The sequence below is a fragment of the Sciurus vulgaris genome (genome assembly GCF_902686455.1).
Source record: "Sciurus vulgaris genome assembly, chromosome: 2".
NCBI lineage: Eukaryota > Metazoa > Chordata > Mammalia > Rodentia > Sciuridae > Sciurus > Sciurus vulgaris.
In genome coordinates this window covers 167,008,535-167,152,713 of record NC_136462.1, presented here as the reverse complement: position 1 = coordinate 167,152,713, position 144,179 = coordinate 167,008,535, and the positions used below count along the sequence as shown (strand labels likewise).

At 38.2% G+C, this 144,179-nt stretch overlaps 1 protein-coding gene across 2 annotated transcripts; it reads left to right on the top strand.

Annotated features, from left to right (window-relative positions):
* The first annotated feature begins 79,516 nt into the window (after nt 1–79,516).
* BTBD3 (BTB domain containing 3) lies at nt 79,517–120,382 on the top strand. 2 transcript variants are annotated; one of them, XM_079129632.1, is made up of 5 exons: nt 79,517–79,663; nt 111,982–112,255; nt 112,748–112,838; nt 113,399–113,517; nt 116,361–120,382. In XM_079129632.1, exons 2-5 carry the CDS (start codon nt 112,113–112,115, stop codon nt 117,391–117,393), a joined length of 1,386 nt encoding a protein of 461 aa, XP_078985758.1. In that variant the 5' UTR covers nt 79,517–79,663; nt 111,982–112,112; the 3' UTR covers nt 117,394–120,382. The 2 variants fall into 2 exon arrangements, with proteins under 2 accessions (XP_078985758.1, XP_078985757.1); XM_079129631.1 differs by lacking the exon at nt 79,517–79,663 and adding an exon at nt 79,750–81,439.
* Nucleotides 120,383–144,179: the final 23,797 nt, after the last annotated feature.

The window sequence follows — 144,179 nt, the reverse complement described above, 5'->3', positions numbered from 1 at the left end:
CTCTATACCCCAGAATTACTTGATTACTTACTTGGTGCCAGGATGGAAAATTTAGGGGGGGGGGGGGATCTTAACAAAATGTTGAGAACTTAAGCCTGAGAAGGGTATGGAAGATATGGTATAAGGTTCCTCCCAGGTGGACCAGTCAGTTAGAAGTCCCACTGTGGTGTCATGGTAACATGCGGTATTGCTGTTTAAGGTGCCTTAGATGTTGGATGCCCTTTTTTTCTGGTGTATCTGTGTGCATGCATGCATATGTGTGAGCCAGATAGATATTAAGAGAACAAAAGTTTTTACTATCTGTGTCTTTATTTGAAAATCACTCTGCACAGAGACCTCTGGGGAAATGCTGCTCCATCTTTCAAAGGCAAATTTCCACTTTTGCTCATAGAAAAGAGTTTGCATGTGTATGTGTGATTTGGTTTTCAATGGGAGCTCTCCAAGGCCCCTTCCTTATTTCAAGTTTTAAAATTCTATGATTCTACATCTCATCAAATATAATAGAAAAGTTCAAGTTTAATATATCTTACAAAAATTGCCTTTCTGTAGATTATGCCCTTCAGCTATCATTTTAAATTATAATTTGCAGTTTTTAAATTCTCCCATAAAAGAAGATGTTTTCTTTAGTCAAAATAGAAGTAACTTAATTTTTATTGTCTGACTAAATTGATCCACTTTCCTTTTCTTTTGTCTGAAGGACTCATCATGAATTTCTTGAGTTGCACCAGAGAAATGTATGTACTCTTTGGGTCTAAATGAATGAAAGAAATGTGACTCTAAATGGCATTTAGGATAAAGTAACTATAATTCTATTAGTAATTACTGAATCCAGTGTTAAAGGGACAAAAGACATTAATTAGCTCAGACAGCTTTCAGTAAAGCTCAACCTATCTCGGAGTCTATAATAAATGGGATGCACTGAATGCACTGAGATAGAATAAGCTGTAGGAATTCTTCCCATAAAGAATTCATAAGAGCATGGTTAGTGAAAACAAGGGTCTGGAGGGGTAGACTCAGGGCTCATTAAATGAGTATGCTAGAAATTGCATAAGTTGCTTGATGAGTTTTTATTAATTCAGTTCAATATCCATGCTGCAAAACTGCCTTCAAAAAATGGGTAGTCCTAGAGATAGATACCTGTATTTAGTGGGTTCTAGAAAACTGGGAAACTGTACATCTTTCATCCGCACTTTTCTTAGATAACTTCTCCTTCTTGGATGAATGTGAAAGCACCTGGAATAAAAAGGCCAAAGTTTTTCCTGTGATATTGCTAAGTCCTTGTAAAAATACTTTTAAATGGTATTTAAATGGCAGCTTTAATGGTAGGGAAATTACTCATGGTTAAAGGAAAAGTAAAGCTAATGGAAAAGGTAGAGATCAATGTAAATGATATGCAATGAAATTAAATGGAGAACAGAAAGGTACTTGGCAAACATGATTCACATCACTCATTTTAAAATTCACCCAAGTGTAACTATAACAACTTGGGAATTCTTTCTTTGCTCATTAATCTTGAAATCCTACTGATTGACAAAAGTAGAATGAATGATACTGGAAAAATATAATCAAGTACATGAAATAGTCACACTTAAATGGGAAAATTGGTCCTGTTTAAGTGTATTAATCTTCTCTGGATGCCATAATAAAATACCACAGACTGGGTTTAAACCACTGACATTTATTTTCTCACAGTTCTAGAGGATAGAACCCAAGATGGAGAAGTACATGTTGGCATAGTCAGTTTCTACTGAAAGCCCTCTCTCTGGCTTATAGACATCATGTTCTTGCTCTGTCCTTGCATGACTTTTCCTCTGAGGAACACATAATTCAGTCCATAACAGTGGGTCTCCCTGTTTCTCATTTTCAGTACTAAAAGCTCTAACATCTTAGAAAAAAATCCATAAATTAGTTAAGGTGCCAATGTCCAAATCCTCAAGAAAGAAAACTCAATAAAAATTGTTAATCCAGAAGATTTTCCCCTCTCAAGCATAAGCAGGATCTTGATTGGAATGGTAACATCCTGCTGGCTAACTAGTTGAGCAATTTTGCATTTATTCTATCCAGCAAGAATTGGTTTAATTTACATTTAGACATAATTGTCTTCCTCCTCCTCCTTTTCCTTCTTCCTCTTCATTCAATTCATAAATTTTACCCAAGTTATTCCAATATTGACCACTTTTTTCACTAGAACAGTTCCAACTTCAGCAATGCTTTTCTCTTTACAGTGCAAGTTCACATAAGCAATGATCAGCATTTCAGTTTTTGAGAGTAACTTTCTTTTTCCAACTTGGGTAAATGAATAGATAGCAATTGTTACTTCAGCAACTCTACTCTAAATGACCACTCAAATGGCCTTTTGAGTCAATCCTGGTACCCTCCCCACCAAAAAAAACTGAATCAAATTTCTTAGCACTCTCTTGTGACCTATTCATGTAGGTACTTTTCTGTTTTCCCAGGTCGCTCAATGTGATATTTTTAGGACCCAGTTACATGCTAACATTTAGTAGAGGTTCATTTCACGTCTTTGCTTTTTTTATTTCTCCTTGAAATGTGTTTCTGTTATTGTTGTATTGGCTTTGTTTTTACTGACTTAAGGTATACAGAGATTTTGAAAGAGCAAATGAGAACAATATTTCTACAGAAGACAAGAGACAGAGTATACTAAGATGAGAATAATACTTTGAGTGAAGGTCTTGAGTTCCAATTCTGATTTTGACAAATATCAGTTGGGTGTTCTTGGAAAAATTGCTTACTATATTTGTGCCTTTTACAGCTTGGATCTGAAATGCTCCCCCAAAACTCATGTGTTAAAGGCTTAGTCCCCAATGCAGCAGCGCTCACAGGTGGGGCCTTTGGAAGGTGATTGGATTATAAGGGCACTGACCACATCAGTGGATTACATGGAGAGAATAAAAGTCACCTTGCATTATTGCTATAAGTCCCACAGAAAAAGAATAGACTGCACTGCTAGACATATAGGAGGAGCCCAATACATGGAGACTATCACAGTGTCTTTAATCCTCATTTGTTTATAAATATTGAAGCACTCATACTCATTAGGGAAAAATATAGGTTTTCCTGATTACTGCATAATGTTATGATGACATTATGTAAACCCTCAAGTTCAACCCTTAGTTTTCCACAGTTGTTTCAGGATTCTCTAGCAATGCACCTCACTTGAATTCATGCCACCCCTTTGAATCTTCCATGATTTTCCCCTTCGGCTACTGGCCTCTACCTGACAGGCAGCTGCTGCTGATGTCCATTGAAGGCCAGTGACAATTCTGCTGGCACAGTGTCAGAAGTAAAAAAATAGCACAAGACCAGAAAATGGTAAAGGCAGATTTTAATCAGTGATAAGTACTGCAATAGGGGAAAAAGTACCACATGACTTGAACTCAACTTTATTTGACAGATCTGAATGGATGTTTTAAAGGAAAAACTAGGGGTCAAGAAAGGGGCAAAGTGGAGGCTCTGTAGTAGTAATACACTCAGTAGTATTAATTTTTCAGGGAAAAATTACAAATGGTTTGTCAAGGGAAAGGCAAGCAAGTCAGTTGTGTCTGTGAGTTATCAATTATTAAAGTTGGAGTTCTACAGTCCCAATGAAGCTGGGAGACAGGGGCCCCAGTCACAGGGATTGCCTGGAAGAAACAATAGAATTTTTTTCTTCTTTGAATTTTCTCAGGCAAGACTAGGGCCATCTTAGGGATGTGGTAGCCTTGAGCTACTAGAAACGGTTATCATTTATTAAAGCTTTTAGATGCTAAGGTTGAGACATCCTAAAGAAGAAGGCTCAGAAGAACCTGGCAAGATTGGTCACAAAGGGAATTCTTGTCAGATGCTCCCTTCTTGAGTGTCCAAGTCTTCAAATTCGGAGCCACTTGACATTACCTGGAGACTCCCAGAGGAAGGACCATGCTCCGCTTGCTAACATGGACACCTGGACACTCATTCAGGGCACTTGGTCAAAGGAATACCTTGGTTTGTCCCCTTCTCTCTAGGGATTCTTGTGAAAACTGACTTTTGTTTTTCCCTCCATGTGAAAATAAATACAACCCCGTGGTGTAAACCCACTCCTGGTAGCACAATCCACCATTTTGTCAGATTTGCCTCTTAATGTTTAAAGGCCAGTTTCAACCAAGGACTTTCATTATTTTCATTTCACTGGTAATTGTAGATGCCTGCCTTATATTATTTACTCTTTTTTAAATAATGTTTTTTAGTTGTAGATGGACACAATATCTCTATTTTATTTTTATGTAGGTGCTGAGGATCAAACCCAGTACCTCACACGTGTAAGGCAAGCACTCACCACTGAGCTACAATCCCAGTCCCAGTATGATTTGCTTTTTAAGACTACTAGATCTATTCCAACATGGATTTTAGGCCAATTTGTCATAGATTATCAAGAGCTACTATTATTTTAGTTCATTTCATTTTCTTAGAAATTAGAAAATTCTCCTTCTATATTCTTCCCCCAAAGGACACTTCTACCACCCCCTACCAGTATTTCTCCTCACAGTAAACATGTCAGTCCAATCCATACTTTTCTATCCTACCTAGAATGGGGGCTGTTTTTTTATTTGGATGAGGTAGCTAATATGACATCATTCAGGAAGCACTTATTTCCTTCTATATATCTCATTTCTGAGCTGAATCTGTTCCCATTAGCAACCTGACTATGGCTAGCCACAGTTCCCATAAATAAGGCTCACAAACAAAAACAGAATGAGCATTTTCCTACTCAATTAGGTTATTAAAAGTAAAGTAACTTTTAATTTAGGAAGGTAAAATTGAAGAATGAGAAACTCTGATGTGGTTTAGTAATACTAATAAGTGTCTCTCCAGTCATTGTTTAATGTAGCCTACTTTCATTCCCAGACTGAAGTAGACATTTTCCATCTGCAGCAGATTACCTTGGAGTTTGAAACTCTCTGAATTGGTTTTAGCTATTGTCTTAAATCTGTGAAATACTCATAAATGCTCTCCTCAGTTATCACTGGTTTTATGGTACTGCAACTTCAAATAGTCCGTTCTCTGTGCTCCAAATTGAAGGAGAAGAAAGAAGCCACTTTTGGAGAGGAGAGAGGAATAATGATAGTAATAGCTAATACTCATATACTTACATGCATATTATACTTAAAATACATGCTTGAAAACCTTATAGGCATTTTATATTCATTAAGTCTTTTGTTAAGCAAGCATAGGCATTAATAGCATGCATGTTTCACCCTAAGATATCTGAGTTTGGTTGTGACTTTCCATGAAATGGTAAAGAATTGTCAGTGAACCCCCTTCTCCACCAAATAAGGTGAATGCAAGAAAAACAACCAAATTCAACATTCCTTACAAACAGTGGGTCTGTGTCCTTTTCACTTGGAACTATTTCTATCCCCAGCTCCCTTCCCAGCTCTGTGTCCAAGTGACCATGAAACGCCCACAGCCTGCCAACCAACAGAGAAAACTGACCTCTTCGGAGCACTCTTAAAAGCTGCACCTTCAGAGGGTAGTCAATACCTTGATCAAATTAGCAGCTCCTGAAAAATCCCCCATTCCCAGGCAGATTGTTGTTTTCTATTTGATATGACTTGAAGTTCAGATCAAATGAGCAAAGTTCTTTCCCCAAGGCATGAGAGAAAACAAGGGCAATCTACTGGCAATACTGTCACATCAAAGCTGCCTAGGGGCTGGAATTTCATTTAGAACAAACAGGAGACCGGACAAAAATGTAAAAGGAAGATTCTGAACAAGATGGCCATAGGCAACTTTGAAAGACTCCAACATATTCCTATTTAGCTTACCACTCACATGAGTTAGGTCATGTGCATGACCAGGGCATGCTCAGGAAAAATCTGAAAAAGAACAAAGATCCAGTCATTCACCTCTGATTGATCTTGAAACCTTGCATAAACAGGAAGTAAAAATTAAACCTGATTTTTATACTGCCTAAAGTTTGAAGATGAACCATACATGGATCTTTGGCAGAAAGTAGATTACTGACTCAAGAAAATATGAGAATCTGACCCACCCATCCCTGGCCCCTAAAGCACACTGGTCCAGGTGACTTCTAGGTCCCAGTACTAAAAATGAAAACATTTATTTTCTTTTCAAGTTGGCACAGAACCCAATCACAGCACATTGCAAGGAAAATGGAATCTATGCCATTCATCTAGAAAAGTTGCTAAATAATTAAAGAGAAAAAATAGCAACACAATAAAATGGGGAGAGGGTTAATAACAGTTGTTACAACATTTTGTGTACAATGTTCAGATTTTTACAACAAATTATGAGATATATGCAATGGTTTGGATATGGTTTGTCCCCAAAGTTTGGAAGCCTGTTCTCCAGGGTGGAGGTGTTGCTGTGGTAGGATCTTTAAGAGGTGGGGCCTAGTGGAAGGTCACTGGATCATGTGGTCACTACCCTTATGAATAGATTAATGCCATCTGCAGAAGAGGTCCTAGTTGGAGTGGATTATTTCCTGCAAGAGAGTTGTTATAAAAAGTTTGATCCTAACCCTCCCTGATCTCTTGCTTCCTACCTCATCATATAACCTCTCTCTCTTGCTGCTACCATGAGGCCATCTGCCCTGTTGTTATGTAACCAGAAGTCCCTCACCAGAGGCCAAATAGATGAGACAACTGAATCTTGTACTTTCAGCCTCTAAAACTATGAACTAAATAATTCTTTTTATTTATAAAGTATCTAGCATTGGGTATGTTGTTACAGTAACAGAAAATAGACTAAGATAGCATGCAAAGAAAGAAGCTTTGTGTCATACTAAAGAAAAACAGCTAGTAAGCAATGACCCCCAAATACCACAGATGTTGGAGTTCCAGATTCATCTTCCTATTTTAAGGTCAGATAATTAGAAATCGTATAGGTTGATTATCTCTGATATTTTTATCACAGTGACAGAGGTTGAACAGTGCACATCTCTCAAGATTTTAGATTCCTGTATCACCACCATATACCCAGATCAATTAGTGGCTAGCTGGGGGCAATATTGGGAGAAGGAAGAGGAAAAATCGGAGATCAGGTAATACCCTCACAATCTCTAGCATCAGAGTTCCCTTTTACTAGATCTCTAGTGGAAAAAAAAAAAAAAAATGTTTTCCCTGAAGTTTTTGCCTTCACACCTGCTTTGTAATTCTGGGATCCAGCTCACCCTTATGTCAAAGCTGGGTGACAAAAGAGAAAATAAACAAATCTGAAAGTTGACTTCCCATATTCTACCTCTGCTCTACCCCAACATGGGCCATTCTTCATGTTTTGACTTTGATCCCCAACTACTTGTAATTGTTACTTTTCAGAAATTTAAGGTCATTACTTTCCATGGTATATTCAAATATTTTTGTTATAATTAGAAGAGGTGAGTTACAGTAGGTTTGCTCATCTTGGCCAGTCAACTTATATAATTTCAAAGGTTCTAGTAACCACATTAAACAAGCAATAATGCACAGACAAAATTGTTGTATGAGATATATTTAATTTAATCCAATCTATATCATTTCAAGATGTGATCAACATAAAAATCATTGAGATGCTTTACATTATTTTTCTTATACTAAGTCTTTGAAAAGTGGTATACATTTTTTACTTTTATATTTATTTTTAGACTGGTGACATTTCAAGTGTTCAATAGCCACATGTAGGTAGTAGCTACTATGTTGAATAGCATGGGTCTGTTTTCTAGAGTTATGCTTCTCTTTTAGGGTGTCTTGGTAAAATTATTGATTCACCATATCTGGAAAATAGCTCAGGTGATTCTAATGCTACTGGATGGACGTTTTTAAGTCTCTAGGCTACAGAACTAAATCTATTATTTCTTAAACTGATTCTGAACTCTAGCTATCTATGTAGGCATATATGATATATCCTAAATGAAGATTCTGTTTCTTTTCTTTTCCCACATTTTCTATTGGTGCATTCTAGTTGTACATAAGGATGGGATTTATTGTTACCTATTCATATACGCACCCAATATAACAATATAATTTGGCTCCTCAACATTTCTCCTCTCCATCCCCACCTCCCATCTCTTGGTCCCTTTCCTCTATTGATATCCCTTTGATTTTCATGAAATATGCTCCCACTTTTTCTTTTTCTCCTCTAGCTTCCACATATGAGAGAAGACATATAACCCTTGACTTCTGAGTTTGATTTATTTAACTTAAAATAGTGGTGTTAAGTTCCATCCATTTCCTGCAAATGACATAATTTCATTTTTATTCATAGCTGAGTAAAACTCCATTGTGTATATATACCACATTTTCTTTTCCATTCATCCACTGATGAACACCTAGGCTGGTTCCATAGTTTGGCTATCATATGAAGATTCTGTTTCTTTATCTGTATCTCAGAAGCATCATACATGTGGACACCTCAAGACCTTTTTCATCACAGAGGATATACTCCTCTGGAACTGGTCACACATTCTTACTTCGGTACTTCTTAAAACTAAATAAACCACTTCTGAAGGCACTAATTGGATAAATTATTTCTGTGGATACCCATTTTTAATCCTTGAAAATTCCATCTGCCTGGCCTTGGGAGTCACTGAACACTCAGCAAAAGGAAGAGACAACCTAATAATTGGATTTCAAGAGCCATAGTCCTAGCTCCATATTAGAATCATTTCTATAAAAGACAGGTAAATAATTTCCACTCACTTTCTTTTCTATTTGATAGCAAATCATCAAGAATCATTTTTAAATATTTCCCAGGTAAACCAGTATGAGGTAGTAGCCATAAAATGACATCTAAAAGTGAACTGTACTTGGATAAGAACTTAATTTCCCTATTAATTATTCCCTTCATCCCACAAGTTTCTCTTACTTAAGTATGACAGTCACTTCTGCAAACTCTACCATGCAAGGAAAACTACAAAGGAAGGGAACAGACCCTTGCCCATGATGTGGTAAGCAGCCCAGTCCCAATGTCCAGTGGAGCCCCCCATGCACAGGGAGTGACTTTCCAAAACATGTATTGCATAAGATCTCAATTATTTTTGTGAAGGAAAAACACCGCAAGAATTGTTCACAGAACAATTCTTTCAAAATTATTTATGGATTCTCTTAAACAGAGTCCATATGTGTCCATATCCTAGCCATTTTAGACCAGGAAAAGCTTAACCAATTTCTGTGACATTTTCACCTCTAAAATTTAACAAGCTATACAGAAACTTCTTTACTAAATTACAAAGGTCCAGTTTTCATATTTTCCAAGTCTTTTTAAGCAATATTAATATGCCTCCAAGAATAATCTGAATGTGGTATGAATATTGCTTGGAGGAAAGAAGAAAAGTGCAATTATAAAAATCAAAGAGCTCTTTTATTTCTAAAGTACTACAATCCTCAGAGTGACGAAAACATTAGTGTGTTATTGTAATTTATTTGGGGGCAGTACCAGGAAGCACTAATAGGAAGACACAGCAAGGACTGAAGTCAGCCCCAGGTACCTGCTATCACTGTGTGCAACTAAGACTCCATCCCCCATCAGAAACTCTGGGAGAGCGTGGAGAAGGTGGCCCATTCAGAGACGTCTCACTCAAGGGAAGAAAACAGGGATGCTCCATGGACCATACCTTCCCCACATTCTGTTCCAGTCATCTGCCTTGTGACTAGGGTGACCCTGTCCATCAACAGAACAAGCTCTCAGGGAGACACTCAAGTACTTGCAGGGCATGCTGCAGGCCACAAGTTTTGCTCTCTATCCTCCTCTTGTTTTTTGGCCTGCACGATAATTAGAGAATGCTGACTCAGCCCACACCACAGGCCACAAAGAGAGTGCTAGAAGGAGGACGATCATTCAAGTGATTCTTCTCTCTGTAATCTTGTTGAATATGAAATCACCCCTGAAAAACAGGATTGCCTGCCTTTTCTGTCTACATACGTGGCCAATAACTAACATAGTTAACTAAAGGTTCTTTCTTTTCTTTTTCCCTGTCAGTGGATATTTTTACTGTGATTCTGTTGTTTAAGGGTATCATTTACAACATTTCTATTCTAAGTCAAGCAAGAAAAAGAGCAGTTTGTTCTGTCTTTTATCTCCATTATTTTCGTTAAAAGGATCATCTTTCTCTACACCCTACAGTTTCCCTTGGTTCTACATTTATCGGAAGCAACCAACCCCATTGGTGGCCTATTTAACACCAGTACAAAACCTAGAAGGTTTAATTGAAAGCACAGGCATTCAAACTGTGCTTAGTAGCTTTCAGGGAGAAAAAAACTGTGTATTTAAGACCAGTATTGAGTGGAACCCCATGGGTCTCAGGGCACAAAGCCCAGGGAGCAAGATTTAAAAGAGCTGAGAGGATGTCCAGTCGCCAGTGACCACAATTTGCGACTTAACCTAATAATACAGAGGAAAGAAATTGTTAGCAGTTTAGGAAGGAACTGTCAAAACAAGATTAAAATAGTCTCTCTTCCAATTAATAACAAAAAGGGATTATAGCACCGACCTATTCCTTTTCTATAACTGGTAATTATTCAAAGAAACAAAGGAGATTAGCAAAGGGATTTTTCTGTCACTGTACTGCTTGACAACACCTCTCAATTATTATCCATTGTTTAGGATTAATGTCATTTTTCTCCCTACAATACACAGAGTGAGGTTTTTATTGCTATAATTTCTAGCACTGTGAAACTGAAACAAAGCCAGCACATTTTTATATAATTATACCTGCAGTGCTTAGAATGCCCAGTTCTGAGTTGCTAATGAGATTTTATGCATTTTAAAAAAAGAAAAGTAAATGCTTTAAATAAGAACCTCATGAGATGGATAGAAAGAGGCATCGCTGTTGTCTACCTTAAGTAAACCAGGAGATTGTTTCTGTGTTGACATTCTATTATCAGGCTAATGACTAATGTTTCATAAAACTACTTTTTTTTAAAGGTACTATGTGTGTGTCAGTTTACATGTTTATTTATATAGACATACATACATATAGGTATGTCTATGTAAATGTATATATATGTACGCAGCATACCCACAAACACACACACACATACACATACACACATTTAAGTTCAGAACTCAGTCCTCAGTATCTACAGATTCCACATCCATGGATTCAACTACCTTCGAATTTAAAAAATCCAAAAGTACTGCATCTGTTCTGAACTGCATCTGCATACAGACCTTTCTTTCATGTCATTTTTCTTTAAATAATTGAATAACTATTTACATAGCATTTACATTGTATTATAAGTAATCCCAGAGATGATTTTAATCCAAGAGGATGTCCACAGGTTATGTGCAAATACGGTGCCATTTTATATAAGGGATTTGAGCATCCCCAGATTTTGGCATCCTCTTAGGGTTGTGAGGTCCAGAACCAATCTCCTGTGGATACTGAGGAATAACTCTGTGTGTGTGTGTGTGTGTGTGTGTGTCTGTGTCTGTGTCCGTGTAGCCCTGAGGGATTGCAAATTATGTCTAATTGATCACGTTCCTGAGCTCAACATCCAACATATGGAGCTGCTAAAATCCTTATGAGTAAATAAACAAATCATTAAAGTTAAAAAAAAAAAAAAAACACAAGTATTCCATAGAGAACAAAAATGCTATTTGAGTGGTCATTGATAGATATTAAACATCTAGTGAGTGACAATGTGAAGGGCAACATTCTCTGTGTTTAGACGCTTAATGATGTTCACAAATACTTATTGAGCCCCCAACTTGGTGTGTTGGATTGTTGCAGAGCTTTGGGGAGCATCAAAGAAACATGGTACTTTACTTTTCACCATAACGCTTGCTTTCATCATATGTACTATACAGTGTTACTTACTTTTTTGTTTAATATAAAGTTAGTTTTCCCAATAGACTTTAGTTCTTTGAAACAGAGACTACAGCTGGGCGGGGCATGATGGCTCACACCTATGATCCTAGCGGCTCAGAAGTCTGAGGCAGGAGGATAGCAAGTTCAAAGCCAGCTTCAGCAATTTAGCAAGGTCCTAGGCAACTCAGCAAGACCCTGTCTCTAAATAAAACATTAAAAAGGGCTGAGGATGCAGCTCCATGGTTAAGCGCCCTTGGGTTCAATCCCTGGTACCAAAAAAGTGCACCCTTGCTTTTATCCCCTGAGTTTAATCCTGGCTCCCTTAAAAGTTGTCTAGAAGTCCTAATCCCCAGAACCTCAGAATGTAACCTCATAGGAATAGGATCTTTACAGAGATAATTAAGCTAAAATGCATTTATTAGAGTGGACTGCAATTCAATATAAAAGGGGGAAATTTAGACCTAGAGACATATAGGCACAGAGGGAAGATAAAGAGAAGACAGAGGGTGAACATCATTGTGTAGATGGCAGATGGGCATGAAATATCTACAAGGCAAGGAACACAAAAGTTGTTGGCAAACTCCCCAAAGCAAGGAAAAGTTAAGGAAAGATTCTTCTGTGGGTTTCAGAGGGAACATGGCCTGACCTACACCTTGATTTATGACTTCAAGCCTCCAGAATTGTGGAATAATAATTCTCTATAGTTCAAGAACCCAGTCCATGGTACTCTGTTCCCATGGCCCTAGGAAATGAATAGCTCCCTCCGTTCTCATCATTTCAGTCCACTGTGGTCCATCTTTCATCACACACGTGATTCACCTGAGAGTTTTCTCTAGCTACAGAACCCACTGTTTCAGGGGTCCCAGGAATTAACATGAACCCTTCTTCATGACCATCCCTGAAGGAGTTGGCAGAATATAAACACCCAGCTTCTTCAGGTGTAATAACTCTGATGTGTTCTGAATTGTTCCCTAGGATTTCTCAGCAAGATCAACTTCAAGTTGCCAGTGTTTATCTTGCTGGAAAACATACCCCTTCCTGGCCTCTCTCTTTTTGATCTTACTTCCTCACCTTCCTATTGTTTTCTGATATTACCTCTCAAATAAACTATTTTCAAATGGACCCATATCTCCAGGTCTTCTTCTGGGGGTGCCCTGCCAAAACGGGAGCTTTTATAACTCACTATGAATTCCCAGGACTGAGAACAGTGCCTGGAAAGTGACATACACTAAGTATATATAATATTTGTAGCTGAAATAATTAGTGATATAGAGCACTCATCACTTGTCCACAAAGAGTCTACAAGCTAGTGATGAAATCCAGAGTGAAAGAGTAAGAGCAGAGGCCCACTTGAAGACAGGTGAGAGAGTACACGGGAGAATTTGAGGTGATATGCTAGTGGAGGAGCACGACAGCAAAGCACCAGCAGGGTCTCCCATGGAAGGGGAAAGTGCAGAGTGCATTGGCAGTCTCCCAGGCTTCACTGTGGACTGGTGGTCTCCCATGGGAAGGCATATGCCACATACACATGAAAGAGACTTTTGCTGACTTAATCAATAGATAAACCACAGTGAAAGGGGTCAACACTAAAGCAATGTTATAACTGTGCAAAATGCACAAAGCTTGCCAGTTCTGAGTTTCACAGTGATTCACTGGCTGAACCAAGAACAGAAGTAAGGTATTATTTTTAGAGAGAACTTGATTTGATTCTGTTTAATTCAAATCAATGTGCATTCATCAGATATGCCTGAATAGCTAAGCACTAATGCTTATGAGCTTGGGTGGTATATATTAAAAGAAGCATACTTATTGTGAAATTTAGGGGAACAGCACAAGAAAATTTATTAATATGACTCAAAATAGATAATTTTTAGTACTTCACTGTTATTAGAGTATTTATTTCTATCTCCATCACTACTTTTCACCCGCTAGAACTAGTTGTTATATGGGCAGATACCCTGCTCAGAGTTTTTAAAATTATTTCATTTAATCACCATCACTACTCTGAGATAAAAGTTCTCTTTCACATATAAAGAAATCTAAGTTGAAAACAGCAGATCTCTTACTTTCTGATTCCAATGCAACATCAATGTACAAAATATTGGGTCTATAAAATACTCATATGTAATATGAGTATTTTCTTAAGCTTTGAATCATGTCTAGTTATTCTGTTCAAGGAGCCAGATTCAGACTTGAAATCTGTGTTATATTTTTCTATTGGATGATGAAAGAGAAGTCATTTAGTCTACAGTTCAGCACATTTCAGAAAACTAAATATGGCAGACAGTTTGGTCCATGTGCTCATCCTACAATGAAAGTTCCTCCATTGAAAGTTAGAGGCTATGTCTACCCGCCTTGAATCTGGTTGGCCCTGTGTGACTTCTTTGGTCAATAGACGCTTGACAGACTGAATGTGGTATCATTTCTGAGACCAGGTAATAAAAATCAATATGGTTTTTCCCGAAGGTATTTTTTGGAAGACCATCCTGGAGCTGATAGGTAAGGAATTCACCTAGACATAGCTGACCTTGGGGGAAGCCACATGGAGACGTCCCATAGAGATAGAGAGCCATGTCCAAGAACCCCAGCCTAATCAGCACCAGCTGTTGGAGTCTCCCCAAAGTCACCCTCAGACATGTCAAGGAATGGGCCTTCAAATGACTCCAATTCCCAGTACTTCTCCAGTAGAAGCCTAGTAAAACAGGTTTTACTAAACCTGGTCACACTGATGATGATTTGCAAGTAAAATAACCCTTCCTTACATTGTTTAAAGCATGTTGAGTAATACACTAAGCAGACATGATGACAGGAACACAAAAGAAAGGAAAATATTTTAAAATCTAACCTACTATGAACAAGTTATTCCTCTTTAATTTTTTTTTTCTTGAAAATATCTATGAGGAAGATACCAGGATGGGCTTACTGTTTGTATCTTTCTTTTCTCTGCTTCTGGTTTAAGTTAAATCCTAGAAGTCTACCTTCAATCAAAAGTAAAATGGATTTGGAGACCTCTCAACTTGGCCTCCAGGGAACGTTCTCCTCCTCAAAGTTACTAAGTCTTACAGACTTTGATCAATTCTGAGATAGATGGCAATGTCTCAGGTCAAGAATCAAATCTACTTTTTTAGCTCTGAAGAAAAGGTTCATGGCCTCTAGTCACAGAAACAGCTGGTTGGGGTTAATTCTTTTATCCCCTGGTTTTGGGAGGATTTATGTCAAGATTTAGGTCAGTTCATCTTTGAGATTAATAACATAAGAAAGAAGCACCAGTAAGATCTAACCAAAATGTAATGACAGGTGCATCTCTGCCTAATTCACAGATGATCACTTTGACCTCTCCATAGTACCTAATCCAGTGAAATGCGCCATCTTCATATCTGCTTATTTTTAAAAACTATGACCTTGGACGTTATTCACATATACAATTTTCTCTTTAACATGGAAGTCCTTTTTATTATCCCATGTATATTAATAACATTAAAATACTGTGCAAAATGGCCTGAGTGCATTGGTGAAAATTTTAAGATCCATATAGACATTGATTACAAGAAGAAATATTACATTTCCACTATCATCTGGCCATACAATTTCTATTTGGCCCATTTGTTTTCATATCCACACTTACTCCCTAATTGAAGAAGGGGCAGATGGAGCTTTCCTACTTGAACTCATCTCCAGCTCAAGTCATTCTTACTTTTACTCACTTTACATGAGCCCTACTGATCTCAAGGTTACTTGGACATCCCAAGACAATGTTTGTTTCATGGCTTTTGCACCTCCTCTGCTTTCATCTAGAAGAGCCTCTTGGTTTGCTTTCTGTCTTCATCGTTCCCTATCTGCAAAGAGCCTACTGTTCTGTAGGAAAGATGGAGCATATGTGGGCTACTACTCTGACCAAGGTAGAAGAAAAACACATGCTACCTAATTTGTTATCCAAAAGTAAAGCCTGAATCAATTACTTGAGTTTATTTGGGAGGGGAAAATACCAGGAGAAGAGTAGGAAAGTGAGATAGGCAAGGGAAACCAGGCAATAATAGGAGTTTTACCAGTCAACTAGGGCTTAGCCTCAGCTGAGTTCTCTGGGTAAATAGTTATCCCGTGCAAAGAGTAAAGAAGATGGGATGCTTATTCACCATTGGTTGAGGGTCCAGAAAGAGCAAAAGCCAGAGAAAACCTCAGACAGGGAGGAGTGCTCCTGGCACAGAAGTCAGGTTCAAGGAAATGCCAAGTGTCATATGGACAATATTTGTCAGGGTGCTACTGGGAAATATTTCTTGAAGTATTGTGTCAGTCTGAAGGACTAATGCTAGTATATATTTTGTAAGAAAAGTTGTGGCTTCCTGGAAGCACTCTCATTTGATCCCAGTCCTAACTAATGTTCTGACTCTCCATCAGTAGTCATAGTACATGGGAGGCTATGAGTGTCGGAAGTCCCTTCCCAGGCAGAATAAAGGAAAGAGCAACATAAAGAAGAGGGGAAGGCAGGGTCACCTGGGAAACAAGTGGAAAACTTGCTCATGATGAGGAGAAATAACAACCCAGAGAGATTGAAATGGGGGATTTTAAAATTTTATTTAAGAAGGTGTTAAAAAATAGTGAAGAAATTTATTAGAAAAATAGCTTCTAATTATGTTTTGTATTTCACTCTTGTCTGTAGTGATATTTCCTTGTTCATTCTGAATTTTAGTAATTTGAGTTTTCTCTCTCCTCTTTGTTAGTGTGGCTAAGGGTTTATCAATTTTGTTTATTTTTTCAAAGAACCAACTATTTATTTTGTTAATTTTAGCAAAACTAATGAAACATAATGGGGGAAATGAAGAGATAGTTCACTGAAAAAACTAAACAAATGGCAAATAAGCTCATGTAAAGTTGTTCCAAATCACTAACCATTAGGGAAATGTGAATTAAGACCACAACTGGATATCATTACAGAGATTAGAACAGGTAAAATTAAAAATAATGATAATATTAAATAATGAGAATAATTAAAATAGAAAAACTAACTCATTCATAGCTCATGGAAAATGTAAAATAGCATAAACACTCTGGAAAATTGTTTGGCAATTTCTTTAAAAATTAAACTTAATCTTACCATACAACCCAACAATTGTACTCCTGGATATTTATCCCAGAGAAATGAAACATTAAATCTGCATAAAATCCTGTATATAATTGTTCACAGAAGCTTTATTTATAATATCCAAAACCTAGAAAGAGTCAAAATGTTTTTCAACATGTAAGAGGTCAAACAATCTAGTACATCATACTGATACTCCTCAACAAGATAAAAGGTGAAAAGAATTGACACAAAGGACAACTTGGATGGTTCTCAACAACATTAATGTAAGTTTAAAAATAACTTAAAATAAAAAGTCAGTCTGAAAGTGTTGCATACTGACTCCACTTGTATGACATTTCTCAAAATGGGAAAATTAAGAAAGTGGAAAACAGATCAGTGAATACCAGAAGTTAGGAATTGAGGAGTTAAGAATTGGAGTTGAGTGTGACTCTAACAGCATGAGAGAAGTCATTTGGTAGTGGAATTGCCCTGTATCTGTGGGATGTTTGTTAGGAGAATCCATATGATTAAAACCACACACAACTAACTATATATACTCATCTAACCAATGTGAATTTCCCGGGTTTACTGGGTGAAGGTTACACCAGACCTCTCTGTGCCATACCTGTAACTTCCTATGAATATATAATTGTTTCAGTATAAAAAACTCAGGATCATCAGCCAGTTCCCACAACAAGATCCCAAAGTGAACAGCATTGCTTTCACTTGACTGTACGCTTATTACTCTCATTTTATTGAATAAATAAAGCTTCCAAAAGTGTACTTGAGAGGGTTAGGGTTTGCCAGTCTCCACAAAGTAAAGCTCAGTGAGTAGCACCCAGAACAACAGCCCCTCCTGTCATCTCAGACATCCTCATGCAAGGGTTACCAGTGTTCTTACTTCTAAGGGCATAGTAAGTCTTGCACATTTTTGCATTTTATAGAAATGAACCAACTTATTTTTTAAACAAGGATTCCAGTTCTTTTCAAAGTAAATAAAAATGAATCTTCCTCCTCAACCTAAACCTATATCTTCAAAAAAGAAAATAAGGTGCCTATCCAGGGTTGAGTATTAAGTAATGTTTGTATTCAGTGATGTAGTCATTTACAATCTTTAAGGTGTGTCAGGTGCTACCTCTACACACGTGGGCTTGGGAAAGTAAAGAGGGGGAGTTCTGTGAGACTGGATTCCTGAATTGAGTCTCAAACCAGTAAAATGCTGCTTTTTGCTATCATTGTGTGAAGTGCATGTATTTGTGCCTTCACTTTTTCAGCTCAGTGATAGGAAGTGAGTCACCAAAGATGTTCTGGTTGGCAAACAGAGGTCCAAGCTCATCTGGATAATGTGCATATTCTAGATGCAAATGAAATTTCTTTTTGAGCCATGACTAATAACAAAGGCTCTCCACACCAACAGAAAGTAATGGTCAGCGTCTCTCCTAGGGAAATGAAGGATCAAGTATGGTCCCTGGTCTGATCCAGTGACTCCAGGTTAGAAACACCCTAGGTAAGGTTTCTTGTCCACTACCAGAGTACAGGTATAACTCATTAAAATTAAAGACCCTCAAAGTATCCTTACAGACCTGATGGCTGATGTCATCTAGCAAAAAAAAAAAAAAAAAAAAAAAAAAAAAAAAAGGCATTCCCTTGGAGCAAATATTAAATCAGAAAAGTTCATAAGGGTTTGGGGCCATAAAACATTTTCAAGCTCATTGGAGATTTTCACCAAAAAAAAAAAAAAAAAAAAAAAAAAAAAAATGTGTTTTGATATATGCAAATAGACATGGTGAAACAGGATGGATGGTTTTGATGACTTTTTGTGTTATAGCCTATAATCAGAGATAGATTTTATACCTCTATAACTCTCTTCCATGTGTGAGCTGCATTTGTTTTACAGCAATGAAGAATAACAGGAAATTGTACTCGAGGTATGCACCCATATGGTATGTATGTGCATCAAGGAGATAAGCTTTCAGTTGCATTCTAGTCAAGAAATCAAAACATCTTGATGAGTCACTTCCTTCCTGACCCAACAGCACTCATGCTATAAACACATTTATACACAACTATTGAAAAAGAGTACCCCAATGTCAATTTTATGTTTTGATTTTAATTTTCTGATCATCACCTTAATGTGATATATAAAACAGTCAGTTCCTCCTTTTTTCCTTTCCTTATAGCTTCTTTTAAAATCTTTTATAACAATGTATTTATTTCACCCATTGGTCAAAATATAATCTGGGGCACTCCCTTCCCCTACCATATTGAAAAAAATCACTGTTATTTAATCTGTCTCTGAGTGACATATTCTATGTGGTTGACAAGCCTAGATTCCTGTCTTTGCATTTTCCTTATTATTCTTCCTTGGTGTTTTAAAATAAGTTGAATGCAAACAAGCAAAAGGAAATACCATAGCAATAGACTAATTGATACTAAATGTGTCTCATTATCAAGCAGATGACCAGAAGTATAATAGGAGCAACATATTATGACTCAAAGAAAAATACCACTATGGAATATGTTTTTTTCCATTTCTGATCAAGAAAAAAAAAATCTATTATCAAAAAAGAAGAAAGAAAATCAATGTCAGCTCTACTTTTCACTGTTACACTTCAATTGGAGCAGTTGCAAAAAAAAAAAAAAAAAAAAAAGTTGACCTTTTAGGACCATAGATTTAATTTGGATGTATTCATTGTGTATGTATCGGCTATCTCCTAAATTTCAATAAAAAATGATAATCAATAGCATGGATGTGTATGATTCAAAAAGTTTTCCAATTGAGAAAATATAGTATTCATTGCTACAGTTATTACTATTATGAAAATTATATGTTTAATCATTGCTTTGTGAGAAAAAAATATCTCCTACCTTCTCCAAGTTCAACACCTGCTTCACTTTGATGGAACTGTAAGGAAGATTGATCCCACAGTCACATAAAACCCACTTTCAGGATACATTTTCAATTTAATGCAGGAATAGGAATTCTAAATGAATATTTCTTTGGATCAAAAAAGATGTTGATTGTTCGGTTTTGTTTTTATCTAACAGATTTGGAGAACATATACTTTAGCCCCTAAATTTTCATCTTATTAAACGTATCCATTTCATAGTGCACATTATAACATGTAGGATATCTGTTTAAAATAGACATTCAGACAATCTTTGCAAAGGTTTGCATTTGTGTAAGCATCTGAAGAAAAATTTTTATGTTAATCCTCTATCCATCATAGAATGTGTGTGTGTTAGAAATAGAGAATTTATGTGTGTATGCGATTTTTTATGAGAGAAAAGTAGTTATTTATAGAGAATGTCACAGTGAGGCCTCAGGGCTCCATCTCAATGTATTATGGTTTCAAAAACTTTATTTTAATACATTACATCTTACAGCCTATTTACACTAAGAATATTTTCCTTTCCTTCCACAGGGCTGTGAGAACAAAAGAACCACCACCACAACAAAGAACCGGACCAAGTAATGGCTCTTCTCATGTTCAAAGAAGGAAGCTATAACTCTCCCTGAAAGACTAGGGGCTTTATACAAAACTACTGCATTTCCAGGTCTCAAGTTGTTAATATTTTGGTAACTTTTCAACTTTTCTTTCCCTTTCCTCTGCACATCAGACCTTCTTATTGGACTATTCCATTTAGTGACATTCTGAAAGGAAATCAAAATCTCAAACTTTGTGACACACAGCTTAGTTTAAAATGACTCTTCTAGCCAGGCTTCGTGGTACATGCCTGTAATTCCAGCCACTTGGGAGGCTGAGGCAGGAGGATCACAAGTCCAAACTTAGTGAGTCCCTAAGCTACTTAGTGAGTCCCTAAGCAAATTAGCGAGACCCTGTCTCAAGATAAAAAGGCTGGGGATGTGGTTCTGTAGTAAAACCCCTCCTGGGTTCAATCCCCAGTACCAAAAATAAACCAACAAGTGAACAAACAAATAAATAAATATAACTTTCACTTTTTAACTGTATATATGGGTTTATTGTGTTTTTGATAAGGTTTTGAAATATTTTTGCTCTTATTTGACTGCGTGCCTTCGGATCCGAGGTCTACCTTATGGAGGTTATGTTAGGATACACAATATGTGGAATCAAGCTCAAGATTTTACATCTCTGCATTATATTATACTGTTAACAGTGTTCTTAACATTTAAAGGCGTTTTATAACATAAGCCTATTTTTAAGTATCCACAGTATTTCTATACTGTTTATCACCAAACTACATGCCAAAAAAAAATTTTTTTTTACTTTTTTTCTGTAGAATTTGACATTCTAATTCAAAAAAGAGAACACTGCTTTTTTATAAAGAAGTTGGGAAGTAGAATATTGACTATGACTCATTTAATAGGGACAGTTCATTAACTACTTAATAATGCCAATAATTCTTTGTGCATAAGGACCTTTTTTTAAAGAAAAATCAATTGAGTGTCTTGTACATGATAGTGTTATAATTTAATATTTATTGATTGGTAAAGTCAAGGATGACAAAAAGATATAATTCAATGCACTCAACAAAATAATTGGAGTCTTATTGATCACAAAAGCATATTTTTGAAAACTAACATGCAAGCAGTATTATTTATTCTTTTAATAAATAATGTGGTCTTCAAGTATTTACAAACTTTTAGCAATGATTTGTTTAACCCCCTAAGGACCCACTGCTTAACAAATCCACACACACACACACACACACACACACACACACACACAGGCAGAGACAAAGAAAAAGAGAGAGCATTCACTTTAGAAAATTTATAATTGCAAATTTTGTCTCTGCTCCTTTGAAATGTACATAAATCTCCCTTAAAGTCTCTTGTCTTTCTCAAGGGCCTGGGAAAGATTCCTTAGAAATGTAAACATCAAAGAAGACAGTGCCCCTGTCTTCCAGTCCCTGTGGGAGGGTAGGAATCTGACTCCAGCCATGCTCCAAGTCATGAAGATACATGAAAGCTTACTTTTTAGGGGGGTGTGAAGGGTGATAAGAGCAATTAGCAAACACAGACCTCACCCTAGATCTTGAAAATGCTCAACCCTTCCTTTCAACTGAGTTGTGTTCTGATCTCTCCCCTATTGTAGTACTCTTCAGTAAGGCCTTCCTTTCTTGCTTACCTTAGTCCTGTGCACTTTTAATATCCCACAAGAAAAATAGCTGGATTCAATGATAGCTTTTTCTTGGATACAAATTTAAAAAAAAACCTAATCCTCCCATATGGCTTTCAAAAATTACTGGGTTTTAGACAGAATCGTTGCCTCTCTGAGGTTTCTTGAAAGATTTGTTAATGTTTTGGTGACTCTTCAATTTTCTTTTTCCTGCATTTTATCCTTTATTATATAACACATATACAGCTGATTCTTATTATTCACGACAGTTATGTTCTATAAAGTCTCTGTGAAGTCGGAATTAATGAATACCAACCTATTACTCCTAGGGAAAATATGCCTAGGGTTTAAGTTCCTGAAAGTCTCTGCTCACCAAGTTTTCTTCAACCAATCAATACATAACCTTATTTTGTGTGTGTTTCTGCTTAAAGACTCCTTATTTAATACATTTTGTTGATTCATTAACATTGAACTCGCAGCTACAGCACTGTAACTCATGCCTGATCAAAGCTTATCTCTCACACGTATGTTTTCCAAAAGGCACATCATAGCCTTCTTGCACTCAAGAACACTAGACAGCACTTTAACATTATGCTTGGGATCCATTTTAAGCAGTGACATCACCAACAGAAAGCACATAAATGAAAAAAAAAAAAAAAAAAAAAAAAAAAAAAAACACACACACAGAGCACTAACTAGACCATAAAAGGCTTCTTGTTTATAGCATGAGAACTGAAATAAGGAGGCAGAGCAGTCTTCTCCACCCCCAGTGGAGATGTGCACAGAGTGACCCAGACATCTTGCTGTTCCATGCATGCCCATAAATGAGTGTGCATGTGTGTATACATGCTTTGAGCATTGATTTAGCCTCATAAATAAATTTTAGTGAACATGTGAATTCCAATATAGAATCTAGAAATTGTAAGGATCAGCCTTATATATGCACAAAGTGTATGTGTGTGTGTGTGTAATGATTTAGATATAAGGTGTTCCCTAAAACTCCTGTGATAATGTAAGAATATTCAGGGGTGAAGTGACAGGAGTATGAGAGCTATAACCTAAAGTCTATCCTAATTTGCATGGATGAACTGGGTGGTGGTAACTGTAGGCCAGTGGGATGTGGCTGGGGGAGATGGGTCACTTGGGGCATGGCCTGGAATGGTGCATCTTCCCTATGGCCCCCTCTCCTCTTCCTCTGTCTCTCTGCTTCCTGGTCACCATGATCAGAACAGCACTTCTCTTTCATGCCCCTTTGCCATGATGTTCTACTTCACCTTGGGCCCAGAGTAATATCTGACTAACACAATACACACCCCCCTCACACACACACACTGTACACACACACATACACACACACAAATATATACACATACACATGTATGTGTGTATACCTATATACTTATATTTGCAATATATGTTACACAAAAGAAATATGTATCCTCATGCATATATTTGCTATGTATTTATGTTTTATATAGTCATTTTATTATATGCACATGCACACACTCAGAGATTGTTTTCCACTTAACAATGGTTTGGACTTACAGTTTTTTCAGCTTTAAGATGGTGCCAAAGTGATATGTGTCAGTAGAAATCATACTTTGAATTCAAAGTTTTAGTGTTTTCCCAAGCTGGGGTAGGTGATACTTTTCCCCTGGTTATGCTGGGCAGCATCTCCCAATCAGTCACACAATCACTAGAGTAAACACCTGATACACTACAGTATACAGCATTGGCGGCGCCTTTTGGATATTATATTTTGCATTTTCTCATCCCATTATATCTACAAAATGCCTATTTGTGTATCCTATACCCATACAATGATGCCAGCTTTTATTTTCAGTACAGTAATCAATAATTTACATGAGATGGTCAACACTTTATTATAAAATCAGTTTTGTGTTTGATGTTCCAATGTGATTGAAGTCATGTGGTTGAGCTATAAACGTGTGGACACAGTGTTTCAATCAAGAGCCTCCTGAAAGCAAAGCCTGAGGCAGGGATTTGACATAGATGGTTTATGGGAAGGATCTCTACAATTTAGAAAAAACAAACTCAGATTGTTGTTTACCAACATATTGGTCATCATTTTCATTTTCATTTTCATTTCTACTTCCTCTTGCCTCCTATCTCTCCTCCTCTCACCACCATGCTGCCAATGTCCTGATTATGATCATTATTTCAAGCAATGGAAGATATAAAAGAAGGAACAAGTAACAACAGTTTTCCAGGCCTTGGGTTTTTTTTTTTTTTTTAAGTTGGAAAAAGAGGGCCTGTACACATAAAATTAAATATGAAAGAAATTAAGAGGAGCCAAAGCCAAGTTCACCAGCGAATGTACTCCTTAAACAAAGGAAGAGTCTTGAGGGGAAGGAGGAGCATGGAGTGGTTGTTGAGCAGAGGAAAACCGTAAGGCTTTGGGCTTAACTCCTGGGACTAGGACTGTTTGAAATCTAGGATAAGTTTGGGGAGGCAAAGTGAGGAAAGGGTTAAGTCTCCTTTGGTGAAATCCCAGGCAGTTAGGAAAGCCCTAGAATGAAATTTGATTCTTTCTAAACAGTTGGCCCTGCTCAGCCTCATATCATTTTAACCCTTGCATGGCATAGAGCTGAAGCAAGTCCTCTACAGACACAGGATGGCATGACAAGAGTGAAAAACCCAGTGTTTCCACTACCTGTGTCCATCACGCCTAAGGTGAGACAGAAATTTCAAAACCTCAGGGTAGTGCACCAGTAATCTGTATCAAAGATTGAGAACCAGGATGACACCTGGCTCACAAATGTCCATATGACAGAAGACTCCATATTCCTAATTTCACCATAAAGGTCATAACATAGTGAAAGTCTCAGAACTTAACATCCAGCCCTGAGTTAACATATGGAAACTTTGGATTAATCAAATTTATGCTTTATTGTGGTATAGGATCTCATAATAGAAATTACTTAGAGTTGCAAAAATAAAGACATCTCAATTTCTTAACACACCTGGGTTTGTGAAATTGGATTGGTTTTTGTTAACACTTTGACTAAATGGGAAACCAAGTTTTCCAAAAATAACCTATTTTAAGAATTCTTTTTGGGTTTATTAAACAATATGCCTATCACTTCCAAGGGTCACATTGATAATAGGCTGTATTGATTGAACTAGCAATTATGAGAATGGGGGTCTCTAAATGCCCCAGCTACTTTTAAGGAACAACTTTTTAAGATGTGAATGTGCTTTATCAAACTTCTCACCTCCCAGGCAACAATGCATTTGAAGAAACCTGTATCTTCTCCTTTTTCTTAGTTCCGGTGGAAGACTATTATTTTTAAAAATATTAATTTCTCATCTATAAAAACGGATTCCATTTTCCTACTCCACTGACATCTGGCTTGGCCACATGACTTGCTCTGATAATGAAATGTGAAAGAAGAGATGTACTTAGTCTTCCCTTTGCCATCATGCCAATAATGCTTATATTTTACAAGACAAATTGCAAAAATGACAGCAACTCTTCACTGATGTACTGACATATTCTTTGTAATATGATTTTGTAACCAGTCTCACCAAAGATGGAGTTCTCTATCCCTAAATCTGGGCCTAACTGGGACATAATTTGATACAAGTAAAGGTGTATTTTTTCATAATAATATTTGCAAGAAGGATTATGTTCTTTTACTCAATGTTTTAGAATTTCACAATGTGAACGAGCACTGTTTGAGCCTACTGAAGAATGAGTGTACTTGGGATATATTGTCCAAGCAAAGGTTATTTTAGACCAGCCTACCATCAGTCACCACTTAATTAGGTGAGTAAACCAGACTAAGATCAGCTGATTCTGGTCCAGAGCGGCAGAACAGTCCAGCTGACATACAGGCTCATGAGAAAATGTTTATTCCTGAGTGATGCTACTACAGTTTTGTGGCAGTTTGAAATTTCAGTATTAATGTAGCAAGAGACATTAGAGGTACAAATTGAGACTGTTGTCATTCTGCATTTCAGGGTACAAAAGACTTGGGACATAGCTATAGCCAGCATAAAAGGCACAAAGCACTAACAAGTAAAATATCTTTGTTGTAAGCTGTAGATATGGGGTCTATTTGCTACCTAGAGTACTGATTTACCATTCAATATTCCTAATTATACTTAGTTCCTCATTTTCTCGTTTATTTTTTCCTGCTGGTTGATTTCTATGGTTTCAATACCATAGAAACTGGGTTTGCACATGTGTTTCATAATGTGGACATCTTGCATCCACCTGAATTTTACCTGATGTTGGGTCTAAAGATTCATCTTTTCCTCTTGTATTCTGGGATCTCAGACCTTCTAAGATCATGTTATTTCAAAATTGGAAATTTGTGCACTTAATTTAGTGATGAGAGTTTTAAAGACAAAGGTTGTCATCATTCCTTTGTGGATCACCTGCACATTACTTTTTGAATTCACTAACTTTCATTTTTATTCATCAGAGATTTTAAGGTGTAGTGTTAAACAACCAACAATGTCTGACTTTTCTTCTATTTTTCAAGTTGCTGGAAAATGGCTGTGGTATTTCAAATAACAACTGAGCAAAATTCAAAAGAGCCCATCTATCTGTTTTATTGAAACTTAGGTACCATCAGAACACCATATATGATCCTTTATTTCTACCATTCAAAACACAGTTAGGCATTCAGCTTGGAAAGAGTTGTAGAAATAGGAAGTTTTAAAAGGAATTGCTACTCTGTTATGGTCCTTAATCTGAAGTGACATTATTGCTTTGGAGAGCCTGCTTTGACCATAATGCCTTCTAATTCTGCCTTTAAATTTGGAGTATTTCTAGCTGGAAAAGAGTATGTCTTCTTACGTGTTCTCTTAACAGTGTTTTATGCTGAGGAAGAAATCAGGTGCAGGGTTACCCAGGAACCTCTAGTGCTAAAGAGAAGACCAGGGACAAATATAAGAATTTTCCTGAATAGAACCCACTGCAGACTGTAACTCCCAAGAACTAATGGTGGGTGTGGAAATAGGTACAGCCATTATGGGAAACTGGTACTGACTACTGATATTCAATATTTGCATCCCGCCATGACTCAGCAATCTTATTCCTAGATGTATATTCAATAAAAATGTTTGCATTTATTTACCAAACAATTTGAAATAGAATATTTAAGATGTCATTAATTTCACTAGTCCCAAATTGGCTAAATTCCCACAGTTGTAGAATGGAAAAAATCAATTATGGTATATTCATACAGCAGAATACCATACAGCAATGAGCATGAATAACCTATAACATTCAAAATAGTATGATTCAATCTCACAAATAAAGTGTAGAAGGGGAAAATATGGATACAAAAGGGTTTATATTGCATGAGTTCATTTTTTTTTAAGTTTGAATAAGCCAAACTAATCTATGGCATTAGAGATAGGATGTTCAATATTTTTAGGGAATGGTGACCAGGAGCCTCAATGTTGAGGGCTTCTGCAATAATGGTAATGTTCTGTTATATAATCTGGGTGTTGGTAACATAGCTGCATTCTCTTGTCAAAAATTCTTTGAGTTGTACTTATGTTCTGTATATTCTTTTGCATTTAGAAACCTTGGGGGAAATTTTTTTTTTAATTATTACTAACCCTTCACTAGAAAGATTAGGAAAAAGAAAACAAATAAATTTAAAAAGGATTATACACTCTTCCTTTCTCTTGGTTATATCCTATGATCCTCCCAATTATCCCTGTTCTAAAGTCTCCTAACATCATTAATCTCTCTTGTTTCTTTTTTTCCAGTCAAAATTTCATATTCATTTGCTTGTCAGTCATATACTTTCCAAGAATGGTACCTGGTACATAGTACATATTCAAAAAGTATTTTTTGAGTGGATGGATGGGTGGATGGATGGATGGATGAATGAAAGGATGATGTATTCTAGCTATTTATTGAACACTAAAAAGTCAGGAGCTGTCTGGTTTTGTTCCTCAATGAACCACATTGGGCCCTAAGCATATGTTTTTATCTCAAAGGACAGGAAGGAAGGAAGGAAAGAGGGAAGGGGAGAGAAGGGAGGAGAGAGAAAACCCACTTTTTCCAATTGAGAGATGGCAGTTTGTTGGGATATAGTATTTCATTTCTACTATCCTGCCCGGGGATATTTCAGGGGGAATTCACATTTTTTATAACAATTTTTGTGCTGATATTTCATAGTCACTGAGCTCTCAAGTAGAGAACAATAGGCTAACCAGGTATTTTTCAGATTTCTGAAGAATGGATTAAATACTTCCCCAGCACCCTTGGGTCTGCATACAGTCCCATCATATGGGCTGTGTTTAAGCAACAATAACTTTTTAGTATCACTGTTAGAAACTAGAATATGCCAGCCCAGAGTACATCACTTTGGTATAAAAATTATTTTGAGCTGAAAGCAATTGAGAAGAAATGTTTGCACAAAGGTCTCTGCTCTCCCCTATTTGCCTAAAAGCAGGACATAAATTACAAAAGTCTTCCTAGTTTCCTTTCTATCAGGAAAGACAAAATAGCTTAACCACCAAAAACAACCTCAGACCCTTACCAGCTTGGAGGTGGCACCAGAGAAAGCTATAGGACACACTCTTCTTTATTACTTTTCCATATATTTATTGTCCCAATGTTTCTCTTCCCTTTGTATTGCTGCCTCTCTAAAAAATCATTTTTCTTTGTTGAAGATGCTGTATAGCCCAATAATCCAAGTCAGCTCCTTGAAAGTTACTCATTGCTGGGTATTTCCCATGTGTGTAGATATACACACATTTAAAAATATTTATTTTTTTCTTGTATATCTGTCTTCTGCTACAGGAATCCCCAGCTAAACACTCAGAAGCATAAAGGCAAAATTATTTTTCCTCCACTCCAAATGTAATGACTAATATTAATGGGTATTTCTTGTGGCCCAGGTGCTATGCTAAACCCTTTACATTCTTACAACAGCTCCAGGAGACAGTTGTTAATATCAGTCCATTTTAGAGACACAGAAGCTTGGGAGTTACAGACAACATGGATTGGAACCTGCGTTTGAACCTAAAGCCCTTAACACCCTTTATTAAGCATCCCCGCTCATCACAAAATAGTCAAGCCAGATGCAGTGGTGCATGCTTGTAATACCAGCACTTTGGGAGACTGAGGCAGGAGGATTGTGAGTTCAAAGCCAGCCTCAGCAACTTAGCAAGACCCTGTCTCAAAATTAAAAACAAAAAAGGACTGGGGATGTAGCTCAATGCTTAAGGGTCCCTGGGTTCAATGAAACCCCACTCCCACAAAGAAAAAGAAAGAAAATAGTCAATATTTGCCAAGATAAATGCTTCAATAGTGATGGCCATTCATTCTTCAGCCTGCTACAACCTACCAAACCCTACTCTAAATGCCAAATTTTCTTCTACATGGCCATTGGCCCTCGTACTGATGAAGAAACAGCTGTGAAGATTCAGGGGTTGTAAATTTGAACCTGAAGATGCAACCTGACTCAGCACCTGTGTTCCTAATCACAACACTTCGCAGTGTCTTACATGCTTTCTCATTTAATTCAGTATTTTTCAAGACTGACCCTACATCAGAATCACCAAGAAGTCTAATCAAACAGATTTCCAGAGCTTTTACTGTAACAGATCTGGAAATGGTTCCACCACATGCCCAGGTTTTGTTGATACTACTCATCTGAGCACCACATTTGGAGGAATAGTACAGTCCTGGAAGGAAGATGCTATCACCTCTCTGCTTAAGCACAAGGCTTAAAGGTTACATTATCTACACATGTGCTTGGCACATGGCAAGTATTAATCAATGAATTTTGAATAGAGCAACAAAATGATTTATTTAAGATCACATAGTTTAATGGCACTGGGAGGATTTAAATGTGCACGGTCTTATTCCGAATTAAAAAAAAAAAAAATTGTAAGAACAGAGAACCAAGATTCTTGCATTCTCCATTTCCCACAAGATCTGGAATAGATTCAGAATATAAAGAGCACCCAGGTGCTCTTCAGAATATAAAAATTCAGAATATAAAGAGCACACATGCTAAATTGAACAATAGTAAGAATGTTGCTCCAAAGTCAAGATTCAAGTAATTGTTACATTAGGAAATATTTGTTGTTTTCTGCAAGTGCCTGTTCCTTTCCCTCATTTATCACAATTTAGTTTGTTGGCTAAAGATTGCTCTTGTGTATATTTTAACAGACAGCAGTTATTTTTTTTTTTTTTCATTTAACCCTGGAGGGCAAAGGGAAAAAAACATAATGGTTTCTTGTTCATTCGTGTTTAACTTGAATAATATACTAATGTGATCAATATCTGGTTCAACTTTCATTGTTAGTAGCAATAAAACATTGCCATTCAATTATATATTTCCTCTGTGTAATTGAAAGCATTTAATAATGCTTCATTTTGATCTCCCTCCTGTGAAAATTAGTTAGACATATTCAGAAAATGGAAAGAATTCAAGGCACTGAGGTGGAAAATGGAGACGTCTCCACCATTACAAGACTTTTGAGTTCATGCAACTGACAAAATTTTAGGACTTTTGCATGACTCAAAAGTTGAGCTAATTCTAATGTTGTAAACAATGAACTCGTAGAAAATATACATTCTATATCCAAAACAGACCTCTTCATCTTCCCTGTCTTTCCTCATTTGACCCAATTTCCTTTCTGATATTCCTATTCCTATTCCTGTTCATGGTGACACATCCTCCCAAGGTAACTGCTCATAAATTGGTGCTACTCATATTTCCTCTCTACCTCCCTCTCCTGTGTCTCTCTCCCTTCAACTTCCCTCTACTCAAACTGCACCATCTCTGTAGCCAATGCTATACCTGAGAACTAGATCCCTCAAGTCACTTTTACCAGTTCTCTGTGCCCATCTTGCTGATTCTGGCTGCTTTGCTTCCAGTGGTTTCCATCAGAACCCTTCCTCAGAGAGTCTCCCTTAAACTATTGGCATTCTTTCTTCCCAGTACTTGAAAGTTTGTATCACCCTGCAGTGATCCATAGCTAATCACTAACTGATAGAGAAGTATAAAAGCCCAGGTCCCTTAACACCAAACAAAGCAAATTCTGAGCTGTCATTTGTGCTCCAGGGTCAGCAGAGGGATTCAGAGAAGAATGACACTTGCCTTGAAAGCTCGGTCTCTTCTCTGTTCTGCTTCCCCCAGTTCCTTACTGGTTTCTCCTAGGGGCAACGTCTCAGTTAACTACTTGCCTAGGTGCCTGTGTCTCAGGCTTTGCTTGTAGGAAACCCAACTGAAAACAATTATTTCCTTTCCTTTCCCAAAGCTTAGTCCACTTCCTATCGCACAAGCAATTTCCATCGCCTTTGTGATCCCTCCCATCCACTCAGCTGTCCAATGACCTCCTCATGTTTGTCTTTGATGGAATCATTTCTACAAAATCCAGCAATGGGTCCTAGTTTGATGTGGAATTAAGGACCAACTCCATGACCTGGCATTTCAAGTCCTCCTTGCTGTGACTCCAATTTACCAATCTTTAATCCCTGCAAGTAAATTCCTAATACTGTATGATCAGGTGAACCAGGTGACTGATTATTCTGGCCAGTGGTATATGGTCAGAAATGATAAATGTCGCTTCTGATCTGACTCCCTCCAATATGTGGCACAGTTTTTGATGCTTATTTTATCTTTAACTGGAAGCACTTCAGATAGTAGAGTTACTCCATAGGAGCCTAGACCTCTGAGACACCTCATGGAAGACAGGTCCAACAAGCCCTTCTCACTTACCCTGGACAGTGGTGTCCAGGTTATCACATTGTGTTGCGTTATGGATTTCAGGGATCTTTGATACAGAAGTTATCATCATGTACTTTGATTAATACACCAAACTTCAAGCTTAGAAAATCTGAATCTGGAGGCTGAGCCTTTAAGTGCAACATTGTTCTTTATTTTCCTCCTTTTTTGAATAATAATACAGTCATTTCTCTGTATCTGTGTGGGGGATTGTTTCCAGGACTCCCCAAGGATTACAACATCTTTGTATGGTCAAATTTCTTATTTAATATGGCATACAATTTGCACATAATTTACACCCATCCCCCTGTGTACTTTAAATCATCTCTAAATCACTTACTATACCTAATACAACATAAATGCTATGTAAATATCTGTTATACTTTACTGTTTAGGGCATAATGACAAGGGGGGAAAGCCTGTACATGTTCAGCATGGATACAATCATCATAGGCCTAACTACATAGCACAGAAATGGGACAGGTATAAGGCAATGTCAAGTCTAGCTTTCTGGAACTTTACAGAATATTTTTTAAAAATATTTTTAATGCAGGGTTGGTTGAATCTACAGATGTGAAACCCCTGGATATTTGATGGATGGTTGATGAATCCAAGATTTATGAAGATGACATAAAAGAAGCAATTGTAATATGCTTATAGCATCCCTTGTATTTTAGAGAATTGGTGTTATGGTTTGAATATGAGGTGTCCCTCAAAAGCTCCTTTGTTAATGCAAAAAATATTCAGAGGTGAAATCCCTGTAATGTGAGAACTGTAACATAATCAGTCCATCCTAGTTTGAGTGGACTGACTGAGTGGTAACTTTAGGCAAGGTGGGGCATGACTGGAGCAGGTGGGTCAGTGGGGATATGTCCTGGGAGGGTTCTTTCTCTCCTAAAGCCCCTTATCTGCTCTGCTTCTTGGCAGCCATGAATGAAGTAGCACTCCTTCACCATGCCCTTCCACCAAGATACTCTGCCTCACCTTGCACCCCAAGCAATGAATTCAACCAATTATGGACTAACCCTTTGGAACAAGGAACCAAAATAAACTTTTCTTCTTCTAAGTTATTCTCATTGGATACTCTGGTCACAGCAATGCAGTGCTGACCAACACACTCGAACATTTCTATATTAAGTTCAGGAGTCTGGGGTCTGGTTTTACTCTCCTTTACTTCTCCAGGCATACTTGGTACAGGTGTTTATCATACAGGAAATAAACATGTGCTGAATTGAATGTAGGAAATGAGGTTTTCTAAACAAAATAGTTATACAAAATATATCTCAAAGAATGTATTCAGTGTGCTTAAGAAAATTAGTCACTTCCAAACATTAAGAAAACATTTTATGCACACAGAATGGCACATGCTAAAGAGTTCTCACCTGTTTACACCTATCAGGTAGAAACTCCCTGTGACAGGTTTATTAGAAAGAAACATGTGCTACATTGGAAATTTCAAAACACAGTGAAGACCTGTGATAAAGGATCTCATTTAATGATAGATGTGATCGTTTTTAAAATGCAGTATGCTTTTCTAGAAGACAAGTCAAAAAAGTTCTCTTTCTCCCACACCCAAGATTGTAACATACTTTTTCACTTAAATAGAACACTTCGATTTTCTATCAATTTATATATGATTTGGTTAGATTTGTTTAGCAGGAAAATCAGCAAAGAAGAATGAATTAGTGAATTAATCTCATTCTAATTCTTCTGATTTAAAACTACCGATTTTCAGACAGGTCAATAAACAGATTAAAAAAAAAAAACAAGGAAACAAAACTACAGATTACTTATTATAATGTAAATGTCAGAAGTATGATATAAATATATCCTAAAACTGTCCACAAAGCAAAATGCTTCTAAAATGATTCTGAATGATTCTAAAATGCTTAAAATTCAAATATCCTATCATTTTTTACATCTATGTATACCCACTTATTGTTGTCCTGGAACATAAAGCCTTTTTACATTTACATTTATAAAATAGAAATTTGCATTATACATATATCTTTATATCTACAAATGTTTATACTTAAAATGTTTACATGTATAAATGTGTATGTTACCACATATTATCAAATTACAAATATTTGCATAAATGTTGGTTTATCTACAGCTATAAGGATGAATGTTCTGTCTCTAGCCCTCCCTTCTTCCCTGATGTCCAAAACCAAATTTTTACTGGGCAATGTACCTCTCCCCAAGGATCCTCTAGCACATTAGATTCTAGGTTCTATTAAATCCTAACAGTCCCAAGTTAATCTCATCATTTTCTACCTAAAATGTCCTCTTCTAAGAGTCGCCCAGATGTGGTTGACAGCATCGTCACCCGTCACCCGTCCATAATAGTATGATCATCAGAAAACACCTAGGAGTTGGCTTCTGGTCTTCTCTTTTCCCTTTCTGCCACAGTTGTCAGAGACGTAGAAATGTGTCTAAACCATCTTTTAAAAACCTCTTATCAGGCCAGGTGTGGTGGCTCACATCTGTAATCCCAGTGTCTTGGGAGGCCAAGACAGGAAAATCACAAGTTCAAAGTCAACCTCATCAACTTATGGAGGCCTTAAGCAACTTAGTAAGACCCTGTCTCAAAATTTAAAAATAAAAAAACAGGCTGGGGATGTGGCTCAGTGGTTGAGTGATCAAACACTAGTACAAAAAAAAAAAAAAAAAAAAAGACAACAAAAAAAGACACTTATCAGCTATATACTAGGTCCCCTGTCTTTCTGGTGCTTATGTGCAGACTACGTGGTAATAAGAGAAGCCAGAAAATACACAAGAGTAAAGAAGAGAGCAAGACATACACACATGCACACACATGGGAGTAAGAGAGAGAAGGAGAAATAAAGGAAGGAAGGAAAAGGGAAGATGGAGGGAGGAAGTTAGGAAAGTAAATGAGATGTATTCATATGCATGCTATGAAGGAAGTTACACAATGATGAGATGGAATGTGATAAGTACATGCTACATTGCAAAGGAAAGAGGAGAAAGGCCTATCTGAAGAGAAAACATCTGAACTGAGCCCAGATGGGAAAAAGCCAGGCCTGGGGCATCAGGAGGAGAGAGCTCTAGGCAGAAGGAACTGTCAGTTCAAAGGTCGTGGCTCAGTGAGTTCAGGGACAGGAAAAGCATAGAAGCACAAGATGACTCAGAGAAGTAGGTGGAATCAGCACAAAGAGAGCTCTTGAGTTTATCCTTATTACCAGGAAAACTGTTAGTTTTATGTGGGGAGCTCTGAGCTATATATACATATATTTTTATGACTCTGGCTGCTATCTGAATAATGAACTGATATGGGGGAAAAGAGAGAACAGGAGAATTTTGGAGGGTATCATCATATCAAGGATAGGAAATGTATTGGCTAAGAGTAGAACTGCTACAGTGGACGTGGTGAAATACTGTCAGATTTGGAGCATCCCCATGGAGAACTTGGAGGACTGGTTAATGAAATTGCTCTGTGTGTGCGTGGGTTGGAAAAGGGGTGTTGAGAGAGAAAGAGGAAAATCAAGGACAGCTCCTTCACTTTGGGTCTTAGCCAGTGTTCTCTTCTCACTGTGCTTTTGTTAAAGTATTTTATGATTCTAACCTGACAAAACTGTAGTGCAGTGTCCTGGTTTCCATTTTTTTCCAGTCACCCCCTTTCCCACTCAACCTTTCTTCATATTTCTCTTCTAGATTATCTCAAAGTCTCAAGATCATTTCTCTTGAAAGCTCCATCACTCAAGATCTAGTGAATTCACCCTAAGTACTGTTAGGATTTAAGAAAGGGAATATAACTAGGTATAGTGGCATACACCTGTAATCCCAGTGAATCAGGAGGCTGAAGCAAGAGGATTGCAAATTTGAGGCCGGCCTCAGCAATTTAGCATGATCTTAAGCAACTTAGCAAGACCCTGTCTCAAAAAATGAGGCTCAGTGGTAGAGGACCCTGAGTTCAATCCCCAGTACCAAAAAATAAGTGAATAAAAGAAAGGGAAATTGTGTTACTCTGGTTGGAAAGAAGGAATACAAAGGAGACCCTGAATTGAAGTGAACAGTAGGTACCAGTCATTTTGAAGTCTTTGCGTTTCACAGGGTTAGGTTAATCTAAAGAATGAAAGACACAGTTGCCACCCTGAAGATTGAGATAAAATAAAAAGTGAGATTCTCAGAACCCAGGAGCTTGAAGAAGCTCCTAAATATCCTTGATGCGAGCCTTTTTATTCTCTAAATCCCTTAGTTGTTTTTAGAAGTGAGTCATCTTTGCATGTGCTTTCCGCTCTATTTGAAATTTCCCTGCCCAGGAAGCAGTCCTGAAAAGGCCCCTCAATTTCTCCAGGCAAGTCACTTTTTCTTTGACAACTTTGTGCTTCCATAACTCTATGTCAACACATATCATATTGGACTGTCAAGTATCTATTTACAGAGTTGTCTTATCCATAGGTCTATGAGTTTCTTGCAGATAAGAATTAGGTCTTGATGAACTCGCCCACTGCTCTGGAGATGCTTGTTGAAGCAACAGTAGTCACAGACAAGCGGAAGGACCCACGCCAATATTTAAACAACTCGTTGAGGTACAAATTGGAGTACACGGTTAAATGCCATTCACCTCATCTTCCTTACAAAAGGATAGAGTCAATGGTGGTCATTTTACATGTATGATATCTCGGTCAGTTTTTATGCCATAAAAACTATCCTTAAACTTAACAATTAGCTTGATCTTCTTTGTATTGAAAGTTTGGGCTGGGATCTACTGGGGAGTGGTTCTTTTGGTCTCACCAGGCTTGTGCATGCATCTCTGGTCACATGCGAGTGGGCTCAGGGAGAGCTAGCCTACGATATCCTGACTGTCTATGGGGTGCCTCACCTTTAGCAGGCTAGCGTGGGGATGGTCACTCCATAGGGTTCCAGACCACTCATGGGCTCTGCTTAAAATTTGTTCACCATCACTACTATGCTAATCGATTGGCGAAAGCAAATGACAAAGCCATACAAAACTCAAGATATGGGGAAATGATGACACTTTGATGCGAGGGATAAACTTTTGTCCCAGTGATTATGTGCCTTGAGAAGTCTTACACCCTTCTTCTTGCTGGCTCGTTTAAAACCTTTTCACCACCACAGAAGGAAGTTTAGGCTAAACTGGGAAAATCCACTGTCCCAACTGAGACCATCCCAGACTATTTGATATCCTGCTACCCTCAAATTTGAAAGAGAGTGCATCGAAGACCAGGAGAGCTGCTCACCACCCACAGTCAAGCCTAGACACATGAATGAGCTGAGCCAAGGTCAGAAGAGCAATAATTAATTCTTATTATTTTAAACCACTAAGTTTGGAGATGGTTTGTTATACATATGTACGTAGCTGATAGGGAGTTTATTACCAATGTGCCAGAATACAGATCTCTATGTTGATCCAAAGTAATCTTTGAGGTTTTTCATTTGTTTTTATTTATTGTCAAAGGTGTTTCCTTGAGTCACACATTCATATAAAGTCTCTCTCTCTCTCTCTCTCTCTCTCTCTCTCCCTCTCTCTCTCTTTCTCACTGGTGCTCCACTCCAAGCTCTAACCCAGGGGTCGTCAAACTGGGGTCCATGGGCCAAAAACCACTCAGAGTCTGTTTTTGCATATAAAGTTTTATTAGATCACATCCACATCCATGTTGCTGTCTACTTCTGCTCCTACAATGGCATAAAGAGACTTTATCACAGCTGTTTAGATCACCAGAGCCTAAATGGTCAATGATGTGACAACTTTACAGAAAGTTTTCTGACCTAGCTCTAATGTATGGCATCTTAACACATAGTGTGCAGAAAAATCACCTGGGGAGCTTATATAAAGCACAGAGTCTCAGGCCTCACCTGCCAGAGATTCTGAATCATTAGATCTGAGTGAGGTCGGAGACTCTCCATGCCCAGCCGGCATCCATGTAATGCTAATTCTGCCAGTTTAGGAACCACACTATAACTAGCTCAGCTCTAACCATCCCAGGTAACTTAATTGTATGAAATCCTTATTTTTAAAATGGCAAGGTGCTACGATTTGGATATGGCTGAATGTGTTCTCCAAACGTTTAGGTACTGGAAGTGTGGGCCCCTGTGCAATGGCGTTGAGGAAGTAGAACCTTTAAGAGGTGATGAATACGGAATCTAATTCAGATTATGGGGGTACCCTAGGAAGGAGTTAATGCTGGTCTCAAGGAGTGAGTTATCTCCCAAGAGAGTGGGTTATTATAAAACAGGACCATCCCACATTCTTGGCCTCTTCTGCAGGCAGCTAGCTCCCTTTCCATTTCTCTTTATGTTGTGACCCAGCCAGATGGCCCTCACCAAACACCAAAGAGATGGGAGTTCCAGATCTTAGATTATCAGCTTTCAAAATTGAGTGAAATAAATCTTTTTTTCTTTAGAAAGTAGCCAGCATTAGGTGTTCAGTTATAGGCATGTAAAATAGACGAAGAAGGAATTAATTGATTGAAAACCCATACAAACCAACTGAAACCATATTGTAAAGATGCTCAAAATTGTGGTATCTGAGTTGACTATCAACTATCAGCTATTTTGAATAGAAGATACCTTATAGATAATCAGGTTTATTCACAAGAGGAAAAGGTATGTCTAGACAAAGGACAGTTGCCATCAACAAAAATCAGAAACCAGAAGACATAAACAAAATTAAGAACATGTATGAGGCCCTAATTATTAGACTGAGTACAAAATGAAAAGTCTATCTCAAGGTTTTCTTAAATTAGAAGGGTTGCCTCCTCCTAATTGTGCCATTTGTCCAATTCTCTCTAAAATATCTAATCACGGAACATTCAGTGACAACCACGTACTTTATGGCTCAAAATAATTGATATTTTCACCCACTAACAACAGATCGCAGATGCTCTCCTGGCAGTTCTCAAAATTTCAGACTGATTACTAACAAAGCAGCTTACTTAAGACATTCCAGGTCAAATCTGTTGTGATTCAATGGACGATATTTGAAAATCATCTTATAATGAACTTTTGTAAATCATTATAATTAAACAGGTTGTTATTTGCTTGCCCTACCTTGGGCCCTGATTTATTTTCCTTCAAGGATTTTCTTTCTTCTACCCATCTTTCTACTTTGATGCTTAAAATAAAGAACAAATAATTTTCTTTTGAAATTGCATAATATACTCTCATTTTATCTTGATGATTTAGATCATGCTGCTTTTATTGGCAGAAAATGGCCTGAGTATTAATTTGAGTCTTTTTTTGTTTGTTGGTTGGTTGGTTGGTTTGGGGTACCAGGAATAGAACCCAGGGGTACTTAACCACTGAAATAGATCCCAAACCCTTTTTATTTTTCATTTTGAGACAGGGTCTTGCTAAATTGCTTAGAACCTCCCAAATTGCTGAGGCTTACTTTGAACTTTCAATCCTCCTGCCTCAGCCTCCCAAGCAACTGAGATTACTGGCATGACTTGAGGTTATTTTAAATATGGCATAAGCCTCAGTGAGCAACAGACTTCTAAAAGACTATGATAGTGTTTTAGTCATTTCTGTGTCCAATCCAGGGATACAATGTTAAGTCACTGCTAGTTGTCCTAATGTGGAATTTTAGAGGGGAGACCAAGAGCAAAGGTCCACAGATTCTGTGTGTAGATTAAAAGATTATACACTGTTACAACTAAACAGACACCCATACATTCTAACAGAATCAGCTTTAGATCTCATGATGCATTCCTAAAATAAATACCCTATGCCAACTGGAGTATTAGAATTAATGAAGATGGCTGGGTGTTCTGGCACATGCCTATAATCCCCAGCTATCTGAGAAGCTGAAGCAGGAGTACCACAAGTTCAAGGCCAGCCTGTGCAACTTAGTGAGAGCCTGTCTCAAAATAAAAAACCAGCCAGGCGCAGTGGTGAAAGCCTGCAATTCCAGCAGCTTAGGAGACCCAGGCAGAAGGAATTTAAAGCCAGCCTCAGCAACTTAGTGATACACTAAGCAACTCAGCAAGATCCTGTCTCTAACTGAAATTAAACAAACAAACCAAAAAAAAGGACTGGGGATGTAGCTCAATGGTAGAGTGCCCCCGGGTTCAGTCACTAGTACTTGTGGGGATGGGAGGTGGGGGAGGAAGTTGTGCTTTGGATGGAGAAAAATTTGATTTACATCCTGGTTCTACTTCCCTCTGTCCTTCTTTACTCCCTCCTTTCCCTCTTCCATCTCTCTCCTGACTCTTTGCTACCTTTCTTCCGTCCTCCTTTCAGCTAAAATTTCTCAAGTAATTTTATTAAAGTGACAGCTTTTTGGTTTCGTTTTTGTTTTTTCTTTTTATTTTTTGTTTGTTTGTTTGTTTCACCTATAAAACATATTGCCTCATAGGTTTCACTATGATCATGGTTGGACTGAAATTCATAGTGCCCTTTTTTCCCCTTCTACTTTTCTACGTGTTCCATATTTTCCACAATGGACTTAAATTAATAGAATAAACTCAAGATAATAGATGGTGTAGCATTTAGGAACATGTACTTTTTTGTAGTGCCTGGGTTCACATTTTGCTATACTGATTACTAGTTATGTGATGTTAGACTAAGTAATCTCTCTCTTCTTTAGTGTTTCACTTTACTAAATGGAAATAAAAGAAATGTGCTGCCTCATTGGAGTTTTTTGAAAACTGTTAATTAAATTTATTAAAAGGCTCATAAAAATGCTCTATAACTATTACATCATCATTATTATTACTGTTACTTTAATGAGTATAAAGTAGGGTGCTCTGTATCGAAATTTTTTTCAATGGCATCTGCTGTGGTCTGAATGTGTCCCTCATAACTCAAATGTTGACATTTTTGACCCTCAAGGTGATGGTATTAGGAAGCAGGGCTTTGTCAAACCGATTAGACCATGCAAGTGGAGCCCTTGTACTGGGACTAGTGCCCTTATAAAATAGTGACAAGGAGCTGGGCAAGGGTACATGCCTGGAATCCCAGGATCTCAGAATCAAGACTGGAGGATCACAAGTTCCAGGCCAGCCTCAGCAATTTAGCAAGACACTGTCTGAAAAGAAAAATAGAAAGAACTGAGTATGTAGGTCAGTGGTAAAGTACCCCTGGATTCAATACCCAGTACCAAAAACAAACAAGCAAAAAAACAAATGAGGCCCAAGAAAGCTCATTTCCCCCTTCCACCATGTGAGGACACAGCAAGAAGGTGACAGTCTGCAGCCTGAAAGAGGACCCTCACTAGAACCTGACCATCCTGGCACCCTGATGGTGTACTTTCCAGACTCTAAGTATCAGGATAAATTTCTGCTATTTACAAACCACCCAGTTATGGTGTTTTGTTATAGAAGCCTTAGTGGACTAAGATAGCATCTTTCTTACTATAATGTACAACCCAGTTCTAATTGGTTATGACCTTTGTGTCTTGGACATTCACATTTATGTTCTGTTCATTATGCAAACAGAATTTGATTGGACAGGTGATTTTAGAATCACCACCCAAATAAATATTTACCTTTAAAACCTTGTCTCAGAGTCTGCTGCTAAGAGATCTCAATCTAAGACAAATATTGAATGCTGAGAAGGTTGAATTGAAGAAAGCATGGGCAAACCTAGAATTCATAGCAAATTGCACAGCGAATAAAATAGAATCCATTGGAATGAGACAAATTTTACTGAACTCTGAGAGGGTTTAAAATAGACTTGTTCAATAGGATCCATTGTACAGGGAAAGGCCAGGTAGTGTCAATCTTGACCTTCCTAGTGGTTTTGGAATATAACTAGCCAGGAGAGATTATAGTGCATGGAAATATCAGAACTTTAGGTAGGGTACATATGGTAGTACTGTCTAGCTTAAAACACTGAACAAAAATAAATTTAAAAAGTAATTAAAAAGAAGATGCGAATAGAAAATTTACAAAAGTAAAACGAGACAAGTAAATCTGTGAAAGTTAAGAGAAACACACAAATTTAAATGCATTTAAAAACAAATACCCTGTTCTTTTCCTGCCAGCATTAAACATAACAAGACCAGACTGACCCTCCTACTAAAAACAATTTTTTAAATGCTAGCCAAAATATAAATAACATATTTTCAAATGCAACTGTGAGTGGATAGAAAGTGTGGACTTCTCAAAGGCCAAACACTGATTGAGAGCAGCAATTCAGACAGACCAGCAGAGAGTCAAGGCCAACATCAGGCTAAGGGCATTTGCCAAATGGAAAGGGACTTGAGATTTTTTTGTTTTCAATTGGTGGAGGGATTTGCTGAAATCAGGAGACAAAGCCAGTCCTCACCCACATAACAGATCCACAATGGGATACAATAATGCAATTGTACATAACAATAAACAAGAAACAAAGAGAAATCCATCTTCACTGCCTACCCTCTCTAAACCCTCTCCCAGTTCATACCACATGGATCAACAAGAAAAGTTGATTATCTCTGACCTTGGCTTGGGTGACAAAGAAAAAACACCCTCTGAAAGATTACATTCACAAAATATTCCTGTCATAGGCTTGTTACCCAATTCATTCTACCTGCATGGTTTGAAAAACCTCAAGCTGTGAATTTAGCTCAAAGTTGTATTTTAAGGTAAGATTAATTTTAATAAACAAAGACTGAAATATCAGTAGCTTAACACAACCCACAGTTATTTCATGCTTACACATTTAATACCACAGGGCAGGGATTGGAAGCAAGGAACTTTCTGACAGAGGGCCCTTCTATCTTCATTTCATGAACCATAAGGCATCTTTGAGCATCTGCATCTACCTGTCAGTCAGGAGAAGAAGGAGAGTATCCTGTATGGAAATATACAGAGCCTATATGTTAGAATATTAAAAATGGTCCCCAGTGAATTATGTCTGTTTGTACCTATGTCCTTTTACAATGTGATTTTGAAGAAATAGAGACTATTTCCTCTACCCTGAATCTGGGTTGGACTTTTGGCTAATCAATTGTGTGAAAACAGCATTATGGGTCTTCTGAGCTCAATTCTCAAAAATGGTTGGCAACATCTACATTTTCCCTGTTGATACCCAACTACCATGTTGCAAGGATGTCCCATTGTGTCAGTCAGCCTTCCACTGCTGTGACAAAATACCTGAGATAACCAAAGGAAAACAGGATTTATTTTGGCTCAATTTTAGAAGTTTCAGTTCATGGTTACTTGGCCCCATTTCTTCTGGGCTTGTGGCATGGCAGAACAGTATGCTGGGGAGCATGTGGTAAAGGATGGCCAGGAAGTAAAAGAGAGAAAGAGAAAGAATGGGGTCCCAATATCCCCTCCAAGGGAATGTCCCTCATAACCTAACTTCCTTTCACTAGACCCCACCTTCTAAAGTTTCCACAAATATGGAAAATATCATGCTAAGTGAAATAGGCCAAGCCCAAAAAACCAAAGGCCAAATGTTTTCTCTGATAAGTGCATGACAATATATAACGAGGGGGGTTGTTGGGGGAAAGAGAAGAATGAAGGAACTTTGGATGGTGTAGAGGAAAAAGGGGTGGGAGGGGGTGGGGATGGAAAAACAGTAGAATGAAACAGACAGTATTACCCTACACATATGTATGATTAAATGAATGGTGTGAATCTACATTGTGTACAACCATAGAAATGAAAAGTTGTACCCCATTTGTGTACAATGAATCAAAATGTGTCTGTAAAAATAAAAAATATTTTAATAAATAAATAAAGGTTCTACAACATAGCACCACAAGCTGATGATAGAGCCTTCAGCATATGGACATTCAAGGAACATTGAGACCCAAATCACAACACCAAGCAACCCTGCCAGAAAAAGAAGTCACACAGAGACCATGGAGAATGGGACAGTACACCAGAGACAGGCTACCAAGAGGAAAAAATCAGCAGTCCAGGTCACAATGAACACCAGAGCCCCAATATGTGGGGCTTAATGCATTCACAAAATGGATCCCAGGAAAAACCAGCAAAGCACTGCCTAGTCCACTGGCTATTGAAATAAATAATAAAATAATTGATGTTTAAAGGCACCAGGTCTTGGAGGCCATTTTCTTTGTGACACAAAAATTGAACTGAGTCTCCATTAGTAACAATGTCGTGACAAGCCAGATCTACAAGCAGATCCATTGCTTGGCTCATGTTCCTCTGACAAAGGCTCAAGCACAAGACCACACCCAAATCCAAGGCAAGCAGGGAAATGCAGTCTATCTGTGTGTTATGGTTTGGATCTGGAATGTCTCTCCAAAGCTCATGTGTTGGAGATTTGGTCCCCAATGAAACAATGTCCAGAGGTGGTGCTTTTGGCAAGTGATTAGATTATACTCTAACCTCATCAGTGGATTAATCCATTTAATGGATTAATTTGAATGGACTACTGGGATGGGATGGAAACTGTAGGCAAGTGGAGCATGGCTGGAAGAAGCAGGTGATCAGGGACATGTCCTTAGGGACCACATTTTGCCCCTTGTGCCTTCCTCTCTGTCTCTCTGCTTCCCAGCTCCCACAAGTTTAGTGCCTCTCCTCTGACACACCCTTCCACCATGATGTTCTACCTTACCTCAGGCCCAAAGCAATGGAGTCTGTGGACCATGGTTTGAAACCTTTGAATTCATAAGCCAAAATAGACCCTTTTTTTTTTCTTTTAAATTTATGTCAAGAAGTTTGGTTAAAGCAAAGAAAAGCTGACTACTACACTAAGTGTCCAGAATGAAAAAGGGCATGTTTACACAGGTAGATAACCTGCATAGAAGTAGAGCCTGTTTGATAGTTCTCAAGCACTTAGAATACCAGAGATAGTATCTAAAGGAATTTACCTTTTTATGTCAAAGAAAAAGCACGGAGTTCCAAATTAACCTAAAGAATAAAAGAAAAATTTTAGCTCTAAGTTTAACTATTATAACTATTTCAAAACATGAAAGAGAATGTCATACCAAAGAATTCAAAATATACTAATTCTCAAAAATATGATGTGTCAACACTGACCCAAGAATAATAGAAAATTTGAGTAGCCTTATAGCCATTGAAGATAAGTAATCAGTACTTTAAAGTTTCTCCACAGAGGAAATGTCAGATCTTAAAAGAGTTTTAGGCAAGTTCTAACAAACATTCAAAGAAATGATCATTTCGATATTACTCATACATTTCTAGAGAACAGGAAAAGGAAGAATATTCCACAACTTTTTATGAGGCTGATGTAATCATGAAACATAAACTAACAAGATCAGGGTGGAAATTTACAGGAAATTCTCACTTATAAACATATGTATAAAAATACAAAAGAAAATTTGAGCAAGCCTAATTGGCTAGAATGTTAAAGAAAACACATCCCAATGAAGTTGTATTTGTCCCAGTAATATGAATTTGGTATATTATGATGTGATATGTGATATAGTATGGATATACATATATGTATATTTATATAATACACATGATATATGAAATTGGTGTATATATGATATATATGACAAAATTTCATTATTTGTGTGCAATAGATATATTATTAGAGTAAAAAAAAAATCTGAACTACAGTTGGCAAATTGTTGGAGGTTCAGTGTGGACAGATCTGAGTTTAACTTCATGGAGGCCAAGTTTTAGGGATGATTTGATGCTTTTGTGAGTTTTACTTCAAGGAGCAAGATCAGGCTTTTCCAGTAAAAGTATGAGAAAAATCCCCTCTGCTTCCAGCAGAGAGAAAAGTAAGGTAGCCATTTGGAAATATGTAGGTGCAATTTGTTCTTGACAAGGTCTTCCCTCAAAAGAAATTATTTCATCTGAGCCTAACCTATGGATGGTCCATCAGAGACCAATATGCCTAAGGAAAGGAAAAATCCAGCCCTGTTTAACCATCTGGTTCCAGATAAGTTGAAGAGAAAACTGAGAAGCAAGAGTTAGTGAAGTTCACAGCCTGAGGAACAGTCTCACTAAAGAACTGGGATCAAACCATATGTAAATCACAGGACCATCAGATCCTTTCCCTCCCTGCACAAACCACTGCCACATTACCAAGAGCCTATCTACCAGTTTCCTTCACCAACACTTCAGGTCTAGCCTTTAACAAAAAAATAGGACTGCTAAAAAGCCAAAAACACTGTTTGAAGCAGCAGAGAAAGCACTGGAAGCACAGTGAGATGTGGCAGGAATGTGGGAATTATCAGATCAGCAATTTTAAACAACTATGATCAGAATGCTAAGGGCTTTAACATAAGTAGACCACGGGCAAAAATGGAGGGATAAGGTAAGCCAGAGAGATGAAAATTCCATGCAAGAATGATAAAGAAATGATAAAGATCAAAAACAGTAACCGAAATGAAGAATGCCTTGATTAGTAGACTGGATACAGCTGTGGAAAGAATCTCTGAGCTTAAGGATATGTCAAAATATACTTACAAAACAGAAGAACACAGAAGAAAATGAAAACAAAATTGAACAGACTATCCAAGAAGTGTAGGACAACTACAAAAGGTGTTAACAAGTGTGGAGTGGGAATACCAGAAGGAGAATGGGAGAAAAAAAATGGAAGGAAGAGTTGAAGCAATAATAACTAAGAGTTTTCCCTAATGAATGTCTCACAGTAAACTACAGATGCAGGAAGCTCAGAGAACACCAAGCAAATAAATGCTCAAATAAAACAACACTATTCCAGTTGCATATAATTCCCATTGCAGAAGATCAAAATAAAGGAAAAAATTTGAAAGACACCAGAGGATAAAGGATTAAATCACCTTACCTACAGAGCAGCAAAGATAAAATGTACATTTTACTACTTAGAAAGCATATAAGCAAGAAGAAAGTAAAGTAAGATATTTAAAGTATTAAAAATAAAAAGCCCACCAACCTAGATTTCTGTATTTTATAAAATTTTTCTTCATAAACAAAGAAGAAGTAAAATCTTTCTCACACAGATAAAGGTTGAGGGAAATTGGTTGCCAGTAGTTCTGCCTTGTAAGACATGTTAAAAGAAGTACTTCAGAGAGAGGGGAATGATTTAGGTCAGAAACTTGGATTTACATAAGGAAAGGGAAAGCATTAGAGAAGGAATAAGTAATGGCAGCAAAAGCAGATTAAAAGAGAAAAAATATTTAAATCATCTCAATAGATACAGAAAAGATATGGCCTAAAATAAAGCAATACTTTTATGATATTTGTTTAAACAAATATGAGGATATTTTGTTTAAACAAAAATGAGCAAATTAGAAGAGAAAAAAAATTGTGTTAACTTGATAAAAATTATCTTTAAAAAGACAAGGAAGGAAGGAAGGATCACATGGCAGTTTCATTTCTACCTTTTGGGGGAACCATATGGCTCTACTAATTTAAATTCCCTTCGATATATTTAAGAAATCTCCTTTCTCTGACTCTTCACCTGCATGTTTTATACATACCTCAATAAACATGTACTAATATTTTGTCAGATTAATTAATGAATTAAATTTTTAAAAAGAAGGAAAGAAGAAGGAGAGGAAGAGACAGAGAGGGAAGAAGAGGAAGAAACTATATAAGAAGCATCAAATTTTATGTGAAAAATTTTAAAGTATTTTGGGACAGGAAAAAGAAAAAAGCCTGTTATCACCACTTCTTCAATATTATCCAGTGAAGCAAGAGAAGAAGGAGAAAGCCAAAACTTACAGTTGGGAGAAAAAGAATAAAGTTGTCAAAATTCAGAGCTAATAGATTGTTGGAACAAAAGGAACAAACATAAACATAAACTTAATTAATTCTAGAATACAGAAATTATACTACCTATATTTTTCACCATAGTGTAATAAAACCAGAAATATGTAATAATGATAAAATATACAAAGTTTAGCATAATCAAATGGAAATTAAAAATCCCTATTTTCAATTCCTAGAAAAAGATAAAAATAATGGGCACAATTACAAGCATTGTATACATTAAAGAATATTATATTTACAAATCAACTACATGGTTATGAACCCATCCTCAAAAAAAAGAAAGTGCTTTTTATTTTTAAGCAAAAAGTATAAAAATAACTAGGTATTCATGAAAATAAGTGGAGGGAAGGAAGTTCTGAACAAAAATCAATCAGTATTAAATTAATCAAGATAAAAACAAGGTATTGGAGGAAAACAGGAAAAAGGAAATTATTTGAACACATCAATAAAATAGATAACTTTTTCTCAAGTACACAAAAGGAGATAAAACATAGGTATAAGAAATAAAATTGAGTATATATACACAAGGAGAAAAGTCAACTGTAGGAGAATCTTCTTTTAGATGACCCTTCCCCTTTGCTTTCCCTGAATGTGTACCTAAGAGCCAAGCTGTGGAAGACAGAGTTGCCCACCAGTCCACGCAAAGAGTCTCCCAAAAATGCATTAAGTGTCACCTTCAAAGGGACCTCTACAATGCCCAAGAAAACTTGCCAAGTTCTCTGTCTGGTCCAGTGACAAGGCTTTCATGTTTTTCCTTTAGGCTATCGCTACCCACTACCAACTTCCTCGCATAAAGAGGATGACCTTCAACTTGTCAGAAAAAAAAAAAAAAAATGCAGCCACATTCCCTTTAATGTCTAAGCTCTACAAGATCTTTGTCTTTATTATTCACTGATGTATCTCAAACACCTGACAATGTCTGGCTCAAAGTCTTTGCTTAAAATACATTCAAGGAGCAAATAGACATCAGGTTTACACATAAACACCCATCTGCATTCATTCTTTTTCCACTCTTTCATGTCAGTGGGAGTAGTGATTCTTTCCAACCACAGCCAAGCTTTCGACCCATGTCTGAATTCTTATCATCTTTCAGCTTCTCAGGAGTCTTATATTATTAATTATCTTTCTTCTTATTATTCATACTCTGAACCATCTTCCTCCTAACAACTTTAAAATGTGCAAAAATCCAAATCCAACCTGTCCCATGCAAAACATATTTCTCCTTAGTCCAACATAACTCTTCTTAGACCATTTCTCTTCTAGCTTCCATCTCTGTCCTTTTATCACCTGCATGGAATTCCTAAAAGAATTGTTTACATTTGTTTCTATACACCTGGGAAAGTCATGTGCATCCAAAAGGTAGTAGTACCTGGTTTTGAGAACCATAGTCTGAACCCAGTATAATTCCTTTCTTCCTTATGATATCACTACAGTGATGTTCAAGTGAGGTTCTTGTGTCATGGATGGTGTACTTGAACACAAATTCAATGATTAATGGATAATGAACTCCAACTCCATTTGAACTATTGACTAGTCCCTCCTTAAAAATACTACCTTCCTATCTTTACTAATAAGAGAAATGCAAATCAAAACTACACTATGATTCCATCTCACCCCAATTTGAATGGCGATTATAAAGAATACAAGCAACAACAGGTGTTGGAGAGGATGTGGAGAAAAAGGTACACTCATACATTGCTGATGGGGCTGCAAATTAGTGCAGCCACTCTGGAAAGCAGTGTGGAGATTCCTTAGAAAACTTGGAATGGACCTACCATTTGACCCAGCTATCCCACTCCTTGGCCTATACCCAAAGGACTTAAAATCAGCATACTACAGAGATACAGCCACATCAATGTTCACTGCTGCTCAATTCACCATAGCCAGATTGTGGAACCAACCTAGATGCCCTTCAATTGATGAATGGATAAAGAAACTGTGGTATATATACACAATGGAATATTTCTCAGCTATAAAGAATAATAAAAATATGGCATTTGCAGGCAAATGGATGAAATTGGGGAATATCATGTTAAGTGAAATAAGCCAATCTCAAAAATCCAAAAGACAAATGATCTCACTGATAAGCGGATGATGACACATAATGGGGAGTGGGAGGGGGGCAAAAATGGAGGAAGGAGGGAAAAGAGAGGTGGGAGGGGTGGGGGGAAGGAAAAAATAACGGAATGAATCAAACATCATTACTGTATGTAAATGTATGATTATGCAAATGGTATGCTGTTACTCCATGTACAAACAGAAACATGTATCCCATTTGTTTACAATAAAAATAAATTTAAAAAAAAATACTACCTTCCTGAAGTGAGAGGGAGGAGGGGGCAGGGGTAGGAAAGATGGTGAAATGAGACAGACATCATTACCCTGTGTGCATGTGTGATTACACAAATGGTGTGAATCTATAGCATGTACAAACATAGAAATGAAAAGCTGTACCCCCTTAGTGTACAATGAATCAAAATGCAGTCTGTAAAATTAAGGAAACCGCACTATTCTGGTTTTTCACCTTCCTCTTCAAATTCTCACTTTCAGGGTTCTTTACAACTTTATTTTTGAGTCAGTAAATATGGTGGTCCACAAGGCTCTCTCCTGTCCTGCTTTAGTCTTCCCAAAGTTTTGCACTCCATTTTAATGACTACCTACGCAGTGACTCAGAGAGAGTTAGCACCAACTCAGATCATTTCTCTGACCACTGTTGGGACTAATGACACATTAACTAACTCAGGCTGACTCCTTACTCCCTGGCAAGTGAGCAATATCAAGGCCTCAAAGGAGGTTTCAATAGTTAATAATGATAAATCGGACCACAGTCAGGGATTGGTTAACAATAGTTCCACGAACGTGATCAGCTCGTGCTTGCCATATAGTCCAATGGGACTCTCGCCTGTGTGAACCCCTCTGCCTTGCTGGCCTTTAAGCTGATTGGTTCCCGCCTAGCCCCCACCCTACATAAAAGCTTCGCGATTTCCTCAATAAACAAGTTCCTGCTGTGACTGGTCTCCCTGACTGGTCTCCCTGACGTGTCTGATTGTCCTCCGCAGGGAGGGCTGGGAGCGGGTGGTCAGTCGGCCTTACCTATCCCAGTCTGACCTTTTTGGGGAGTGTCCCCTTCCCTTGTCGCTGGTCAAGAAGAGCAAGGGGGCTTAAGACCCCGACAGACCACCAGACAGATATGCAAATGCCTCCCTCTTTCCTCACCTAACCCACTTGGACATCTCCAAATCCTCCCAATTCTCAAAAAATTTGAAAATTTTATTCTAGCCAAGTAAACAGCAGCAAATAAACACCACCAATAAAAATGGTTTCTCTACTACTTACGTTTCTGAAATCACATGTGGGATTTTTTTCCCACCAAACCAAGGGCTATGGTTTGAATAATCATATCTTTTCCAAAATTGATGTTGAGACTTAGTCCTTGGTGCAACAATATTAAGAGATGATGTACAGCTGAAGTGGAAGAGCCTAACGTTCTGAGGGCACTGAAATTTGCCTACAGATTATTGCACATACCTTCAAGTGGATTGTGTACCAGCTATTGGAAGGCACTTTAAACTGATACCAGAGGATCACAATTTCTATTTACAAATTTCTCAGTCACAAAGCACATCCCTCTGACATCGATTTGGGAAGAATCTCTATCAGGAACATGGGGAACATCAGGAACATCTCTATAATTCTAGGCAATCCTCATTCTTCATGTTTTCTCCACCATCAAGTTCTATAGCTTGTTCTACATCTATAGCCTTCTTGCTCCTCAAATCTCCAGCATACCTTTCGTTGCACTCTCAGTTCATAACTAACTTCTTCAGTGCCAGAATTAAAGCATTCTAAAGCTCTCTTCAGGTTTCTACCATATTGACAAATACAGAAGCAAAAGACTTCATGTATCCTGGTTTCTTTTTTGTTAATTTTGAATGAAATTTCTTCTACTTATAAGATGAACCCTCTGCTTGTGTACTGGGTGCCCACAATATTTGCTTTTTCTCCTGCATCCTGTTTTTCTTCTTCCCCTTCACCAATTTTTTTTTCTTTCAGAATTCGAACATATACTAGTAACTTCCACCTTGAAAAGATTTCTTTGGCTCAAATTTTCCCTCTAGGTATCAGCTCCATTTATAATGAAATTTTGTGAGGGAATAAAATGCCAACTTTCCCTTTATACTGCCTCCAATTTCTCTTCTTTCTCTCTTGAGCCATCAGAATTAGACATTCATGAGGGGTGATATTGGCCAAATTATATTGTTATACTGTATGCACGTACAAATGTGTAACAACAAAACCCATCATCACTATGATGAGCAAATTTTAAAATGTGGGAAAAAAAGGATTAGACATTCACCCCTCCATGCCAACAAACTTGTTATTATAAAGTCACCTCTAATACAGAGTTCAAGAAGCAGAGCAACATTCAGCAAAGAAGATTAAAAAGGACATGCCAATGAAGCAAAAGGAAAATCAGGACAGTGTGTTGTCCTAGAAACCAAGGAATAATACTCATTCAAAAGGAAGAAAATTGTACCCTTATTCTTAAAGCAGAACAAATGAAGACTTGGAAAAGATCTTTGGACTGGGAAACCTGGAGGTCGTTAGGGACCCTGACAAGAGTATATTCCATGGAGACCTAGGAATGACCCTACTGGAAGACATTTAGAAGAAAATGGGAAGTGAGGAGTGTGACAGAGTCCCAAGACCACAAAATAAAATCAACAAAGGGAAAAGGTGCAATGGGTGAAGTCATTCCCCCTAGAATCACACAGGAGGTTGAAAACCCCTCCCCCAGCAATGAGTTGTAGGAAATCTTACCAAGTAGAGAAGTTCATTAGAAACTTTGCATTCAAGATTTGCATTGGGAACTGGACATAAAGGCAGCCTCAGCCAGTTGTGTACCAAAATTTCAGATTCTTAGAGTGAAATCAAGTGTTCTATAGGAACGATGTTGTTTGTATAGAGTTTAGACATGGTAAACCACTCTGACAGTTAATGACAATACAAACCCTTTCCAAAGTTCAAGTTCTCCTGTATCGCAGTCCTTTTACAGTCAGTCCTGCTATGTCAACTCTCTGCACAAAGAGAGAGGGTTAACAGTGAGACATTATTCCTTTACAAAGGTGTTGCAGTTTAGATATGAGCAAGACACTAAAAAAATGTTCAAAGGCGAAATGATTAGATTATGATACCTATAACCTAATTTGTGAATTAATCCACTGATACAGGTTAACTGAGTGGTATCCACAGGCAGGTAGGCTGTGACTGGAAAAAGTAGATCAGTGGTAACAGGACTTTGGGATTTATATTTTGTTCCTGGTGAATGGAACACTCTCTCTCTCTCTCTCTCTCTCTCTCTCTCTCTCTCTCTCTCCTGGTTACCATGTGCTGTGCTGCTTTCCTCTGCAATGCCCTTCTGCCATGATGTTCTCCCTCACATTGAGCCCAATATTTTGTACTTAGACCATAGATGGAACCACTGAACTGTGTGCCAAAATAAACTTTTCTCCTTCAGGTTGTTCTTGTCAGGTCCTTGGTTACAATGATGAAAAAACTGACTGAGACAACAATTGGAATGAGAAGTGGGATTATTGCTGTGATTAATCTGAATATGTGGTACAGAAGACTTTGGAGCAGGTTTGTAGCAGGAATTTTTAAAAGTTTAGAGATAAAAGTTGGAAAAGCTTTAGAATACTATAAGAATAGCTTAATAGGCAATTCTGGTAGGAGCTCAAAAGGCCAGAATGCTGATAGAACTGTGGGCAGTAAAGACTGCTCATGAGGTTTCAGAGGAGAAGGAGGACTCTTGAAAATTGGACTAGAAACCTTTCATGTTACATTCTGGCAAAGAAGTTGACTACATTTTTCCTGTGTTCTAAGAGTTTCTATGAGACAGAATTTAAAAGTGATGAACTGATTAATCTAATGAAGAAAATTTAAAGGCAGCACAGCATGCAGGCAGTGGCATGGATATTGCTGGCAAATTTTGGCCAAGTTTAATGTGATAATCAGGACCAGAAACAAAAGTGGAAAGATTTGAAGGACATGAAGATTGGCAAGAAAATTGTGAGTAAAACTGGAACTAAGGAAATTATGGTTGTTAAAGACATTACAGCTATTAAAGATGTGCTAAGTACATTGCACAGAAACAATAGATGGTTTATGGGAAACTCAGAGATTGGAAAGACCACACCCACCTCAGGTTCAAGGATACAAAAGTAAAAATTCCTTTGAGAAGAGGCTACAGGATATTTTGCTTACACAGAGGAGCCTAGGAAGTTTTTTCACCATGTTTAGATATCCAAGCACTCAGAGGCTGCTGCAACCAAGGTTCTAGGAGACCTTGACATCAACTATGTAGTGCTAATTCCACAAAAATGCAGAATTCTGATGTTAGGAGGTCATGGAAGCTTCCACTGAGCTTTCAAAGGAAGGTCTAGGAGGCCAAGCAAAGTGAAGCAGGATTGGAGTCCCTGCAGGCTGCCTCTGAAAGGGTGATGCATGAAAATGTGAGAAGGAATTCAAGGTTGCAGTGGAGTTCCCCAAGATTAAGATATGCCAATAATGTGGGACTTTCTGCCAAATAAAGCTTCAGTAATTAAGCAGAAACAAGCTAAGAGAGAAGACATGTGGACTGCAACCAGCAAAGGCATAGAGGTGTAGCTACACAAGCCCTTTGGAGAGAACATCACAATGACATGTGCCCTATATGCGGAGTATAGAGTTTTAGGATTTGTTTTCCCAACTGAATTTCAGTCTTACTTTTGTCCTATCCCTCTTTTCTGTGCCCTAATTTCCTTGTAAAATGGAAATGTGTATTCTGTGCAATGATATTTTGTATGTATGTTACTTTATTTCTTGATATTATGGGGGGAAACATCCATGAGTTTGCCTTGATTCTCAGATGAGATTTTGAACAGTTGGACTTTTGGGTAATGTTGGAACTGTTAAGACCATGGGGGAGTCTTAAAAATGGTCTAAGTGTGTTTTGTATCTTTAGATGGACATAAACTTTTGACCAGGGGCAGAATGTTATGGTTTAGATATGAGATATTTCCAATAACTCATGTGTGAGACAATGAAGGGATATTCAGATTAGGATATTCATAATCCACTGATATGGGTTAACTGGATGGTAACTGTAGGCAAGTAGGGCATGGCTTGAAGAGATATGTCACTGGGGGCATTATTGGGGATTTGTCATTGGTGAGTGGAGCTCACTCTAGAGATTTTCTAGAGGTTGAGCTACTTTCCTCCAGCACATCCTTCTGCTTTGATGTTCTGTCTTACCTCTGGCCCAAACTGATGAAGTCAGTTTATCTTGGACTGAACCTCTGAAACTATGAGCCAAAATAAACTTTTCCTTCTCTGAATTATTCTTACAGAGTATTTTGATCTCAGCAACAAAAAGCTGACTAAAACAAAGGTCATAAGAGAAATCAGGTGGCAACTGGGAGGAATATAAACTGTTAGGGATTTTATATCTTATTTTTAAAATGAATAAGATTATAGGATGTTTGAATACTGACAGGAATAGTACAGTAAGGAGAGAAAAAAATCAGCAATGCAAGAGAAAGTGGGATACTTAATTTGGAGAGAATGGGCAGTTGAAACATACACCTTATGATAAAACATGGAAAGTTCCCACCCATCAATGAGTGATTATGATTATCAGTAGACATAATAAATATGTGTCTGTCTTAGTTATACATTTTATTAACAAGACAGCACAGTGTAGTTGTAACTAATATGACTAAGTATAGAAAATCGATAGTTGTCCTATTTCAAAAATCTAATGAGGACTAGAAGATCTGTATACATAGTATCAAAGTGAAAAATATACCCAGAGAGAAAAAAATATGATATACGAAGGACTTCTATAAAAAAACACTATAAAATATCACTGACTGGCATAAAATAGGTAAACAATGGAGAATATATCAATGCGTGTTCTTGGAAAGAAAGATTAAATATTCTAATATTTTCTTCAAAGTAATTTAATCAAATTTACTCATTCAAATCAAAACTAATTTTAGAGGGAGGGAATTAAAGAAAACAATTTGAAAACATTTTATTAACTGAATTATCCTCTAGTTACCCAATGCAAATTAAATGTATTGATTCATATCAAAATCTAATTGGATTTTATTGAAGTAAAAAAGTAAGTATAGTTCTTGCTTAGCAGGCACAAGGTACTGGGTAAGATCCCAAAAATGCAACAGTAATAAAATACTAAATTTTTAAGTTAATATTATTTCTTTTATATTATAAAATAATACATATTGAGCTGGGTGTGGTGGTAAAATATATGTAATATAAGTTACGCATACATATGCACATATATAAGGAAAATTAGAATAGACATAAGGAAATTTTTAAAAAATAAATTGGCCCATTTAAGATTCTCCTCTTAAAGTCACTCCTCTTTTTTTTTTTTTTTCTTTTTTACTTTACCACTGAACTACATCCCCAGACCCATCCATATGTGTGTATGTGTGTGTGTGTGTGTGTGTGTGTGTATTCTAAGCATAAGAAAAGCCTGGAGGGACAAACAACAACATGTGGTGGTGGTGGCCATGCCTGTAATCCCAGAGGATTTCAAGTTCCAGGCCAGCCTCAGCAATTTAGTGAGACCCTCAGCAGCTTAGGGAGATTGTCTCAAAATTTTAAAATAAGATGAACTGGGGATATATTTCATTGGTAAAGCATTCCTGGGTTCAATTTCCAATGCCTGCCCTGCCAAAAAAAGAAGTGGGTATTTTTAATCTTTCTAATCTTTGGTAATCTGACAAGAGGTTTTTTTGTATCATTTTTATTGAATTGAACTGAATCCAGCATGTTGGAGCTAAGTAAAAGAGCATGAGAAATGTCTACTTGACATAAGAAAGCATAAAAGTTAAGGTCATCTAGGTTGGAGATGTTCATGTAGAAAGAGGATTTTCTCCAGTTCTCCAAAGACTTACCTTTTTTTGAGAAATGAATGTTCTCTCATATTCATAGACCAGAAGATAGAGACTGCACCAGAAATGGAATGCAAGTTTTGGATTCTGTTTATTATTTTGTTGTTGTTTGTTTGTTGATGTGTTTGCCATATATTTAGATGTTTATGATAAACCACCTGAACATCTCTGTATGCTAAAGATTTTTCCAACTTTGAAATCCCCCAAAAATGGAGCAGGGATTAACAAATGTTGATTAAGAAACTGGTTTTATATTAGAGAGCAAACAACACTGAGAATAGGCAGAGGTGAAAGAAAAAACTGATTTGAAGTAAATAATAAATAATAAATCAAATTTATTTTAATATCAAAGAGTTAATCATAATCTTTAATATAATAATTTCAAAATTTAGCAATAGCTTTGTACATTATTCTGTTACAAAATGTTATCCTTGCTACTTATGAAGTTTGACTAGCATAGTACTTTTTATAGTTGACAAAATTTTAATATTCAGAGTATTCAAATTTCTAATTTTTCTTGAACTCCGAAGGTCTGATATGATTAAAATTTTCATTCATTCCCACATAGCAACTATAGACAGGCTGAAAAGTAGCAGCTTCTTTTCAAAGGGCACATTTCAGAGGCTCTAATTCACCTTCTTCATTCATTTATATTGCCTGCCTACCCTTTGCTTAAGAAAATACATCAATCTTGAATTTCTTTATAAACTTACATTACAAGGGGAAAGAAGTAAAAACTCATTATGGTCTCTAATTGGCATATCAATTATACTTCAAAGGGACAGCAAATAAGTTTATCATTCTCCTTAGACTTTTTATTTCAGGAAATGATTTTTTTTTTCTTTAACATTGTTCTATTAAATTCCTTCTAACCACTTGCCCAAATAGATAACCTAATACTGAAATATTCTAAGTTAATTTAAAATTTAAGGGTTGCTTTGATTTCTGCTGAATTTTTCATGGACCTAACAGAAACCCTTATCAGACTTGATATCAGCAGGGTATGCTTTGTAACTTAGAAACATGGTCATTTAAATTACCAGCCCCCAAAATAATAGTTCACTTTTCCCCAAGAAAAGTGTGTATGTGATCTGCCTAAAGTCTCTCTAGATATTTTGTATTCAATTATAATATCCCCTGAGAAATACCATGCTCTTCTACTCTAATGATAAATTATTTGCTTCAGAACTTACTTGTCTCTAAATTGTCTAAGTATGCATTTTAGATAATCTGTAGCCTTCATTCTTACCTACCCTGAAAGTACCCCTCCAATCACAAAAAAAAAAAAAAGCAAATGAAGAGAGTCAAGGTAACTGGGAGTGGTGGCACATGTCTGTAATCTCAGTGGCTTGGGAAACTGAGGCAAAAGGTTGGCAAGTTCTCAGCAGCTTAGTGAGGCCCTAGGCAACTTAGCGAGACCCTGTCTCAAAATAAAAAATAAAAAGAACTGGAGATATGGCTCAGTGGTTAAGCACCCCTGGGTTCAATCCCTGGTACCAAAAAAAAAGAAAAAATGATATCAAGGTAAAAATGTACAACCAGATATTAGGAGGATTAATCTCCCCCATCTATTCCATTGGGTCTTCCTGAGGTGGAATCCTTCATGGCAGATACCACTGGAGCTATGCCATTTCCCAGAATCCCCTTTTATATCCAGCTGCTATGTACTTTCCCTCCTCTTCTTCCTGTTGCCCTTTCTCCTCATTTTCCCTCCATTTCCTCTTCCATCTCCTGCTTCTCTTTTTCTTCCTCCTCACTCTCCTGTTCTTTCCTTTCTCCTCCTTTACCATTTGTCTTCTTCTATTTTTCTTCTCTTCTTTCTCATACTCCTCCATCCTTTTGAAATAAGGATCATTTAAGTTTATTCCTCACCTACTAAAAAACAATCACTATGAGTCTGGTACAGTGGCACATCCCTATAATCCTAGCAGCTCCGGAGGCTGCCAGGAGGATCTCTGAGTTCAAAGACAGCCTCGGCAATGGCTGGGCACTAAGGAACTCAGGGAGACCCTAACTCTAAAATAAAATACAAAAAATAGGGCTGGAGATGTGGTTCAGTGGTTGAGTGCCCCTGAGTTCAATTCCAGGTCTCCCCTACTTCACCAAAAACAAAGACAAAAAAAAAAAAACATTAATTTCAAAGGCATACATAATCTGGTATGCCATATTGATTTGATTCATGCAAATAGTATAAGCTACAGTGAGTATCAGTGTCATGATTTTTTTGAAAAGATGAACAATTCTTGGCAAAGCTCTAAAAATAATTCAGTGCAATATTCGCCATCTCCACAAAAGTCATTCTATGTTAAAACTGTGCAGAATGTTAAATTTGTGTTGATTTGTAAAATGGAGCTCTAAGCTAATATGATATATAAATACACTTCAATAAATGACTAGTGTAAAATGTGGTTATCCTACTATTTGGGACATTTTTCACTGTGATAATATCCTGCATATCTTTGACTCTAGCCCATAAGTAACAGAATCACCTGTCATTCTTTTGACAACCAAAAATTCTCTCCAAATTTTGCAAAACTTGCCCTAGGTTTGGGCCATATTCCTCCATTGAGAGTTTTTGTCCAGACTTTATCATTAACAACAGTTGAAAAACTTCCATCATCTCAATTTCATGGAATCCACTCTCACCATGGATACATCCTTTCTCCAGCTCATTCCCAACTACCCTAATACTGGAAATTCTTTAACTACATAGGCACCTACATTACAGTAACCCTTCTGCCTCAGCCTTCACTGACTCAACCTCCTCATGTCCCTCTTCACTCAGTTTAAAGTCCATTTGCTTCTTATAGCTTCCCCCTGGGAATTCCTTCCAGGAGCTCCTAAACTCTGCAGCTACTTTATTGATTCATAGTTACCCATTCTCCTCCAAGCATCCCAAAATCAAAGATAGATTAGTTCTAGAGTATATTAAGTCCAATTCCTTGTCACAAGACTTGAAAAGTTCTATGAAGATCTCGCTTATTCTTTAGAGTTCCTCCAAAGATCAAAGTGAAGGAGGGACTTCAACCGTAATCACACCTGTGTGAGACTGTTTCTCCTCTGCCCTACTTCCCCATTCCCTTGCAGTTCTCTACATTCTCTTTTTAATAACTTTGATATGACTATTCAACTCAGAGTCTGCCTCTGAGCAATCCAAAATAAGATACTAGGAACAAGAAAACAAATGTCCACTTCTGCAGTGGGTGACAAACTTGAAGAGAGGCTTTTCTAACCTGCTGTCTTACAGCTATTCTGAGAAATGGTCCATACTGCTTTGCAAAGCTGAGAAAATGAGGACCTGGAACCTTATCTCATGCGCCCAGAGTTGACTGCCCAGAGTTAGTCATACTGTTCTAACCACTTTTGAGGAAGAATCATTAGGAGATATGCATATCTTTCAAAACAACCATCAATGAGCAAAAACAGTGTGTTAGTCAGCTTTATATCACTGTGACCAAAATACCCAACAAGAACAACTTAGAAGAGAGAGAGTTAATTTTGTTTCATAGTATCAGAGATTTAGTCCAACTAAACCAATTCCATTGCTCAGTAACCAAGGTGAGGCAGAGCATCATGGTGGAACGGTGTGGTGGAGAAACACAGCTCCTTTTGTGGAGGCCCAGAAGCAGAGATAAAGGGAGGGGATCACAGAGAAGACAAACCCATCCAGGGCATGTACCAATGACCCAGTCCTTCCAACCAAGCTTTGTCTAACCACAATTACCAACCAGTCACTCCATTCAAACTAAGATGGACTGATTAAGTTAACTCCCACAATCCCACATCATTTTACCTCTGAATATTTCTACATTATAACAGGAGTTTAGGGGGAACTCCTCATATTCCAACCATAACATTCCTTTCTCTGGCCCCCAAGTGCTTATATGTATCTCATAATGTAAAATGTATTTAGTCCATCTCTGAGAATCCCATATTCTTAACAGTTCCAGCATTGCCCAAAATTCAAGCCCAAATTCTCATCTGATACTCAAGGAGAACACTTGACTATGAACCCTGTAAAGATCAAAAGCAAGTTACATATATCCAGTATATAGTGGTACAGAGTAAGTGTTCTCCTTCCAAGATGGAGGAATAGGATATAGAAAGAAGCAATGGAACCAAAACGAGATCAAAATTCAGCTGGGAAAACAGGCCTCATAACTCTGCCAATTGCTCTGTGTACAGTATCTAAGATACATGGCAGCAACATGTTCTCTCCAAAGAACTTGGGAAGCTCCACCCCTCCAGCCTTGTTGGCTGCAGCCCACATGGGCTCTCTTTTAGCCTGCCTTTCTCTGTAGCCAGCAGCTTTGCTAGGCAGACTGCTCACAGTATTGACGTCTTCTAACTTCTGGGGTCTCCATTCCAATTTTAGCTTCCCAGATTCATGTATCACCATCTCAGAAACATCCCATAGGAACTGCAACCCTGCTACACTTTACCTGGTCTCCAAGACCTTCCTTTGAAAATATCAGTGGAAGCCTCTATAACTCTTAACTCCAGCATCCTGCATTTCTAAAGAATCAGCACCATGTAGATTATGCCAAGGTCTGTGGCCAGCCTACACAGTAGCTGAGCCCCTTGAATCATTGCAGCAACAACCCCTGAATCCTGAGTTTCTGAGCATAGTGAAACAATTTCCTAGGCTCCCCTGTACAAATAGGAAATCCCCATAATCTGTTTATAAAAGAAAATTTTCTTCTAGACTCTGGAACTTACAATGAGTGTGGTCTTGAAAATTCATTAGAGACCCTCAGGTCATCTTTCCTATTGCCTCTTTGCAAAGTACTTAGCAATTCTTTGGTGGTTTTAATCTCTTTAACAATCACATCTTCTTTAGCCTCAGTTTTACATGCAATTTTTTTGGTCAAATTGCAAGTTTTTAAAATTCTATGGCTCTGTTTTCTACTCCTGGTTCTCACAGTAAACCTGATTTAAAGCTGTCAGCAATATCCATGCCACTGATTCAATGCTGTGCTGCCTTGAAATTTACTCTACAAGATTAATTAGTCCCTCACCTTTAGATACAGCCTCACACAAAGTTTCAGAATATGGTTAAAAATGTAGACAATTTTTTTTTTTTTGCCAAAAAGTAATGTGAATGGCTTCTAGTCTAATTTCCAACTGCATCATTTCTCTATGAAACCTCCTGAGCAGGATCTTTACTGTCTGCATTCTGATCTTCTAAGCTCCCACAAAAATCACCCATTAAGTTCTGTTTACAATATTTTCCAATCTACATCTCTAAACTTTTCTAAACTCCTTCCACAGACCATTTCCAAAGATTTCTGAACCACATGGTCATGTTAGTTACAGCAATGACTTCATTTATGATAACAATCTCTGCATAAGTCAACTTTGCATCACTATTACCAAAATATCCAACAAGAACAAAATAAAGGAGGAAAATTTTATTTTGGCTCATAGGTCAGAGGATCAGTCCATGGTGGGTCAACTCTGGACCCTAAGTGAGGTAGGACATCATGGCAGAAGAGTGTGTTGAAAGAAGGCTGCTCAATTCATTGAGACCAAGAAGGAGAGAGAGAGAGAGAGAGAGAGAGAGAGAGAGAGAGAGAGAGAGAGAGAGAGAGAGAGAGAGAGAGAGAGAGAGAGAGAGAAAGGGGCCAAAAGGAAGATGTACCTTCTAGGGCATACCCCCAGTGGTCCGCCCCCTCCAGCTATGCCCCACCTGCCTTACAGTTACCACCAAGTCAGTGCACTCAAACTAGGATGGACTGATTAGGTTATAGCTCTCACAATCCAATCACTTCACTTATGAACATTCTTTTCTTAACACAGGAGTTTTCGGGGAACATCTTATATCCAAGCTATTACAATAGACATTCATTCAATGTTAACCCAGACATTTCCATAAGAAGACTCTAGAAGAGCTTTAATCTGAGTTGTATTATTTTTTACAAAGATTAGAAAGAAAGAACAGAAGACATTCAGCTGGTTTCCCATTAAGGAAATAAAATCTATTATGGCAATAAACAGAAGTAAGAACAATCCAGACTTAGAATGATATCTCCCAGCTACCTGACATGAAAGTTTTCTATTAAGGTTCAATCACTTCTTTCTCAATCATTCCACAGAATTGTGTTCCTCAGTAGAGGTTTTTTTTTTTTTTTTTTTTTTTTTTTTTTTTGGTACCAAGAATTGAATTCAGGGACACTCAACCACTGAACCACATCCTCAGCCCTATATTGTATTTTATTTAGAGAAAGGGTCTCACTGAGTTGCTTAGCACCTCACTTTTGCTGAGGCTGATCTTGAACTTGCGATTCTCCTGCCTCAGCCTCCAGTGGCTGGGGTTACAGGTGTGCACCACCATGCACAGGCTTAGAGGCTTTTTTCATTCTGTGTTTTCTAACAGCTACTTAGAAAACTTGCTAATTATCAGTGGTCTGTCCCTTCATCTTTATAGATATTCCACAATGACTAGTTCCTTCATCTGCCAAAGTATGCTCTAAATAAATGTCAATCTGTTGATTGACACATATAGTGAAGGATTGGATATTCTATTAATGCTCCTGATGTGAACTGATGTATGTCTTTCATCCAGCAACTTTTCTACAATGTTCCATGAGCACTATGGAGTATCTATTATGTGTCCCTTTCCTCTTCATATCTCCTGCAGTAATATAGGATAAAGGACAGGGCTCCTCTTATCTGAGCTCTTGTGATACCATCCTAGTGTCTTGTCTGTCACTAGCCATTTGCAACTAGAGTCCATTCACCCCATTGTCTTTCTTTGTTTTTTCTTTCCTTTTTCTTTTTCTTTTTTGGGTTCAACCCAGGGTTGCCACATTCCCAGTCCTTTTTTTAAAATTTTTATAAATTTGGAGACAGGGTCTCATTAAGTTGCTTAGAGCCTTGCTAATTTACTAACTTGGCCTCTAACTTATAATCCTCCTATTTCAGCCTCCCAAGTCACTAGAATTACAGGCATGTCCCCCTACACCTGAACCATGTAGTCTTTCTAACACTGAAATCTGAGCATGCCACTTATTTAAATACTTTCATGACCCCCAATTCATGTCTAACTTTATTTACCTTTACAGTTATGACCTACTGTAAATTTCAGCATTACTGAACAATGTTCTAACATGTTACCTCTCTCAGACACATTCTTTATGTAGGCCATTGCCTCAATGTGGAATATCCATCCCTGCCACCCAAAAAAAAAAAAAAAAAAAAAATTGCACCTGTGGGCCTGGAAAACTTCCATTCATCCCTCCCAGCTACAAAATGTCTTCCTGAGAACTCTGTTCTTCTCTAAGATTTGGTAGCTCCCATGTTAATTGGCAACATATAGTCTTCTATACATTGTAATGCAATTTCTATTTGGAAGTATGTTTTGTAGTTGTTTTGCATGTATGGAACTTGATAAGAACAGGTTGAGGAAGCTGCAGGCAGAGAAGTTACTTAATTCATTTGACTGTATGCAAGAAAGGATGAGCATTAACTAGTCATTTCCTTGACAACTTTATTCATTTATTCATTCTCTGTGTGCTTCAGTAGACTACTGTAATGGAAGATCTGGGAGTCCTGGTACAACTTGGAGCCACTTTTGAGGGAAAAGGCACTGAGAGCTAAGCTCACTCACCTCAGAGTTTTGCTTCGAGCCAAACATGTAAATATAAAAATAATAGTAAAAATCTTATTATTTTTAAGTATTTTTAGTTGTAGATGGACATAATATCTTTATTTATTTTTTTATGTGGTGCTGAGAATCAAACCCAGTGCCCCACACATGCTAGGCAAGTGCTCTACCACTGAGCCACAAGCCCAGTCCATAATTATAATAATAATTAATAATGATAAGTCACCTATATCACTTAACAGTTTTTGTAGCACTTATGATTTTGCAACCTACTTATTACATTTTAAATGACTAGAACAATTTGGGAGAAGGTTCTGGTTTGTAATCATCCTCAAATTATTGACAGCAGAACTGAGGTTTAGTAAGATTTTCTTGTCTAAGATTACCTGATGCAATAGAGAACAAAAATAGTCCCATTCTTACCCTTTCCTGTACCATGCCTCCAACTTTGCTGTACCACCCACTTTGACGCTTGGCTCCAGTCACATGACTTGTTTGGTCATTGGGATATCAGTGAATGTAATGGTTTCCGAGACTTGGAAAGCCCTTGCACAACTGGGCTTGCTCACTCTTCTCATCATCACCACGAGAAAGACCAGCCTATGCAGTCTGCTGGCCTCAGGGGTAGAAAAAGACCTAGGGCAGAGACCAGCCATTTCTGCCATCCCACCCAAAGCTTTTTAGATAATTATAAATCCAGACATATGAGTAAGTCCAACCAAGACTGGAACTGCTCAACCTTGATAACCAACCCTCACCCTCAGGAGCTATCTATATGCTGACTGTTTTAAGCCACTCAATTTGGAGGTAGTTCTTTATAAACTGTTATTTGACAATCCACCCAGTTAATAAAAGCAAAAGTAGAATTATAGAATATAATAAGCAAAGTCTTCTTATTTCTGTCCCTCCTTATAGATATTGGTTACACTGTAGGACCTTAGGGGCCTAAGCATTGAAGGTAGAATGTGTCCAATTTAAAGAGATCCAATTTCCCTTAATGTCTTAGTGTTGCTGAAAGCTCAGTCCTTGTCCCCCATGCCAATCCAATACCGAGGACAATATTTTGGGAGAAAAGAAAAGGAAGGTTTATTGCTTTACTAGCAAAGGAGAAATACAAGGGACCCCTGTCCCAGAGGCTGTGATTCTGCCCCTCAGCAGGAACAGGAGACTTTTAAAGAGGTGATTCAGAGGCAACATTCCATGTGTTCTCTGATGGAGTTTTAATTCATTTGTTAATTTGGGGGTAGTTATTTCTGAGATCTTCTGATATCATCCCCAAAGTCTGGATTACTTCATTCCTATGGTGGGTGTGTACTCAAGGACAGATAAATCCGCCTAGGATGGAGAAGAAAGGTAATCCTGTTTCCCCTGAGATTAGGAGGGGGAGAGATTAGCGGGGGCAGGCAGAGAGGAAGAGAAAGAAGCATGTCCATTTTAAAAATAAGTTGTAGTGGCAGAGCAGCAGGGGTTATATTCAAAGCATAAAGTAGACCAGTATTACGCTGGGTTTATCCATCTTGAGTAGCTCTGCAAGATATCTAAGGAGAGTGCAGAGATACTTCTCTAATATTATGGACAGCTCCCGATTTTCTAACTTACAAATTATCCTACTTCCTTGGAAAATTATATTTATAGCATATTATCCCATGCTATCTGATATTGAGACTAGAAGTGCATTTGTAACGGGTGAACCATTTCGAGGAGGGCACACATTCTTGGGAGGCTAGACAGAAGTTGTTGGATCAGAAGTGGGAAAAATAAAGAGATGGATGCTGAAGTCAGTAGAGAATGCTTCTTCCAAACCTCCAGTCATCAAGAATGATGAACCCAGAGACAGAGAAGTTATGAAGTATGGACTGGAATGTGGAATTGGATAGGATTTGGCTAGCTGGATCAGGACTTGGGGTGAACTTGGAGGCAGACATAATACTTTGGAATCTGAGAAACATTTTTAGTGGGACATGGAATATGGTTCTCAAGAAGTAAGAACAGAATGGAGCACAGTACATGTTTGTTACAGAACAATCTGATCCCAGTGTCTAAGAACAGTCTTTAGTTGCCATGAGACTTAAGAAAGAGGTAGACAGACCCAAGGATTTCATCGAGTGCAGTTTGGAGGAACTTACTGATAGAAGGCATAGTCCTGGGTGGCAGCAAGACCAGCTAGAATCCCCAAAATTTGGGTCATAAAAGTGACAAAAAGCAACTTCATTCAAGACAGAATGTACCTGGTTTATCTCAAGATAATCTCAGAACCAAGCACCAGGGTGTGGTCATAAAGCTCCACATACCACTTTAATTGCTTTATTTATTTACAGTGTGTTGGGAAATTATGTAGGGAAAACTGACCATGGTTACTCAAGTGCAGTTGTGGTGGTTCTGACTTAAGAGAGCTGTGGTTAGGTTAAGCTGAGTCCATACAATATTCTTTAATAGCCCTGGACTTTGGCAATAATATGGAGTACTGGACAAAATTCCTCTAGGTACAGGCAGAGTAGTCAGTCACTCAGAAGTTTTGGCACCTATAGTACTGAAGCAACTACTTGTCTATGTGCCTTATGGGCACCAAATTCTAATGAGATGACCAGAGGTCACCTCCAGAAGAAGCTTCCTACAGATGCTATGGATTATCTGAAATAAATGAATGGCTTTGAAGTGAGTCATACGTGCGTACTAGGAAGAGAAAAGCTTAGTATCAAAATCAGTTAACCTGCAGGCAAGTGATACCAAAATATTTGTGCTCCAAAAGTTAAAACTGAAACAAAATTTCTTCTCCATGATGTGATATACCCTAACAAAACGACTATGTCGAAAGGGACAGATAATATCTAGTGTAAGCAGTAAGAGCAAAAGAGGTCACGATGAAGGGCACACCATGTAATTCCCTTTATATATAATTCAAAAACAGGCAAATGAATACATTCTGTCAGATATAAAAATATTGATTGTTCCCTGAGGGAAGCAGCAGTATCTAAGAGGGGTAACTGGGGACTTTGGGGAAGATGGTCAGAATTTGCTTCCTGATCTGAGAGCTGGTTTCATGAGCATTGTAGAAATTTTATTGTGTTAAACACTTATGGTTTATGTATATTTTTCTATGTATATGGAATACTTCATAAATTTTTTTAAAATTGAAATTCAACATCAAGTCAGTGTAATACTGAGATACAAATAGTTGGCACCCTGTGTTTTTTTTTTTTTTTTTTGAATAGGCCAATTATGATCCACAAGTTTTAGCTCCTTCAATTTAAAAATGGGGATATTGGTATCTGTTCTATTCATATGACTGATGTGAAAAATCAAGTGAGTTAATGGGCATAAAAAAAGAAACTTTGTAAACTATAAGAATGTATACACATGGAAGGTATTCTTATAGAAACAAAAACAAAACACAGTTATCTTAATTTTTTAAATGGTTTTGCACTGTTAAGGTAGCGCTCCGTTTGGCAAATGATAGTAATTGTGTTTTGGATCAAATTTTAAAAAGCAGGTTTGTCAATTATATAATGGTCTTTAATGTACCCAGATTGTTGCTTTTGTTTCAGAAAACAGAAAATTACATGATAGCTTGTAAATGGCACATTCAATTTCACACACTGAGAATGCTTGAAAAGCAAAAGGTCTACATATAATGCAGGAACTCAAATTTAATGGCATCAAATGATACATAATTTGATTCGTTCAACCACATTTCCAGAAATTAATCACTGAGTGTCAGTATCTTTCCGTCCTTCATGACTCACTCTGTCAAAAGAAAGCTGCCCTTTTTGCCACAGCGCTACTAATCAGTAATAGTTGGTTCTTTCGATTTAGCATTTCAATCCAGTGCTTAGCATCTGGAAACATTTTGAAAGGTCAGACGGCTACTCCCTTATTCGATTTAGTAAAGTTTCAAAAAACATAATGAGCTTTCTTTCTGTGCTTCTCAAAATGCTTAGAATCACCTTTAGAAATCAAAGGAAACTTTGCTTGTTAGAGGAAAAATTGGGATTTGGAGAGGAAATTGGGAAGCATGATCTGCAGTTTCCTCTTTTCCCACTTATGTTTTTCTAGATCAGGGTTTCTCAACAGCATTACTGTGGAACTTTGGAGATGGCTAGTTATTTGCAGGGAAGGGCTTTCTAATATGAGTTGTAGGATGTGTAGTAAGCATTCCATCATTCCTGAGAATCAGTAATACGACCCTCTCATCTGTGACAACCAAAACCAAATATGTCTCCAACCATAGCCAAATATCTCTTTGCGGGTGATGGGGAAGTGAGACCAGGTGTAAAATTTCCTCCAGTGAGAATCATTGTTCTACATGGTTCTTTGCTAACACCCTTGTCTTCAGATCTGCTACACTTATACCTTTGTATAGTTTCTTCCAGACTTTCAGGAAATACTCTAATGTGCAGTGCCTTGCTCAGAGGTTGTGCCCGTAGCCTAGTGGCTTGGTAAACCCTGTATTTTGCCATCTTGTCCTTGAAAAATGGCAGACTGCTATCCAGTGTGTTCATCCTTAGAGCGTCCCTCTATTTGGGGGTACAGAATTTTGAGAGAATCAGAGAAGGTAGCAAAAGTAAATATGGGGGAAAAGGCAATATCTGAAGGGAATTGAAGATATTCAGGTCTTCCAGGAAAGGAACTCCATGATGCCACTGGAAGTCTCCATGTATTTAATGCATCCTGTTGCTGTTCTGCTCATACATGTGCAAAAAGACTAGACTTTCAATTGACAGCAATTGAGATTCTTTGCCTCATTTTCTGGACACAGAATCTTGTTCAGCTCATGAGCAAGAACTGAATGAAGATCCTGGGAAATTAGCTTATCTGATAGCAACCTGCAGTCTTTGATGGATGGGCGTTGGTGGATAATGATTCCAGCTCTCTTGTCACTTGATGAACAGGAGTTAGTGGGAAATGATCCCAGCTCCCTTGGCCCTTCATCAGAACATCCCTGCCGTGTTTTCTAAGCCAGCTCCCAGCGTTCCCCAATAGAACTGAGCTCCAGCTGCCCACACTGGTAACTTGGCTACCTCCCCTTCATTGTTTCACTTCCCTACTCCCCACCAGTGTTTCCTTGGGTAACTGCCAAGTAAACCACTTTCACTTGAATTCTGTTTGTGCTTGGTTCTGAGGAAAACCAAAAAAGGCAGTCTGGGGGGACATAGCGCTTTGTTATCACATTGGACCCCTATGTTCCTCAAACCCACGAAGGTAACTTTGGGAAAATCAGAGTCCACAGGGATTGTCCCAGTGCAAGTTATTATTTGATCAGAAAGAATGCCTTATCCAGTTGCACAGTCTTTTCTTTCTTGTGAGGATTTACACAAGAAGAAACATTTTCAAAGGACAAACAGCATAACGTAACTAGGTGGTGCTTTCTTAGTCTATTTCTTGTCATTTACTAATGGACACTCAAAATGTTGCCTGGCAATTCCAAGCTCTCTGAGCTATACTTTGCTCTTACAAGGTTCTAATATCATAACAAATAATTTACAATGCCTGCTTAAAGGGAAAAAGAATAAAAAATCCTAGAGGACTGTCAAACTCCAGATGCCAAATAAGTGACCCTTAAGGAGGAACTACAACTTGTTCTGATCTCAAACCATAGCTCAGTCATTTTGCAGATTGATAAAATACAATGCCTATAACTGTAATGGCTGAGTTTAAGAACCTGTGTATAACTCTGTTTTTCTCAAAATTTAACCAGAAAAGATGTGTGTGTGTGTGTGTGTGTGTGTGTGTGTGTGTGTATGTGTGGTGTATGGAGTGTTTTTTTGGAGGGAGAGGTACTGGAAATCAAACCCAAGGTGTTGCACATATGGAAAGGTTTTAAGTGATGAATTGAGCCATCAGTTGAGAAGAAATACAAAGAAAAAAACAAAAAAAGCACACACATGTACACCACAAATGTTGAATGGACAATGGGCAGGTAGGGAGGGAACATTCATTAATATTGTATGTTATGAACAATTTATTTATTTAATTTTATTGAAATCAGACTTAGAATTCTGACAAAATGTACAAGACAAAACATTTTTGGAACTCAAGGCAATGCATAAATTCTTTTAAAAATATTGCATCTATTTACTGTTTGCTTAATTGATCCAAGATTGTATTTATTATCTATCCACATAAGCAAATTTAAAAGGAGATTTTACAAGTGTAAAAAAATGATGGAACTATGAAGATAATCCTAAAAATGAAAAAGAAAACTAATAAAACTTAGAGGAGAGATCCAGCTTACAAAAAGGAGAGATTCTCAATACTGTAATAATTAAGAAAACGTTGTTGCATGAGCGTAACTGAAAATGGATAGAATAAAACATGATAGAACTATTTGAATAAAACACCATATATGTAGATTAAATGCACTAATCTACATATTAGATACAAATATGTATCTAATATGTAGATTAGATATCAAATACAGGGTTCTAATATCATAACAAATTCTTATATCCATTGCCTTTGAAAATATCTCCTGCACTCATTCTGGGCTTGCCCAAGAGACTTGCTTTGGCCAAGGAGACAGTGAAAACTTGATACAATCCTGACTGTGGAAATGTACTGGTTCACTTCTGTTCCTGGTGGTCCCTCATTGTTCAGTAGGCTAACTCAGGTTTGATCTCGATTAGTGAGACCGCATGGAGCAGATAAGAGTTGTTTTGTTTGAAATTATCCTAGACCAACCAGCCTCAGAGTAACCCGCCATCTAAATGTGGATGACTGAGAGATTAGTGTAGACCTTCCCAGAAGCAGAACTACCCAACAGATCCACCGACTTCAGGAAAGTAATAGAGATTGAGAAAGGACTTAAAGTGTCACAATAATGAGGTCACAAAATTCTTTAGCTCTGGGGGAAACATGACTGTCATCCAGGTCACGCTGCCCTAGCACAGCAGGTTTCTGTGGACTCCTTGACGCCATAAACATAATAAATAACCCCAGTGGAAAAAAAAAAAAAAAAAGTCTTTTCCTGCTTATCACAATTCTAACCTGGAATGTATAACGTAAGTGACTGAGGACACCCTGTGCTGTTCTTGTTGAACAATGCAATTGCCATAATCTTCTTGTTTTTTTCAATTTAAAATAAAGACATTTCAGAGAAAACCCAGATCTGCTCAGATACCATTTTGGAAGTATTTATTCCAGGCAACTAGAATTCCTGTTTTCTTTCCTGATGGCCATCCTCATTTTGGCTTGAATAAACTTTGTTCTTACACTTGGTTATGCCTTGACTTTCCTTTCAGGTTGACAAGGTGATTGATGTAAGCCCACTAAATCCTGGGATGTGTTGTTACTCAATAGTATTAGCTATACTTGATATATTAAGCATAGATAATCAATTGAGAGAGGAGAAAACTAGATGGGAAATATTTGTTATAAATGAGGATCAGTTCTTAAACTTAGCATGTGGGATTTGAACACAGTAGTTAAAACATCAAATAAATGTAGTCAAGATAGAAAGATAGCTCAAGCCACTGCCAGAAACACAGTCTCTATTAGGAGATTTGCTGAACAATTATAAAGAAAAGAATTCAGAGAACTATGGGACCCATTTGGGACCCCAGAATTGATACCAAGATCAATGTTAATAATAAAGACACTTCAGATTTAGCAGAAATAGAAGGAAGGCTTCTCAGAGCTCCACATACAACAGTAAAAGCAGAAACTTCTGGGAATGAGGTTGCCATGAATACCCTCTTTGGGGGGAGTTAAATCAAAAGATGGGGAAGACCCCTTGCACATGTATAATCTAACAATATCACAAACTTTTATTTTCCATTGACCAAGCACAGTAGCACACACCTGTAGTCCTTTCTACAGGGGAGATTGGGGCAGGATGATCACTTGGGAGACCAGCCGGGGCAACATAGTGAGACTGTCTCAAAAAAGAATAAATTAACAAATTAAATGAACAAAACCAAATAAAAATAAAAAATAAATCCAGGTAGGGGACTGGGGATATAACACAGTTGGTAGAGTGCTTGCCTCGCATGCACAAAGCCCTGGGTTCAATCCCCACCACCACAATAAATAAATAAATAAATAAGCAAATAATAAACAAACAAACAAATAAATCATGGCATCTCCCATTGGTTTTCCTAGAAATGCATATGTTCTTCCCATAAGAGTCCTTTCTCCAACTTTCCCTAAAGTTATGCACAGAAACTCACATCTTTAGATGTTTAGAGAGTCATTCTTTTTGTGCATTCTCATGTGCATACAGATAAACTCCATTTTCCTGTTTGGGAATTTCAGTTTAACTCACAGGTTCCCAAACACTGAACTCAAGAGGGCAGGGGAAATTTTTTTCCTACATGACCAAACTTATACAGAAGTGTCACTATTCAGTAGCTCACATCATGTTTTGAGATTAAATCTGAATCTGGAATTATCCATGTTACATTTGAATTTATGACCAGATTAACCAAAACATTGGAATGTTATAAGCAATTAGTAATTGTGTTAAAATGCACTAGGGATGAAAATACATCATATAGTTTATATAAGTTATATGCACTAGTATATATTTCAGTATGATTTTAAATGATGATAGTTTCAAGTAAGGAAAATACAAGAATAATTGGTACTGATTTCTTAACATGAAAGATTTGATGTGCTTCTTTTAAAAAATGTGAGACTAGTGATTCTCAGATTTATGTATGTCTGAACAGTTTTTCAAAAAGCCAAATGCCCAGGTAGTATCCAACTGCTGTAGAATCACGGGATGTTGACACAGATACAAAAAAAAAAAAAAAAAAAAAAAAGTTACAAATTTCTCAGGTGATTCCAATGTACAGCCAATTGTGGTAACTAATGACTTAGTCCTAGATCTGTGCTAGGCAACATGATAGTCAGTAGTCACAAATGCCTTGGAAATATTTGAAATGTGGCTAGTCTGAATAAGATAAACTCTAAATGAAAACAGTATACCAGAGTTTGAAGATGTAGTATGAAAAAGTGTAAAACATATTAGTAATATTTTTTCAAATTTATTATAAGTTCAAATGATAATATTTTGATAGATTAAATAAAATAAATTATTAAAGTTAATCATACCTGTTTTATTTTAAAATGCGACTATTAGAAACTTATGTAGCTTGCATTTGTGGCTCACATTTCTTTCTATTAAAGAGCACTGATCTAGATTGCCTCACTAACCTAGAAATATGACAAATAGAAATAATTATTTTAATGTTCACATAATTTTACAAGAACTTGCTTAATGAAGTATGTGTTTACATTCACAAAAACAGGATGTAATGTACTATAGGAGGTTCATTTTTAAAGAAAAAATAATGGCTGGGTACAGGGATACATACCTATAAGACCAGTGACTTGGGAGTCTGAGGTAGGAGGATCAAAAATTCAAGCCAGTCTCTGAAACTTAGCAAGGCCCTAAGCAAAATAGCAAGACCCTGTCTCAAAATTTGAAAAATAAATTTAAAAGGGCTGGACATGTAGCTCAGTGGCTAAGTGCCTCTGGGTTCAATTTCTGGTTCAAAAGAAAAAAAGAAAATGAAGAAAAGAAAAAGAAAAAATAACACAATAGAATAGAGAGATTCTTCTGTGTAAGCAAATGTTTTTGCTTTTTCTTATGCAAATAATTTATGTGAACTTAATTTTTAGAAGTGTATTCAATTTAACATTATAAATGTTGTACTTATGTAAAGTTTATGTAGGATTTGAGATATAGTTATAATTAAAATGTGCAAAAATCATCTTGTTGAAATGTTTCGATCAATCACTTTTTGTCAATGGGATAAAATATTAAAGGAAAGAGGGAGATAGAACCTGTAAAGCATAATCAATACTTGGCTTGCTACTGATTTTGTTAAGTTTGATCTTTTCATGATCAAATGTTCTTATGGTAGGTAAGAAGACCTAAATTACTCGCTCTACTGAGTGAAGAGACAACATTCTTCTTGTGAAACTGGTCTGTTCAAATGTTTTTGAATAGCATTAATTAAAAAAAAAAAAAACATGGAAAGGAGAGAGCTGCACAAAAATAGTGTGGGGCTAATTGTGTTTTAAATTTAATTTAAAATCATTTAAAACTAGCACATTAGTTAAATTCATAAGGCACCTGTCTAGGGTATGTGTTTGTAATTTTTAAAAAATCTGGGCCAGGATATGATTTAACTTATTTCACATCTTCTGTTATTACCACTATTATTCATCAGATGATAATTATCATCCATGACTTAAGGGCATTCCTTTTCAATTTATTAAAACTCTTCTTCTTCTAGTGCAGGATTTCTTTTAACCCTAGATTAATTTATTTCCCAGTTACTGTGGCAAAACTCAAGGGATGAATATACTCACAAGTTCTGCAAAAAATATCATCCTGATTACTTAAAGGTTACTAAAATGATATGCATTTTCCCTCAAAGAATTTATTTATTTTTTTGTCAGTCCTGGAGTTGCTTTATTCCACAAATGGAATATTTTATTTTTAGCTTAAAGGAAAAAGGATGTCACCTCATAGCAGCGCTGGTCAGAGGAACTAATAAGATGCATGTTACCTTTGACCCCTAGTAATGGTTTCCAACTCATTGTGGTAACATTAAACCCAATTCTGCCTTTTATTTTTATGTTAATTTTATATATTTTTCTTATAAAACTTCATGAAAACAGGAAGATTATTATTATCATCAATTATTTTTACTCTAAACTTAAATTCCCTTTAAATATAATAGCCAAGACCACAAAGAAAGAGAAAACAAAGGGAAGGTTTTAGATCTGAATGGACTGTGCTTCTCCTGTCTTACCTTCTCTTCTGATATCCTCTGAGTTCAAACGCAAATGTCAGTGGAACGAGAAAGTTAACTTATTTGGTGAGTTCTTTTTTTCTTATCAACTTTGGTCAAAACTTTTTCAAATGTTCTGGTGTACTTTACTGGTTTTCATCAAATTCAAATATGCAAAGTTGGGAACCACAATGTAGCCATGATCAGGAGAGTGAGCTCCCAACTCTAACTACCTACATGAAGTGCAATTGACCAAATCTTGTATGTTCCTCTTAAGGCACTTGTCCAATTCTGCCTTAAATTATAGTTAGAGTTTGTTCCCTCCACCCCCCAGGCCATTTGGTAAATCCCCTGAGAACAAGAACATTACTTAGCATATAATAAAATTGTAATATTTGTAGAATAAATGGAATATTTTAACAACTTTTGTGTACTCTCTATAGCTATAGGCTTCCCCAGAAGGGATTCAGTAAACACACTGAAATGGATTGAGTGCTGTATCATGCAACGCTTCTGAGAGATTGAAAATTATTTCAAAAGCCCTTCTTAGGTTTTCCTTCCTAGAAGCAAGTAGAGCAAATTGAACTGGAACTTAAATTAGAATAAAATGTTCAGAAGTGATTCACGTCTCTGCTTTGCATGTTTGCTGTTTTAGAGTATAGCTATGCTCTATCTTTAGGTTAATGATGTTACCAAAAGCTGGTTCCCTGTCCCCATCCAATAATGAGGACATAGGCTTGAGAAAAGGGAAAAAGGAGTTTTATTACTTTGCTAGTAAAGGAGTAACACAGGGGACCCCTGTCCCTGAGGCTGTGATTCTGCCCCTCAGCAGGTACAGGGGGCTTTTAAAGAAGTGATTGGAAGGTTACATTCCATGTGTTCTCTGTTGGAGTTGTAATTCACTTGTTAATTTGGGAGACAGTCATTTCTGAGATCTTCTGGTACCAATGTAAGCACAAATGGTGCACAAATGACTGAGGTGGGAGGTGGGAATCAGACCTCAGATCCGCAAGCTCTTCTTTATTCAGCAGTGGAGTCAATGGGTCAAACACCTGATACGTCTCATTTTCCAGGCAGGAAATGGTCGGTAGACTAAAGCAAAGGTCTGGGTTTTATAGGTTTCATTTAGGGTGGGACAGGAGGGTAGTTCCGAGGGTTCATTATATTGGGGTCACCTGATCCATTAGGGTGGGGGAGATCAGGTGTCAGTCAGGTGCCAGTTCCTTTTGTGTTCCTTCCCTCTGACTGAGGCCTGGGCTTTTAAATGACAAAAGTTTCAATTTTACCCCAGACAAGGTGAGTTGGGGAACAGCTACAGAAAATGTCCTTGGACTTATTCTCCATATCCTTCACCATCCCCAAGTCTGAATTACTTCCTTCCTGTGGTGGGTGTGTGCTCAAGGACAGATAGCACTGCCTAGGATGGAAGAAAGGTAATTCTGTTTGCCCTGAGATTAGGGATGGGGAGCAATTAGGGAGGAGGAAGAGAGAAAGAGAGAGAAGTCCTCTTAGATATAAGTCACAGGGGCAGAGCATTTGGTGCTACAGTCAAAGCATAAAGTGGACAACGGTTACAATGCCTCATTAGGTCACTATTTACAAATGGTTAAAGCATACATATGTATTACCTTTTCAGTTTGCCAGAGTTGGAAATGACACATTTTTTTTTTTAACCTCTTGGATTTGCTTTTTACATATATATTGTTCATGAACTAAGAAAACACTTTCATGGTGCCCTCTTCCCTGTCTTCAGTTTTTGCCTCCAGGGCTCATTCACAAGCAATAGCAGTTGCCATTTATTCAGACCCTGCTATGAACTGGGTGCTTTACCCACTTTTATTTCATTTTTCATAACCTAGCAAGTTAAAGATTATAATGCTTGTTTTACAGTTAGGAATTAATTTACATATTTTTATAAACTTCCAAGGTGTACTCACCAGCATTCTCCATAGAAACAGGGACCACAGAATGTATTTTTTGTATGTGTGTATCAAAGAAAAAAATGTTCACAAATTGAGTTTCAAAGGTTCAATTGTCTTTTATTAATGATTTATGAACTGAGCAGCAACCAGCCTATGAAACAGAAAGTTGCTCCAAGGAGCTAAACAGAATGGGCAAGTACTATTGGTAGAGAAAAGAAGGAACAAGGAACAGATAGAGGACTGGTTGTTTCAAGATTACTTTCTTATAGGGCTATAACAAAATCTTGGATCAATAGGATTTGGCTTTTATTTCTATCCTAACTTATCAGAAGGCCACATCCTACAAGTAAATAACTCAGGTTTTAGTGTGGTGATGTGGAACTTCAGTATGAATGTCAATTTTGGACCTGCTGGTTTTTTTTTTTTTTTTTTTTTTTATCTGTATGGTGTATTACAGATACATATATGTTATCTATACATATGCATTACACAGTTTTCTGTCATATTGACAAAACACCTGAGAAAATCAGTACAGAGGAGGAAAGATTTATACTGATTTTTTTTTTTGGTACTGGGGATTAAACTCAGGGGCACTGGATTATTGAGCCACATCCCCTATGTTTTTATTTATTTATTTTTTGCGCGGTGCTGGGGATCCAACCCAGGGCCCTGTGCAAGCACTCTACTGACTGAGCTACCTCCCAGCCCCACATTCCTTATCTTGTATTTTATTTAGAGACAGGGTGTCACTAGGTTGCTTATGGCCTTATTGTGGTTGAGGAGGGCTTTAACTCACAATCCTCCTGCCTCAATCTCCCAAACTGCTGGGATTATAGACCTGTGCCACCACACTCTATATTTTTACTTAAAAGGTTTCCAGGTTCACCTGGCTCCATTGCTTGAGCCTGAGGCAAGGTAGAACATCATGGTGCCAAGAATGTGTGACCAGATTGCTCACTTCGGGGTGGTCAAGAAGCACAGAGGTGGAGAGAGAGAAGGAGGGGGTGAAGGAAGAGGGTGGGGGGGGGGAGAGAGAGAGAGAGAGAGAGAGAGGTTCTAGGGACAAAATACATCCTTCAAAGGCATGCCCCTAGTGACCTCTAACTAGCCTTACCTCCTAAATTTTCCACCAAATCCCAATAGAGTCACCAGCTGGGAACAAAGCCTCCAACAATGGGCCTTCAGGGGACATTATAGATCCAAACTATAACAACATGTATATTTTTTTAAAGGAATATACACATTCTTAAAAAAAAAAAATATATATATATATATATATTCTAAAGGGTATATATCTACATACATTTTCTAAAGGAGATATATATGTATGTGTGTGTATAAAGAATACATATTCTAGATACACATATATACTTATATTGATATACATATTTTATGCATATGTATGTATGTGTATCAATATGTACATATATATGGGTATCGATATACATTGTTTAGAATATGTCTACCTAGAGAGAGATTATTTTAAGAAATTGGGCCATGTGATTGTGTGATCTTGGCAACTGCAGGTGAGGCTGCCAGTCCAGAAACCCAGGGAAGATTTGCATTCTAGAGGCAGTGTCCGCTGGAAGAATTCTTTCTTGCTTTAGGGACGTTGTCTTTTCCTATTATGACCTTCAAATGACTTGGATGAGTCTTATGCGTTATAGAGCGTAACATGCTTTACTCAGTCTACTGATTTAAATGGTAATCTCATCTACAACATATATTTATTAAAAAATATCTAGAATAATGTTTGACCATCTGGGTACAATGCTTTAGCCAAGTTGACACATAAAAATACCATTATTAAGGTAAATATTATGATCCCAGGTTACAGATGTGCACAGTAAGGCTCAGAGATATTTGGATACTAATAGACAGTTTATTATGGGACATCTGGACTCTATAAAAGTGATTTTTGTTTTCCAAAGCCCAGATGTCTGTTGAAGTAATGGTTTTTCAATTAAGCAGAAATATGCTCTTCTAGAGACAAACTCATGCTGAAAGAAACATTTAGTGACCGTGCCTGTACATTTTAGAGGTGTCTTTTATCCACTGATAGAAACATTAACCAAAGATGACCATCTATTCTAATGAGGTATGTGCTTGTCATGATAGACAACTCTCTGAAAAAAGCAGTGACAGAGCTGAGTCACTTTATTCTCCATAATCCAGAAACTTTTCCATCATTTCTGTTCTTGATGCAAACAATGATCTTAAGGCTCCACTATTTATAACCATTCCAATAGTATATCCCAATATATTGTGGCATTTCAAGTCTCTAGTCTTCACTTTATATTTCTAAATTCTGCATTTAGTTTTGAGCTAAGCGTTAAAAATTATTTCCAGATGAGCTTCAACTACCGTTCCAGCCTTTCAACCCTTCACTATGAACAACAGTCGGGCTAAACTTGCCCCCAAGAGGACTCGTGGGCTCACATATTCTTTGACCATTTTGCTACTTAATGCCTTTGTGTTCATCTTTCTCACCAGACGAACTTAACTGCTGACTCGGACTCTGCTTATCCTTCCATTTCTCAGTGAAGTTTCTAGATCGTTTGAGTGGGATTAAAGTTTCCAGTTTTAGGTAACACATGATCTCTATTCACGCACTCTTCTCATCTGTTCAAAAAGAGAGCTGAAATCAGTGTCTAAAAAGGAGTCCTAAGGTCAAATGCAAACTCCCCCCCCCCCCCCCCCATTGCTGGAGGATGCCCTATCCTGTCACTGTAGGTGCTCAATAAATGTTTGCTCGATTAATTGAGACATGGAGCAGAGAACAAAACTGCAGTTAACGGGACCAGGGGGAAGACGCCTTTCGGTGAGGAAAGAGCACGAAGTCCCCTCCACCTTCCTCCCTTACACCGGGTCCAGGATCCCCGCCCACTACTTCGACCTTAGGAAGAAGCAGGCATTGCGCATGCTCCGCATCCAGGGCCGCCTCCGGGCGCGTCGCCCCGCCCCTCCCGGAGCACGGGCGCGCGCGCGCGGTCGCGGGGAGCGTGCCCTGCGTGCGGGTGCCCGCCGAGCCCGCCGGGCGCTGCATCCCCGAGTGCCCCGGTCGGGGCCTGAGGAGCGGGCACCGGGCCGAGGTGGGGAGCGGCGGCGACGCCCGAGGCGACGAGGAGCTCGGGCGGTGAGTGAGGGCGCCGCGGGCGAGCGAGCGGGCGCCTCTGCGCGTGCGCAGCGCCGGACCGCCGGGTCAGAGGCGCGCGCCCGGCCGCCTGCCGGAGTGTCCAACTGGGGCTGGGCCCGGCCGGGGGCAGCCGGTTGGCGGCCCACCTCGAGCCTGGGCATGCATGTGCTCCTAGGACTCTCGCTTCGGTTCGCGAGGCGCTGGCCGTACTCACGGGCTTTCCGAGGGCGCTGTAGGTGGGGCGCCCCGGGCCAGGGGCAGGGTAAACTGTAGCTCAGCGACCTTACGGAAGGGCGAGGCGAACCCGCTCGGGCTCCAGCCAGCTGGGTGCACGACTTAGGAGGGGGCTCAGGTTCAGGGAGGGGGCACAGGTCCAAGGAGGGGGCGCGGCCGGGAAGCCTTGGCGCCTTGCAGGTGGCGGCGGCGGGTGGCGGCCGCACCCCCTCGCCCTGAGAGGCGCAGTTGGGAACCAACCGGAGCAAACTTGCCCCAAGTAACTTTATTAAGGCGCTGCGGGCGGGGCCCAGGGGGACGGGCGTGTGGCTGGATGCTCCAGGACCGACACCCAAGGGCTTGCTCAGCTCTGTTCCCCGCAGGACCTTGGCGAGTGTTGGTGGGCGATTGCGGGGGTCGGTTTCCTTCTGGTCCTGGGAGCGCGTCCTCCAAGTTCAGAGTGGCATTTGAAGTTCATTCGTTCTTAAAATAGATGTAGAAGTTTGGTGTTTTGGTAAGAAGGATGTTTGCTCTGTTGGGAATAAAAGTCATACTGCCTTGTACTATCTCAAAGTTTTGTTAGTGTTTGCTGGGGATTCTGTTTATCAAGCAGCCTATTGTTTTGTGCGTGCTTGGAGAAAACTGGCTGATTCTTTGATTAGTTTCAAAAAGACCGAAGGAGATAATTGTCTTTTCTATTTCTTTTGAAAATACTCCCTGCCACCTCCCCAAATCTTTAATACAGTAGTACCCAAACTTGGCTGCATGGGAGAATCGTTGGGGAGTTTTAAAACTCTGGCATGCCCAAATTGCAGCCCAGGCCAATTAAAGCACACAGTACTTTTTTCTTTTCTTTTTTTTTTTTTTTAAGATGCCCGGGTACTTTCGAAGAGTTTGGGAATTACAGGCTTAACATAAGTCAAGACTTTTGAGTTTTACAAAGTAGTGACGTTCAGTTTATAATTGATGGAATGAAATTCTAGCTCATTTTCCCTAGCCAGGGAGGGACTCACAAAGGGTGGTTTGTTTCCCACTAGGAAAGGAGGGATGCAGAATATAATATGACTCTGGTGCCCACAACACTGTTCTAAATGGTTTTTAATTTGTGTTGAGACAGGGCAGGAGCTAGATACTTGATTGGAGTGGGGAAGACTTCCATTGCAACATCCTGTATACAAAGTATCTGATGGGTCAGATAGTATGTGAACAAGCACTGTGAACAAGCATATGAACAGCACATGCTTAACATCCTGATTGGATGATCACTGAGTGTCTCACTCTGATTAGATGAAGAAACTCCCCTTCCCAAACGTCATCACCCAATAACTTTATATGCCACCTCCAACAATAACATAAACTGCTAGACAGTAGCTATGCAGGGACCCATTTGGGACCTCTCCCTTATGGGAGCAACACTTCCTCTCTGTTTAAAGAAAGAAAGAGATTCTGTCACTTTACAGTCTATTGTCCATGGGTCTCATTCTTTGGATCCACAAGACAAAGAACCTACACCTTGCTGCTGGGCATCTCAGATTTGGGGGCTCCTCAGGGCTCCTCGGAGGGGTGAGTAAAACACACCGAGGGAACTAGTAGCATGGGTGCTGGTCTGAAGACATGAGTGACAGACTTTTTGGAGGATTAATCAATCCCCTTTGTCTCTGATGGAGGACTGTTGGTCAAGCTCTACTTCAGCTTTTCTCTGTGGAACACAAACCAGGTCAACTGAATTGGTTCAAGTGTCTGCCTCTTTCACTTGCTGATTGATTGAGCTCTGTGGTGGAGGGCACCCTTACTCCATGTATCTTGGATTCAGATATGAAGTCTTGGTTGATCTGAAGTCTTTAGGAAGAGGCAACCCGCTGATCTCCACCATGAGCCAAGCAATCGGTCTCTCCTTTCTCTACTCGTCTACTAAAAATCAACCTATCTCTATCTCTCTGTTGCTACCCACCATCCCCACCCAACCCCCCTAAACCCAGGTTTCTTGATATGGCCACCCCTCCATCCCGAACCTCTGTTTTACTGTTTTATTAAAGTGCTTTGTTTTGTGGAAAGAAGTGATATTTGGGAATCATAAGGATTATTTCAGGATGCGAAAGGGTCACCAAGGGTCACCAAGTAGGAAAGGGATAAAAGAAAGTTATAGGCATGGAGACGTATTTTGCTAGGAAAAGTTGAAAGAGACAAAACTATGGATGTAAATAAGCTATAGAATGTCTAAGAAAGTTATGGATGGTTTGTGGAAGGTAAATCTCAAAAAGTTCGTGTATGTGATTTAACTGGCTATGATTAGCACAGTTGGTTAACATTGGGATTTTTCTGGGGGAAAGTTTCGGTGTGCTGGTACAGGACAGGGTCTGGTTCTTTTTTGGATTGGCAGTGTTTTCTTGGAGTCTTGTCTGCTCTTTATTGTCAGGATGATTTCTTCTGTTTTGTGGGCTTTTGTTGCTTGGGAGACTGGGACTTGAGAGGTTGGAGTTTATACTTGTTTTGGGGTCTTTTAAGTGTTTGCTTCATGACTGGTTGAACAGATGGCTATTGTTTGGGGTTTTAGCATAAGGTCAGTGCCCTTGGTGTTTGTGGCTGGAGGTGTGTATACATCTGGGGGCTGGGTATGTTTGTCCAGGAGTTTTGTCTGAGTGTTGGTGTGGGGGGTTTGTGGAGTGGAGACTTGTGAGTGCTGGTACACTCAGGATGGTTGCCTTGCCTGTGTTAAGTGATCTTGTGGACTTTCATGTTGGTGCTTGGATGGGGCTCTCAGGTGGGCATGTTTGATTCTCAGGTATGTGAATGTCCTGGTTGCGTATATTTGGTGTGTCAGCTGTATTGTGGTGACCTAGAATGATGGTTGTTTTGTTTAGCCAATTATGCAGTGGTCATTTGGGGACTTTGGAACAAGTGTGGGCTCTGATTCTTTAAAACTTGGTTTACCTCGGTGGTGGGGACCTGGTGGATGCAGGAGATTGTCTTGATGGGAGTATACTGGTGTTTGAGAAGAACTTGTTGATTTGATTGGATGGAGGGTTGGTTTCTGGTATGTCAGTGCACGGAGGTTTGACCTTAAAGAAGCACTTGAGTAACCTTCATGCTGATTCTCCCTCTAAAAGTTTTCCAGCTAGTGGTAGTCTCAACACAGGGAGGTCAAGGTTTATCATAATAGACAGGGACTCACAAGATGCAGGGCCACATCGAAAAGAGGGACTAATCTGATAGGCCACAAAACTTTACCTTGCTCACTCCTGAGAAGGGAAGGAACACCAGGGGATGCTTTGTTCTTCCCTTTTTGTCTTACAGATGGGAAATACTCCCTCTACTGTCTACACACCCTTAGAATGTATCTTAAATAGTTGAGATCGAATTGACTCCCAGACATCAAAAAAGAAATGCCTAATATTTTTCTGCACATGAGCCTGGCCTGAGTATAATCTGGAGTGTGGGAAGAAATGGCCTTCAGAGGGAAGTATCAATTATAATACCATCTTACAGTTAGATCTGTTTTGCAAACAAGAGAGTAAATGGTCTGAAGTCCCTTTTGTGTAGGCCTTCTTTGCTTTAAGGAACAACCCCAAATTATGTAAAAATAAAGCCATATAGTTATGGTACTTTTTGCCATTCTCACTTTAGGACCAAATCTGGGAAGAAATTCTCTCTTTAAAAAAGAATAATACACCACATAACTGCCTTCCTATCCAGGGACCCCAGAGATGTCCAAGGCTCCTAAGAAACATCCCATATTTATCCCTCCCTTCTGCCTTTGAGAGAAGCAGGTATGGGCATAGATGGGAGACCCACCAGACTGCATGCTCCCATCTCTTTACATGATTTAACGCAGATAAAGACTGACTTAGGGAAATTTTCAGATGACCCTGACAGCTATTTTGAGGTTTTTCAGGGACTAACTCAAACTTTTGACCTGGCATGAAAAGATGTTATGTTGATTCTCAATAAAACCCTGACTTCAAATGAGAAGATGGAAGTCCTACAAGGCTGCTGAGGTATCTTGGGATAAATTATATGCAGCCATTGGAAACAGGGATAACTGATCAAGGAAATGAACATTTCCCCATAGAAAGACAAGCAGTATCCCAAGATGTCCCCCACTGGGACCCTAACTATTCCATAGGGGACTGGAAACAAATAATTTCAGCTCCTGTATTATAGAAGGGCTCAGGAGGACTTATAGTAAACCTTTAAATTACTCTAAGTTATCTCAGGTTGCTCAAGGAGATCCCCTCTGCTTTCTTAAAAACACTTAGGGAGCTTTGACCAAATATACCAGTTTGTGGAGGGTCAGTTGATCTTAAGAGATCACTTTATAACCCAATCAGCTTCAGACATCAGAAGGAAACCCCAGAGTCCCCTTAGAACCTTATAATATTCTGGATAATAATCTTAAAATAGCCAGTGAGATTTTTTACAGTCGAGATCAGGAGGAAACTAAATGGAAGAAGGAATAGGACAAAAGAAAGACAGTGGCCCTAGTGGCTGCATCAGAGGAGGTCAACTCAACTCGAGGCTTGGGAGAAAGGAAGTCTACCTCTGCTTGCTTTAGTTGTGGGCAGGAAGGATACTTCAAGCAGGATTGCTCATGGAAGTCAAGGCAGGGGTGGGGGGGCTCCCAAACCTTGTGTTTGTAAGGGAGACCATTGGAAGTTGGATGTACTTGGAGGTGATGGTCCCAGGTTCAAGCACTTTACTGGTGGTCCAGCAGCAGGACTGAGGAGGCCCAGGGCATCCCTCAATGACTCCCCTTCTCTGATTATCATGTCCATAAGAAGGGAACCTTGAGTAAAAATGACCACAGAGGAAAAGGAAATCAGTTTCCCTTTGGACTTGGAGCCAGTTTTTCTGTCCCAGTTCAAATCTTGGTCTCCTCTTAACACTCCTGTAACTATACAAGGAATGCCTGGAAGACCCCTAACTAGAAGCTTCTCAAGATCCCTGTGTTTTGAATGGGGTGGCATTGTTTTAATATATTCCTTCTTAATCATGCCTGAGAACTCAACCCCTTTACCAAGGAGGGACATTTTAGTCTGTGTGTACCCAGCCATTCTTGGGGCACCAGGATGAACTTTCTCTCTACCATTAATGGAGACTAACATTAATCCAGAAGCATAGGCAACTCAAGGCAAAATAGGAAGAAAGGAGTAACTTCTGTTAAAATCCACCTAAGGATTCCACCTCCTTTCCACATCAGAAACAGTATATCTTAAAACCAGAAACAAAGAAAGGATTACAAACTATAACAGGTAACTTAATACAGGACCTTCTGAACCTTGCAGTAGTCCTTGTAGTACTCCTGTTTGGGGGATACAAAAGCCCAATGAGAAATGGTACTAGACCTTTGGTTGGTAAATGAAGCAGGTCCCCATTCACTCAGTCATCCTTGATCCTTATACTTTACTATCTCAAATTCCAGAGGACTCTGAATGGTTCTCAATGTTAGATTTAAAAGATGCCTTCTTTTGCATTCCCTTACACCCTGACTCCCAATTTTTATTTGCACTTAAAGACACTTCTGACCAATCCACTTAGTTCACTTGGATTGTTTAACCCGAGGGGTTTAGAGATAGCCCACACTTGTTTGGACAAGCCCTAGCTCAGGATTTTTTCCAGTTCAGCCATCCACAAACAAAGGTCATTCAGTAAGTGCCCCTTCTCCTCTGTGCCCCAACGGAAGAAATCTCACACAAGAGTACCAAAGCATTACTTAATTTTCTTGCAGAAAAGGATATAAGGTCTCTAACTGTAAAGCCCAGCTTTGCCAAGTATCTGTCAAATACCTGGGATTACTGTTAAGCAAGGGAACTTGAATGTTAGAAAAGGAAAGGATTAAACCCATTTCCTCCTTTTCCTTGCCTGGAACTCTCAAGCAACTAAGAGGGTATTAGGGTATTCAGGGATTTGTAGTCTGTGGATCCCAGGGTATGGGGCATGCTCTTTATCAGTTAATAAAAAACACTCAAAACTCAAATGGCCATCTTTGGGAATGGGAACCTGAACAACCGTGGGCCTTTGACCAACTTAAAAAGGCACTACTTCAGGCACTTCCTTTGAGCCTCCCCAGTGGACAGCCTTTTTACGTACAAGTATATGAAAGACATAGGATAGCTTTAGGAATTCGCACTCAAGTACAGAACCCACATAACAACCTGTGGGATACTTGATCAAAGAATTGGACTTAGGTGCAAAGGGATGGCCAACCTGCTTACAGGCAAAAAAACCAGTGACATTTCTAATCCCCAAGACCACCAAATTGATGTTAAGAGATTTAACCGTACTCACTCCCCATAATGTGGTAAGACTTCTAGAGGCCAGAGGGAGTCTTTCTTTGGCTTTCAGATAATTCACTCCTCAGGTACCAAGCACTATTACTTGAAGGACCAACTGTCTAATTAAAAACCTGCCCCTCTTTAAACACAGCCACCTTTCTCCCTGAGGAGGAAAAGGAAACTGAACATAACTGTGAACAAGTAATACTCCAAACCTATGTTGCTAGGGAAGACTTAAAAGACACTCCCCTAGAAACTCCTGACCTAATTCTTTTTACAGATGGAAGCTCCTTCATGGAGCTGGAGTTTCATAAGGTGGGATATGTAGTAATCACCTTAGAGACAACTAACTATTGAAAGCTCACCTCTCTCACCAGGAACTAGTGCTCAGCTTGCAGAACTCAGCTCTCACCAGAACCCTAGAAATTGCAAAGGATAAAAGTGTTAATATATATACAGATTCCAAATATGCCCTTTTAGTTCTTCATTCCCATGCTGCTTTTGGAAGGAGAGACAATTTTTTTGACATCTAATGGATCTCCCATCATGTACCAGAAGGAAATTGACAGACTCTTTTCTGCCACTTACCTTCCCTCTGAAGTCCCTGCAATATATTGTAGGGGTCATCAAAAAGGAAGTGATGAGGTCACAGAAGACAACAAACTAGCTGATCAGGCAGCTAACGCTACAGCCAAGGAACTGCTACCTTTAAGAACAATAAAGGCATGGGACTGGGGTTGTAGCTGAGTGGTAGAGCATTTGCCTAGCTTGTGTGAGGCACTGGGTTCAATCCTCAGCACCACATAAAAATAAATATATAAGATAAAAGTATTGTGTCCATCTACAACTAAAAAGAAAGAATTAAAAAAAAAAAAAAAAAAAAATAGAAGCACCTGTGGTCCTGGAAGACTCTTGAAGAATTACAGCCTCAGTACTTTCAAACTGAAAAAAGAATGGGCCCCTCTCACTGGGATACCCTCCTCACCCCTAAGGATGGGTGCAAACAGGAAGGAAAGTCATTCATACCAGAGTGCAATCAGTGAAAGGTCTTAAATCCCTTCACCAGGTTTTTCATTTGGGCATACATAAAACTCATCACATGGTATAAAAGCTATTCACAGGCAAAAATCTCCTAAAGACAGTTCAATAGATCACTAAAGCCTGTGAAATTTGTCAAAAGAACAATCCCTTCAATAAAAAGGTAATTCCCTAGAACATACAACATAAAGGTAAGTATCCTGGGGAAAATCTGGCAGCTAGATTTCACTTACATGCCAAAATCAAGAGGTATGCAGTATCTCCTGGTTTGGTTAGACACTTTCACCAACTGGGTGAAATCCTTCCCTTGAAGGATGGAAAAGGCCTTAGAAGTAATAAATATCCTGATCTCTGAAATCATTCCTAGGTTTGAACTTCCCAAAAGATCACAGTTACAATGGCCTTTTCTTCAAGGTAACTGTCACTCAAGTTGTATCTAAAGCTCCTTGGTTTACAATATTTGCATTGTGCCTGGAGGCCCCAATCATGAGGAAAGGTGGAAAAGACCAACAATATCCTCAAAAGACACCTTAGAAAATCAGCTTGAGAAACCTACTTCCTATAGCCTACCTTACTTCCTGTATAGCCTTACTATTTACTGATCAGGAACACACCACAGACTTTAGGCTTAAGCCCCTATGAAATGTTATATGGATGGGCATTCCTCACTAATGACTTCTTGCTTGACAAAGAAACAGCACAATACAGGATTTAACAGCCATAGCCAGTTTCCAAAAAAATCTTACAACAACTTTCAGGGGTATGGATTAGAAATACTGCTCCTAGCTGTTCAGTCCTGGAGATTTAGTACTGGTCAAATCTCTCCCCACTCTTTCCATCTTTAGGCCCCACCTGGGAGGGGCCTCATGTAGTAATCCTAGCCACTTCCACAGCAGTTAAAGTGGTTTGGATCAACTCATAGATCCATCGTTCTCAAGTTAAATCTTAGAACTCAGCAGAAAATCCTGAAGATCAGCATCCCCAGGGAGAAAAAGACACCAGCCAGTACTCCTGTGAGCTATTGGAGGATCTCAAAACTTCTGTTCAGAAAAAGAGATAAGTAGCAATGCCCTTGAGAATTTGGGGTCTGATACTGATAATTGGGATAACTGCTCTTTGGAGTAGAAGTAACATAAGTTGCTCCTGATTCTTGGAATAGATGAGAAAAAATGTGGTTGTGTCTAGGATATTGAATAATAGTTATACTGTTTTTGTGTAGATATGGGAACTGTATTAGTGTGGATTCAACTTTTTGCTTCTGCCTTTAACTTAACTGATAATTGGGATGTGGAGGACAGTTGCTTGGAACTGTCATCCCTGTCCCTCTGAAGACTTGAAAAACTTAAATTATACCATATGACTCCAGAAAAACTGTTTTTAAAAGCATGGGAGAAGGATTTCTCAGAGCCAGGTCAAAGAGTTTAGTACCAGTAATGATTCCGCAACCCTTTCTTGGCTCAGTGAACTTCATATGAACACCTCATTGACATTTCTGGTTTGCTTTGAAAATTCTTCTTCATCTGATGGTTCTATCTTGGGATTTCCAAATACATCACTACACTTCTGGACGTTCCTGGGGACATATACCACAGCAGGAAGAGGGTGGCATTCTTCCCTATACAATCAATTAACATGTAATATGAAAACTCCCACAAAAAGCATTTGTTCTTAACACTTAAATTTCCTCGCTCCCTGTAAGGCCTCCTTCTGTTCCAAAATTAACACCTCCAGTCTCTTGGCACGATGGAGTTCAGTAGCTTTTAAGGGAACTGACCTCCATTACTGTTTTCCTCTCAAAATTTCTTTTTAAAAATGCATATTATTGGATTTTGGGCCAATACATTATCCAAACGGAATAAAATTGATGCTTTAATTTGGGAAAGTCTTTCTGGCTCCAGATCATCTTAATGAAAACCCTCTTGTTTTTTCAGTATGGCTTCCAAATAAACCTGGAGCCAGAACAGGGTCTATTTTTCATTTGTAGAGATAAGACATGTATTTCCTTGCCACCTGTGTGGGCAGGTGGTTGCTCATTGACTTACCTGGCCCCAGAAGTTTCAATACTACCAGGGTACACTAAGGTGCCTCAGATCCTTAATCCTTAAAAGCTGTTCTGGAGACAAAAGGGCAATACCTGCTGCTCTCCCTGTAACTAATACCTTTCATATCTGGACTAGGAGGCACTGCAGGGGCAGCTCTTGGAGAAACCTCAGTACATCTCTGCCTAGCTGGCTAAGATACTAAGGGAAACCACTGTGGGGATCCAAAAACTAACCCAACAGGTAGACCCCTTGGCAGGGATGGACCTTTCCATCCCTGTGTATTTGCAAGAAGAATGTTATTTTTATGTTAACAATCTTGTCCAGATTCAGGCCCACTTACAAAACTTGGATCAGATTGTAACTTGGACATCACTGCAGCACAACTCCTTAGATGATTGTGGCTCTTACTTGTCCCTTTATCTATGGTGTGTTTACCTTTGGTCTTTGGTCCATATATGTTAAATAAATACCTTAATGAAATTTGTCTCTTCTTGCCTAGAAGCCATCAAAATAGAGATGGTGCTAAAGATGGAGCAGCAGGTGCATTATTGAGGTCCTCTAGATAGACCCACTGAGGAGTTTCCTTAATTGCCACAATCAGCACCTGCATCCACCATGAAGAAGCTATAGTGGTTATCATCCAAATACCTTAATGGTAGTTAGGGTGACTCAGCGGGGAATAAGAGCAGGAGCTGGAAACTTGATAGGCAGTCAGGGCTGGACCTTCATTGCCACAATTCCAGATACAAAGTGTATGATGCGCCAGAGAGTACTATGGTCAGACTGTGAACAAGCATGTGAACAGCACATGATCAACACCCTGATTGGGTGGAGGTGCACGATCACTGAATGTCTCACTCTGATTGGATGAACAAACTCCCCTCCCCAAAGGTCATCAACCAATAGCTTTAAAGTTTGCCACCACCAATAACATAAATCTCTAGGCAGTATCTGTTAAGTGGTTACCCATTCAAGACCCCTCACTGTGGGAGCTACACTTACTCTCAATGTTTAAAGAAAGAATACTTTTATTTTACCCTCTGTTGTCCATGGGTCTCACTCTTCAGATCTGGGTCTCACAGCTTGCTGCTGTGTCTCTGTACTATTATGCTCACCTTTTATGACCTCTTGCCACTGCCAAGGGGCTTCTCCTTTTAACCCTCTGTCAACTCCCCTCCTGCCTTAATCCTCTCCCAGCTCCACTCTATTAACATATCCCAACCTCAGGCAGAATCTTTCTGGAAGCAGGTGCTGTACTTAAAGAGTTAACAGTGGTTTCCCCATAGCAAGAGGTCCTTCAGGGGAAGTGGGCAGGCCCTCCTCCACTGTGTTTCTAAACAGTACTCTTTTCTGAAGATTTTATATCACTTTTTAGTTCTTGCACTCAGTGCAGGTAAGGGTAAGCATATCCAGTTCTAGGTTTTCTAGGACAATTGTGGAACTATTAATGCTGTTGTACAGGGTAATACTGCTTGCGACTATGTTGTTCTCCCCCAAATATTTTTCTCTCCCAGTCCTTATACCCAGACTGGTTTAACCAAGTTCCAAAATGAGGTAGAAGCAGTTTTGTCTTTAATACTTTTCCTTTCAGGTACACAAACCTAAAAATTGTACGCACCATTTTTCTAAAGTCCTAAAACATATGTAAGCAGTTTAAAAAGTGAAATTTTGGACAGCTATGCAAAAAACTTTTAGACAGTTTGTGGCAAAAAATGCCATTATTAGATTTTTCAAGTTGTTTTGTTCCTAGAAAGCACCCTGCTCTAGATTCTTTACAGAGTTAAACCACTTGTAATGTTACACCTTAATCAAGGGAAAGACACAGTCTTAGCATTTGCTCACTTCCTCCATCCCCCAACACACACAGATCAATTTTTTAAAAAGTATTCATTTTTTCATGCTCAAAAAGAGATAGCAGGTAGCTATCTAATTCCAGTTTGCCTTACATAGAACTGCTAAAACTGTTCTAGATAAAATAGTGCAGAAATAAATTATTTATAAGTTTCAGACTTTTTATTTTGTTTTTTGAAATCCTTTAAATTTTGCTGTGTAACTTATCAACTTAGTCAGTTCCAAAATGCCTTGAGGATTCCGGTGATTCTGAGAGGGTATTGTCAGTTATCGGTTTCTCCTACCAAGATCTCTTGTTTTTATGTGCTAGTTAAATGTCAGTTAACTGGGCTATAAGCAAATTCTATAAAGCTAAATATTTTCCTTTATCACTATGGGAAGTAAATAATGGTGGAAAGCTCATTTGATAAACATTCTAATTTCAACAGTAATTCTGTGCTGCTAAGATAGTTGCCTCTTACCTAATCTTGCCTTTTCCATCACACATTTTAAAATTACTGTTAAGCCTTCTCAGTGTAGTATCTCCTTCCATCTAGTGTTCCAGTGATAATTCTTGAAAAAAAAAAAAAATGCATTACCATACTGTTAATGTTAATGTGTTTTTAAATTCAAGAACTGTAGTTGAGAATTTGTTGTTTTTGGATTTTTGAACAACATTTTAAAGTAAAAAGTACTTATTCCTGTTGTAGATACTTTGGAGATTACTGAAGCAAATATTAAGAAATTCAAAATCACAGTCACACCATCCAGAAATCAATAAGAGTTAATTGGATGATATGCTTCCATTTGGCCCTTTTTCTTTGTGTGCATAAGCCTGGTTTGTAACAAAATTGACATTTTAATTTTATATGTAGTTTTAACTGCCCTTTTACTTAGTATTATATCACAAATGTTTCCTCTGCCTTTAAGTCCTTTGAAAATAGGGTTTTTAATGATGGATATGCATGATTATTTAATTATTTCCATTTATACTTTTTTTTTAAATTTCCATTTTTACTGTTTGAGAATATGGTATTTAAATTTTCAGGTTGCAAAACCTGGGTTGTCTGCCTCTTGTCAAAGTGACCTTAATCAGCTAATTCTTTAATCTTCTTTCTGTGGGATAAGAGTAACTGTTCCCACGCAATAGAGTTTTGGTGAGATGGAATGAACCAAATATAGGAAGGCTAATTTGGCAAGCATATAGATTCAGTTAAATAGCAAGAGCTGAGATAAATGCCCTTGCCTGGAAGTCTGAGTCCCTCTAACTTGCTTAGGCTAGATTTATAGCAAAATTCCTGGGGCAGAGGTGAACTCTTTTACAATTCTGAAGCTTGTTGCCAAATGGCTTATGCCATGACATGTTCTTTTACCCACTGTCTTAGCACTTCAGTGTTTAATCCTTCTTGATTTTTTATAAAACTGATCGTATTTTATTTGTAATTAATTTTTTTTTTCAACTAATGAAATTAGTGATTTGCTTCCTTGTTTTTCCTTTTGGGAGTTGCATGTTCTGGTACTTTGCCACTTTGCTTTTAAAAATGATGCTTTTTTTTTTTTTTAAAGGTGATTGGAAATGACTTTTATATGAAAAATATTATGACTTTATAATATTTGTGGGTTTTTTTTCCCCCCTTCCCCACAACTCATTATTTGTGTTATGATTCACTTTAGGGTATTTTTTCAAACAAAACCCATTTTTATATGGTCAGGTCTTTATCTTTTCCTTCATGATTTTTCCTTGTAAACATTTATGCTTAGAAAGCTAAGAGGTGAAGTAAATGAAACAAAAACTTTGGAAACATTAGATCTTTTAAAATTCTGTGGTTGTATGTGGATATGAGTTGATTTTATATCGTTCCCTGTTCCATTTGCTAATTCTATCAGTATCTAAAGTATGTCCATCATTTCTTCATTATTTTGTGGTTTTTTCTTTATGAAATTTTTAGATCTTAATACCAATACCTTTTGAGTTTGCCTCTGTTTTAGATCTTTCTCATCTACACAATTCATCTCTAATCTTAATGTCAAATCCTTTTAATCCTAGTTTTAGAATATGTAGAAATCTGATAGAGCAGGTCACACTGTCCTTTCTTTTTTTATTTTTTATTTTTTATTTTTTTGGTACTGGGGATTGAACCTAGAGGTGCTTTACCAGGGAGGCCCATTCCTCAACCATTTTTATTATTTTTCGAGACTGGGTCTCACCAAGTTGCTTAGGGCCTTGCTGAATTGCTGAGACTGGCCTTGAAACTGCAATCCTCCTGCCTCGACCTCCCCAGCCACTGACATTACAGGCATGCACCTCTGTGCCTGGCTGAGTTTTGTTTTCTTTACCTCACTCCAAGTATTTGTTAGGCTTCTTAGGTATTTATGTTGTTGTTGCTTTTGTGATGTGTTCATCAAATTGGCTGTTGCTAGTCTAAGATGGTTGTTGATCTTATATATTTATTTTATAGCTGGCTTTTATTCTAAGAGCATTGCAGTTTATTCTCTTGGGTTTTCTAGTTATATAATCATTTGCAGATAATGCCACTTATGTCTGCTTCTTCCTAATAATTATACTTTTTATTTTGGTTTTATGGCAGGTTGCATTAGAGTTAGCATTCTGTAATGTTATGAAATGCTTCTGTAACATTATCAAATAGTAATGATGATATTGTACAAATACCTGTTGTTCTTTAATAGGAAAACAGCAGTAGAAAAGAATAATGGCTTTTGGTTTATCATGGTTCCTCATCAGGACAAAGGAAATTTATCCTTTTATTTCCATTTTACCTAAAATTATTTTTGTTTTTTAAGGGATGTGAATTAAATATTAGCAAATGAACCATTGGCATCTGCAGTTTATCACATGTATTTATTAACAAGTCTACTGACCTGAGTGTCAGCTATCAAACTGGATCAAACCTGTCCTTGTGGATAATTCTTTTGAAAAACAAATTGGATTCATGAGAAGATTGAAACATAATATGGTATTCAATTCATAATTATATCTTCTTGGGTGAGGTGGGGCAGAAGACAATCACCAGAGCTGTTTGGAAAGACAGTATTCCACATTGCTGAATTCTGCAGTCATTTCTCATTTCTACCTACTGACAGCAGTTGATGTAATTGGTAATCCCTTCTTTCTTGATATGCTTTCTGCATTTGATTTTTGAGGACACCACACACTGAGCCTTTCCTCTTATACCACTGGCTGGCTGGTTTCCTCTTTTCCATTGTTTTTTAAATTTATGTAGTTTTTTCTTTTAACCAGTCTATTAATTTGGAAAGGACCCAGGCTCAGTTCCTGCCAAGCTCTTGGCACAAATAGTCACAAGGCTAGCTGCATAAGACTCCTAAATGTATATTTCCAGCTCAGAGAGAGTCAACTACTTTTTTGACTTATTTACTTGAATATGTAAAAGATAACTCAGTCTTAACAGTACCAAAATGAAATTTCTAATCTTTCTGCAAATCTTCACCACCTGCATCCTGCTCCATTTTCCAGTTTGTTTATACCTAAAAGCTTGGGGTCATCCTGATTTTTTTCTTTCCCTCTCTATATCCATAGCAAATCCTGTTGCCCTGTCTTCATAAATTAATCCAGAATCCTGCCTTCAGAGTAAATCCAGACCACTTCTCCCACCTCTACTATCAGCATCTTTGCCCTTGTTTCTAGCTTCTATTGCCTGGATTATTGCAGTGGCCTCCTAACAAATAACTGGCCTCCTTTCTCCTTCCCTGGTTTCTCTTGAGTAAAATAACAACCAGAGTAATGTTTTTAAAATATTGTCAGATTATGTTTTCATCCCAGCACCACAAAATAACAACCAACACAAACCAGCACAATGGCAACAACATGAACCCCACCCTCCAGTGGCCTCTTGAAAAATAGACCAGATTTCTTATGATTCACAAAGTCCTACACAATCTGGTTCCAACTAACTGATCTATCATTTCTCTCCCTCTTGTTCTCTAGTCTGGCCTCGGTTATTCTTCCTCGAACATGGCAGGCATGTTCCCATTTTAAATATTTGTGGGCTTCCCTTCTGCTTGTAATATTGTATCCCACACTCCAGGTAAGTTCATGATCTACTCCCTCACCTTCAAGTTTTCACTTTATAATTGGGAACTCCACCCTGTATCTCTCCTACAGTGCTCTGCTATTTCTTTTTCTATAGCATGTATGTTACGTTTTAAATCATCAATAGGATCTTTTTTTTTTTTTTTTATGTGAAATGTCTCCCTTCCTTACCCCTGCTAGACTATAAGCTCCAGGAAGGGAAATTTTTCTTTTTTTGTGTTTTTTTTTTTTTGATAATGGGGGTTGAGCCCCCTGGGGGTGCTTTACCATTGAGCCACATCCCCAGCCCTTTTTGTTTTTTCATTGTGAGAGAGGGTCTCTCTAAGTTGCTTAGGGCCTTGCTGAGTTGCTGAGGCTGACCTTGAACCTTACAATCCTCATTCCTCAGCCTCTGGGTTTCTAGGATTACAGGCATGCACTACTGTACCCAGTCAGATATTTCATGTTTGGTCATTAATGTGTCCCCAAAGTGCCTAACACATAGAAGATGCTCAGTAAACAGTTTTTGAATGAATATAGTCTTCCTTCATTTTTTTCCCCCAGTGAATTTGTGAGAAAGCAGTATATGCATAATCTTTTGGCATTTGTGGATTCAACACCAGTGGTTTAGCATTCCACTAGTAAGGGAGAAGTTCCAGGACATGTATAATTTATAATGGAGATACTAATACAGAAAATGGTTAAGAGGTATAAATAGGGTACTGTGTTAATGTGTAGGACCAGGTCACTTAACTCTCAGAAGAGTCTCAGTTATGAATTCTAGAATCTTCTTTCAGATTTCAGCTTAACCAAGGGTAGACAGTGATATCACTGAGGAGCCTTTCAGAACATGCCTGGCTTTCCTGCTAAATATTAATGATGTACTTATACTATATTTTGTTCTCTACCTCAGTGGCATTTATCTCTTAAAAGTAGAATGTAACCATTTTTTCCTTCATTGCTTTCTTAGTATTCAGGACATCTTTCATGTCCCCTTTAAGCCTTTTTTCCTCTGAGGTTCAAGCTGAAATCATTTCTATAAGGTGATTTTGAAACCCTTCAGACCCCAGAGAGGCACATAATTGAACATGATACTAAGTCCACAAAATCAAAGATCTCAGTCCTTTACCTTGTGTTTCGCAGACAAGAATACACTGCAGTTGTCCCTACAGCAGTCATTATAGCAGTTGTTTTCAAGTTGCACTTAGTGTTTTTATTCCTCCTTTTGTGCCCTTCAAATCCAAGAATATCTCAAAAACTCAGACTCTCATTCCTTTTTAAGAGAGCAAGAAATAGTTGTATGATTTGTACTGTTGGAATTGCTGTGCAAATAAATGGTGTCGCTTATAAGACAAAGGATGATTATTTTAGAAATAAAGCTACTGAAGTATAGACAGTAAAATCATGATGTATGCATCTTTAGAAATGCATAGACCTTACAGCTATTACCTAAATAGAAAAATGTGAAAGTTTTCTTCAGTTCTACTATTCTTTTCAAGATATATCTAGATTCTTATGTATGTTATTTCTGTTTAATTTTTCTGTGGTAGTGTGTGAGCAAGAACAGCTCCCCAGTTCAGTTAGAGGTGTAAACATTTTAGCCATTATTATGATACAGAAATAAAATTTCATAAGCATCAGTATTCTGAATGCATCAACCTAAAGAATTTGCCTTGTCTTTGTAATTGATTAGATCTGTTTTTGCTGTTATGAAGACTCACTGTTTTGAAAATCACATCATTAAAAAGTTATTTTATATTGAATCCTAAATAGTACTATGGACCAAGTCTGAATGGAAAGTGTTTACCTATGGATTGCATTTCCTGTAGTTTAGGCTATTAATGGATAGCCCATTTGGAAAAAAGACCTTGTTTTTCTAGTTCTACATTTGGTTTAGAGACTCTTGTAAATATTGCTGCCTTCATGAAAGTTTTTTAGTTTTTTTGTATTACCACCTTATTTTTTTCTATTCATCTAGTTTTTCGTTGTTTGGAAGTAGTGATCTTGCCTATCCAGCACAAGCAAACGTATCTACTCAGCAGTGAGGGACTTATTTGGTCCTTAGATACAATTATATTTTAAATCTCTGGACAAAGAAGAGTTTATAACATAAACCACCACTTATTTTTATAACCTGAAAAATGTGCTTTTGGGGAATGATCTATGTTCCTAGAAAGTCTGAAAATTGATAAAATTCTTAATTGGGGTTAGAGCAGGCAACTCTTCCCCAAATAATCTTATTACCAACATTCAAGGTCGTGAGAAGCTGCCTAGAAGTACCTTCTGCTCAGAGGGAAGATGTAATTGTTGCCTTCTCTTGTGCAGCCCTTTGTAAATGGGCTTGCATCCCAGAGTGTGCCTTTCTTTGCTCACCCTTTTGTGGCCTTAAGGAATAGGACACCTACATACTTGAAGCTGGAGCCCATCTGTTGAAGGGTGGGCTGTTATCTGAATGGAGAGGGAGAGTGGAAGGAGAGTACATTTGTGCAGTCATGGTCAGTCTTGCATGGTAGATTTCTTCACCACCCCCTCACATGATTTCAGCACATATTTAATAAATGCTGTATAATTTCTTTGTAGCAATTAGTATATTTTCTAGTTAACTTATACCATTCGATAAGTATTTCTGTGGGACCTGTGAAATCTGTCCTTCTTACCTGAAATTTTGGATTACCTTATTAACTACTTTTTCTAGGAAGTTCTCAGAATGCCAAAATCAGTCCTGAACTCTTGGTTAACCAAAGGCTTCTGGCATCATACTTACTCAACATTAGGCAGGGATTTATGTGACTGTGGAGTATGAATTAGAGATGTCAGTATATAATGGTGTTTGGGTTGGTTTATGAGGAAATGAGATGGCCCAAATCAGGACAACCTGTATTTTATTGTATAGTCTTTTTATAGCATTATGTAATTACTAAGTGTGCAATATTTTGAGAATCAGAATCCTATTAAAATGTACGACCTCAAACATTTTTTGAAGAATGAAACTGAGGAAGTGTTTCAATACCAACTCTTAGTAAAAGACTATTTTTAATGAAAAGTTACTTGTGGTAGATGAAATATTTCCTTTGGACTTTTTCAAAGTCTTAACCTTTATGTCCAACAAACCATTTTATTCTATTTGTCTATAGGAATGTTTTAATATCGTATAATATCTAATATCATACCTTATCAATATAGTATTTAGGTAGGTATTAAAATGGCACTGGTGGGGAGAAGCAGTTTTTGCCAGATGTGTGTCTCTTTAAATGAAAAAAACAGTGAACAAAAATTCTTAAACAATGACAGCCATGCTTACTTTGGAACAGCAGAGGTTGCTACTTCTTTCAGGAGGAAGCAAATTTCCAGAAAAATATTTGCTTCTTTCTCATTTTATATGAAGTTTATAGGAACAATGTCTATTCAAAACTTATTTAAAATTTAACAACTTAACATATCAATTAAAATGATCTTGGAGTTCATGTTCTGTGAATCTTCTGAGGTAGGACAGTGCTAAGATGCCACACAGTGTCATGAACAACAAGAGTGTTAGCTCTGACTGCTGATGTTAGTTTTTGTGGTACAGATTGTCAGGTTTCTCTTGTGTTCTCCAGTCTGTCTGCTATGTGCAAAACAATATTTTGGAGAAAATTGTTGAGAATTATGCTTTATGAATTAGTCCTTGTTTTCTAGTTGAGTGAAACAGGAAAAAGGTATGTGTAAAAACCTATCTCTGGCCCTGATCATGTACAGTTTTTTAAGAAAGTTTTTATTAATAACCTCTAGTATTGCCGTCACACTTAACAATAAAATCCAAACTTCTTATGGAGCTAGAAGCTAGGCATCAGTGGTTCTCATCCATTTTGGTCTCAGGATCCTTCTGTATTCTGAAATATTTTGAAAAGCCCGGAAACTTTTTTGTGGAAGTGGTACCTATTAATATTTACTAGAGTCGAAATTGAAAACATAAAAATTTTAAATATTTACTTAAAAATAAATATTTTGGTTGAAGTATTTGAAGATAATCTGACCTTGTCTAGATAAAGTAGCTAGACATGAAAGGAATATTTTAATAGCCTTTCTAGATAATTGTGGATATTTGATACCTCATCCAAACTTGATAAGTGGTGGTTTCTTGGAGGTTGATTGCATGTGGAATCTAAAACTATATCAGTGAACTTTACGTACTATTATCATACTAAAATCCATTGGTCTGATTGTACTTTGAATGGATTTTTTTTAACCAATGTATGATTCTGTTCAGTAATTGCATTGTTATTAGGAAACATTATTTCACTGAGTTATGCAAATCTTTCAGATGTTGACACTTTTCATTATATAATATCAAATAAATCACATTCATCTACTATCACTGCTCTCATCAGAACAGTCTTTTAAGTGTTATGAAGCTGTCAGGCTCTTGGTTTCATAATCGAGGTTTCCAAAATTCTAATTTTTGCTTGAAGGCTTGAATTTCATCATCAACAATAAATACTGTCAGTTCTCCTTGAAGTGGCAGGCTCACTTTATTCATTGTTGAGAAAATGTCGGCCAGATACCTAAGTCTGAATAAGCACACTTTATTCTCTCAAGTGACACCGATGTTTTAAGAAAGCTGCTGGTTTGACTTGCAACACCGCAAAACATTGAACAAATGTTTTTTTTTCTCAAGGCAGCCATTCTATTTCAATTTTATCAGGTATGTTTCATGCATGCTTCCCACCATTGCATGACACGGAATATTAAAAAAAGGTATATACTCAAGGGTTGAGGCTTAATAAAATAAACTTTTTTTTTTTTTTTTTTTTACTCCCACATCTCCCAGTGATTCCCCAAGAAACAGTACATGCATAAAGTACAGTAGCTAATGTGAATTCACCCAGGCTGTTTCACTACTTGCCTAAATCCCCCATCATGTGGGTGGGAGTGGTGAGGAATGCAGAGGAAAAGGTGACTGATGGGCCCTTGAGCCTGTCTTCCCTTCAGCTGTTCAGGGTTCCCTGGGGTGTCCTTCAATGCCTTAGGAACCGGAAGCACTGGTAGTGAAAAGAAAGTCACAGACTCAGGCTACAGACCTGTCCTTTTGTTTTGGAGCTCCTGGAGAAAACCCTGTCTTTCTGTTTGAAGCAAATGGGCCTTCTATGAGGTCCTTTAGTTGTGCATCACTAGAACCAGATGTTGCTGAGAGACTTCAGAGGGATTCAGTCACTTGTGCCTACTTCAAATACTTTTTTAACTAGTGAAGTTCAGTACTGCTTAAAATGATTAATGCTTTTAAATCATACACATATCCAACAGGCACACTCAGAATATATTTATTTCATCCCCCCTTCTAAGAAAAGCTTTTCTAACCAACTGAACTTGTTATTTGAAAATTTAAGCAGTTTTAATTTTTTTCTTTTGACCAAAATAAAACTCATACTGTGACTTTAAAACAGATTGTTTACATTTTCAACACTACTAATGTTCTTTAAAATCATTTTTGGTGGTGGAAAAAGTTTCCTTTCCTAAACACTCTAGTCCAGCCAGAGACTTCCTAGCCATGACCAAAATATTTAGGTACTCCATTATTGATATTATCATCTCCAGTTATTTTTATATAATATTGTAAGACTGTATAATATTTTATAAGTACTTTATAATAATAAATAATATAATACTTTATAATACTGTATAGACTGAAGTTGAGAATTTGCAGTGGTGATTGTTGTTATTATTTTAAGTCAAATGCCTGATTGCTTTACACTGCTTCTTGGTAGAACAAGACAGAAATACAAATAGTGTATTTTCACTGCTTGCACCCATGTTCCACAGTCATCTAAAATTAGATATCCATGGTAGCAGTGTGATTTGTTTGCAGGGGAAGCATGAGTTTGTAGACTGCCCTGTATACACAAGCCTATTTTATTACTTTGTTTGAAGATTGGGTGTGTCTAATGTAGTGGAAATTCATCCATTCAGTGTTAAATACAGACAAAACACATTTCAGAGCCACATAAAAAGTCTTTTTAATTATCCATTTTTTGGGATTATTCATATTACGGCTTTGCTTCTTTCATGTGAACTACTGAGAATTTTTCATCCTTTCCAGTTCATTAAATCACCAAAATTCTCTATTGGTGTTATAAATAAATATGCTGGACCATGAATTGAGGTTGGTTGATAAAGCAGCTTTGTCCTGGTAATTGATTCTTATTCCTGGTTAACCCACACTTCTCTGAATATTTGTATTACATTGAATTTTAGACTTCCAGTGAAGCCTTAGTTTGAACACATGTAGGGACTTGCTTTAGTTGAGTTTAAGTATTTTCATTTGGATTAGCTGCAAGATGAATATAATATTATAATTCTATATTTGTGCTTAGACATGTTCAGGAGTGCCCCAGGACACATTTAAGAGGTATCTAGGTTATTTGCCACTGCACATAGTTTAAACTTGCAACTCAGACAACTAAAATTATAACTTCAGTCTCAGACCATTTTATCTCTAGACTAGTTGCACTCCACAAATACAATCTACAGTGCTAATTGGACTTGAAAGTGTTGGGTTTGAACCTTTTCTTACATAACTATTGAAAAGCCAGATGTGTGCGTTTGTCACTATTAGCTTTCATTGGAAATATAGGATATAGTCCTCAGATAATGCACACTCTTGTCAGGCAACATAAGGCAGGATAGAATGTGAGAAAGTATTGCAGTTGTCCATAAAGAATCTGGAAGCACCAGGAAATCTTCCTTGCTTAGTTTTCTACCCTGTAGACTGCATCTTGAAGGGCAGGTAGACTTTCAATAGGTAGTTCAGTAGGGAAGAAAAGACAGTGAGGATGGCATGAAGCAGTGGAACCATTTGTAGTGTGAGGGTTTTGTATGGTTATAGGATAAGTGAATGAAGAGAAAAAATCAAAAGAGCTGAGGTTGAGTTGGAGTGAGGTGGTGGAGATCTAAAATGCACTGCAAATTAAGTTGCTTCCCCTCATTGAGAAGTGAAATAGAATTTATCCTTTCTGGGTAGATGCTTGGTTTGCATGCCTTTGACATGCAAGAGAGCCCATACTCAGTTCACCTGATAACCTCTGTAGGAAGAGAATCATGGAGTTAAGATTTGGTCAGGTGCCACTTTATATTTCTTTTTGATCTTTTTGGTTTTTTGGTACTGGGAATTGAATCCAGGGGCTCTCAACCACTGAGCTCTTTTTATTTAGAGACAGGGTCTAGCTGAATTGCTTAGGGCCTCACCAAGTTGCTGAGGCTGGCTTTGAACTCATAATCCTCCTGCCTCAGCCTCCCAAGCTGTTGAGATTATAAATGCATGCCGTCACACCTGGCTCTTTTCGGTCTTTTTAAAAAAATGTTTTATTTTAAATTCTACCAGGGGGTATTACTTTAAGCAAATAGTGACATCAACTAGGATTTCTATACTAAACTTAGATTCAATCATCCCACAGCTGCTTAGTAAAATTCTTATGCAGAGGAAACTGACTCAAATGTCACTTTTCTCAGTGAGGGTAAACCTCATGATGACCTTGCTTCAGTCAGCATTAACTTTTTAGCTAATCCTTTAACTTGTCCTCTTCATTCACCTACCCTGCAAAATAAAATAGACTGTTCCTCACTCAGTGCATAGTTCCAGTGCATCCTGCCTTCCTCAATGCCTTTTCTTCTCTATAAAACCATATTCAGAGACACTCTGCTCTTCCTTGGTCTGGTTCCAGTTATCATCATTAGCATGGATCTCATATGTATATAAGTCCATGCATCTAATAACTATAGTGAAATGCTTGCTTCAAGAAATCTTCGTGTTATTAAAACAAAATTAAGGTACTGACAGTTGAGTTGCCACCCTTTGAAGGTGTATTTTGACTGTAATGTTTTTAGTCTGCTCATTAGATGTGAGGTCCATATGTAAAGGCCATTTGCCTATGGCTATGTGATGTAGAGATTGGGGAATCCCAAAATTAATAACATGTCTCCATGAATAGTCTTGACTTTAATAAGTGAGACGATTTTGAGTATTGTTTTATGAGCAATTAGATTATTTTATTTTATACCTCTGGGTAGTTCAAGTACTGGCCTACTTAAATAGTAGATCTTAATTACAAAAAAGAAAAATAGACTTGCTGAATATATCCTTAGAATTGAATTTTTGTTTGGAGTATCTTATTTTTTTAGTTCTGACACATGAAATCAAGCTAAGTATGAAAACTCCTCAGTTTCTAGTCTGATTATAACAGCATGAGGGATGAGAGCAACAAAGGAGTACTTTATCAGTGCCAGATTATTTCCTGCAGCAAATGGAGTCTCTCAAAGTTACTCGGTGTTGATATAGTTAAGGTTATATCAACATTTATAGTACACTGAACCTTAATATCAGGTCCTTCAAAACATGGCCAAGGGATTGTATAGGTTAAAGCTAATTAAAAGTAGCATAAACCATTTTTTAATTTTGACTCAGAAGAGATTTTATGTGATGTTTTTGCCAGAAGTTGGTTACTATAATAACCTCTATTACAGGCTTCTAATGCCACATGAACGTTTTTGCTGGGAAATAGTTTGAGTCATTTTAGTAATATATGTGACTGTGATTTCATCTGTTGGTATCTACCTGAGAGAAGTTATGTTGGAAGTTGAAAGTAAAAATAATTTCTAATTTCACAGCTTTTTTTCCCCTACAGTAGAATCACTCAGCATGGCAGACCTCTTAGTTTTAGATCTTGTGTTGTTTTCCTTTAATTACTATATTTCATTTTAATCACATATATTATAGAAGTGAAGGATGATGTTTCATTAAGTACAAATTAAATGAGACCCTTATCAAAACACAGAATTCTAATGGGTCTTTTCTATGAGGTATTGCTAAAATTAAAAAAAAAAATGTCTTGCAAAATTGTCTGGCCTTGCTTTTTTCTCAAAACAATTTAAAATCTAAGATTATTTGTTTCATTCAGGTGTTTGGCGGGGTGGGGGTAAGTAGAAGGATGGAAGAAATATTTTATTTCTAAACATCCTTAAGTGACTAACTTAACAATATATATTTAGGTAACTTGAATTTTCAGTCTTTGATTTCTTGTAAAGGTTTTCCCTAGGATTTGTGAATATTGGAAAAATTGGACTGTGACATTTGTAATTTCACTGATAATCAGGACTGATGCAGAATATTTGGTTTGGGTATTGCTCCATTTCATGTGCTCAATGGAAAGGGACAACTTTCCCAAGTGGAGTAAGTCAGTCTTAAGTCAGAGGGGCTTTGGATTTTAATGATATGATTGTGGAGATGTTCTTGGTGATTATCTTCCTAATATCATTAAAAAAAAAAAAAAATCACCAGCCAAAGTAATTATTGTCTTTGAAACTATCTTGTTTTGACCAAAAAAACATGATTTTCTTCCTCTGTCATCTAAAGCAAATGCCCTGGAAAAAGCCACAGAATGGTTGGGTGAGGTTGTTCTGTTCCAGCTATTTCTAATAGGATTTAAGTCCTGTTGGTACAGAATATCCCCCAATAGAGCTTTTCAGAAGAGAATTCCTGAGCCCTGTACATTTCTTTAGTTAAACTGTTCACGTACCTAACAGAGTCAGATATGTGTACATAATGGGATCCAATATAATATAATAATGTTTCTCCCTTTTAAACTAACATTTTTAGATTCTATTTGTTTGAAAGTAAGCAGTATCTTTTAAGGACTTATTTAGCTCTAGGTTTATGGCTATGTATGAAGTTGTGGTAAGTTAATCTTAGATTGATAAACATCTTTAGCAAATATTGCCCAGAAAGTTACAGGCTTTGAATCAGTTTTATATACATGTATAATTGTGCACTATGGGAAAGTATTAGAAATGGATTATATTAATGCTGGAATTCTCACCAGTCCTGGCAATGGAAGTTCTCATTTTGAGATTTCCATCTTGATATTCTCCCATATCAATGGTTGTCATAGTAGCAGTCTCAGTTGAGAATTGTGATTATATATTTTATCAAATGTCTACTTGATGAAAGCTCAATTATTCTAATCTAGTTTGCTTGGTTAAGGGAATAATTAACCAACCTTCTTTCTTTCTTTTGAATTACATAAATCTTTCCTTATTTCACTGACAGTAAAGTGCCATTAGTTGTAAGATATGCCATTGTTTTATGTACACTAAGGAAAAGAATCCTAATAGTTATATTCAGTTGACGCCATCAATTATAAGATACAATCTAATTTCAGAGATGCTAAAATTATGTATGTTTCTGGGGAAGTTTATAATCAATAAAATATGGTACATGTATTTGTTTACACATGGTGTTTTAGTTGTGTTAAGGTCAAAATCATAATATTCAATGTAAAGGAAGCATTAAATAAATCATTATTTGTGCCAAATATTATATAGATTGTTTAATCCTTGAAACCTAGAATCAGAATAGAAATCACATAGTTGAGGAAATCTGTGAAAAAGTTTTGAAAGATTTCCAGTTGACTACTTTTTTTTTTATCAAAGTATCTTAAACTCTACAAAAGAATTTATAGTCATATTTTTTTAAGTAGCTATCTTTAGAGTATCTCATGATAAATTTTATATATTCCTTTTCAAGATCATTGCACTTAACATATAAAAGAGAATAATTTGGAATTTAGATGAGTTGTTTAGTATTCCAAACAAGGTGCACCCTGAGACACAGTATGTTTGAGAGCTGTAATCATGAAATATCATGTTAAATGCCATATATAATTTTAAAAAGAGTCATTGTTCCTGCCTCCTGAGAATTGTGGCATTCTAACTTTAGTCATTTTCCTCCTAAATTTAAAGTACACTTCAGGATTAACTGAAGGTCTGTGTAGTGAAAAGGAGATGAATTGATAAAACTGACCATGAGCCTCATCCTTCTAGACAGCTCTGGGTATGCCTTACTCAATGGCTTGTATTAGTTATCACTCTTGGTATTAGAGTTTGTACTGGTTCATCATTGAGAGAGGTCAAATTGAGTTGATAGCATAAACATTGTAGAGGGCTAGAGAGACTACTTGCAGCTTCAGGCTCTGTCAGAAAGTAGGTACACCAGGGCATCAGCTAACAGGTGGTCTCATTGAGGTTTGAAGTCTACTGTGGGCAACTTGGAATGCGGGTTCCAAGTCCAGCTTTAAAAATAATGCTGCAGGGGTGGGGGAGATAGCGCAGTTGGTAGAGTGCTTGCTTTGCAAGCATAAGGCCCTGGGTTCCATCCCCAGCACTGCAGAAAAACAAACAAACAAAAACAAAAAACAAAAAACAAAAAACAAAAAAACCCTGCAGGATTCAGACATTGGGTGTGGACCTGAACAAAACATACAACATGCATCTTGATTATTGACCCTCATTAACAAAATCAGAGCAAGATTCATAGCCACTCAGGACCCATGTGACCTATAGATGGGGCAAGAGCAGGCTTGGAGAGAGATGTCTGGAGCTGTGCAGTTTGGAAAAGTACAAGGATGGGGAGCCAGATTTATTTGGGGTTTTTGTGTTTTTGTGGGTTGCATCACAAATAAAATTTCCTGCATGTATACAGTTGCTACTAATAGAGATTACCTTTGTAGTGTTTTCCACCTTTATCAAAGTGCTTTCACAAACATATAATTTTTCTTTCACAGTAAACATGAGAGGGGTGAGCTGGATATAATTAACCATTTGGCAGATGAGGCTCACAGATCCTAAGTTACCAGCCTTAAGGTCATTTGGCTCTTGCTTTTTTCACTATACATGTTGCCAATGCTTGATTCCATATTTATTTCCAAATTTAGAAAGCACATAGTTTATTTTCCAGCAGCTGCTGCTATCTTTAGGAACTGCCAATATTTTGTCACTCATCTTTTCACCTTCCAGATCACACGTATAACTAAATTTTGCTTAGTATTGAAAGGAAAAATAAAGAAAAACAAAATACTATTCCATCATGATTTATCAGTTTGTTATGTGCAATAAATCAATAAATTGTTTTTGGAAGTGATAGTTTCTTTTAGTCTTCCTTACTCTTTTTAAACCTCAGTTAACCTCACTGCTGTTGGTTTTTAGGTGTCTTGTAGTAAACCATGTACAAGTCCAGACAGAGTCTAGAGTTAGAGCACGTTAAACAAGAGTTGCCAGTATTGTGAGTTGTGGATGTAGAACTTGCTGTTAACCATGAATGATTGGTTTTCTAACTTTCATTTAATATGGAGAGGCTCTTCTGTTGTTGACTAGCTTCCTCCTGGCTCTTCTTTCCTGTTACAGTTCTTCCATTTCTTTCCAGAAAATGTCTTCAGCATTCTTTCATGTAGTGTGCCCTTGGAGGGCTGTGGTCTGTGCATGTTCACGATTTTCATCTCTGTAAACTTTGCACATGTATTTTTCTTATACAGTAGATTAGAAATACAAACAGAACATTATGTAAGGATGTGGTGTGATTACTGTGAGTGAAAATCAGAGTGAGTGGATTAAACAGAACATGGCAAGCAGATCTGCCTTCTAGCCCAGGCATTACCCCTCTAGCCCAGGCATTACCCCGTTACTTGACTGTGGACTTTTCACCATCCCTTTCAAACATCTGATAGCCACTTGCATTATCTGTGAGCCAAGAGCTGTATTATGGGATTTCTAGAGTTCCTTTCAATTCCAAATCTTATTCATGTTCCAGATCTTTGTATGTAAAATTATACTAAAGTACAATGACTGATAAGCCTTCTTTGGAAGCTTAAAATCTTGTTGGTAGTTTCATTATTATTGAGAATTGAATGAAATCAATCATTGTCATTCAACTTTGTTAGTAGTTATAAACTCAACTGAAACTCACTATTATTAACTAGCAACTTTTGAACTTGTTTCCTAATCTTTCCTATTGTATACACAACATCTAATGCAAGGCTATTTTCCTTTATTGTCCTTCAACCCAGTAGGTGATAGGTTTGGGTTATAGACTGAATAGATGGAATTTTTAACTGTTTATATTTAATGAAGAGAGAAGTCATAAAATCATATATATTTAAATCAGTACTAGATTTTTCATGAGATTTTATTGTTTTAGGTGTCATGGATTGCTCAAAAGGGTAGATGAAAGCTATCATTACTCTTTCCAGAAAAACAAACGCACTCTGTCAATTGTGCATGCAGGTTGAAGGGTTTCATGGACACCCCAATTGTCAGTGGAGCCTTCCCTTTCCATCTGGTGTTCCCTGGTCCAAATTCTTGATAGAAAAATATGCTGGATGGTAACTCTGATGGTTCCCCTCAAAATACTCTAGACCAGTGTTTATTAAACTGTGGTTTGATGAGAACAATTGAACGAGTCAAGATCAACATAAAACAAAAATAAAAAAGAATAAAGTAGAAAATATCAGAGTAAATTTTGTTTTGTAGATTCTTTTGATTTGTATGAATCTATATGTTTGTGTTAATACTGTCAGAATATAGGATGCGGTTCTTACTGTGGATCGAGCACAAAGTTGGAGAAACTCATCTAGTAGATGAGAAACACTTTTCTATTATAGATGAACCTCTTCATTTTATAACTGCGGAAACTGAGGCCCTTAAAAGCTGAATGATTTGTTCAAGTCCCGCTGTCCCTGTGTTAACTTCAAGTGGCCCAACCAGGATTGAACCACATTACTTTGTTACTAATTTTACCCTGCTTCATTGCTAATTTTTTTAAATAGAATTGTGAAGTAGATTATTTTTAAAAGATAGTTCATCTGCTTCACATTTGGCATTTTCGAGGCCTTTGTTTTCCCACTAAAATGATTTCTCTCATTATTCTCTAAAATAATCTGATCTTAAACTTCTTTTCTATAGGATTAACAGATATCCTGGGACAGTTGGCTGTCTGCACCCCCAAATCCTAAAATGTTGATATTTAACCAGAAGAATATTAGAACAAGATTTTAAGGGCTTAGTTTTATGTCCAAACCATGTTAAAATGGTTTGAATTGTTTGTTCATTCACTTGAGAATTGAAATGTAAAGTTGTGGCAGCATGTGTTGGTATGGGATCTTTGGGAAGACACTATAATGTCCTTAGTTTCTCTGTGAGGTTTTTTCCTCAAAGTTGAATGCCATACCACTTATAAATGTGAAGGGTCTTGTTAAAATGCAGATTCTGATGTAGAATCTGACTGAGATTCTGGGTTTCAGTAAAGGATCCTGGGACTACACTTTTCATAGCAAGAACCTGACTTATTACTGTGGCAAGAAAAGATAGCTATCAGATAATTTTTCCGTTATCTTGATTTTAAACAGTTGTGCTCATCCGTCCACACATTTACCTGAGTGAAAATTGATAACACCCCTCTTTGCAGCCCTTTTTTAGGTGATTCAGACTTAGCACTACTTCGTTTTAACTGGCATTTTCAAGCTTTTCTACAAAATTTAATATTCCACATAACTAGAATTTTTAATTTCAGAAAGATTATTTTCTAAAATGTTATTTAATTGTCTTTCTCAAAGTATTTGCATATACTCTTTTTCTTCCAGTTATTGTTGCAAAAAAATCATGTTTTTTTGGAGGCTCTATGGTAAATATTGAGTTACATGCAAAGGGAATAAAAATTACAGAGCCTTCTATGTTGTTCTTGTATGTTTTTCTGTTTTGTCTCATTCAGCTGCCCCGTTAACGATGTCTCCTCAAAGTGCCTGGTTTCTCTTTCCATTCTGGTTACTTCTGACCTGAGGAGAAATGTGTATGAGATGAGTTCCAGTCACAAGGGCCTGCCCAGGGTGGGGCCTTGCTGAGGAGTGATGTGATCCAAAAGTTCAGTAGCAAGGAAGAATCGAAATCCTTTGGTTTTTAACCATATTCTGAGTAGGTAGCTCAAACAGGAGCCTACTTGTTTCTTCATGTCTTTTTCCAGGTGTTTTTAAACTCCTTTATAGATCCCTCTATCTTTGTTCATTAAAATGTGTTTGAAGCTCATTTGTAAGTGTATAGATCTATGATATGGTTAGCCCTGTGGTTGATAATACACTAAATGCTGCAAATTACAGTAAATTAGCAGCACTCGGGGTACATCCAAAATTGGGATGGGTAACCTCGTGCTAAGACTGTGGCTCTCTTACACAGTTAAGTTCTGCAGTGGCTTTGCAAATCATTTTAAGAATAATAGTAATGACAGAAAGGAGGATATTGTTTAGTTCATCTTAGTGATTTAGTATTCTGGGCTTTTAAAGACTGTTTTGGTGTATTATCTTTATTAGATTATTAATTCTAATACTAACACTAATAGCTCTTATTTGCTAAACTCTCACTTTGTTAGGGAGTCATTACTTACATAAAAATTGTGCAAGAAGCAGGACTGTGGTCTAGAAGGGTACATTAGATTGGGGGGTGGCAAATGGCTGCTGCACCTCCCATAAGTGAGAGTAATCCAAATAGGGAGATGAAATCTCTTCATTAGTCCCTCTTTACAAATAAATATGCATATGTAGAGTCTACAGCGGGTGTTTTGGTTTTTGTTTTTTACTAGAAATTGTTGGAGGATTTATATTTTTGAAAACCATACAGTTTTCTTATATTCTGCTTATATTCTGATCCAAAGCAGAGAGAACCTGTTTGCATTTTAACTAGGTAGCATAAGACATTTATCATCTTAAATAGCCTTATTATTGGTTTTGTGTTAGAAATTGTAGATTATATTTTTCAAAATTATAACAAGACTAAATGTAGACATAACAGTTAAGTTGGAATTTTGAGATCCAGAACAGGGCACCATCTGACATATTTTTAGTGAATTACAGTCTTTAAACACTGATTACCAGATTTGTCTCATTTGAATGTTATTTTTACATCTAGAATTTGTCTTATGCTTCGGTGCAGCTCAGCCTACTGGTAGATAATTTTATCTTAATTAACAATATTTTGTGACCTGGGACTCTTGTTAAAGACCATTATATAGGAGCTAGAGAACATTGAAAGGTAAACTAAATATGTGGTCTTAGTTCTCTTCTTTTGTACTAGAATATAACTTGCATTCAAAGACAACTGAAAAAGAAGGGAAAACTACTTCCTTCCTCTTTTAGATGCAATAAATATGTTTGATATGTTTTTGATATTGTTAATCCTTTTTGACTTATGGATTAGAGGACTTTATCTAAAATATTTGAAACTAAATGCTGCTGGAAAAAAGATTTTTACCAGAAATCTAGAATAGCTATCTGTTCTATGCTTTGTTAATTGACTCTGCTTGTTTAGCTGTGAAAATAAAAATGTATAGTCAACTAAAGAGAAATCTGTGGGCATAAACTCCTCCCTTCCTGTGTTCAAATATATTTCATACATTGTTTGTCTTATTTAAATATACAGTAGGCAGAGAATACAACTGCTGTTCCTTTAATATCAGAACTATGCACGTTACAATAGGTGTCACTGTTTTGCTTGGTCCAATCATGATTGGTGACTTCAGCTATTGGCTCGGAGCACTGGCTGTCTGACTCCATCTGCAGGGCTGTAATACCTACTCTCCTCCGATCCATTCACCACACAACTTCAGCTGGCTGAACAGACTTGCTCGGCTCCAGCACATCTTGCTAACCTAATTCAGAAAACAAGTGCTACAGCTCTGTGCCTGTCGTCTTCGCTCAGTGTAGCGTTTTCAGGTGATCTAGGAAACGATTGTTTTTATGAGCAAGTAAGAGAAACAGGAATCATGATGGGGATGTATTTAACAGACCCAGTACTGGATAAAACTTAAAGCCAGTTTCTGTTCAACATAGTGAAAAGGTCACCTTGCCTGGCTGAGAAAAGAAGCAAAATATCAGCTTGTTGGTTTCTTAACATCTTGGCTCCAGCCAGCCTCTTTTCCTTGATGTTTGAACCAGTTTGGGATATCTAGCTGTAAAGAGAAACATACTGTACTCATGGTAGATGACAAGGAAAAGAACATGAAATGTCTCACCTTCTTCTTGATGCTTCCAGAGACGGTAAAGAACAGGTCCAAGAAAAGCTCAAAGAAAGCAAATAACAGCAGCGGCTCTAGCAGCAGCAGCAGCAAGTTGCCCCCAGTTTGTTATGAAATAATTACCTTGAAGACTAAAAAGAAGAAGAAGATGGCTGCTGATATATTTCCCCGGAAAAAACCAGCCAACTCCAGCAGCACCACTGTCCAGCAGTACCACCAGCAGAATCTCAGCAACAACAACCTGATCCCGGCCCCCAACTGGCAAGGTCTCTACCCCACCATTAGAGAAAGGTAAGGGCTGGGCCAGCACATTTACTTTAAAAGTTTTCCTGTGTTGAAGTTTCTGCTTTGAATAACCTGTAATGTATTTTAACACAAATCTGTGTTTCCTTTTTTCCCAGAAGCTTTATTGGTAATGGAAAACTGCCTTGTATCTTTTCCAAAACAGTACAGCTGTTTTCCTCTTAGATAAAAATGTTTTTGCAAGCTGTAACATTTAAGTGACAGGGTTATATTCTATAGGCCATGAAAAACAGAAACCTTTAATTTCTCCTTAGCCTTGTGAAAAGTTCGTATAACTTTCTTTTTTAAACTTTTGGTACTTCCTGTGTGTTTGCAATGACTACAAACACAGTTATTCAGTTAGGACCTTTATTTTTTATTTTGCCTTGAAGTTACTAAACTGTTGCTTAGCTTGTGATTCTTTTTTGTGGGGTTTGCATGTTGGGGAAGGGGATTAAGAATGCCGGCTGCTGTGAATTAATGAATTGCCTCTGTTTATAGAAATGCGGTGATGTTCAATAATGATTTGATGGCAGATGTACATTTTGTGGTTGGGCCACCAGGTGGGACTCAGCGGTTGCCAGGACACAAAGTAAGCAACAGCTGCATTACTGGTTTTGTCCTGAGATTTACAAAAAGGGACCCTCTCAGTCAGCCTGGAACTTGGTGTGGGCAGCTTGCCGATGGCAGGCAGTGCATGTTTCACTCAGTTACAGAGAAAGCATACCCTCTCCAAAGGGCTTTGGCCACGCTTAATTTTTTCATTGTTTTCTACTATACTGCTTTGTATCTCTAACAAAAACATACCCTCTTAACTCTCCAGCCCTGGGAAGTTGTTATGACAGGTTAGGAAAGCCATGTGTTGACCCCTTTCCTAGAAATCAGTGAGATAAGCTTTTATTGTATTTATTTTGCAGTGAGGGGACCTGTGCATTAATCTCTCAATGCATTGTGATAATTAGCATAGAGACTATTTTATGTGAACATCTTATGCTTCCCTGCCAAAATACCCTGTATCTTGACTTTTTCAAAGGAACAGGTTTAGGTACTCTATACCCACTAAAACTGATTGCTTAGAGTTTTTTTTCTGGATTGATTTGCTGAAAATGCTTTCAATTTAGTGCATGAAATAAGATTTCCCTTTCTCCACAGTATGTCTTAGCTGTTGGGAGCTCTGTGTTCCACGCAATGTTTTACGGAGAACTTGCCGAGGACAAAGATGAAATTCGTATACCAGATGTCGAACCTGCTGCTTTTCTCGCCATGCTGAAGTAAGCATTATTCCTATGTTTGGAAAGAGTTTGTTTATGCTATATTTGTACGCTGCTGGCTTCAAAGTTAAATGTAAGTTCTGCATTACAAAAAAGGAGACTCTGATGAAGAAAGAGGGTGCTGCTTACCCTGTACATGTTTTTGGAGAAAACTGCTATTCATCTTCAATTGGAAAGACTGTGGAATGATGCACGCATTTATCCATACTTGGCATAGGATGTGGGGGCAAGTGGCATGTATAGCAATTTGGTTCTTAATGACTTGTAATTAAAGAAGAATAACTTTCAGGTGTAGGCATTGTTTAATAGCACATGTTCTCTCTGAAATCAGTGTGTGTGAAGAAGTCTTCAAAGAAATATATTTTTATTTCACAATTCCAGAAATTATATACCTTATTTAAACATTATGACTGAGTTGGAAGATTTCTAAGTTTTCTAAGTTATCTCCTAACAACAAATGCAGAACTCACTGTCTGTTGACTTAATCCAATCTTTTTGCTCACGTGTTACACTTACTCTTTGTAAAATCGGACACTTTCTCCAGGATAAGAAGCATTTGCATTTGATGTGGAGGAGAAATTTTTGAAAGTTATAAATAGTTTCCTATAATTTCATGTGGATGTATACAGAAAAATTTCATTTGGTAATCTAGAAATATAAAAGTATATGTACTGTACTTATTAAAATTAGCTTTATATCTAGAGGGTCTTTTGTAGATTCCAGTATGTGCCAAACAGATACTAGAATCATCTTCTCTACCACATACCAATGCTAGACAATGTGATAGTCTACTCGGTGATTAAATTTTAGTTGTTATTCTAAATATTATTTATATGCTTTCTCTTAATCTGCATTCATTTCTAGAATGCTAAGATTGAGTTCAAGGTCATCTGCTGCTCTAGGGATTTCATTTCACTGAAATAAATAAAATTGTTGACAAAAATTATTCAGCAGGTCAACAAGTTGGGCAATGCTACCATAAATAGTTTAAAATGTTGCTATGTATTATTACTGCCTGCTGAAAAATTATAGTTCTAGAACTTAAAAGTATTTAATCTTTTATCATATTATGATTTTGAAATCTAATTGCTGCTAACTAGGACCTTCACAGTAGGAGACAGGGAAATAAAAGGCAAGAAAGCATGTGAAGTACCAAAACCTAAACTCATCTACCACTTTTCATCTTTGTCATCTTTTAGAGATGTGTATACAGAAACCAATTTTACCTGCAAGGATCCCCTCACCCACCATGCATCATAGGAAGTCAGCTTAGTGTCTTTGACAATGTTTTCTGTTGCTGAGCAGAATGCAGTACTAGTTCAGCATTTTGGGCTTCACTGCAGTCAAGTAGATTGTTGAGTCGTTCTAGACATATGCATAATTAGGAAACATAAACAAGATGGCCAAGAGTTATATCTCACCTAACTCGTTTGATTCAACATTGGTCGAGTGTCTTTTCTCACAGATGTATTGCCTACACCATATATTAATACAGTTTTTTAAAGTTGTACATGCAGTCAGTCCACGTAAAGTGGTAGGAATCAGAAATGCTGTAAGATGCCTTTAGCTGCCATGCCATGGTTGTGATACTGGTGACCAGGTTTCCTCCCTGGTACATTGTGGATGAGAAGCCAGTATTCCTGGAGAAGGGATTGTCGAGAAAAGGGATTGACTGTGCCCTTGACAATTCCAAGGTAAGAGCTACAAACTCCTCACCATGTTCCAGAATCCTCCCCAAGATCCTGGCTCTTGGTCAAAGCAGAACTGAGCTGCAGGTTTATTGTCAAGAGGCTTAACAGTGGCATCTGGCTTAGCCTATCAGAGATAGAAAGGCTTCTGAGGAGGAAAAGGGCAAGTTTCATTTGTGATTGTGGACATTTTTCTCTTTGCATGCTTGAATTTCTGTATTTTGTCACAGAAGCTATTGCTACTTTTTTGAGTTATGTGTTTTTTATTAAGATGAAATAGAATAAGTACAGGAAAACTTTAGATAAAGTACTTTAGCAAGAAAAATTATGAAGTTAAATGTTATTAGTATTTATCACTTGTGTAGTTCTCACTCTTTCTTATGTCAACCTTAACAGTCTACTAGAAGCAGACAATTTCTGCCTTCACGTACCATTTTGAGAGACTACCACCATCCTCCAAAACACCAGGAAGTGTTTCATCTCCTGAGATAGGAGTGGTTTACTGACATAGAAACTGCACATTTAAGTTTTCCCGTTTTGTGTTTTAATTAGTACATATGGAAAAAATGTATTCTTTAATTCTGAAGGCAAAAAGAACATATTATGTGGAGGGGGGAATTTAGAAGTTTTGAATTAAAAAAATAAACTGGTACAGAGTCTGTTGGGTGAAGTCCATATTTGATAATTTGTTGAACTTGGATCTACTTGAAAAATACTTAGTATCAGGTTTTATTATCTTTAGGAAAAATTCAAAAGTGTCAAGGTTCAGTTCCTGCTGAAATTATAGTAGTAAAGGCATTTTGTTTTTATTTAAACATAACACATGTAATGCAATTTTGCTTTTTTTTTTTTTTTGAGTTGAGTCAATTTTTGAATAGTTACAGTATCTTCTAGTTTTTTTGGGAAGACACTGAATATAACTTATGAAACATGGGCCAGAATGGTAAGACTAAGTTAATGCCTTTCATTATACAAACTTACTACTGAGATAGTCATAATTTATGAATATAATTTAGATGTTTCTTTAAGCATGTTTATAAGAACTGTCACATAAGTCAATGTTCTTGGAACAAAGGTGGAAGTAGTTGCTTCTTTTCTTGTGGAACGTGCTCATTTTGTAAAAATTCCATTTATATGTTGTATGCTTTCTTTCAGATACATTTATTGTGATGAAATTGATTTGGCTGCTGACACAGTGCTGGCCACACTGTATGCTGCCAAAAAGTACATTGTCCCTCACCTTGCCAGAGCCTGTGTTAATTTCCTGGAGACAAGCCTGAGCGCCAAGAATGCCTGTGTGCTCCTCTCCCAGAGCTGTCTGTTTGAGGAGCCTGACCTGACCCAGCGTTGCTGGGAGGTGATCGATGCCCAGGCTGAGTTAGCTCTCAAGTCTGAGGGATTCTGCGATATCGACTTCCAGACACTAGAAAGTATCCTCCGCAGGGAAACTCTGAATGCCAAAGAAATCGTGGTTTTTGAGGCAGCTCTCAACTGGGCTGAAGTAGAATGCCAGCGACAAGATCTAGCCTTGAGCATTGAAAATAAACGTAAGGTCCTAGGAAAGGCACTTTACTTGATCCGCATACCCACAATGGCCCTTGATGACTTTGCAAATGGTGCTGCACAGTCCGGAGTATTAACTCTCAATGAGACCAACGACATCTTCCTCTGGTACACTGCAGCCAAAAAGCCAGAGTTGCAGTTTGTGAGTAAAGCCCGTAAGGGCCTTGTCCCCCAGCGCTGTCACCGTTTCCAGTCATGTGCCTATCGGAGCAACCAGTGGCGCTATCGGGGTCGCTGTGACAGCATCCAGTTTGCTGTTGATAAAAGAGTGTTCATTGCGGGCTTTGGGCTGTATGGCTCCAGCTGTGGTTCTGCAGAATACAGTGCCAAGATTGAACTCAAGCGGCAGGGTGTTGTCCTGGGGCAGAACTTGAGCAAGTACTTCTCAGATGGATCCAGCAATACCTTTCCTGTGTGGTTTGAGTATCCAGTGCAGATAGAGCCAGACACCTTCTATACAGCCAGTGTGATACTGGATGGCAATGAACTCAGCTACTTTGGACAAGAAGGCATGACGGAAGTTCAGTGTGGCAAAGTGACTGTCCAGTTTCAGTGCTCCTCAGATAGCACCAATGGCACTGGGGTACAAGGAGGGCAGATCCCTGAACTTATATTCTATGCTTGAAGCTTCAATTCCCCAAGCAGTGTGAGCTCAAGGTGCACATCTGGCCCTTCCTTGCTTGATGCTTAGCTCATCTGCAGATATGTGATCAGTGCAGGTAATTTGTAATGAATGAAGCGGTAGGCAGTTTCTAATTTCTTTCACCCTTTTAATTAATGTACAGGCTAAAATGCAGCATTCCACTTTTAACTATATGCTTAAAAGGGCCAAGTTCTTATTAAGGCTTTGTGGTTTTCAGAGTTGCGTCTGTACACTTGGGGAGATGATGCTCTCTCAGATGTCCCGCCGACCTCCCAGTTTCATCTCTCTAAAGAAAACTTTGGATCACCTCAAATTTCCTTTTGGATTTTATTTGATGAATGGAAATAGTCTAAAATAATAACATCAAGAGTTATTTTTAAACAGAGTCCCCCCCCCAAAAAAAAAAAAAGAAAACCAGATAAACCTCAGTGTACAATTTTAAGAGAAGTTTTACTTTATAATAAGTAATAATTTAGAATGTAGACAGTAGTCATATTTGGCTCTTACATTTTTCCTTTTAAATTTGTTGCTTCTGGCTTTGCTTTTGTTTTATCCTAAACTCTTAAGATTATTACACATTAACTCAAAATGGCAGTGTAAAATAAGAAAGTAAGGAATTGAGTGGTGTTTTATACACAAAGACTTCTGCTAAAAGGAGACATTCTTTTAAGAACACAAGGTAACAAAATATGAACACTTCTTTTAGAAGTAATGAAATTACAAAATTTTGTTGTCGATAGAAAAAAAACTGCAGGCCTGCTAATTTACACTAAAGATTTTAAAAAAAGAGAACCTAAAAAATCCCATACTACAAGTACTTTAATTGATAATCATTTGAATAATACAGTTTGAAAAAGCCACTCTTTTCTTGCCACAGAGCTTTGAGTCACCACTGTTTGCTTGTTTTTATGAGTTGTACTGTATAGAATTCCTGTTCCCTTTCTCCCCATTAAAAGAGGACCAAACACTTCTTTAGAGGAATGAAGTAACAACTGGTTTTGTAGCACTACATGTTAATGTCATAAAAAACTTTTATTCGTTGTTTTTTTAACCTGAAATATACTTTATCTAATCTTTGACCATATGCTATCTTATTTGTTGATTATAGTTCTGTCCTCTTTCTGGACTGCTAGAATCTGGCCTCTGGCCATCTTAAAGTGCCAATATATGCCTGCAGGGTTTTAAAAAATTGGTTGGAGTAACACACTTTGTTATACCTAAATTCACTACATCAGCATCACATCTGGCTTTCTTATTTGTCCATGGCTAATGTAAGCAAAGGAGGGAAAAGATCATTAAAAAATTCTCCTTCAGTGATGGCTTTAGTTGGTTTAGTGCCTGTGACCCTGGCAGTGCCCACTGTGATCACTGCCAGCTGAAGAATCCATGTGTTTTTGGGCAGCTTTTCTGCTCAGTGTGATCCTGAGATGGCTTCTCCGCCACCTAGAGTGTGGTCCCTTGGCCGCCTCCTTCTCCTGCTCTGCAGGCCTGAAACTGGCTTGTCTGGAGTCAGGGGTTAGTCCTGGGGTGTGTGTGCACCTGTGAGCCCATGTGCACATGCAAGTGCGATTGCCGACTCAGGAATTGCCTCCTCCCTGCCTGGCTAGTGAGAGGTGGGACACAATGGTCCCCCTGCTGGTCCCAGCCAGGCCCAATGAGTGACCGCCCTTACTTATTCACTGTGCTTCTGGGATGCTTTTTCCCCTGTAGATGTGGGCCTGTCGCCTTTGGCGAGTGTCCCTTGATGGAGGAGAACACTGGATTATGGGAAATGTTTTAATCACTTTTGCCATTTACCTACGTCTGTTAGCATAGATGACTGAAAGCTATTACCGGTGACTATAGATGAATACTCCCAGGACAGCTTTCTAGAATTATCTAAGTTATTTCTTATTATGGAGATGGTAGGTTGTAGTTTTGGCAAAGCATTAATGAAATAAAGATAAATTTTCAATTAAAAATACTTGTGCAAAGGATTCTGTTCTTAAAGTATGGTTAAACATTTCAGTAACTCATAGCTACCATGCAAAATGGTAGGGCTGATTAGAAGGCACTTGATGTGAAGCCAGAGGAGAAGAAATGTTACTCAGCACTAATTTCGTAGTTGAGGAGGTGAGTGTGATGGTCAGCCTTAGAGTGGTGCCATTCCTTCTGCTCACAGTCAGCACTGCTGTTGCTTGAGTTGTCTTCTCCACAGCTAGGAAACGGCTGGCCGAAAGCCACAGGAGATCCTGTACACTGGGTGTAGAAGAACTTAATTTTCTGTTACTTAAAAGACGAAGAGAAACACACATACACACACACACACACACACACACACACACACACACACACTTTCACCTTCTGATTGGCCTGTGGGTAAAATTTAAAAATTGTATTTAGAATAGAAAATTACATATTTTAAACCAAGTCTCCTTTCCGCATTGTCAACAAGATGGAATGAAAGCTAATGTGCTTGCTTTGTTTTCTTTGGTGATTTTGAATTTTGTAGCTTTTAAAATTAGAAACCATTGTTCTGACAAGGCAGGCAACTCTAGTGTATAAACACAACTTTATTAAACAGAGTACGCTGTAGATGCTTTTCCCAATGTATCTGGCAGTCTTTGTCATTGTTCATACTGGGGATAAAGGGTAACTAGGCTAGCAGTTCTAATGTAACATTCTTTAAGCATATCTTAAAATAGTATTTAAGTAAATGGTCTAATTTCTACATAATTATTGCACTGAACTGTCTTTTTTTTTAAGGTGTTTAATAAGCTTAGCTAACTCAAGACACTGTAGCAACTTATGCATCAGTGTGCTTGACTTTAGCAGCTTACAGCATTATTTATGAAGGAAAAATATATAAATATGAAGTACCTCATGTTGAATGTTATTGTACTGTATTTTTAATGTAACAGTGCAGATCTTGTTAGACACATGAATGTGTATACTCATGTTAAATGCAAATAAAATAAAACTGGTTCGTAGATTTGTTTTCTCAGCATTTTTGTCAATCCCTTAAAATAGTAAAAAATTCATTCCGGCACTTTTGGTGCTACTACATTTTACAGAGATGATTTTATAGGGGCATTCGTTTGCTAAGTATTCAGATATCTTTGATCCCTAAAGAAGTAAAAATCTGAGGCAAAAGCATAGGAGAACAATGGATATGTTAATCAATTGCATTGTTCAAAGCCTGACTGTTAAGTTAATGAGAGGGAGTGAATGGACGCATTTATATTCCTGTTATGGAATTTGTGGTTGGCTAGCATTCTGAAGCTATACTTGATCAAATGTCTGGATCTCCCTGTACTAACCGGGTATTGTACTGAATGGCATCTGGCTTCTGATGTGACCAGTACTGCTGCTTCTCTCAGTGTGAAATAGGTTACGTCTAGTAATAAAAAAGATAAAGTGACATACAAGAAATTTGAATACAGTTATGTACTCAATTTTCCATTCTGTTTCTCCATATCATATATGTATACACACACACATAACATACCCATGTATTCATTTATAATTATATACATGTATATTGTGTTTCTCTGTAGCTTTCTGTTGCTTTTCTGCTAGACTTTATTGTGAAACCCCTATGTATAGTTAACCTCTTCATCATCTTGGGTTTTAGTTTCTACAGCATACTTGTTCAAAAGATTTTTGGAATTATTCCAAAGAAGAAGGTAATTCCCCATTCACATCAGCTTAATCGCAGTTACAACTTGAATTGTAAAGATCTTTAATCCAGGAAAGTCTTAGCCATTATCTCTTTTCTGTTGCTGTTTAAACTTAATCCATATGTTTGTTTTCATTATCCCAAGACAGTTGGGAATGATCCTCCTCCATTGTTGGAGCTCAAGATCAACAAGTCACTGAAATTACACTTTCTTCCCAGTTGACAGTCTGGCTTGCCTGGGAAAAATCATTGACTTGACACTTGGGAGAAAACAGGAAAGATGGAAAGTGTTTCTGAAGAACTAAATGGTATAGAACTCAGGGTGGTGGTTCTGAAAAATCTGTTAGAGCAAGGTGTTGAGTGCCTTTGAGGTACTTCCATAGAAGATGGGCATGCTTTTTGAGTTTCTAATGCACACATTTCAACATTCTTTTAAGAGTCATTTATGTGTGTTGACAACTATTTCCCTTGCTCTACCATTCTTTTGTAGTCAAAAAACAGTAATACTGTAGAATTGTCTCAAAAATTGAGTCTACTCTTCAATTACTTATTGCTGTTTAAGCTGTTAATGATTTCTGTAACTAATGTTAGCACTGGTGAAGTTTCTCAACCAGGAAGTTGCCAGAAAGGCAAGATGCAAGTAGATGTGAAGAGATGAAGTCTGCCACTTACGGTATGCCAAGCTATGTAAGATACCAACAGCTACAAATTGATCTCTGGAAAATGGGTACATTTTCCCAATGTGGGCATCTCTCCTTGGCAGCCTTTTCTAAACTTCTCTGGGGAGTGGAGTGTGATGTGGAGGATGTAATTCCTAATTATGCAGACTCTGAATATCTTATAATAATTTTTCTATTTGCCTTTCTATTTAAATGTCCAGTAGACAGAATTTTACTAGCAGATGCTGTTCTATACTCTGCCATCTAAAGTCCCTAACCTCAAAATGGTTAAAAATAGCTTGCTCTTTACTTTGTCAAATCTGTACTTTAAACTGGTCTGTGTATAGGACATAGCAAAATAGTTATATGCCAGTAGTTAAATATTAGTTTACTCTTGAGTTACATAATTTTTCTTCAAGCTGTAGTGAGCAGAGCAGGTATGTTAGAAGTTACCATAAGGATGATGTTCTTTTCCACTTGGTGTGACATCAGCCCAGAACATTGCCTCAAAGTTAAGATGTACTTTCTATTACTTTGGTGGACAGTTTTTTTTTTTTCATTTAAAAAAAAATTCATTCTCATTAGTTATATACGACAGAATGCATTTTGACACATTGCACACAAATGGAGCATAACTTCTCATTCCTTTGGCTGTATATGATGCTGAGTCATACCAGTAGTGTACATGCATATAGGATAATAATGTCCATCATTCTACTGTCCTTCCCATCCCCACTACCCCATCACTCCCCTCCCCTCTGCACAATCCAAAGTTCTTTTATTCTTCCCCACCTCCTCACCCTTCCACTATGAATCAGCATCTGCTTATCAAAGAAAACATTCAGCTTTTGTTTTTTGGGATTGACATTTCACTTAGCATGATATTCTCTAGTTCCATTCATTTAACTGCAAGTGCCTTAATTTCATTCTTCTTTAAGGCTGAGTGATATTCCATTGTACCACCATTTATCCATTTATTTTGGTGGACAGTTTTATAATTTAAAAGTTTATCTCTTTTATATCAACTGTTTCATCAGTTGTTTTAAAGGAGTGAAATCATGCTTGGAAAACTGATTTTAAAGTCACAGGAGTGACCTTATTTTAATATGAAGGGCTGAAATAAATGCGAGCAACATGTAGCATGAAGACTGTTGTAAGAAACTAAAAAGGTCTGATAATATTTTTGATATGTAGTAGTCTTGGGACTTTCCAATTTTCATTTTCCTTCCTAAAGATAATGATTATTTAAGGGAGCTCACATAATCTTTCAAAGCTTGAAACAGAGGGCACCACCTTCTGCTATAGAGTACTTGAAAATGTAGAGACTTTCTGTGCATACTTAGTAATTTTTGTTTTTGTGTTTGTCTTAAACAACTCTTAACTTCACATTAATTTAGTATCCTATTATAGTGTTGAAACAACACACTAAGCCTTAACCAGTTCAAAATTAAAACTTGCCATAGATTTTCACTCTTAGAGGAAAATTCTAATTCTAAGAATATGTGTAGGTGCTTGGTGGACTAAAGAATATTTATAGTGCTTCCTGCACAATTTAGCTTCCCATAAGAGAGAGAAGGTTTAATCGTTCAGAGGATTAACTCACCATTCATTCATTCATTGATCTTTTATTGATCGTTTGCTTCATCCCAGGCAGTCAGAGGTGCCGATCCAGGGAGTCAGAAACCAATAAGATGTGGTGGAGTGTGTGATGTTGGGAACTTGAAGTCCAGTGCAGTGCTGCTTTACTGCTAGCACACAGAAGAATCAGAGGACTGGACCCCAACCCGGAAATTTACAGTTTGTTAGGTCTTCAGTGGGGTCTGAAAAATTGTTCCTTATGATGCTGCTCTGCAGATCAGACTGTATCTCTGAGCTGAATAGTGTTTAGAGGAGGGGACTTCATGGGTACAGATCGGTAGTGATAAGGTGCAAGATAAGAATGCTTGTGTCTGTTTGCATGTGATTGAGAAGGCACGTGCAGACCAACCCCAAAGAGGAATAAAAAATAAAGCGCAAGCTGGGCTTTGAAGGCAGCTTAGAAGTATCTAGGTTTAGGTTGGCGATTCAAATTGTCATTGGGAAGAGGGGAGGAAATTCCAGGAATGAAATAATCAGAGGGGAGAGAATGGCAAACAGCTCAATATGGCTCAGTTAAGGGTCCATGTGGAAGAACGAAACGACCTAGTGTGGCAGGTTTGGAATAGGATAATGACTGGCAGGAGCAGGAACTGGCACTTCGTGCATCAGGCTAAAACCATTTGACTTTTATCTACAAAATAAAGCAGTGACATTGAAGAGATTTGAGTCAGAGGAGACAACAGTTTTGGTTTTAAAAACTGGTCTGCACTCTAGAAGGATAGATGGATCATACTAGAGGCAAGTGGAACAGTTGAGTCTGAGTAATGTGAATGAAGACTAAAGCAGGGCTGGGAATGGAGAGAAGACGATTTGGGAGTATGCAGAGGAGATCCCCGGGCTCCATTGAAAAAGCAACTTGACTGAAGTTGGCATGGATCTATTCTTATGGAACAGGAAGAAAAAGCACTTCCTGTACTTTTCCTCTTTAGGTCATTGATTTATAGATACCCCCTCTTGATGCTGTACTTACATTCCTTTTTTTTTTTTTAATTTGGTATTGGAGAGTGAATTCAGGGGCACTGTACCACTAAGCTACACCTCCAGCCCTTTTTATGTTTTATCTTGAGACAGGGTCTCACTAAATTGCTAAGGCTGTCTTTGCATTTGTGATCCTCCTGCCTCAGCCTCCCAAGTCACTGGGATTACAAGTATGTGCCACTGTGCTGGGCTGTCTTTATATTCTTGTAGGTAAAAGGCAAGGAAAGAGAGTGGACATTGTGTAGCAGTTAACTCATAACTTGGAGCAGGACCAACACCTGGTTTTGAAGCTTGGTTTCATATGCATGGAAACTTGGGCAAGTTATTCAACTTCTGAGTCTCCTGTCCCTCCAGAATGGTGGTGGTGATAATAATGCCTTCCTTGGGGGTTATTATTACAACTAATTAAATCAGTATTTCTATAGCAGTGCCTGGAAAGAAAAGTACCATGTAGGTGTTACAAGTGGAACAAAAAATAAAAGTCCACAAACTAAATCCATGTGCTTTCCTCATATACACATGACTTGAACCAGTTAGCTTTTCCTTTATACACCCTTTAACAAGTCATCAATACAGACAATTAAAAAGTAATTTTGTTGCTGTTCTTTTAAATCACTGTGGTCAATAGCTTCAGAGTATATGAAGCTACAAAGGATTGTATTATTGAGGAATTCTCGTACTTTAACCAGGTTTCTGATAAGTATTTTAATTTTGTCATGTTAATGAGATGCAGAAATGATTTATTCTGATGCAGATGGATTCTAGCACATCAGACGCCTTCTCTGTTAGGGAATTGTCTAGGAGTCCACAGAAAATTCGTCTGCAAAAGCTGAACGCATGTGTGCATAACAAGTTTTTGAGACATTTTCCAAGAGGCATGCATTTTGCAAGTTTAAAAAAAAATCCGCTTTACTAGTTCTAGTGTTAAAATAACCTTGTATTGTGGCCTACAATTTTAGGCAATCTTGGCTGTAACCTTTCTCCAAATAGGTTGGGATTAAAATCAGTTTTATCATTGGAATTATTTATCATGTGTCAAAAGCAGTTTTGACCTTTATTATGAGTGAAGTGAATGTTACAGGGAATATTTGAGTTGTTAATTGCTTTTATTCAAGTAAACACAGGTGTGCCAGAAGCCTCCCAGTTCATGGCACTTCTCTGACTTCCCCATGGGTACCCCCATCTATGCAGACTCTTAAGGTCCTTGAGCCAATGCTAGGATCTCATTTCCCAAAGGTGCTAACTTCCCAAAGTTCATTCCTGGTTCTTTTTTCAGGATCAGATTCTCAGCTGTTTTGCAAAAGAAACCTGTAAGGTCTTTATCCCCAGAGAGTCTCATTTAGGAGGTTCAGGGCAGAGCCTATCGCCTTGATTTATATGGAGCTGGGATTCCCAGTGATTCACTCCAGGGTTGAGAGCCCCTGAAGTAGTCGATCCTGACTTTTACCCTCACACACGGACTTAAAACTTCAGCACCATGTTCCCTACTGGGAACCCTGACATCACACACTCTCATTAATCAGCCCAATGCTTATACCCTGAACTCATGAACCCTGGAGCTGACCTCAAACAAAACCATCTGCATTACTGATGAAATCCAGTTGTCCCTTGGCATGCATGATTGGCTCTAGGACCCCCTCGGATACTAAAATCTGGATACTCAAGTCCCTTATATAAAATGGTGTAGTATTTACATTCAACTTCTACATGCTTTAAATCATCTCTAGATTATTTATAATACCTCATACAATGAAAATGCTACAAAAATAGTTGTCATACTGTATTGCTTGAAAAAAAAGTCCACATGTTCAGTACAGTTGCGAAATTTTTTGCATCTCAAATTGAAACTTTTCAGTTTCAAATAGGTTGAAACCATGGATGTAAGCCAGGAGTATAGAAGGCTCAGCCTCCTGATTCCTTAACTTCTTAATCTTGATCTCAGTTTGTTGGTCTTACTCCTGCTTGACAGTCTTCCTGGACCCCTAACCCTCCAAATTTACATCAGAAGCCCAGAGGTCTACTCTGTGCTTGTCCCAACTCTCAAAGACATGTCATACTCTACTTAAAGTCATGATCAATGCCTTCCCATGTCTAGGTCCAGTTCTGAGTCCTGTGTGCCCATTCCTCTTTCTTTAGATTGTGTTTGCCTGTGCTACTCTCTCTCCCAACATCCAAATGCAGCTGCCCACTGGTCTTGACCTAGTCCTGTCCAGCCCGATCTGTAGCCCTGTTCCCTGTCCTTTTCCTCACTTCTGATCTGATACCCAGAATGTTGCACATGAAATACATTTTTGTCAGCCTTTTGTTGCCTGGAGAACACAACACGCACACACACACAAAATCTGTGCAGCATTTGGCAATGCATCATGCTCCCCCAGATTTTCTAGGCAGCTACGCGGGTCTTGACTGGGCTTATTCCCATATGTGGAACTTGACTACCTTTTGCTGGGGCAACTTGACTTTGATCATCTCTTATCCTCTAGCAAGGTATCCTGGGCACATTCTCATGGTGAAGGTGAAGGCACAAGAGTCACCTGCAACAAGAACAAACATGCACAATCACTTAAGACTTGGGCTTAGAATTTGTAAACTATCTCTTCTGCATTTCATTGGCCACAGCAAGTCACAAGACCACCCAGATGCAGGAGGTAGAGGAATTAGATTCCTCCTCTTTACTGAGAAGGGTTACAAAGTCACAAGACAAAGACTGTGGTCCCTAGAGGGGTGGCTTATTGGGTCTTGCATGCAATCTGTCAGTCCATGTTAATGGCGTTTTGGAGGAGCCTACAGACAGACACTAAACTCCTTTGGAAATTGGACCCTAGACTCAATTCCACTTGAAATCACCCAGAGATTACTAAAGAGAATCTACTTGTGCAAGAAGCATTACTGAACATAAAGATACTACTGAAATTTTCATAGGGGAGTGGAGACGGAATCTCTTTTTCATTCTCACAGAATAAACTTCCCAAATATTTATTTGGCAAGTTTCCTCACCATGTAGCTATTTGACTTTGCTAAGGAGAGTTCCCTCCCAGGATCCTGCCCTCCAGGCAGAGCTTTTCATCAGACTGTGTCTCATCCCCTAGCTCCAGCTCCTCAAACTGGAACCCTCTTGTGGAGTTAGTGCATGCCTCGTTAGATGTAGTATTTTTGTCTTTTCATTTATGACCTCTCTTGCATTCTCATATATAGTTCTTTTAGCCCCACTGTTCAATTTTACTCTGGAAACCAGAACCTAGTAAAGCAAGAAAAGTTTGTGGGGCGAATAGGAAGGAGCCTTTCTTCTTTGTTTCTTTATCCTTATTTACAGCATCACCCCCAGGAAACTTGCCTTAGATGGTCCCCAACTTCATCCAGACATAGGAAGATGGGGAGAGAATGAGTGCTATCTCTCCGAGTTTGGGCAGGAAAGAAGGAGTCGTAGTTTGATATAACAGTCCAGCCACCCCTTGGTGCCAGAGAGACTCTACAGAAAGGGTTGGCTGCAGGAGGGAGAAAGAATAGGGCCTCTGTTTAGCAAGAAGCTTCGTATAGCCTTTTCACTTGGAGCTCCTCTCTGATTTCTTCATCTCTTCATGACTCCTTGCTGTGGGACCAACCCAGAGTGTTTGACCTGAGAAGTTTCACCTGCTAGTGACCTGGACCCATCACCATACTCCGAAGGACTGTTCGGCAAAGACTTGATTAATCTCTGCAATATGTGAGCATGTCACCAAGGAACTCCTCAAATAGTGGAGGTTTTTACCTTTTTCTTTCCTTCCTTCCTTCCTGAGACAGCTTGTTACCCAAGCTGACCTTGAACTTGTCATCCTCTCACCTGTCTCCAGGTTCTGAGTACCTGGGATTACAAGTTGTGCACCACTGTGCCTGGCTTCCAGAACAGGTTTCTCATGAAGCCTTTCCAATATTGGTTTGTCCTGGTGTCACATTCCTAAGCCAGATTTTTTATGGTCTTGGGAGAAGTAATGCATTTGGTCTTCTATTCTTTCCTCTCTAAAAGCCCCTCCCTTGCTGCTTTCCCAGTGTTCTTTCTCCATAGCACAGAAAGTTTTAATTGCTGGAGTCTCCCAGATCCTGCTGTATTCCTTATTAACTGTCTTATTTAGTTTGAGCTGTTACATCAAAATGCCATAAACTGGGTGGCTCATGAGCAACAGAAATGCATTTCTCACTTTTGGAGGCTGGGAAATCCAAGATAAAAGGCACTGACAGATTTAATGTCTGGAAAAGACTTACTCTCAGGTTCATAATTGGTGGCTTCTAGATGTGTCTTCACAGGGTGAAAGGGTGAAGGGTCTCTCAGGCTCTTTTATGAGAGCATTAATCCCAGTCCTGAGGGCTTCGCTCTCATAACCTGATCACTCCCCTGAGGTCCCACCTCCAATACCATCACCCTGGAGATTAGGATTTTTCCCCACATGAATGGGTGGTAGGGACCCAAACATTCAGACCCAGACTACAGCACTCACCCAGGAATTGTACTTGCTTACTTTTGGTAACTAGTCAGAAACTTAGTTACTGGAAGAATTACTGAATCGTTGCACTTTTCCCTCAATTTATTTGAGATTTATTTGCTTCATAGGTTTGTCAGAAGTCCAGAGAGAATTACCAACTTAGGCTGTTCCATTTGTTTAGACTGCCAGCATTTTTTTTTTTAAATAAACAAATGCCAAGATGGAACATTTATGATGTATTTAAATATACTTCAGTGCTGTTATCCATAATAAAAAGTCCTTGACCGTAGGCCTAGTTTACGTTGGTGGTAACATTCAGTGTGACATGGTGGCTTTTTCAGAGATTGGCTCTACAGAAAACTGGGGCTGCAATTGAGCACCTCCCAGGCCAAACCTCTTCCCATCTACAGAATGTTAAAGCTTCCCATCCCCTTTCCACGCTTCTCCCGCTGCAGTCAGGAGAAACAGCTCACCATTAACACAACACCCCACAAAAGCATAACCAAGCGGAGGTAGCTGCATCTATTTCTAATAGGTTACAATAAACAGATTTACTATGTAACTTTGGGTGTTTTTTTTTGGGGGGGGGCAATATTTGTGGTGGGTTTTCTTTGTCATGTCTCATGTTTGGGGACAGAGTTTAGAAATCGGGTAGAAAAGTAACTGAGCTCGGTCCTAAAGTTGCAAAGAAATATCCACTTTTCCAGGTAGAGGAAGGAGGGAGAGGGAGAAGGAAAGAGGGAGAGGGAGTGGGCCACGCCATTTCCTCTGAGATGCAAAGCCTTTGGAAGGAGGATGAAGGAAAGGAGTTGGCTTCCTTTGGGTGGAGGGAGGGATGTGGCATGGTGACAAGCTGCCAGCGGTAGGGGAGGTGGTTCTGTTAGATCTGCCTGGCCTGCCTCCCAAACCCCATAAGGAGCCTTTGTGAGTTTACCAAGCCTTATGCCAGAGTCCCATGAATGATCTTCTCAGGTCTTTTCCTTGGGGGCTTTTCAACTTCTGGGCCTCCAAATAGTCTGAAGTACAGGCCAGACCCACAACCATTTAGGGTTGTGGGATGAAGTGAAAAACAAGGACACTCCGGATGCCTCTCAGCTCTGTCTGAGGCCTTGGCAGTGGACGAAAACACTGAAGACTTTCTTCTTCACCTGTGAGAACCAGGCCTTCCCCTGGCAAGCTCGAACATACCTGGAGGCCAGAAGACCCTGTGGAAGTTTCCTTACTACGCGTTTGCTCTCCCCACAGCTGGGTGAAATCCGTCTCACATAGGAAGACATTGAATCTCCTCACCCCTCCTTCCTTTTCTACCCTTCTCGCCTTAATGGCTTCATCTCAGACTTACCTTCTCCTACAGACATTGAACTTGGGCAGCCTGTCCCATTTCCTGCCCTCCCCCCACCCCCATTCATTAGCAAACATTGAAGGTGATGGAGCCTTTCTCTTGTGGAAAGACATTCACATGTCACAGCTAAAAGACCACTTCATGACAGGTGGGAAGAACAGGGAGGGATGCAGTTGGTGGAAGAGCTTATGGATACCATCTTGTCAACAGTGATGGATACAGGGGAAGGTCACTGTCACCAGACCCAGTTAAGTGGTTTCTTATAGACTAAATCAATAGAAGAGGCCAGTCCCTGGGTTTTGCTGTGTGAATGCCATTTACACAGGGGCTGTGTAGTCTTCCAAAGTCCTGCTACTGTGCCCTGGTTAGAAAAACAAATTACTGTGTGCGGCCAGAATGCAGTCTTCTATAGGTCATTATTGGAGTGGGTCTCTTGTCAATACCATGCCTGATTGGGAGCAGCTCTCAGAATCATTTAGCTTCTCTTGTCAGGGGAAGCTTTTGAACCGCTTCCTGCTGTCCTGTCATTTTGTGCTAACTCCAAAAGGCTATGTTAAATTGATGTCACCTTTTCCATTTCTTCCCCCAAGCATTTTCCTTTCTGGTTAACAATGGAAACATTTGTGCAATAATGGGTGGAGAAGAGAGGCCAAACATGAATGTTGTGAAAAATCCATAACTAGGATGAACGCCTTTATTTATCTGCAGATGTCCATCAGGGTAGCAAGTTTTCATGATTCCAGATGATTAAAACAAAACAAACCAAACCAAACCAAACAAACAAAACCCCATGAATCTCATTCAGGTAGAAGATTAAAAAAAAGTTAAAGAAATAAAAGCAAACCCAAACTAAGAAAAACCTTCATTGCGTTCAGTAAAGAGTAGGATTGTACTTGAGTCCATTGTACAGTTAACACCAAACAGAACAGATTGAAGGAAATGTTGATAATCACTGAATTGTACAACCTATATTTCTATGTTTGGAAGTTTCCATAATAAAAAAAAAGACATTTAAAATTGTGGCAGGTAAAGGATCAAAGAGTTTTTGAAGGGCATGTAGTTTCTGAATAGAAATAATTTTCCCTTAAATTTAATTTGCAATTCGAGCAAGACCCACTGCAATAACTTTCAGCTAAAAACACATTTCACAGTAAACCTGGCTTGTGTTAGACCCTCCTGTGGACAAAGGTGTCTCTGTGATCAACCCAGCCCTACCAGCATGTAATGTAGACTAGATGTTCATAAACATTAGACTCCTGAATTTTAAAACTTAAATTATGTATCCTCTCAAATGCAGGGATTGATGTTTATGCCTAGCTGTTTAAATGAGGGCTCCTAGTTCATAAAATTCCTAATTAAATAGGAAAGCATTCTGAATTCTTCATCTTCGCTAATCATATCTGGAAAAGCCTGGAAGTTTAGATCATGATTTCATTAGGGCATTCTCACAGTTTCCCTGGTGGCAACATAATCTAATTTTAGCAAATTTTAATTGCAAGTGCAGTAAGAGTTTATGTGGATCGGAGTTGAGTCTCAGATACTGTGGCTTTTGGATGTAGCAGTAACCGCCTCTTCCACTGCAGGTTCTCCAGCTAGCTATGCCCGGCTTTGACAGTTACAGGACCCAGTACAATTATACAGATGTCTACCTACAAATTATATATCTAAATATTAAAAGTTATAAATTAAGCAAATTGCTATATTAAATCTGGCCTAGCATCCTAATCAAACTAGTCAACTGCTAAGTAAAATATGTCCTATCACCTTACCTTGACATATGTACATCTTTATAGCAGCATGGAAAGCCAGGTTCAAGTTTTGAATCCTCAGCCTCTCAGAGTTTTGTGTCAGGGCACGTGGTGGTTGAGGAGAGAGGACCCCCAGATCCTGGGCCCCTTTCCTATAGCCACATCCTATCTATTTCCACCCCAGATTTTATTTAGTAGTACAAGGGATCTCTTTGCTTATGTGTATTTCCTCAACCCATACATTTGAATTGGTCCATTCCAATCCAAAATCGAAGAAATACCTTTAGGGCCTAGGACTTCACATGCTGATGGTATGGCCTGTGATTGTGAGGAAGGGCACTTGAGGCCATGAGGTCAGAGAATCCAGGGCCCCGAATATTGCATTATGCAGAGGTTGAAGCATGGATTCTAGATGGGCATGTTCCCTTGACTGACTGAAGGACTCAGTTTCTCTGTAGGAAAGAAATTTTTTACTTTCTCCTTTATCAGACCCCTAAGTGGTAGCATACCTCGAGGCTTGTAATCTTTCCTCTAGTACTTTCTGCCTAATCGGGTTCCATGATTTTATATTCCTCATTCATTCATTCATCCATTCATTAGACATCTTGCTAGGTATTGAGGTGTGATGGTTAATTTTATGTATCCGCTTGACTGGGCTAAGGATACCCAGATAGCTGATAAAGCATTATTTTGGGATGTGTCTTTAAGGGTGATCAGTGTAATGAATAAAGAAGATCCACCTCACTCATGTGGATGGACATCTTTCAGTCCATTGATGACTCTTAAAGGACAAACATGCAGAGGATGTGAAAAATTTTACTCTATCTTCTTGAGCTGAGATATTCAGTTTCTCCTGTCCTTGAACATTACAGCTCCTGGTTCTTACACATTCAAACTGTGAGACTTACACCAGTGCCCCCTCCCCTGATTCTTAGGCCTTCCAACTTGAACTGAATTATACCACCAACTTTCTGAGTCTCCAGCTTGCAGATGGTATGACATGGGACTACTTGGCCTCTATAGTCACATGAGTCAATTCCCAAGTAAGTCTTCTTTTATACATCCATATATAGGCTATACCTATATCCTATTGTTTTCTTTCTCTAAAGATATGTGACTAATATGTGAGACCGTAGCAGTGGACAAAACAAAGATCCCTGTGTCACAGAGCTTTCTTTCTAGTGAGGGAGCTTGATGATGAGGATGAGTAGGATATGACAGTTTTATGCATGATCCTAAATTCTTTGCTACTTCATCAAGTAGGAAGTAGGGTTGATGTCTACTCCTCTGAACTGGAGTGAGTCCTGGTGCCCAGAGGATGTGATGCTGTGTGACTTTCCAAGCTAGGACATCCAAGGCCATTGCTTGTTCCTGGAGCCCTGAGTGGGCACGTAAGAGATGGACTACCCCAATGTAACTGCACTGGAGGGTGACATGTTGGTGTTTTGGTAAGTCCTTCACCAAGGGACAAGACACAGGAGTGAAAAGCCAGCTTGAAAATGGATCCTCCTTCAAGCCCCAGCCATTTGAGTTACCCCCAGCTAACGTTCCAGACATCAGGTCACAGAAGATCTGTCCTTGCTCTGCCTTATCCAATATCAACCCATAGAATCTCTGAACAGAATAAAATGATTATTGTTTGGGGACAGGATGAATAATGAATCCTAAGTTTATAGCTGTCCCATGCCTGAGTTCCACATCTGTATGTTCAAGCTGTCTTCTTGTAACTTCATTCGAACCTCTACATGGGCATCCCAAGTGTTTCTTTCCAAAGTGGAAAGTCTTGGTTAACACTCCCTAACTGAACAACAAAAGAAAACAAACACAAAACAACCTGTGGGCTGTGGGTGTGGCTCAGTAGAGGCCCTGGGTTCAATCCCCAGCACTGCAAACAATAACAAAAACAAAACAACTTGCTCATCTTCTCAATCTTAGAAAAGGCACAACTCAGCCTGGTGTTGTGGCTCAGTCGTAGAGTGCTCCCCTACCATGTGTGGGGCCCAGGGTTCAATCCTCAACACCACATTTAAAAAAAAAAAAAAAAAAAAAAAAAAAAAAAAAAAAAGCTAAAAGTATTGTGTCCACCTACAACTAAAAAACAAAATATTAAAGAAAAAAAAAAAGAAAGAAAGAAAGAAAAGAAAAGGCACAGGCACAACTCCAATCTAGTTGCTTAAGACAAAATCATCCTGGATTCTTTTTCCATCTCTGCCCATACCTAATCCATTAGCAAACCCTGCTGTTTTGACAGTGAAAATCTCTCTTTTTTAATTCATTTTTATTTGTTCTAATTAGTTATACGTGACAGTAGAATGCATTTATGCATTTTGATAAATCATACATAAATGGATTATAATTTCTCATTTTTCCAAAATATCTCTCTTATCTGTCCATTTCTCTGCAACTCCTCTTTCTCGATCTCTTACCTGAAACAGCCTCCTAATGCTTTTGCCCGAAGTTAAACCCACCCGACCCTTGTCTGCTTTTCACACAGCAGCGAAGGAGACCTTTCAGAAACATTAACCAGGATTCTTGTGTCAGAAGGGTGCAATAAGTGAACTCTTTGTTGGTTTCCACTCCCTTCCCCAGTGCCCTAAAGAAATAGTAACAAAGTTTCTATCTTAAAAGTGAAATAAAGACAAACTTGGGATCAAATTCAGAATAAAAGTTTCCAGGAAAAGGAAACAGTGAAACACACACACACACACACACACACACACACACACACACACACACACACACACACACTCCAGAAGTGAGGGGAATGGAAACTGCTCTTACTGTCTTCAAGTCTCAACAGTCAGTGGATCCTGGAAAGATCCTAGTGCTCCTTGAAGTGCTTCCTCTGAAGTGTCCCCCAGCATGGGCTGGGAGTGGTTTTCCAAACTCATGAAAGGAAACTGAAAAGAACCATCTGACTGCCCAATGCTGCCCTTGATGATTGTTTCTGGCAAATACTAATGAATACCAGCTCTGCACCACCATCTGAGATCTCCTGAACTGAGGCGTGGAGGTCCAGGTGGAGGCATGTGCACTAGACCAGATGAGGTACACACAAGGGGAGGGAGGTGTTTGTTGGAGGAGAATCTCCATTTGACATGAGGCTTTAAGCAAAAATTCCATAACAGTGAAATAATCTGATGCTAAGGAAGAGAACAAAATTTTTAAAAAAAAAGCATGTAAATTCATTCTTAGGAGATCTGTGCATCAGTTAGCTATTAAATATCACCCTCAACTCAGTTCCTTTTACTATTAATTTTATGAGTCTAATGAAGATTTTCAGTATTATTAAATAGATATACCTACTTGCACTAGGAAGAGAATAAGAATTAATGAACCATAATCACAGTTCAGACTTACAGATGCAGCTGATGGGCTTGAAGAGTGGAACAGCTGAAGGTAGATTGCAGGAAGTGTCATAGGGTCAAGAGGGAAAAAGAAAATTCCCGTAAGTAAGGAAGATTGCTGGTCATACTCAGTAACTGGACTGGGAGAGAGGAGTAGAAGTATTAGATTTATTGTAAGATCTCCAACTGGATAGGGTGCATGGTGGGGGCCGGGGTTCCCTGCACCATAGTAAGAAGAGACCAGAGGCTGGGGAGATAGCTCAGTCAGTAGAGTGCTTGCTTTGTAAGCACAAGGCCCTGGGTTCAATCCCCAGCACCTAAAAAAAAAAAAAAAAAAAAAAAAAAAAAGAAAAAGAACAGACTACAACAGACTACAATAGGGAAATGATGTTTCTCACCCAGAGGAATGCATGCATGTGAAGAGAACAAGTTTCTTTCAGTCAGAGAGGGGTGGGTGTCAGAGCTTAAGGACCAGCTCATATTTCTGAGAGCATGACCCCACAAAGACATTGGGGGCATTTGGGGATGGAAGTTCAGGTGGTAGCATCAGAAAGAAGAGGTGCCAGGTGGAAAAAGATCCATGCAAATTCAGTCATGTGAACCAATGAGACATGTTATGGTTTGGATATAAAGTGTTCCCCCAAAAGCTTCTGTTAATGTAGAAATATTTAGAGGTAAAATGATTAGATTATGAGAGCTGTCACTCAATCGTCCATCCTAATTTGAATGAACTGATTGGGTGCAACTGTAGGCAGGTGGGGCAGGGCTGGAAGAGGTGGGTCACTGGTAGTGTGCCCTGGAAGAGTTGTTCTTCTCTGTGACCCTTTCCTCACCCCTCCTTCCTGGTTGCCACATCCTGAGCTGCTTTTCTACACCACACCTTTTCCCATGATTTTTGGCCTCACCTTGGGCCCACGACTATGGCCAACTATGAACTGAACCTCTGAAAACATGAGCCCAAAATAAACTTTCCTTCTCTAAGTTGTTTTTTTGAAGTATTTTGGTCAAGGTGATGCAAAAGCTGACTAAAATGAGGCAAGAGAGGCAACTATTGCTGAAAGAAGCAGAAGTTTGTAAGAACTGAACACAAGATTGGATGAGACCAACCTCTGCCAACTCTGAGGACTGTTGAAGGGATACAGTGAAGGGGTGGGCTGACTCCAGCCATTGGGCAGTAGTAGCCAATAAGTCTGTGGACTTCAGGACAAGTTCTTGAAATAGTTTTCCATGGGATCTGAAAGTTAGGAAGGCCTGGAGCTATTCAGGTAACAGAGATCAATCTAGAAGTAAATATACAAGTCCTGGAGTTCTGTACTTGTAGGTCTAGATCCATTAAATCATTCAGGTAGTCAACCTCTAATATGGTCTCCAATGATCCCCATATCTTGATTTTCAAACCACTGTGTGAATCTCTACACATTGAATGGACTGATCTGTGAAATTGATGGAATCTTGCACAAATAATAGTGTGTGACTTTATGACTATGTCATAAAAAACATCATAGCTTCTGAATTGGTTTTTGGAACCCTCACACTAAGGTAAGCCAGTGACTATGTTGTGAGGACACTTAAACCCTCCTATGGAAAGATCCAAGTGGTATAGAATTGAGGCCTCTATCAATATACAGCAAGGATCTGAGGTATCCTACTATCAGCCTTGAGAGTGAACTGTCTTGGAAGTAGATCCTCCAACTCTAATCAAGCCTTCAGCTAACCTCTTCACTTCAACCCTAAGAGAATCCCTAAATGAGAACCACCCTGCTGAGCCACACCCAGATTCCTAACTCACATAAACTTCGTGGAATGATAAATGTTTATTGTTTTTTTTTTTTTTTTCTCTTTAGTGTCTGCATGTTAGGACAATTTGTTATACAGCCAGAGATAACTGATACAAATTTTATTATCAGAAATGAGTTCAGGCAAGATGTACTTATTCACAGATACTATGGATGCAATATTTTTATAGGTTTAAACTCCACTATGCTGGGATGACTCAATTCTACTTCATGTGGCTACAATAGGCTAGACTGGGCTCATAAATACAATGGCAATAGATGGCAAATCTGAGATAGAAAGAGAAATAAAACATGCAAGCACTTTTTAAGTCTCTACTAGGGTCACATTTGCTACTGCCCCATTGGTCAAAGGGAACACATGGCAAAGGACAGTTACCTGGTAGGGTAATAATATTCAAAGGCATGGGATACAGTTGATTGTGATAATTTGGGATCCTTGAAACCACGACAATCTAATAAAGTCTCTTTAAATATGTAAAGCTGGAGGGAAATATTCCCAATGAACATTTCCTGTATTCTCACATCCAATTTCCACAACTCTGATCCAGTTTTCCTTAATTTTTAATGAATGAGCCATAAAAATGTACACAGAATTTTTATGGTTAAATCCTCTCCAATCTAGCTGGCCAATTTTTATGTCAAAATTCCTCGGTGTTACCTTCTTTTGCTGATAACAAAGCCCAGAAGTGTCCCCTAAACTTTGATATGCCAGATAGTAATAAAAATTGCCTACTTGCAAATACTATTTAAAAATGATATTCAGTTGTTTTCTTAAAACTACAGGTCACTTTTCTCAGCACATACATTTCTTAGCACATATCTTCTAAGAGCAGAAGGGAGATTAAATAGTAGAAGAAGAAAAGAAAATGCAGTTTGTGAAATGTTTGCTATCCTAAACCCCATGATTATCTCTTCCCCAAATTGGAAGGCAATATGATTTCTCTTCCCTTAATGGTAGATGTCTGCCCTTTGAAGTTCTTCTTCCATTACTGATTTTGTACTGGACCATGTTTTTACAATATTTATACCTGTATGGTTAGCATGAATCTAATGCATATTCTTTCTGTCCTTTTCTAAAGGCGATTTTAATCCCTTTCCAGTTGTGTTTGAAGAAAAAAATTGGGAACATAAATGTTAAAAAACATATTGAAACAACACTTGACAGTGTTTTTAAGTAGAATTACCTGGTGGTTTCATTACATTGATATGTTCTGTATGAGGAACCTCTAGTTATGGAAGGCACCTGAAAAGAAAAGATGTGTGGGTTATGGGCCTTGAAGGCCTATTTTGGATCCTCATGGGAAAATGCACCTGACTTAGTTCAGGAAGCTCTATTCTTTGAAGACTTTATGAGCTTAAAAGGCATGGAATTTGATCTATTAATATTTTTTATATGGAGCTTGAGAAAACACTAGTACATAAGACATTGACTTTGGTAGATTTGACAAGAAGTTTCAAATAACCTAAACCTTCAGAGTAGTGAGGAATTTGTAATTTTGTTGACATAGAACATTTAATCTGAATGTGCTGTGAAGTTGGCTTTTGGGTTAGAGTGACTAAATCCAGTGAGGCCACCCCATTATCCTCCTCTCATTCCATCATTATGCATCTGGAAATTTGTATGAAGTGATGGTGGTATGCAGATTGTTTGCTCACAATGATTGCAAATTTGTATGGTTAATTTGAATTGTCAACTTGATTAGATTAAGCTATGACTAAGATGAGGAGGCTTCTGGGTGTGTCAATGAAAGTGTGTCTAGGAATGATTGGCATGTGGGGATACCAAACTGAAGTGGCAACCCTTCCTAAATGTGGGCAGAAACCATTCAATAGGTTAGAGGCTTGGATGGAATAAAAGTTGGACCAAGGAAGCAGCCACAGGTGTAAGCTCGATTATTCTTGAACAGGTTCTTGATTGCTTGATTGCTGGTTTGATCACCTGAGGACATTAGACTCCAGCTCCTTCACTTTTCCAAAGCGGACTCTGCCAGTGATTCTCCAGGGGGTTTCCAGAAGCCTTCGGTCCTGGACTGAGGTAGCATTGCTGACCCTTTTTGTTCTGAGGCTTCAGAATCTTGGATTGAACAGCTACTGGTTCCTCCAACTCTCCAACCTGCAGATGGCCATTGTGGTAATATCCAGCTTCTGGTTGTGTAAGATAATCTAATAAATCCCCTTTTTGGTTCCATTCCTCTAGAGAACCCTGACTAATACAACCCCTCTTCAATCCACATTTTCCTTCCATTTTCTTCCTAATACTTACTCCTGGTTGTTTATTTGGATTTACGCTTTGACTTCCTTATTGCAGCTCCAGGTGGGCATTGACTTGAAAAGTAGTGATGGGTTTAAGGATTTGCCATGATCTAAGATAGCACAATCAAGGCAACCTTAGACGATCTAGGTATCTGCTAGCTATTGCTGTGAAACAAATCACTGAAATACTCAGTTGCTTTAAACAATAAACTTTTTTTAATAACTCACCACTTTTCTAAGTAAGCCATGTGGATTTTGTGACCTCAGCTGAGCTTGCCTATATGTCTTTGATCAACTATACATCAGGAAGTAGTTCTGTAGCTCCAGACTGGGTCCTCTCTTGTGTTTGGAGATTAGCTGGCTATAAGTTGGTCTGGGTTGGGGGCATCAGAGGTGGCTTATTGCTGTGCCATTTACTCTTCCATCAGAGTAGCTATGGTTTGTTCTTATGGTGAAGGGAAAATCCCAAGAAAGTGTAAAATATGTGATTCTCTTGAAACTTAAGTTTAGGACTAGCACTTTGTCATGTATACCATGTTCTTTTGACCAATGTGAGTCATGAGGCCACCACAGACTCAAGGTTGGAAAATAAACTGCACTTCATGATGAGAGGACTCATAAGTTCATATTACAAAGGAAGTGGTTTTCAGAAAGGTGAAGAATTGGAGCCCATTTTGCCACCTAGATCAAGACTGATTGTCTCTGTGTCTCACTTCAGGATATAAACAAGGACATAGATATTGGCATCCTTCTTAAAACCAAGAGGGAAGCAAGACTGAGAATAAGGTCAATACACAGTGGAAGACAGACATGAGACCTGCAGGAGAAAAGTGTGACAGCCCTCATCTTGTGGACACCCAAATCAAGCCAGCATTCGCTCCTGGACTTTACAGATGTTTAAATCAGTAACTTCTGTTGTTATTCAAGTGTTTGTTACTGGGATTTACTTCTTGGAACATAGACACCTAAATGATACTGAAGTTCAACAAAATAATAGCTTTGCTTCTCTTTAAAATGGTTCCTCCTCCAAGAAACTCAGCTGCTAGTGCTTCTGTGGAAGTGAAGAGAACACAAAGAATGTAGGAGGCAGTCCTGAGTCAGAGAGTCAACGTTTCATACAAATTAGAGAGTGAAAATATCTTATTCAACAGATGTTCATATCTGCGACTTTAATCCTATGTTTATGGAATATTCAAGAGCTGAAAGGGTCACTTAAAATTTTTCAGTTATAATTTACCAACTCTTACTGGAGAAATTATATGTTTCAGTAGACAGTTACTCAAGTTTTTTTTTTTTTTTTTTAACTTATGCCTTCTGAACTACTCTCAGTTTATTTTCTCTCTATTCCCACTAGTCAAGATTTTTGTTGGCCTTTGTGGTCCATGGTTTATATTAAAAATACTATTGGAATGTTGAATATTCTTTTCTCAAACTGTGTATGATCCTTTAGGACTCCAATAAAACTCTTTAGAAGGCATTGAGCCTTTTAAACAAGTTGCCTTATACCCTATCTCTCCACCTTGCTTGAGAATTACAGCTTCAGTGGCATTTGAAAATTATGCATTCACAAAGGACTTTGGAACACATCTTTCCAAAGTGTGCAAGTTCTACATTATTCACTATTTATTAATGTAAATGATAAATGGAGATATAAACTTTTAGTGTACAACATTAATATCAGTAATAGTAATAAAATTATTTGGGACATCTCTGAGGATAAAGAGCATCATTTTCACTCCAATGGGATGAGAAAGCAAGCATGGATGGAAACTCTAGGCAGCAATGCAGAAAATCACACACAATTACAAGTCTGGTCCTACTCAAGAAGGAAAGTTGTGTTGTTCAAAAAAATATCATCCAGATTTTTGCATTGAGGTTACAGTAGGTCTAATCAAGAGATAGTTGTCATGTTTCAAAGATCAAGTACCAATATCAATGGTTGTCTGAGAATTCCCATATTAGCTCAATAATTTACAAAGTCTGGCCTAAGCAGAGCAATCATATACAACTGTGAAGTCTATACACTGTGCAATGTCAAGGGGCTCTGCTTTCCTAGACTGTGATATAAATGACTTCCCCTTGGCTGATCCAAGCATAATATACACAGCTGTATGAAGCAACCATGCATGTCAAGTCCCTTGTGTTGTTTGTTAATTGAGTTGACACAAGTACAATATATCTAATTTCAAATGCTTTGAATCTAATTCTTCTGGTTGTTCAGTCTTTGTTCTAAGCCCTGCCCACTAAAGGAAAAGAGGACCTAGAACATTATTACTCCTTAGTTGCCCCAAACCTAAAGACCCAGTCTCTGAGATATTTTTTTCATTGAGCATCTTCCAGTGGCATGAAAATATCAGGCTGGAAAGTGGAAGGGGCAGTATCATCCATCTCAAGTCAACCAGTCAGCTCTTTCTCCCATGAGCTATCATCTGCTAAATGCATGAGATTGTTCTCTTTCCTGAGAACAGCACTTTCTTCTGCATCGCAGTGAAGGTTTTGCTTAAATATACATCAAGTTCTATCCATTGTCTCTGTAACAGCTCCATTAATGCCTGTCACTGTTAATGGAGTCTCTTCTCCACTCCTTTCTGTTTATGTCCACTCTTAAGGAATACTTATATTGTCCTCTCTGTTGGCAACAATAATGGTAAATGCTATAATTTATTGAGTATTTACTCCATGCTCAGCATAATGCTAAATGCTTTATCCATTATCTAATTTCTTTCTCATGGAAAGGCAGAGCATTCCCTCTTTCTTCCTTTTGAAATCGAGAGAATGGAACTTGGAGACATTAAGTTGGTTAGGTCAGAATTGGCACAGAATCCAGGCTGCACTCTCTCCTGCAGAACTCTTGAGTTGTGGGATAATGGGTTTCATAACTCTATCTTGGTCTCAGATCTTAGAAGAACTAGCTCTGGACCAAGATGTGTAGGCACTGGGACAAACTCCTAATGTATTTCTTCAACATTTTCAGTATCTTTAGATACTGAGTCAATATTGATTTAAAAGAGGGATTGTTTTAAGAAGAGAGGGCAGGGGGGTGGCACTGGTGCAGAGATGCAGTCTCTCCTGGGACGCCTCAGGTTATTCACTCTGGCCCCACAAGCCCATGAAATCATAGCTTTTTTGTCCTACATAATGCAGGTTTGTGGTGGTGACAATTTGTTTGCACCAAATGTACACATGAACTCTACATTTGTCCAGGCAATCTGCATTAACCAATGATTCAGTAGCAAATGACACACAAACAGAAACTTGAAAGGACCTTGTTATTTTCTATTCCCATACTTTAGTCCTCACTACTATTATGAGAACTAGCTGAGGTTACCCTGCTTGGGGCATCTGAGGGACACAGGGTACAAAGATAAGCTATCCTGGCTGACCAATTAGCAGATAGCTGGACACAAGAGCAAGCCCTGCCAAGATCAGCCAAGTTGAGCCTAGATCAGCAGAGCTATCCAACCAACCCATAAAGTTATGGAAAATAAAAAGCAGCTATTTTAATCCATAAGGTTTCCAGGTTTTCTGTAAAATCATAGATAACTGTTGCAATGACTGTGAGTTGTTATTAGTTTAAAACCAAGTCAAAGCCTCAGTCACCAAATATTCCTTGGATGTATACTGAGGGCAGCACAGAGATTTTATGAGAATGAAATGCAGCATCTGGTAGCCTCACACATTCACATTTGCCTGAGGCCACCCACACAAGCTCATGTCTTTATTGGACTGTCCCTCACTAAGACCAAGTACTATACTTTGAATATAACCTCTCAAAAAATGAGAGGTTAAAACATAATGGCTAATGTGGTAGCATTAAGATGTGGGGGCCTTTAAAAGATGATTACAACATGAGGTCTCCTTCTGCCTGGATGAGAGGAAGGCCCTTATGAAAGAGGCTTCACACAGCCTTTGGTCCTCTTGCCTGTCTGCTTTCTGCCATGTGAAGACAAAACATTCTTCTTTTGGAGATGTGCAACAAGGCCTCATCATCAAAGCAGAAAATAGTCCTCTTATCCTTCTGGCACTTTGGTCTTGGATTTACCAGTCTTGAGAGGCACAAAAAATAAAATGCCTCTTCTATCTCAATTACCCAGTCCCAGGTGTTTTGTTATGACAGCACAAAATGGACTGAGAGAACAGGATGACAGTCCCCATCCACTGGCTAATGCTCACTGGCCACCTGTCATGGGATTAAGGTCAGGCCTTGGAGAAAACCAAAGGTCAGCATCTTTGCCAAGACACACTTTTGTTCACAGCCTTGTTTCTATAAAGATATCTAGCACCCATGGACAAAGCCTTGATCAAGGTGAAGGCCAAATGCAAAATGATAAAGCCAGGTTTCACGTTCAATGTGAGCATCTGCAACTTACTGTGATCACAAAAGGCTGCCCATGCTCATGTTTAGAAACACCCCAGCTTCTCCACCGGTTACTGTGGCCCATGAGTTACACTCCATTTACACTCCTTGAGGTTCCTGAACTAGTTCTCCAACTGCTACAGTTTTTCAGGGGGTGCCAGTACCAATAAGAAGTCTCTCTCCTCCCAACTCAAGTTCTGAACCAAAGGGGAAGTATTTAAATACTGTGAGTAGAGATGGATTTTCTAAAGTAAAGCCGATATTGGAGGAAGTGGCTTTTATCTGTGGGGAAGTGGGTTTCTGAATACTGAACCTCATAGCTGGACAGATTTAATCACTTAAACACGGTAGGGTGCCCTGAGTGGGCCTCTTTACTAAAGGGAACTGAGCCAGTGCTTATTTTCTGTAAGCTGCTTGTCCCCAAGAAAGATGGAAAGGAAGACTCTTGCTTCCGACCTGCGTTGGGAGGGAGTGGGTAATGGTTGGAGATCTGGGCTGGCTAGAAATAAAAGCTGGAAAAGTGGTATTAAAAAAT

What these genes read in the sequence shown, in the direction of transcription:
- BTBD3 (XM_079129631.1), top strand. Translation starts at nt 81,250, where the DNA reads ATGCAGGGACCCATTTGGGACCTCTCCCTTATGGGAGCAACACTTCCT. An exon ending in TACCCCACCATTAGAGAAAG is followed by an intron (nt 112,256 to 112,747) that starts GTAAGGGCTGGG and finishes CTCTGTTTATAG; the next exon opens with AAATGCGGTGATGTTCAATA. An exon ending in GCTTTTCTCGCCATGCTGAA is followed by an intron (nt 113,518 to 116,360) that starts GTAAGCATTATT and finishes GCTTTCTTTCAG; the next exon opens with ATACATTTATTGTGATGAAA.